The 129,556-nt window shown below is 35.8% G+C and overlaps 1 protein-coding gene across 2 annotated transcripts; it reads left to right on the top strand.

The window, feature by feature from the left end:
• Window positions 1–43,047: 43,047 nt before the first annotated feature.
• Window positions 43,048–107,549, top strand: LOC119083529 (orexin receptor type 1-like). 2 transcript variants are annotated; one of them, XM_037193249.1, is made up of 11 exons: window positions 43,048–44,025; window positions 46,117–46,337; window positions 46,407–46,460; window positions 54,678–54,872; window positions 78,264–78,411; window positions 78,607–78,745; window positions 86,430–86,542; window positions 86,687–86,807; window positions 86,905–87,017; window positions 106,748–106,929; window positions 107,352–107,549. In XM_037193249.1, exons 1-11 carry the CDS (start codon window positions 43,515–43,517, stop codon window positions 107,460–107,462), a joined length of 1,908 nt encoding a protein of 635 aa, XP_037049144.1. In that variant the 5' UTR covers window positions 43,048–43,514; the 3' UTR covers window positions 107,463–107,549. The 2 variants fall into 2 exon arrangements, with proteins under 2 accessions (XP_037049144.1, XP_037049143.1); XM_037193248.1 differs by having other exon boundaries at window positions 43,055–44,025; window positions 86,666–86,807.
• Window positions 107,550–129,556: the final 22,007 nt, after the last annotated feature.

Genomic DNA, 129,556 nt, shown 5'->3' with positions numbered 1-129,556 from the left:
ACGCACGGTACGTTTGGGTGGTTTATAGAATAAAATTCTTAATCGAAATAAAATGAGCGTTGAATTATTGCTGTTGTTACTGTTTGTTCAAAAATGAAATGCACAGTTTTTAGTATTTCGAGACAGTTGAAAATTTCAATCTGTCAGATAGTAAAGGATGCGTTTAATTAACCGGCGCATTAACAGATTTGAAATTTGAATGGTTTTTTCCACAGCTACAGATTTTTGCATGTTAAGTTTCTTACATTTTTTGTGAAAAATGTAAATTTATTTTTAGTCTGAGTATTGTTCTACATCTATAATTTCTCTTAGATCGTGTCTTTATTCAAAGAAATCGATGGTGTTGTACAGCGGCTAACTGTTAAAACCCAGCCACTATTGAGAATTTTAAATAAATCCAAACAATCCAATCCACAATACATTCCATAACTTTTAACAGCTGTCAAAAATACTATACCTGCATATATTAGCGACTCTTTTTCAAATACCGAATAAATTTGCTTCAAGTCAAGTTCAATTTTTGCATTGATCAACTAGTTTTGGTGATCTTTCTAGTAATTATTACGCACTACATGGGAATCATAGAGTTGAATTAACCTATACTTAACACACATTTGATAGTTGCTTTTGTAAAATATTCAATGCACAAAACCTATTCTACAAAACCAGTCCAATGAGCCAACATACATGTTCTATTGAAATTTCAATTGTCAAAATAATATCGAAGCCATTGATTTATGATGACGAGAAGGTACATTCATCTCTCAGAAATTTTACTTTTTCATTTCTTTTATTGTTTTGTTTATTTTTTTGTGTTTTTACGAAATCCTTTTCATTATTCATGATAACTCAAAGTAAATACAAAAACATAAAAAGTAATGAAAAAGTAAAATTTCTGAGAGATGAATGTTCCTTCTCGGCATCATAAATCAATGGCTTCGATGTCATTTTGACAATTGCCATTTCAATAGAAATGTATGTTGGCCGAATGAACTGGTTTTGTAGAATAAGTTTTGTGCATTGAATAACAAAAGCAACTATTAAATGTGTGTAAAGTAGAATTTAATTCAACTCTATTCCCATGTAGTGCGTAATAATTACTATAGAATGATCACTGAAATTAATTGATAAATGGAAAAATTGATCTATTCGCCTAGTCGGTTGGACTGTAGAGGAGCCACATTTTTAGCCCCATACGAAGTACTGGGGGCTTATAAGATTAATATGCCGTTTGTAACATGTTGAATTGGAAGCAGACGGTAAGGGCAAAGCATTTGTCTATGTTCATAGATAACGAATCCGCAATAAAAACAAGGCATCAGAACAGTCGGAGCGTTTGCTGCGACTTAGCCCTGTACGACCCGTAATCCTATTTCGTCCGTAACCATAATACGTCCGTAGCCGTAATACGCCCGGAACCCTAATACGTCTACAACCCTCTAATGCGTCTGTTACCAAAATGCAAATTTACTGAAAGTATTCATTTTTAAAATTGCGCATTGCGCAATTACGAAAGCCCGTACGAAGTACCTCTAAAAAAAACAATTTACGACATTATTTTAGAAACCCAAAATTTTTTGCCAACTTTCCATTGGGTATTCAATTACCTCTCAAATAAAACAAAAATTAGCAAAATCGGATGATATTTACTCGATTTATGTGCAAAAAACACTTAGGGCCGAGTAGCGGCCTTAGTCCAAGGACCCAAATTTAAAACTTTTTTTGCCACCATTCTATTCGGCATTCAATTATCTCTCAAATGAAACAAAAACTAGCAAAATCGGATGAGAATTTCTCAATTTATGTGCAAAAAACACTTAGGGCCGAGTAGCGGCCTTAGTCCAAGGACCCAAATTTAAAACTTTTTTTGCCACCATTCTATTCGGCATTCAATTATCTTTCAAATGAAACAAAAACTAGCAAAATCGGATGAGATTTACTCGATTTATGTGCAAAAAACACTTGGGGCCGAGTAGCTGCCTTAGTCCAAGGGCCCAAATTAGAAATTTTTTTCGACACGTTCTTTTCGGTATTCAATTACCTTCCATAAAAAACTAAATCTAGCAAAATCGGATGAGATTTACCCGATTTATGTGCAAAAAACACTTAGGGCCGAGTAGCGGCCTTAGTCCAAGGACCCAAATTTAAAACTTTTTTTGACACCATTCTATTCGGCATTCAATTATCTCTAAAATGAAATAAAAACTAGCAAAATCGGATGAGATTTACACGATTTATGTGCAAAAAACACTTAGGGCCGAGTAGCGGCCTTAGTCCAAGGGCCCAAATTTGAAAGTTTTTTCGACACGTTCTTTTCGGTATTCAATTACCTTCCATAAAAAACTAAATCTAGCAAAATCGGATGAGATTTACTCGATTTATGTGCAAAAAACACTTAGGGCCGAGTAGCGGCCTTAGTCCAAGGACCCAAATTTAAACTTTTTTTGACACCATTCTATTCGGCATTCAATTATCTCTCAAATGAAACAAAAACTAGCAAAATCGGATGAGATTTACTCGATTTATGTGCAAAAAACACTTAGGGCCGAGTAGCGGCCTTAGTCCAAGGGCCCAAATTTGAAATTTTTTTCGACACGTTCTTTTCGGTATTCAATTACCTTCCATAAAAAACTAAATCTAGCAAAATCGGATGAGATTTACTCGATTTATGTGCAAAAAACACTTAGGGCCGAGTAGCGGCCTTAGTCCAAGGACCCAAATTTAAAACTTTTATTGACACCATTCTATTCGGCATTCAATTATCTCTCAAATGAAACAAAAACTAGCAAAATCGGATGAGATTTACTCGATTTATGTGCAAAAAACACTTAGGGCCGAGTAACGACCTTTGAGCCCTCCCAACAAGCCCGCGTTGCATCTTACCCAAAAACAAGGCATCAGAACAGTCGGAGCGTTTGCTGCGACTTAGCCCCGTACAACCCGTAATCCTATTTCGTCCGCAACCATAATACGTCCGTAGCCCTAATAAGCCCGGAACCCTAATACGTCTACAACCCTCTAATGCGTCTGTTACCAAAATGCAAGTCAAGTTGGGCATTTTCAAATTTACTGAAACTGTTCATTTTTAAAATTGCGCATAGTGCAATTACGAAAGCCCGTACGAAGTACCTTTTAAATAAAACCAACAATTTACGACATTATTTTAGAAACCCAAAATTTTTTGCCAACTTTCCATTGGGTATTCAATTACCTCTCAAATGAAACAAAAACTAGCAAAATCGGATGAGATTTACTCGATTTATGTGCAAAAAACACTTAGGGCCGAGTAGCGGCCTTAGTCCAAGGGCCCAAATTTGAAACTTTTTTTGCCATTATTCTATTCGGCATTCAATTATCTCTCAAATGAAACAAAAACTAGCAAAATCGGATGAGATTTACTCGATTTATGTGCAAAAAACACTTAGGGCCGAGTAGCGGCCTTAGTCCAAGGGCCCAAATTTGAAACTTTTTTCGCCACGTTCTTTTCAGTGTTCAATTACCTTCCATAAAAAACTAAATCTAGCAAAATCGGATGAGATTTACTCGATTTATGTGCAAAAAACACTTAGGGCCGAGTAGCGGCCTTAGTCCAAGGGCCCAAATTTGAAACTTTTTTCGCCATCATTCTATTCGGCATTCAATTATCTCTCAAATGAAACAAAAACTAGCAAAATCGGATGAGATTTACTCGATTTATGTGCAAAAAACACTTAGGGCCGAGTAACGACCTTTGAGCCCTCCCAACAAGCCCACGTTGCATCTTACCCAAAAACAATGTTCAGCAACTTTGTTCTACTCGTCAATACCTTTCATTTGATATATCACAAGCAGCTATTGCGTGCGCATTTCGATAGATATCGTCGAAAGACTGAAAAACACCTATGGGGCCCTAGCTCTGGAGGGGCCGACCCTACCATGCCCATTTTCGAACTTGACCTTACTTTTGTCGATACCAATCGGGGAAAAAAAGAATTTTGAAAAAAGGTTGTGATTTACTCAAGCTAGAGGGGTCACGGACTAGCAAAACTTGCTAGTTTAAGTTTTTTATGGAAGGTAATTGAATATCGAAAAGAACGTGACGAAAAAGTTTCAAATTTGGGCCCTTCGACTAAGGCCGCTACTCGGCCCTAAGTGTTTTTAGCCCCGTACGAAGTACTGGGGGCTTATAAGATTAATATGCCGTTTGTAACACGTCGAATTGGAAGCAGACACTAAGGGCAAAGCATTTGGTTGTGTTCATAGATGACGAATCCGCAATAAAAACAAGGCATCAGAACAGTCGGATCGTTTGCTGCGACTTAGCCCCGTACAACCCGTAATCCTATTTCGTCCGCAACCATAATACGTCCGTAGCCCTAATAAGCCCGGAACCCTAATACGTCTACAACCCTCTAATGCGTCTGTTACCAAAATGCAAGTCAAGTTGGGCATTGTCAAATTTACTGAAACTGTTCATTTTTAAAATTGCGCATAGCGCAATTACGAAAGCCCGTACGAAGTACCTCTCAAAAAAAACCAACAATTCACGACATTATTTTAGAAACCCAAAATTTTTTGCCAACTTTCCATTGGGTATTCAATTACCTCTCAAATGAAACAAAAACTAGCAAAATCGGTCGAGATTTACTCGATTTATGTGCAAAGAGCACTTAGGGCCGAGTAGCGGCCTTAGTGCAAGGGCCCAAATTTGAAACTTTTTTTGCCATCATTCTATTCGGCATTCAGTTATCTCTCAAATGAAACAAAAACTAGCAAAATCGGATGATATTTACTCGATTTATGTGCAAAAAACACTTAGGGCCGAGTAGCGGCCTTAGTCCAAGGGCCCAAATTTGAAACTTTTTTCGCCATCATTCTATTCGGCATTCAATTATCTCTCAAATGAAACAAAAACTAGCAGAATCGGATGAGATTTACTCGATTTATGTGCGAAAACCACTTAGGGCCGAGTAACGACCTTTGAGCCCTCCCAACAAGCCCACGTTGCATCTTACCCAAAAACAATGTTCAGCAACTTTGTTCTACTCGTCAATACCTTTCATTTGATATATCACAAGTAGCTATTGCGTGCGTGTTTCGGTAGATATCGTCGAAAGACTGAAAAACACCTATAGGGCCCTAGCTCTGGAGGGGCTGTGGTGATCACAGTTTGCCATTGAATTGTCAAGCATCAAGTAGCCTGTGATCCAGCCTATATATACCATGTACAATGCGTCAATAAATCATAATATTCCCGACCTTGGCCGAAGACACATCTACTGAGTTTCATTAGTAGATCTGTATTAGTTGACTGTAGACTTTCTATATGGTTGAGATTAGCTCCCATATAATTGGTGACCCCAACAAAAGTTCACGTTAAAAAACCTCTGAACAAAATTAAAAGAAATTTCAGCTAACAATAGCACTGAAATCTTCTTATGAAAGACCAAATTGGCACAATTCTAAGAAATTGTGGATCCAATTTGCACTGTTCGTAATAAACGTTCAGTGGAATGCACCAATAACAAATAAAAACGTGCCCACGAGCACCACAGTCGTCAATTAAATTTAAAATATCACGAAATAATACATCTATACTTCGGTCGACAACATCCTAAAATTGTGTTTTTCAATTATGAAAACCAATTCAAAATTTAGTAACAAATTGTACTTTTAAGCATAAAAACTAGGTTAATCCACTAGTTAAGCTCAAAAAGTAAATTTAGATTTAAGACTTAGTTTTAGCACAAATATTTTGGCTAAAATGTTGTCGACAAACTACCGTAACTATAACATCTAGTTACAAGAACTACAGTCAACCAAAAATAAAATTTTTTGGCCTAGAAATATGGTTAAACAACCAATTTCATAAAAATTACAAATCAACGTTTAGTGAAACTAAATAGTTTGATCAGAGGAAACCATTTCCTGAGAATTATTCACGAAAAACGATACATCGAAACTTATCAACGACACTTTCCACCAACCTCGATTACGCGGTTGGGATGTCCACCTCAAAATGGGTGCGTTGCATCACTGTGAAAAAGATAAGGTCTTTTCGTTTCTCGTACAAAACTCTAAAAAAAGTTTCAAAGAATAATTCAACACTTCAAAATTAAAAACAATTTTTCGGAAAAAAACATCCAAAAAATTCTTCTGACAAACACCAAAGAATCAAGTATTCCCTCATTACAATTATAGAACAATTTGCAACAATCGCTAATTCTACATTAGTCCAATCACCCGGCTCAGCGTTTCGAAAATTAAGCTCTACGCCTATCCGTCTTGAGAATAATCTTTCGTGATTAACTCATAAACGACGGAACCGTTTAAGCAAAACCGAAGCGTGTCGAGGATTGAAACTTTTTGTTTCTTAAAGTTGTAATCGAAAATACTTGATACATGAAAATTGATCCAATGAGTTATCCATTGTGCGATAACACATCCTTTTTCCATGTAAACTAGTTTCACAAGTTCTTACCATCATAGAACGTAAAGAATAAAAAGTCATCGTGTATAAATTCAACACCCTTGAATTGACACACAACAAATTCAAGTTCACGAATGACATAAATTACAAAATCTGATATTAAACCACTAAACCGGCGCCAATAGGTTAAAACTCATTGACCGTAGAATCGTACAAACGTACATACAACCGTTCAATGAGTCACATATATAATATCAGTCGAAATGTACATGACAATTATACTGCCTAAAGTCTGCTACCACAGACAGCTATAACCATCTAATATAAGTACATTTCGTGCAGTGCGTATTCCTGCAAATTAAATGGCAGTAAAAAAGCTCCACAACAATTGGAATAAAATTTAAAAAATTAAAATTATTCCGGAATGTTTCGTGCTGTCATATATTCAAATAACATTCCACGTAGAATGAGACAAGCACCAAACACCGTCTATCAGACTTAAGACAACAACACTTCATTTTTCGCCCATTAAAAACTGTAAAAATAGCAGTTAAATGAATGACATCTTGTCATTTTCCGGGTAAAGCCGTGGACAATGTCATTTCACGAAATTATGAGGTTGTACGATCTCTTAATCTGAATTAATTTGAAATTAAATAAAGAGTTGGAAACATAACCAATCTTCCAACATCGGAGAAAATTCATCTTCATCCGAAATAAAATCATTTTCGAGATAATCTGTTTCAAAATTAAACCCAAATTTAAACAGATCCAAAATTCGATATAATGAATTCTCGAATCAAATCTTATTAGATTGTCACCAATCTAATCAAGACACAAAATTTCAAAGTAACAAAACTTTCGAAAAACCAACTGTTTTCACAGCTATTAGGTAACCTTATGGATCCTACCGCTATGAAACAGATTCAAAATTTTCAAAGTACCTCACGTCATACACCGGTTACCAACATTCAAATGGTTTTGGACACACAACTCGACAAGCAAGCGACTTCAGAAATCACTCAAACCCGAACATCCGTGGCTCCAACCAATCCACCACATCAAATCCCTATCCAAACACAAGTTATGGTCCTGCTGTGAAATCTCGTCCCAAATCCACGTGACACAGACGATCGACTTGGACCAACAAAATTTCTTCAAAGGGGGAAGTATCTGTGGTGATCACAGTTTGCCATTGAATTGTCAAGCATCAAGTAGCCTGTGATCCAGCCTATATATACCATGTACAATGCGTCAATAAATCATAATATTCCCGGCCTTGGCCGAAGACACATCTACTGAGTTTCATTAGTAGATCTGTATTAGTTGACTGTAGACTTTCTATATGGTTGAGATTAGCTCCCATAGGGCCGACCCTACCATGCCCATTTTCGAACTTGACCTTACTTTTGTGGATACCAATCGGGGAAAAAAAGAATTTTGAAAAAAGGTTGTGATTTACTCAAGCTAGAGGGGTCACGGACGGACGGACGGACGGACGGACGGACGGACGGACGGACGGACGGACGGATGGACGGACGGACGGACGGACGGATGGACGGACGGACGGACGGACGGACGGACATTTTTTTTATTGCGGATTCGTCATCTATGAACATAACCAAATGCTTTGCCCTTACTGTCTGCTTCCAATTCGACGTGTTACAAACGGCATATTAATCTTATAAGCCCCCAGTACTTCGTACGGGGCTAAAAATGTCCGTCCGTCCGTCCGTCCGTCCGTCTGTGACCCCTCTAGCTTGAGCAAATCACAACCTTTTTTCAAAATTCTTTTTTTCCCCGATTGGTATCGACAAAAGTAAGGTCAAGTTCGAAAATGGGCATGGTAGGGTCGGCCCTTCCAGAGCTAGGGCCCTATAGGTGTTTTTCAGTCTTTCGACGATATCTACCGAAATGCGCACGCAATAGCTGCTTGTGATATATTAAATGAAAGGTATTGACGAGTAGAACAAAGTTGCTGAACATTGTTTTTGGGTAAGATGTAACGTGGGCTTGTTGGGAGGGCTCAAAGGTCGTTACTCGGCCCTAAGTGTTTTTTGCACATAAATCGAGTAAATCTCATCCGATTTTGCTAAATTTAGTTTTTTATGGAAGGTAATTGAATACCGAAAAGAACGTGGCAAAAAAAGTTTCAAATTTGGGACGCTACTCGGCCCTAAGTGTTTTTTGCACATAAATCGAGTAAATCTCATTCGATTTTGCTAGTTTTTGTTTCATTTGAGAGATAATTGAATGCTGAATAGAATGATGGCAAAAAAAAGTTTCAAATTTGGGCCCTTGCACTAAGGCCGCTACTCGGCCCTAAGTGTTTTTTGCACATAAATCGAGTAAATCTCATCCGATTTTGCAAGATTTAGTTTCGTTTGAGAGATAATTGAATACCGAAAATAACGTGGCGAAAAAAGTTTCAAATTTGGGCCCTTGGACTAAGGCCGCTACTCGGCCCTTAGTGTTTTTTGCACATAAATCGAGTAAATCTCATCTGATTTTGCTAGTTTTTGTTTCATTTGAGAGATAATTGAATGCCAAATAGAATGATGGCAAAAAAAGTTTCAAATTTGGGCCCTTGGACTAAGGCCGCTACTCGGCCCTAAGTGTTTTTTGCACATAAATCGAGTAAATCTCATCCGATTTTGCTAGTTTTTGTTTCATTTGAGAGGTAATTGAATACCCAATGGAAAGTTGGCAAAAAATTTTGGGTTTCTAAAATAATGTCGTGAATTGTTGGTTTTTTTTGAGAGGTACTTCGTACGGGCTTTCGTAATTGCGCTATGCGCAATTTTAAAAATGAACACTTTCAGTAAATTTGACCATGCCCAACTTGACTAGCATTTTGGTAACAGACGCATTAGAGGGTTGTAGACGTATTAGGGTTACGGGCGTATAAGGGCTACGGACTTATTATGGTTACGGACGAAATAGGATTACGGGTCGTACGGGGCTAAGTCGCAGCAAACGCTCCGACTGTTCTGATGCCTTGTTTGCACATAAATCGAGTAAATCTCATCCGATTTTGCTAGTTTTTGTTTCGTTTGAGAGATAATTGAATGCCAAATAGAATGATGGCAAAAAAAGTTTCAAATTTGGGCCCTTGGACTAAGGCCGCTACTCGGCCCTAAGTGTTTTTTGCACATAAATCGAGTAAATCTCATCCGATTTTGCTAGTTTTTGTTTCATTTGAGAGATAATTGAATGCCGAATAGAATGATGGCAAAAAAAGTTTCAAATTTGGGTCCTTGGACTAAGGCCGCTACTCGGCCCTAAGTGTTTTTTGCACATAAATCGAGTAAATTTCATCCGATTTTGCTAGTTTTTGTTTCATTTGAGAGGTAATTGAATACCCAATGGAAAGTTGGAAAAAAATGTTGGGTTTCTAAAATAATGTCGTAAATTGTTGGTTTTATTTGAAAGGTACTTCGTACGGGCTTTCGTAATTGCGCTATGCGCAATTTTAAAAATGAACAGTTTCAGTAAATTTGACAATGCCCAACTTGACTTGCATTTTGGTAACAGACGCATTAGAGGGTTGTAGACGTATTAGGGTTCCGGGCTTATTAGGGCTACGGATGTATTATGGTTGCTGACGAAATAGGATTACGGGTTGTACGGGGCTAAGTCGCAGCAAACGCTCCGACTGTTCTGATGCCTTGTTTTTATTGTGGATTCGTTATCTATGAACATAGACAAATGCTTTGCCCTTACCGTCTGCTTCCAATTCAACATGTTACAAACGGCATATTAATCTTATAAGCCCCCAGTACTTCGTACGGGGCTATCGTACGGGGCTAAAAATGTCCGTCTGTCCGTCTGTCCGTGACCCATCTAGCTTGAGTAAATCACAACCTTTTTTCAAAATTCTTTTTTTCCCCGATTGGTAACGACAAAAGAAAGGTCAAGTTCGAAAATGGGCATGTTAGGGTCGGCCCTTCCAGAGCTAGAGCCCTATAGGTGTTTTTTAGTCTTTCGACGATATCTACCGAAATACGCACGCAATAGCTGCTTGTGATATATCAAATGAAAGGTATTGACGAGTAGAACAAAGTTGCTGAACATTGTTTTTGAGTAAGATGCAACGCGGGCTCGTTGGGAGGGCTCAAAGGTCGTTACTCGGCATTTTTCGATGGTATTTCCCGAATCTTTTTATGGATTGTCTTCAAAATTTTTAAGATTATATTGCTGTCACTGTAGGGTGGTTTCTACAGTTTAATTGGTCTATATGATCGACCATTGTCCCATCTGTATAACTTTTGATTTTCATTCTTTTGACCTACAAACTTATAATAAACTTATAGCTTTCACTAAGATGGTTGACTAGATAGTTTGCGCAAATGACATATAGGCTATAGGTCAACTTATATAATAGAAGAATTATGATTCTAAGATGTAGCTTCTTAGAATGGTTAGCCAGGAAGTAATTTCTTCATCAACTCTATTTCTAAGGTCAAATCAGGAAGAATGACGAAAACATTTTACTTTTCCACAGTTCTTAATCTCTTCTCAGCTCAAGAACATCAGAATTTTGATACATTTCTCAGGTTTCTGTTGGTTAATTTATGGATTTTTGGGATTATTGAATCCATTACATTGGTTCCTAAAGATTTGTTACTTTACATGGTCCACCAGGTCACCATATCTAGAACTTTCGACTTATAAACATTTGACCTACAGACTTATGACCTTATAACCTTTACTTTATAAGTAGTCGACTTATAATTACATGACTTATAAATTCGTATTTATATGTTTAGTTATGGGCTATACGCCATTTGTGCAAACTGTCTACTTATTATGCCGAATTTAGCTTATTGCAGCAGGAGTAGAGCAGAGACATACATAATTAACTTGTATCAAACACTAATGATTGTGCCACAATAAGTTTGTTGCTTTTGAAGGGTTGTGAAGTACAAAGCAACCACCACACCGTCTCAAAGGAATATTTATAGCAAAAATAAACCGAAAAACAATTCTCTTTCCCAAAGCATTGAGCTAGCTATTCTGACAAAATAATTTCTCTACCATCTATCATTCAACACATCAGAGAAAGGAACATAATATCCTCTTTTGGTGTGGTACCGAATGCAAATGTATGCGAAAATTGCATGTTCTAAAATGTTCTGCGGAAACGTATCTTTTTTACCATTTTCCCCCAAAAATTCCGAATCCCTTAACAATTCCAAACTTTATCCAACTGCATAAATATTCGGTAAATGAAGCAACATTTTTGAAATTGAAGCGTTTAATTTAGCAAATTATCGTATATTACTGGCGCAATTGTTAACGTTGCATAAAATTAATTAATATTTTAATGATGATAAGCAGATAAGCTTTTCTGTATATGTGTTTAGCGGTGGAATTTTTAAATATTTGATTTAGTTCGGGGGTGAATATCACAATACGTAAATATTTAACAGTGTCTTTGCACCTCAAAATATAAATTTTCCCTTAACCATGTTACGATAAGTTACAATTTACGATGAAATTCAGAAGAATTTCTGTCTATATGTGATGAGTATAAGCTGGAATTAACATCAGGTCCTTTAAATCATGTAAACTAATTGCGGTAATTCAAACTTCAAAGTTTTAATCTGATATTAAACGTCGAAAGTGCTGACGTTCCTTAATTCGATGTCTCATAGACGAATTCGTACATATCTCATATATTCGGTCAATTGAATGTTTAATTTTTGACCTTCACACGTTTTATCACCACCGTCTGTCTACACCAGTAGCAGTAACATCAGTTATTTTGTAGGTTAAGACAATTATTTGTTATCGACAGCTACCATAATAATGAGCGGTGGGCTCTGGTTTTTGTTCTTTTATTTAGCAAAGTATATGTTAAAGCCATTGAAGTAATAGATTTAGTCACTATAAATGCGATAATCTGTGAACGATGTTGAATCAAAGGATTTTTAGACCATGCTAAGAGAGAACTCGCACGCAAATTCTACTTTCAGTAGTTTCATAAAAGGACCAATCAAGTGTAGAAAAGTGCTAGCAGAGATTTGTTAATCGAAAATGATTCTGCAACTTTGCGAAAATTTGATGAAAAAATGAATACATTTAGGTTCATGTGTCAGATTCCCCGACACCGTTTTAGTTGCGTTACGCGAGTGTTGTATTTCGGGAGCTATTTTGATATTCTACAATTCTGCTCAATATGTAGCGTAGGCAAAAAATGTCAAAAGAGAAATGAACAACGCAACCAACCATTGAATGCTCCGTCAATAGACATTTACTTAAATGTGTTGTCAATAGGGCAAATGATGGAAATGTCTGTGGGTTTCCCGATCTCCGGTTCGTCTCACCGAAAGACACAAGAAGTACCATTTCCATCATTTGTCATTAATAACTAAATGTACTCACGTCTCACAAAGGTGTTTCGTGCTCAGCCGAGCTAATTGACTTGACTACGAAATTCCCACATAGTTTCGCGTAGACAAAACGTAACAAAAGAAATATGTTTCACTTCCATGAACAGAATGGTCTAAAGTAATTAGTTAATCCTTCATCCAAATGACAACCAACATGTCGAATAAATGGGACGATATAAAAGGAAATTATGTAAAGCACTTTCACATTTCACTGATTAAGTGTCGGTCATGGCAATGTAGGTTAACGCAAATGTGTAAAATTAGGAAATGAGTTAATTTGATTAATTGAAATGAGATTTTGACCATTTGATAAGCAATCCCATTAGAATGGACGAACATAAACGAAAATCACTTTTTTTTCACGCAAATCATTCGAAGGAATTAGTCATACGAATCAGATTATGTGTGTGTGGTATACAAACACATTACCTTTGTTCATCCCGAACTCCGAACTGAAGCAACGAAATAAGTGATTTTCAGTTATAAAGACCAAAACCGCAACAGTTTCCCTTAAGTACATAGTCTCGAAAGTCATATATCTTGTTACTATAATTAGGTGACGAAGCAAAATTATAATTATACATAATCAACCGGCAACAACACACAACTTCGGTAAGAAAATGTATTTTTGGAAAAAAATCAGAAGAAAATCTTCCATAGAATTATTAATCGATGTTTACGATGATGCTCAACATGAAGCTCTTTTCAGCAATGTAATAACGAACTCTCGTAATACATGAAAGTTTTTTTTTTTCTTTTTCTTTCTTTATTACAAAGCCGACATTATACCTTTTGGATATTGTCGGTCTATAACATGTTCGATATACAATTTACATGATTGAGATACTGTGAACCATATATACAACGGGGAATTATTAGAACATTGGGGCTGGGAGTAAACAGAGTGGTTGCTGGATGCTTACAACGGAATGTAATATTCGGAGTAAATATTCAGTAGAATATTTGATGTTGTCGTTAGATCATTAATATGTAAATAACTGAAAATTGTAATCAATTTTTGCAAATTTGTTGATTGTTTAACAATTTACGGGAACATCGAACGACGGTGACAACGTGTTGCGTTGAGAGTGATTTGAAAATCGATTACAATTACGGGCAGACACATTTTCGTTTGAATATTTTTTTAACGAGTCCGTTTAACGGAATGGTTTTTCCTCAACAGGCTTCCTTAGGGATAAACATAAAACATTATTTCATGCTACTATTGGTTATATATCAAAGTGATGTTATTTTAGGCTAACATTTCATACGAAAAGCATATTGGCAGTATACGAATCTATTACTTCGTCTGGTTAAAACATTTGGTTGAATCAAAATCTATGACTTCATTGGTGTTAACAATCATTTTCCTATTTAAAAGGGGTCTGCCCAGGATGTTTTATGTCGGGAAACAGATGACATTACAGAGAACGCAACATGATGAGATACATCGGGCATCGGACGAATAGGCTGCGTGGCACCAAAATTAATTAGTTTTAGTATGTGGGAGCCAAACAATTTGTTTCTATTCACTGAGATAATTAAAGGCAATGATTGTCAACACGATTGCTTAACAGAGTGTAGTTGTCATTAGTTGATTTCAAACATGGGTCATGGCTAATTTTTAATTAACGTAAAGAAAATTCGCATTCAGTGCAAATAGCTACTCTATTACAACGAGACTAATCGCACTTTCGATTTTTCAACAAAAGCATTCGGTAACATTTAACGTTGTAAAAGAAACAACGAAAAAACCCGTTTTGAAATGAACTGCTGCTTCCTTTAACAAACTGCTGTGAAAGAGACTGATGGTGCTTCCTTTTACAAACAGTTAAGGATTCTGCTGAAACTGTTGTAAAAGGTATCGAACAAATGTTGACGCAAAGGCTTCAGTTACTCTATTCTTACTATGTGTTGGAGCGGTACCAGCAAAACCATTGTGGCAGGTAATTTAATAGTGATGTAACAGAAGCTACGAAGTGCGAATAGCCAAAGTATTATAAAGACAAAATTCGATTGAGAATAGCACTAACGTTTAATTAACTCACAATATCCACTCCTCGTACGTGAAATTGGTACATAGCTGCTTAGTCATCCAACAATGTTCCACCTAAATATTCGTTCATTCATTCATTGATTGACACACGTAAAAGTTTCCAACTAAACAAAATTCCAGAAAATCAACGAAAGCCAAAACAAACACGTAAACTCTACCAGGGATACTCGCTGAATTAGTTTATCGCTGAATTCTCTGTGTACATTATTGTGATCGGCGCACTTTTTTCCCTCCTAAAGTAACAACAGCCATTTCCATCATCAAGATTATAATGAAAAACTATAAAAAAAAATCCCAAATCAATCACAAGTCGTAAACGAATTACGAACTATTCAAACTAAAATTAAAGGTATTTACGGCCAAAAACGACGACGAAACGTGCTAAAATCAAGAGCAGCAAAATATTTTAGGTCCACAACACATTTTCCGCCAGTTGTACCCTCTAATATTAGAACTGAAATCTATTGTGTACGGACGAATCGCCATCAACATTTATTCCTCTCTGTTTAATCACCAATAACCGTAATAAACTTATGATTTATGAATAATGTTTGGCTGGATATTCGCCTATTAACGAATCGTTATTTCAGTCGATTTGATTGTCGAGAGTGTGTTAATATAATATTCGGAATATATGTGCCACTTGGCTGAATAATTGTTATTACTGTTTGATTAACGAAGTATTAGCGAAAAATAAATATTTTTTTTTTATTTTAAGTTAAAACAAATTTAGTCGATGACGAGGTCGATGATTGCTTCATTATTTGATTGAGTGCGAATTTATTGTTTATTTGAAAGATGCTTCATCTCACGTTCGATGATAAATGTCGTTTATTCGCAATATTGCCACCAAATCGTAAATAAAATGGGATTCGTAAAAGTTGGAATTTTCGCAAAGGAATGTCGACATGTCGTCTGATATATATCTTTGAACTGCACTGTAATGTTAACAGAACGAATTCTTTATTGAGAGCACTATTTCCAAACGCTTGGAATTTTATTAGTCACAGATCTGGTGTGACATTCCTATGGCTTTGTCAAAAACTTAGTTTTCGACATTGTTGACCTTCCCTTCACCGCGTTCGCAAATTTACTTAATTTTCTAAGAAATTGTGAGGTGCGGGAAAACAAGAAAAATAGATAAATATGCAATTTCGCCAATAGCGTACGAACCTGGTTAAAAATTCAATAATTTGGTTCGTCTCGTTAATACCTTTCATTTGATGTATCGTACACGATTTTTGTGCGAAAATATCCAGTGATATGACTGAAAAACTGGTGAAAAACAGGCAATATTCTATAAATCAAATGTAAGGTATTGACGAGACGAAACAAAATATTAAATTTTGAAGAAAATCAGGTTTGTACAACAGTATCTATTGGCGAGAAAGGAAGTAAAACTGCATATTTTCCTACTTTTCCTGTTTTCGCGAACCTCCTTGGAGTATCAGTTCTGTCGAATCCGTCTACATCACGAAAAAGCCGAAGACGTTATCAAAATATATCAATCGTTCAACATCATCTGTTATCGACGACATCAACAAAAATTAACAATGAGCTCTAACCAATATCGTTACTATATAGCATGTTAAAGCAAATGAAGTAAAAGATTTTCTTTCCATCTGTAGAAAGCACTGGTATCAAATGAAGTAATAGATTTGATAACTATGCCACGAAATATGCACGGTGTCAGTGAATCGGTTATATATCAATATTTTTGCGGTTCCTGCAGTGCACGGCAGTTAGAAGTGATGTCGAAGGCGATTTAACAGTGAAATACTGTGAAACATCGCTAAAAGCCACTTAATTCTCTGAAGGTGTGTGCTCGCATATTTTCTCGCAACCGTTTTCCAAATAAAATCTTTTTATTTTGAAACTCTGAAACCGGAAACCTCTGCACTAAAATTCATTTTTAATGTTAGAAAAATCATATTTAATAATTTATGTTTCGGTCTATTGATAGATTTATCGTTGTTTATGAATATGTGATATGTGTTTATGGCCTGCCTTAAAATTTATGTTAATGTATGTGTTTTTTCAATGCTTAAGCAAACACAGAACGTTTTTTTTTCTATTTTCCAATGAAGCAATATGTTCAACCAATTGGTATACAATTGGAAATTCCGATTGAAAAAAGAAAGAGGCTGTTGGAATGGAAGACTCAAATCTCTTGTCCTCTTTTTTTAACAAAGAATATTAAACACAGAGATAGAACTGAAATTGTAGTCGATTTCAAAACAGTTTACGAGAGGGTACCACTTCACGCATCATCAAAAGAAAGTGTAATGTAGCCATCTAGTGCGTAGGACTTCAAATATCATCGAAATTGCAGAACATCAGTAGAGTGTTAAAGGAGATCGATTGCAAACCAATCACCAGAAGAGATTTTTTAACGGTCATTTGGTCCGGTATTTTGGGGAACGCAGTGGCATTACACCAAACTCGATTTATATGAGAATACATGGTCAATTATTTCGTTATTTGCTGTGTGCTGCTTCAACTGATCTCGGCGTCACACGTACGAATGCGTACAAATTTAGCTCAGCCTTCTCGGGATCAGTTGAATTCAGAACTGGTTTTCGATCTCGTTCAACACTATTGATGGTGGAGAGGCTACATTTCTACACGGTCAATATCGTCAGGAACGATAATATCGTTTATTAGACCCTATTGTTTTTTGAACGATAATATCGTTCTGAATGAAAACATCCGCTGGACGATCTTTAACGATAATTATCATTTTCTGTTCGATTTTATCGTTCTTTTGGATTTAGTTTTCAATTTAGTTTTTTAAAGAAGGCAGGAAGAACAAGTGTGTGAGAAGATTCTAATGAAAAGTTAAATTTTCCGAACAATTCTTACATGGAAAATAACGCTAATTCTGATAACTCTGAATTTGGGTTCTTGCGGTCTGCGACGCTGAGCAAAATTGATCTACTCAAATATAATATCGTTCCGGACAATATTATCACCCAGGACGATATTATCGTTTGGTTGGCCGAAATTCTATTTCAAAAAACAATATCGATGTTATCGTCTAAAAAACGATATTATCGTTCAAAAAACAAGATTATCGTCCATAGGGCGATATTATCGTTTTTTGAAAGATAATATCGTTCCTAACGATATTGATCGTATAGACCGCCACCTTGATTGAAATAGTTGTGCCTCACCTGTACGTTGTATAAAAATAAAAAAAACCAACAAACCTTATCACCCATTTTTCATCTTCAACACATCATACAAGAGACGAAACTTAAATTGTTCGGAATCAAAAGTATCAAGAAATCTCTTTAAGCAAAACTTTCCTTAAACTAATTTTCGCAAAAAAAAACTCGCAGAAACTTTCAATTTTCCGTTTTATAACTGCACTCAAAGTCATAAATGCCAAGTTGAAATTGATTCGCTTTCATATTTACGTGGCAAAATATGAAAAGTACGAACTTCTACAATTTTTCTCAGCCCGGTTGAAAGTACATACAGAGTTCAGGTGAACAATATGACGTCTTAATATGAAGTGTATACATAAACGGATTTCTTTTTTGTTATTTTAACTGGCTGTATGTTGTTGTCTGCTGTCGGATAAAGTTTCAGAAAAGTAATATCAATTCGATGCAACCCAGATAAAAATAACGAAAAAAATAAAGAAATTGAAGTAGAGGCCACAATTTATAAGGTCAGTCAACCAGTCTTAGTTACTTCATCGGTTAGAAAAAGGCCATCCATTAATGACTTTCATGCAAAATTAAAAACGAGAAAGAAAGTTTGTTCATGAAGAAAACCTCCTACGGCAGGTTTGGAATTTATTTTTTATTTTTTAAATTTAGATAGCTATATGTAGGTGGACGCTCATTATCATCTGCCCTCTATGTGTAATTTAGTCCAGTTTCAATTTGTCCCCTCCCACGTTTTCACAGACATCAACGTCATTTATGAACATTCCCGAAGGTAATAGTCGACCTCGAAGTGATCTGTATTGTCTGTGCCTCCCACGTTATTATTATAAGAAAGATAGCAATAGCAACGACATTCACAAACAAACCATAAGCTTCAGTCATCCGGTTGTCTATCAAATTTTCTCTTAACAACACTTTAAACATTTTGGTCAGGACGAGTCGCATGACGTTTGGGTTAGATTCGTGTAGGTTGCCTTCATGTTGTTATAACCTTAAAATGACAGACCTTAGATGCCATTCCGGGAACCACATTATTGTTCAGTCGAGCTATTAAATTTGGGTCGTAATTCGACTGTGTTTTTGGAACTGATTAGGGTTAGAGGCGGAACAATTTTTCATTTCGTAATCTTGTTATCGATCTAACGAGAGGGTTTATCAAAAAAGGATTTGTTTCCATGTTACAAGACCGCAAAGAAATCATAAAGTAATCAATGAAAAGTAGTTATTCCGTATTTACATGCCGCAACAATATTTCAGCAAATTGTCTGCGATAGATGTGAATGAAAACCGTCTTTAATCGACTTTCGTAATCAAAAACTTGAGGGACGTGCGGGAAAACAGGAAAAGTAGGAAAATGTTCAGGTCAAAGACGTTGGAACAATTATTACATCTAGAGACGTGAGAAGTTTCAAAAAAAAATTGTTGCAACTAGGTACAAGAACTACTGATTTGCGAAACTGCTTTTCGAGACTGTCTGACTTCCTAATTAAACTCGTCAGTACATTTTATTTGGTGAGTCGTACATCTTATTTGAGTATTTACCTGATTTACCTCTAGAGATTTAGGAAATAAACTAAAGAAAGCACATTCTTAGGGTAACAGCTCCTGAACCACTGACATGCGCTTCAAAAAAAAATATTTTTTGTGATTCGTCTTCTCAATACCTTTTATTTGATGTATCGGTCATCAATTTCGAGAAAAATTCGTGACAATCACTGAAAAACAAGCAAAACTTGGTGTTTTACGTGCGTTCTTGGCAGTAGCTACTGATCCATCAACCCGATTTTCGACAATGATACGTCTCGCCAATATAATTTTGAGCAGAAACTCGCGAAGATATACGCTGAAAATCTGTCGAAAATAAGCGAAACAAAACAAAGCACTGGTCCTTGAATCTGACTCCAAACTTCTATAGCTCTTTTGAACCATAAGGAGTCAAATTTTGGCCAGAATTTTCGTTCGCTGTTAGGTTGACAGCCAAAACAGGTAAACAACGCAAAACATACAAATTTTCTCCAGAATGAGTTTTAAAACAGCCTAGCTAGGAAACAGGATGAAACTCAGACTGTTTTGAAACTCATTCTGGAGAAAACTTGCAGGTTTTGTGTTGTTTACCTGTGTTTTGGCTGCCAACCTAAGAGTGTACAAAAAGTCCTGGAGTTTCAACGTCTTTCAAATGCATATTTTCCCACTTTTCCTGTTTTCCCGCACCTCCGCTGTTATTTTTTTGTCTGTCGATGTCGATGATGCAACCGCTCTTAATCGAAAATATTTAAACCATCTGAATTCTTCAAGCTTTTTGAACCAGTTCCAATCGATGAACTGCTAATTTATTGATCACAAAGAAAGTTTTGCGAATTTTCTTTTAATGCCAAACAAATTTGATATACAAACAACATTCTTATGGCTTCATTCATTCATTCATTTAGTGAGTGTATAAATGAAACACACAATCCACCATGTGTTTGCGTTCACAAACAGATTTTAAGTAAACAGAGTTCATATATATATATTGTGATCATACGGCGGTAAACTCTTTCATTAACAGACGAACACTGAATGGCTGTATGTTGCTTACGTACATTACAACACACGGTTAAACGTTTGAATGTTCGTATAAATATATGTAAGAATACGGTGGCGAAAGGTGGTAGTAACACGAGTACTCCGCATATATAAATTCACTTTATAGTTACCCTTCTTTGCTGTTATTTTGTGCTGTAAAAAAGTGCTCAACAGCACATTGAATTTATGAGATTTCCTTTGTTTGGAATAACCAAATTTGTTGGATCATTTATTTTGCTGCAATACACCGCCATGAACTTTAACACAAATTCACGCGTTGTATATGGTAGATGGTAGACATAAAAATTTATTATTACAGTGTTTTCAAAGCTAGATAGATTGAGTAAACCAAGTGAGTTATTGCGATAAAGGTTAAGGGAATTCCCACAAAGCGATATGTCTTACTCTCACACATGGAATGGAAATGTAAGGCAACACCTCAAAGGGCTTTATTGAAATAACTCATCGTCGTCGGTTCAACATCGCTCTCATCTGCAATCTTCGTGGAACGGAATAACATAGCAATTTTAAATGCAAAGTGTGAAGATCGATACAAAAAGCTTTCTTACCAAAATAGTAAAAAAAATCACAATTTCGGTTTCGGTTGATAGTTCGGGAACCGTTCAAGTTGATTGGCAATGGAAAATCCAATTAATTGTAAAAAGGTTCACGTTACGCCCTTTCACGGCAAAATTAGCAATTCAATTTTCCTCACTTTCTACATTTTAATTGGTTCATACCTACTTTCAATCACCACACCACTATCGATTTACTTAATCATTCATCATCCGTTTAGGTAGCGTGTAGCTATATAGTCCAGACGCTTACCGGAGTGGCAATGGATGGGTTTTGACACTTTTTAGTATCGCACGGGACTGTCCCTATTTTACGTAACATTGGACAGTTACCCCCACAATCACCCCTTTTGACACATTCCGTGACAAACACTCTATCTACAACGGTGGTATGGACGGGATGGTTCAGTGGTTACGTATTAGCCTTCCGTCCGTATCAGACAAATACGATGGATTTGTGTGCTGCTGTGCATAAAGTCTAGTCTACATTTAGGCGAGATATCAATTTAGCACCAAACTTTCCTCAGAGAGTATTTGCATACGAGGCGTGGTTCGGAAGTCACGGACTGCACAGACTGCACTTGTTATTGGCTGTAAATGGCTGTGGTCTCTAAACGAACAAATCAAATCAAAACGATTTTTAGGTCTTCTTTCTTTAGAAAAACCGAAATTCGAAAATTTGGTAGTTGGTAGCTGACTACCAAGATTGTAATTGACTACCAAACGTAATATTCGGGGCAGAGGTGTTTACTGTTTTACTACATGTGGTGTGTGAACTACGCACCGACTGACGAAATTATTCTACCTGCTTGCCTATTCAAAGTTTAATTTTTGGTAGTCGACTACTAAGCTGGCAGTTAAGTACCAAACTCGTAGTTGACTGCTTGTCTTTTTAGAATTCGATAATTTGGTAGTTAACTACGAAACTGGTAGTTGACTACGAAACTTATAGAAAGTTGGTGGAGATGTTTACCGTTCAACAGCTCGATATCGGCTGATGAAACTCAGTGCCGGACTATGGGGGTTCGGGCGATTCCCGAAGAGCCCTTTGATTTTTGTATGTACGAAGGGCTTTTTGAAAAATTCTTCCATACAACGCCCGAAGGGCTTTTTTGAGCCAGTCCGGCAGTGATGAAACTATTCCTGCTTGCCTCCAGAAAAAAATTGAGAAAAAGAAAAAAGATCTCACCAGGCTTTAGCCGGTCTATTCTTGTTTTTCTTTCGCTAAAAATCAAAAATTGGTTATCTAGTCCTTCGTGTGTGGAAGGACATTCCGATAGGTGAAACAACGAGAATGTAGGGACTCCTCATAATAAAAAAAAGTGTTCGATGGTTGCACAATCGATATTGGCATAGTGGCTTCTAATCAACGCACTTTAAGCATTAATGGTACTTTAAATAGAGTACTGAAAAATGGCAGTGTGTGACAGTGTAAAAACAACAATTTCATACAAAATAGTACTCTATTTGGCAGCTGACGACTATGATCACTTTTGCTTGAAGTGCGTTGATTTAATGCAATAACACCCTTCACAGACTTTTAATAAAATGACAGTGGTAAATTATAGAAACTATGACTATTTTAGGATATGCGACCTATCTGCACGATTCGTGACGATATTGACTTTTTAAAAATGAACAGCCATCCCATTTTACAGGGCCTGTATTTGTGAATTTTTGTGAATCTTGAAAATCATATAAATCGAGAAGTTTTACGAAAACGCTTCAACGATTACAGGCATCTTATACTCGAAACGTACGCTTCTAATGAAGTGATAGATTTTCAAAATACCTGATTATACTGTTGATATCCTTGCCACCTATGAAGTATAACTGGAAAACGTGTTGTAAAGACCTTAAGTTAAAATTTTTATCTCTGAGGAAACCTTCAAATTTACCGATTTTTTTATTTTTATAGAAATGAGACGATAAATTTGACTTCCATTTTCATCTCCAATAAAATTCCATGAAATGAGGATAATAACCAAAAGAGGATTGCATAAATACGCGGACTACTTTATGAACGGTAATTGCGAAATGACAACCTCAACCGGTTATGTGTTCCCTAAATAATAATGATAAAAGCGGAAAAATAGTTCACTTCAGGTTGATTAACTCATCCCACTTCCTGCAGTCAAAGTTGTAGTTGTACAGTGTTTGTACATGATGTACACCACATATATAGAACAAATATTGAGTGTATGATATTTCTGTCGAGATGTTGTTAGATAATAAATTAATTTTCAAACCGAATCAAAGTTTAGGTACCGAGTCTAATCCGAGAACAATTTGACTCGCAATTTAAATTAGTTTTCAAGCGCAGGACGTGACAAAATTTATGTATACAAATCAATGGCAAATCCGTATACAATGAACTGTGTGTGCAGTGCAGCTTTAACGTCGTGATGCTGACACTCAATGTAGAGAGTTAAATTTACAAGCAGGTACTTAATGAACTGACGACGACGCTTTGTTTTTTATGAGAACATTGTTTTAATAGAGTTTTGATGTGTTGATTGTAAATTCTTCAATGTTATGTAAATTCATCTTTTTATACAGATATACGTTTCCGATAGCAGAATTCCATTAAAGCTTTACTTTAATGTAGTCACAATATGCAAATTTAACCTTTTGTTTTATACGAACAGGAAAAAAGGCGATACTAATAAAATATGGAAAAACTTTGTCGTTTCATTCCAGTTCTTTCCAGTGTATACACGCACCGGTGATACTCTATAGATTATCGTTTTCCATTCAGTGTATACAAAGTACGACAAAGTATAAACCGTACCGAAGGCAACATGGACTTAGCTTATAAACACCTTTAGCAAAATAGATTTTATTATTCAAAGCAGAACTTTGACTTTTTCGGTCTGTTGATAAATATATTAAAATTTTGAGATTGAGACAATTAATATTTTCATGGCTTTATGCAGCGAAGAAAAGGAGTTTACTAATATTTCAATCAACGTGACAAAAGTTGAGTCAATCGCAACCAAATTGCAAAATAAAGAGGGGAAATTTTTTTACGATCTGATTTATTACAATACGCCCAGTGGAAGTTGTAGTGGAGGCATCGTTATTTTATGAACTGTATAACACTCCATTCCATTTTTTATTTGTTATATTTTTACTACCTTGACTAGACCTTGGATCAGGGATTTTTATTATTTATTAGCAATTTATTCAAGCTTTCTTTAAGCAATAATTCCCTTGCTTTCATGAATGTTTATTGGTAGTAAAGTTACCTCAAACTGATGCCATTGTAAATAACTTCACGACTGCTACCCTACTTTCTTGCGTATTTCCGTTATTGGCTTTAAAAATATTCCGTGAGGTACACACGACCACTTGAATTAAATCACATTGCCATAAACGAGAAAGCGAAATTCGACCAAGAAAATGTAAAAGTTATTTAAACATTAGCGGAATGTGCTGTATTAGTAATAGCGGTACATTACATCCGTGTTTACTCTTTATTTCGACGAAAATGGGTATGAGGGATTATTTTGAAAAACAGCCTACCGAAATCGGGCGTGTTTTCTAGTGGAACTTTTTATAGGTACCTAGAAAGGACTTCGACCCTAGAAGCCAAAACCACTCTCAAAAAAATTCTTCGAAGCTTTTATGGCTGGTGAAAGGTGATCGAAAGCCGAAAATTTGCACTTTTCTTACCAAAATTTCTCCAGGTACACGAGCCGTACAGGGTCGTGTGGGGTGTCATTAGAAAGGTAATCACATGTACTATTGAGCCGAATAGAGACTCATTGGTCTTAAAACTCATCCACACTGAAATATGTGCAGTTGAAGTTTTCAACAGAAAACTTGCACTTTTCTTACCCATATTTCTCTAGTTACACGAGCCGTACATGGTGATGTGGGGTATCATTTGAAAGGTAATTTTATGTGCTTTTGGGCCAAATAGGGTCTTATGGGGTTTGGATGCATATGCGATGAAATATGAGAAGTTGAAATGTTTTAGTGCCCATATTTCATCGCATATGCATCCAAACCCCATATTTGGCCCAAAAGCACATAAAATTACCTTTCAAATGATACCCCACACCACCATGTACGGCTCGTGTAACTGGAGAAATATTGGTAAGAAAAGTGCAAGTTTTCGGTTTTTGATCACCTTTCACCAGTCACAAAAGCTTCGAAGAATTTTTTTGAAAGTGGTTTTGGGTTCTAGGGTCGAAGTTCTTTCTAGGCACATATACAAAAGTCCACTGGAAAATGCGTCCGATTTCGGTAGGCTGTTTTTCAAAAGAATCCCTCTATAGGTTATGATTCGGCCAAAAAAGGAGCACTTTACAGGAGTAATCTCTCTCTCTCTCTCTATCTCTCGTCCTATCAGGGACTATTTTTAGGAAGTTAGTTTCGTTTTTATATATTTTCTTTAGTTTTCCTTAAGTCATATCGGCAAAACTTCAGGTGATTTTATTAACTTTAGTTTTTTATTAGGCCCAATATTTGCTACATGATAGGAGTTTTGAAAAACGATCAAGTGAAAGCAAACGGTTTCCAAGTTCCAACACCCCATACTCAGTTTCGCGGAAAATCAATGCTGCAGGGAAGGCGGCCTCTCCGAACGTCTACTACATTTTCATTCATAACTCTCGTGGATCAACTCGCACCAAGCAGTGCGTATACTCTAGCTGTAGATCTTTCTAAGGGCGACAATAGTACAACATTACAATAATTTAAAATAATTATTTCTTGAGTTATTGCCGAAAAACTGTTTTCTCAGTTTCCCCTCAGATGTTCTTAATTTTGAACGCTTTTCACAGAAAATAATTTTTTGTCAAAAAAGTGAACGGTATACGTGTTCGCTAGAATTGAAAGACGAATACAAGGAACTATCACTCATTAAAACCGGAAACCGCATGTTCCACGATCGCCTGAAGTTTTGGCGATATGACTTTTAATTGTCCCTACTGGTTTTTTCTTATGCTATTACCTTAATCATCGAGAGAATTCAAACAGGAACCAGAAAAATCGTGAGAAATCCCTGCAGTTCTATGGTTCTAGGAGAGGGAAGACAGTGGACCATGAAGACGTCACTTATTTTTAGGAACTGACCTCTGGTGACTTCAAACTTGTTAAAAGTCCAAATGTTAGCCGAAAAAAATGGCCAAAAACGTAAGAAATGTCTAGTGTCTAGAACAAAGAAGAGCTAGAAACATTGGGATTCGACTTTATTTTGGATGCGGTACTCCATAAACAGTCACAAAAACAATTTCATCCTGGAACGGGACAAATAAAATAGTTATATCACACGAAAAAGTTTTCGTAAATGCAAATTGAATTTTTTACAGCGAAAATCGTCAATAACATTCCAAATATGGAACTTCACTTAATCCTTGAACCGAAATCAAGGAGAGGAGAAGTAGTGACGAAATGTATGTGCAAGAAACACTTGAATTAGTATCCCAAAATATAGAAACGTATCTTTTATTGTAGCTTTAGAATGACACCACTTTTATGAAAAGTAGATTGGAAATGGCCAGCGAAAATGGCCTCAAAGTTGATGAATTTTCCGGTACACTTTTTGGGAGAACCCTTATACCAGCTTCATTCCGACTCCTCAAAAAAAAAAAGTTCTTCCACGAAATATCGGGAATGATGCATACTTACCAAAACAGGAGAAATTTTTCAAAAAAATATTGTATTTTCGGAGATATTCGACTTTAAAGGTTTTCATATGAATGGCTTTTCCGGCCGGAAAAACGATTTTCCATTTTCCGGAAAAAAAATTGTTCCACAACTTTTTATTGCAGACAAGATGAGACAAAGAAAATTTCTTGATAACGTTAATCGCACGGAATTACATATCGACCTGCACTATTAAGGAACATTTAATTTTCCAATCTGTTTCCTAACTTCTCACATTTCAATGATTTCTCTGTTCTTAAATTTCTAAGATTTATTCGTTAAAGGCAACGAAGGCCTTTAAAAGGTTAAAGGCAGCACATAATTGCATTGTTATAATCCTATCCTTTGAATATTTACTTATTAAATTGCAAATTTCTGCTTTACCATCAGTAAACGTCTCTATACACTTTTATAGCCATTTAATGGAATCCACACGAAACATCGAATTCATTTTCATCAAAAGCACGGTATGCATTGGTACGCATTGGGTTCATAAAATATGAAATTTCAAAATTTCAAAATTTTATCTCATTCCTGTTTCTGATAATCGTTTTCCTGTTAACGCAATTAGTGTGCAGTAAACGGGACCTTAATATTAAATTGTGCAACTCATATTTCGCTTTGTGCTCATATTTCAGGCTCGAAAGATTGAATTATGAAACAATATTTCTTATCTGTGCAAAAAATGATATTCGTTTATGTTATGTAAGAAGATAAGCGGGTTCAGAATAAATACAATTTCGTTGTAATCTGTTCTTTTTGTTTCATTAAACAAATCAAGTAGAAATTTATGTATATCACTGACAATATGTGACTTGTGCATACTACTTACTACACAGTCATCCCAACCATGCCAGAACTCCTTAAATTTACATAATGCGGAAATGTGCAGAAAATGCAAGCCTAACGATAATCAAAAGTCCAGTGTTCTCACACTTAGATTTAGAGTTTTCCTCCCGCCGGCTCAAATTTCAAATCTTTAATGACTCAGAAACAATTTTTTGTCAATTATGATGTTCTAGAGAATTGTTTAGTGTCCCATAAAGAAACGAAATCGACATTCCTCCGAGAGATCTGAACCAAATTTTTTTAACGTGAGTAGGGCTAATTAGCACCGGGTGCCAATAGTCTCTTTATTATTCTGTGGCTAATGGCACCGGATGCCAATAGTCTTTTTATTATACAACGGCTAATGGCACCAGGTGCCAATAGTCTCTTTATTATACTAATGCTAATCGCACCCGGTGCCATTAGCCACAGTATTATAAAGAGACTATTGGCATCCGGAAAAATAAAAATAAAAATAAAAAATATGGATGTTTTGAAAATTAGACTTGTTTTGTACACAATCCTAGGGAATCCATCTTTTTACGAAATATAACGTAAAGGTGTATTGTTCGATCTTGAGGAATTCATCCTTTTACGAAATGTAACGTAGTTCGTTCGATCATAGGGAATTAATCCTTTTACGAAATACACCGCAAATGCGTCTTGTAGAATACTAGAGAATTCATTCTTCTACGAAATGCAAGGTAAAGGCAGATTGTTCGATCCTTAAGATTTTATTTGAAAAGAAAGAAGTGAATAAAAAAAAACAGTTCATCCTTTTACGAAATATAACGTAAAGGGAGTTTGCTCGATCTTAGGGAATTCGTCCTTATACGAAATTTAACGTAAAGGCGGATTGCTCGATACTGAGGAATTCATCCATTTACGAAATATAACGTAAAAGGAGTTTGTTCGATCTTAGGGAATTCAACCTTCTGGAAAATTGGATTTTTTGATTCTAAGGAATTCATCCTTTTACGAAATGTAATGTAAGGGGAGTTTGTTCGATCTTAGGGAATTCATCCTTGCACGAAATATAACATAAAGGGAGTTTACTCGATCTTAGGGAATTCGTCCTTATACGAAATTTAATGTAAAGGCGGATTGCTCGATCCTGAGGAATTCATCCTTTTACGAAATGTAACGTAGTTCGTTCGATCATAGGGAATTCGTCCTTTTACGAAATATAACGTAAAGACGGATTGTTCGATACCTTTACGTTACATTTAGTAAAAAGATGAATTCTTTAGGATTGTGTGAATTTTCAAAATATCCGGATTTTTTATTCAAATTTTAATTTTTCCTGGTGCCAATAGTCTCTTTATAATACTGTGGCTAATGGCACCGGGTGCTATTAGCATTAGTATAATAAAGAGACTATTGGTACCCAGTGCCATTAGCCACAGTATTATAAAGAGACTATTGGCACCCGGTGCCATTAGCCACAGTAATATAATACCAATAGTCTCTTCCTAGAAATTTTCTACAATTATTAGACTTTTTTAGCTGCTGAAAATGTGTCCTATTTGCTCATGTATAAAGTATGCAACATAAATAAATTACGGCTCTTGCTTCGCTCTGAAACTTGATATTCGTCTATCACCAAACGATTTAATAACGGCTTTTGACATCTGTTATCCACATCAATGACAAAAAATAAACGTTAATCTCCAACAAGTGTTCTTCCTTGTCATTTCAGAATGTGGCGGGACATTTATACACGGTAAATATTACTGTGTACAATATTATCGTTCAACAAACTATAATATCATTCAACAAACGATAATATCGGTCAACAAACGATAATATCGTTCAACAAACGATAATATCGTTCAACAAACGGTAATATCGTTCAACAAACGGTAATATCGTTCAACAAACGGTAATATCGTTCAACAAATGATAATATCGTTCAACAAACGATAATATCGTTCAACAAACGATAATATCGTTCAACAAACGATAATATCGTTCAACAAACGATAATATCGTTCAACAAACGATAATATCGTTCAACAAACGATAATATCGTTCAACAAACGATAATATCGTTCAACAAACGATAATATCGTTAAACAAACGATAATATCGTTTAACAAACGATAATATCGTTCAATAAACGATAATATCGTTCAACAAACGATAATATTGTTCAACAAACGGTAATATCGTTCAACAAACGATAATATCGTTCAACAAACGATAATATCGTTCAACAAACGATAATATCGTTTAACAAACGATAATATCGTTCAACAAACGATAATATCGTTCAAAAAACGATATAATCGTTCAACAAACGATATAATCGTTCAAAAAACGATATAATCGTTCAACAAACGATATAATCGTTCAAAAAGTGATACAATCGGTCAAGAAGCGATAATATCATTCAAGAAACGATATTATCGTTCGAAAACTTTCCACCCAGGACGATAATATCGTCTTAAATGTAAACTTTATCCTGACGATATTGGCCGTGTAGAACCGTCGTCGCCTATCCTTTACAAATTAAATTGAATGGTTATCGAATGAAAAGCACAAAACCTCTTAATACTTCCACAATCGGAGAATTTTCAGATGTGGGAGCTCTGCGTACGTTTAATCTAAAGTAGATTCCTAATGTTTGCATACTTACACACTAATGAACATTGATTAAATCACGACCAATTTAATGTGATTTATATACCTGTTATAGCACGTTAATCATAATATTAATTGATTTTTCCCTATACGCATATTACACAAATGTTATGATATTTATATGCGTTAAACAAACCACCGACACCGTCAATTACGTCGACGATTTTTATACTAGCAAACGTATTTTTTGTTGTTGGTTAGAAACTGGGAAGCACACGAATATTTTTACACATTTTCTGTAAATCCATCATTTTCTTTCTGTATTTTATTTTTAGTCGCAAAATGTGTGTAACATGTCGCTGTTGATGTTTTCCAGAGAATGATGTGTGAGTTATTGATATTGATATGCAAGTTTTCCAATTTAATCGGTTTTACCATCTGTTCTTACACGGTACACGTTCTTTTTTTTCGTGAAAATTTATTAACGCGAAATTCATTTTAGCATAACATCGTTAATATTTGGGTATTGTACATCGTTCATGTGTAGATAGATGTGTGTGGTATGTAATGCGTTACAAGGAAGATTCGAATATTATCAGTCGGGTTACATAATGCCGTGTTGAGACATTTATCATTGTTAAGAGATTCACTTTTTTATTGAAAACGAATTACTGATGATAAAATTTGTTGATGAATAATTGATGGGAAGCGGTTAGATGCGAAATTTCCTATGATATCTCCTGTGTAGTCGACAGTTGTCATTCATTTTAAAACATTTCTAAATTTTTACCGATTTTATCATGCGATAGATCGTTGGAAAGGTCTCGATAAGTTCTAGGATTGGATTGGATTAGATGGGAAGGGGGTTAGCCCAGCACCTAAGCCTCTAGTGGGCCTGTTGTGCTATTGCACAAGTCACTTGATCATATGAATTGTGATTTTTCATCATATCTCTTCGGACTCAGATAGCTCACAAATCGACCGTGTAAACGTCCCATACGTTGTGAATTCTCTGAGCCACGAGTAGTATGCGAAGACCACAACCATCACTAATGACTCATGCATTTTCCCAATGAGCGACTAGTCGATCATAGATGACGCTTATCCTACAGTCTGTTGTATATTGTGAATTGTGTCATTGACATTATGTCAATATGGATTGATTGTTGCGAAGAAATCGAATATTGGATTTCTTTGAAATTTGCGACTTTGTTACGGTCGTACAGCCATTAGATAACTAATAGCGAGTGCTTAATCACCAAGTGATTAGAATAAAACCAGGCAAGCATTTTTGCACCGGGAGTCGAACCCGGGACCTCTTGGGTATGAGTCCTATGCTCTACCGATTGAGCTACCTGGACATGGATAAGTTCTAAGAACTAGGAATAAATTTGACTGTGCACAGCAGCGCTGCATAAAGCTCTTCAAAAAATGAGAAATTTGAGCGAAAATTTTCCTTGGCAGCAGCGATGCACAAAGCCATTCAAGAAATGATATCTGAGAGCGAAAATTTCCTCAAATTTCATCTAACAGTGGTCCAATTTCAACAAATGATGGACGAGCTCTGGGAGGTAGGGTAAAGCGCTTAAAATGGCAAATATGTCGAAAATATCATAAATTTCATCATAAATTTTCACGACAAAAATAATGACAAGCTCTAGCTAATATGGTCCTTTATGTAGTAAAATACATGTTAAAAACATTGAAGTACAAGATTTGAAATCAACAGATCGATGGAAGTAATAGACCCGATAATAGTACTGGTCTGTTCATATGCTTGCCGTATGTAACAGGTTAAGGCCGAAACCAAACGAGCAATTTTGTGTCTAGAAAATTTGAGGAAAATATTTGTAAAAAAGAGCAAAAAATGACAAATATGACGAAAATATCCTAAAATTTCGTCTAAAAGTGTTCAGTTTTTTGTGAATGCGGGCTCGTCACATCCTGGACACTTTGACAAAAAATATATGTGAATAGCATGAGTAGTGTCCCTCCCTTGGCTCGTCAGAACTACTTCCTCAGAAAATATGGTAAAGAATTAAAGGATTAAATCGAAAATACTATCAAGTCACGAAAATATTAAAATAATCCGAATAATCCTCGACAAGGTGGTTTTCTTGGTCCATACCCGCAGCTCCCGAAAAATAAAAGGAGAAAAAGTGCCATCCTCGCACGATGTTGTTTGTTTGTTGTGTAAATGATAGTGAGAATTATAAATGCAGAGCCGAAGGATGATTCATATTGGAAACTATTTAAATCGATTACGTTGATATGTAACATGGACGTTAAACGCCTGAATAGAATAAAATCTAGGAAACGTATAGCAAGAAAAAATCATCTGACTGAAACGTTGATGTACGACAATTTTTACTGTCATCAATAACACTGTTCCTGGAAACATTTTAATGCAGCAAACGATTTCCGTTGCTAAGTGACTGAATTTAAAAATTGTCTCGTACTTCCAGTCTTCGAGAACGATGAAAATAGTTTTTGTGAAAAAATAATTTCCGCTTATCAAAAGTTGTCCTCGCTTTTCATAATATTCAAACACAAAGTTGATCTGGTTGAATTTTTAACATGTTTTCTTAATGGCTTTAAAATAATATCCGGTAAATGCTTTTAAAAATGAATTATTAACTTGAGGAGATGAATGTGTGTTGGGTAAGTGTCATTGGGTTTTTTTCCGTTAAGGGTTAGCTATTGGCTAAAACCATTACGTGTCAAATTTCACCAATCGAAAATGGAAGAGAAACCGGAGAGAACAATTCAATTACCAATCTAATCTAACTTAGATCAAAGCGTTGGTTGAGTTAGTTTGTCTCTGAGAAATCTGAGCAGTTTATGAAAATTCTGGTAAACTGGTTCCTTTTCTCTGAGCTGCATAGACTGACATAACACAACGAATCTACTTTTATTGAGGGAAGGGAAGATCGAAGATTTTTGAAAAAAGGTTTTTGTGTTATGTCTCTTTACAAGGATATACGAAACGTACAATGCAGACCATCCTTCTTCAATGGATTTTTGCAGACTCTTTTACGGTCTTTTATGGCAAAAAGCCTGTTCAAAAAATGAAGTAAAAGATTCGAAATCAACCGATAGGAAATAGTTCAAACCAAATAAAGAGACAGATCCGATAGTAAAACAGAAATATGCCTTCTGTGAAAGGTTAATGTAACATCCACCCACGATAGCCGGAGAATTATTGTGGATATTAAATATTCTCCCCACGTATACATCGTCGGAGTATTATTCTATTCGTATCAGATTTGTCTAGGAAAAAACACAACCAGTTCCTTGTTCAAATGAAAACGATTACCATCACCATTCACTGAGTGGCATCGACTTCTGTAAATTCAATTCATATAACTTCTTTAATTCAAATTAAATAATTTACTTTGGAAATTTATTGCAGACTACGTTTTGTCTCGAAAACTAAAACTTTTAAATGGAAGAACGTCTGTGACTGCAAGAAAAATAAATTTAAATTTCGTTCAACATAAGAATAAAGTTAGACTGCCGCTCTTGATGTCCATTTAATCTTGTAGTTTATTTTCATCTATAGCATTAAACATTGAGGAATGCAGATGTTTGCAAGACTAATACTATACGTTCAAGTTCTCGACAAATCTTATTTTATTGACTCCCATTCTCGTTCAGTTTATATTTGCAGGAATTAATGCATTCACTCCGTAGTTGCGAAAGTTAAAGTATAAAAAATTAAATACATTGGATGAAGGGATCACAACTCTAAATCGACAACTCTACAGCTGCATTTGCTCTATTTAATTTTATTTTCTCGTCATTTCTTCTTTTTCCATTTCCATGATTTACCCTCGTCTGAAATAGTGTATCGATTCCATTGACATTTTATAATTAGTGGCTGAGTTAATCGCGAATAGAGGTGTGCGCCGCCGATTTTCAGCCGGCCCGGCGCCAAATGAAATTGTCCTCAGCCGAAAAATGTGTGATTTTACTCAAATATATTTGCAACTTTCTAACTTTAGACTTATTAAATACTGCCACGAGTTGCCTTTTAATCCTGATAATGTAAAAAATTTAAATTGTGCATGGCACACGAAAAAAAAGTCGTACGGATGAAACGTACATAACAACGAGACCAATGGTTGAGTTATCCGTACATACAACGTCTTATCCGTAAATTTTTCATACATCATTTCATTTTTCCGTACATCACTACATCTAGTACGTTAGAAAGTACGTCTAAAATGTAGATTTTGTACGGCTTGAACCTACATCGGAGATTTCATATTTTTGGGTGCAAATGACACCTCCAGTACTAATATTGGAAGTTGAGTTCAGTGTAACTGCATTTTTTTTTAAAGTAAAATTTATGAATTAATTCATTTTAATTTAGAATTTTTTTAAGGTGAAATTGAATTGAATTGTCAAAAAACAGACTCGATCATTTTATTTTGATTTCATTAGAGTCTAATTTTCAAAAAAAGTCACTTTAAAATAAGCTATACGATTTGTAAGGTGATCATGACAATGTTGAAGAATTATTTTTATTTATTTTTTACTTCAGTCCTTTCAGTTATTTTCAATTACAAAAATTTTCTGGTTATACTAAGTAACAACCTTTTACTTTTCAAATTTTTCATTATTTTTCACTTAAAATTTCTTTTTAATTTTTTTTCGGCTAGCCGACTTACTCTTAATCGCGAAGACGATGGCAGCAAAAATGTTCATGTTATGGCTCATTACATCGACTTAGAGATAGAACGTTTTTAGCCCCCTACGAAGTACTGTCTGTCTGTCTGTCTGTGTACACAATAACTTAAGTAACACTCAACCGATATCAAAAATTATTTTTTTCCCTGATAGGTAATGACAATGGCAAGACCCCATATGAAAATGGGCATATTTGGGTCGACCCATCCTGAGCTGGGGCCCAATAAGTGTTTTAGGGTTTTTCGAAGATATTTACGGAAATTCAAGCGTTACACTTGTAAGTGGTACGTCAAATGAAAGGTATTTACAATACCAATCCACAAAAAAGTTTATGGAAATTGGATGACCGACTCGTGAGTTAGAGCCCTTGATGTGAACCAGGGGTACAGGGCGCGAAGAAGTTTTTGCTTGTAGGTCGGCCAAATTTGAACGGATCTCACCTGTTTTTGCTTTATTGGATAGGTATTGACCGTACTAATCACATACCACGCATATGGTGATAGAAAAAGATTCAAATTTGGGTTCCTAAAATTATTTCGTTTTTTTTTTAATTTGAGGTAAGGTAAAGTCGGGGTTCAACATGTCAAAAAAGGTTCGTTTTCCGACACTTCGTGTTGAGCATCTTTAGTACGAGGGGCACCCTGAAAGTTTCGGGAATCGGGTGTTTGCGGCGCGTAAAAGTATTTGACATGAACATATTCGTAAATTTAAATATTTTTTTGGGTAAATAGAAGACTCAGATAGAAAAAAATTATACACCTATAAAAATTTTGTCCCGCTCAGCTGTAGTCGTTTTACGAATGTACTGTACAAATTCGGGACAAGTACATTATGTTAACGTAGTAGTAATATTTACAGTACAGCTGCATCAATGTACAGTTTGGCGAACATTGGTTGTCTAATCGAAAAATAAAAGTTGTACAGAAAATATTATTAAAAATTCAAACATTTTCATGGTTATTCTATTTAGTACGTTTATTTACGTTAACTAAAATAAAAAAAATAAAAAAATGGGCTGACCGCGATTTGAACTCACGACCTCCGACGTTCCAATCCACCAACTTACCTATGTGCTAACTCAGTACTTGCGTTTTAGAAGATATTATGTGAAGGAGATCTGCAGTATTGTAATTTCCAAATGTTATTGGAGGATCAAGAAAGAAGTTTTTCAAGAAAAAATAATCAATAAATGAAACGTTACAAATACTTTATTCAATTCCATGTTACTAATTGTAAATTTTTAACACCTTCAAATATGTATGAAAATTTTCGATTAAAGTTTGCAGGCTCAATAAAAAATACATAGTCAAGAACAACTTTATAGGCATTATAGTGCTTGAGAAAGCCAATTGTATTAAGTTGTTGATATCCAAAATAGAATTTATATTCATTTACAATTATTTTATTAATCAACCCGAAAACTGGACTTTCGTCAGCTTCATTCTCGATACGGCAAACGTAACCAACTTTTACTTTAATAAAACTTGTTTCAACGTAATTGGTGGTGAATACAAATTCGTTCGGTGGAAAGTCGCACTCAAATGTTTTAAGCAATTCTGCAGAAGCTACCTTTATTTTTTTACCAGTCACCGTGAAGAAACATGACTGTAACAGGTTTTTTCGACAATTGATGTTTTTAATTATGTTTTTGAAGATTGGATGAAACGACTCAAATCTCATTGAAGATATGCCACTTATGGGTCCGATCTGCCTCATTATATTCGAATAGTGAACCATAAAGTGAAGTTTTGGGGTCAACTCCTTGTTGAAAACTTTTTGGAACAATGTATGGTGTTCAGCAACAAGGTCTCTCAACAAGTAATGAGTGTTTTTGTGAATTTTTTTTTGCAACACAATGCTTATGATTTCTCGCATTATTAAGTAAACACTCCATTCTGAAGCATCTGAATAATCTGAACCATCCGGAACTAAATCTCCGACCATGAAACTGAAACTTGTAAAAAGCACCAACATTTCAGAAGCGGAAGTATTCAACTTCCGTTGTGCAATTCTTTCCTCGGTAACCAGTGCAATGTTTGTATTTTTTTGATTGGTCCGAATTTGTGCTGTTTTAACCGTCTATTGAATTGGGCCAATGTGAAGTATTTGTGTCGATAAATGAAGGCATGTAAGAGTTCGCACAAAACGACGTGGCACGCACCTTCAAATAAGTCGTGCATTATGTCGACGCAAAGATTATTGGTAACATGAAAATGATCCATATTATTCCAGACGGATTCCTCATGGATACCAGTCAGTGAATAATTGTTTGTCTTCAGGTCTTCTTCATAATTGTATCTTGTCCTCAACTTGGTTGCATCTTCCAAAACAGCTTTTCCCATTTCACACTTGTTCATTCTGCATATTCGGCAATAGAAATTGGCTACAAAACATTGCACGAAGCCCATCATCGTGTTCAATCCTAAGTTGTCACCAAGCAGTAGAATTGGAATGAGCTTCACAACTGAATATTTTTCATGATTCACTTTTATCCCAAGTTGCAATCAATTAAGGGGGTAAAAACTCGACCATTTCCATACGAGCTGCGGTCTGTAGCAAAGAACAACATAGCGAGAAATATGTATTCTAGCTTCGATTGCACTTGCGGTGGTAAGCACGGCATGTAAATGTAGACTCCTGATAATTTGTATGCTCCACGGTGCGATCCTAGTGCATTGAGTGGTTCGAAATCATCGTTGTAGATGTACACTGGTAGAGCCTTCTTGTGATTCCAGTCCAAAATTTCATAGTGTCACAGTGTTACCGACATTATAAAAATACATTCTACATAGATTTTGAATTATAAATTGCTTGGAGAAGCAGTGAAGTATCAAGCGGTATAAGATTTTACTTACAAAATTCTTGAGCTTTCGTTATTTAAATTATGAATTACGTATAGTTCTTGAATTGTCTCAAAATTGCATATTGTGTTTAGTCTCTCAGTATATCTTAATATTATGGTTCACGACTTCTACATTCAAGCTGGCATTCATTCAGCTATATTGTACGTTGTACATCTGCATGGTATTTTGAATCTGTCACAAATCATGTACTGCTCTGCTGTACAAATTCGGGACAAGTACATTTGTTAACGTAGTAGTACTGTCATTACGTTCAACATTCAGCAATTACGTACAATATACAGATATGCTGAAAACTAATGTTCAGCTGTGTTGTAAAAAGAACTGCACAGTTATCATACCGAAATATTTTTTTTATAGGTGAACTAGGGCATTAGGGCGTACCATCTAAAAGTTACACTACAATTTCACGATTTTAGCAAGTTTAGACCAATTTCACTATTGTTTGGATCGCAGTATTGATGTGATACTAGCAATATTCGATGAAATAGCCCTAGAAATAATTCCCTAAGGAATTTTAATACATTTCGTTACCAATTTCTGTAATAGTATATTACTTCCGAGGTTCCAAGTTGTGTATTTGATAAGTGGGGTGTTACAGCCCGACCCGAAGGGGAGGGCTGTATTCCCCACTTGTCAAATAACAACTTGGAACCTCGGAAGTACAATGCTTTACGTGATTAGGGAATGTAAATGAAAATGAAACATGCCGTAACACGTAAAAATCTATAGAATTAGATTCACATGACATTTCACTACGAGAGCGGCCCCACCAGATGGATCAGGTTTCTGCGAAATCAAAATTATTTTACATAAATTATGACTTTTCTGATGATAGCTGAGAGTCCAATGAACTAGAAAAATACATCAAGTCATGAAAATCGGTTTTTCAGGCAGACTTGGTGGCATTTAATGGGTCAGAAGTCGATGCTTCCACTTTTCGCCATTACTAAGAAGTGTCACAATTTGAAGGCCGCGTATATCATTCATTATTATCTTGATAGACCATACTTTACACACAACCATACAAATTAGTAAAAAAATTAATTTATAAATGAAAAAAACCCTAAATCAAACATTACTACCAAAAATAAATTTCTCTATTTTCCAAAATGGCCGACAAGCCTTTTTATAAATGTTCCTCAATTCTCACTGAAATCTTTTTTTTGTGATATTGAGTCGTCATTAAAATTAAAAAATGTTGAAATTTCCGAATATGTTCATGTCAAATACTTTTACGCGTTCGCAAATACCCGATTCCCGAAACTTTCAGGGTGCCTCTCGTATGTGAAAAAGTAAATCAAAACCAAAAAGGTTAGCGGAAAATCTAATTTTTCTAATTAATTTAAATGTTTTTCGAAGTGAATCAGTAAAATCTAATCAAAATTAAATGTGTTTTCATATTTTAAATAGCCCGAAATGTTGACACAGGAAACAGTGACTTTTTCGCATGAATTGTCGTGATTTTTGGCTGAAGATTGTTCAACAACTAATTAACATAAGAACTTGGGAATCGCACTACTAGCATTATAAATGTTTACTTTAATGAATTTAATCTAAAACAAGTGTAGAAAGTGATTATTTATGTGAAATTATGTGTAGTAAATATGGTTCGCGGTTCGACACGGAAAAATTCGCGGTTCGACAGTGATTGTTGTGACTCAACTTCCACGATTTTATCGGAAAATTTTAGTTTCTTTGCATTATAAGAGTCGATATTAGTGAAATTATTGGTACTGAACAGTTTAATCAAGGAATATTTGGTTAGTGCATACAAAATTCATTGAAATTTGATATTCTTTGAATTTTGCATGGAAAGCTGATTTTTGATGAAAATAAGCGATTTATGAATTTTCAGCCTATAAAACGCAATAGTAAATGTTTTTGAGCCCAAACTAAGTGATAACAAGCATTTTCCGTACCAATTTGTGAATTTCATATTTTGTTTTGAAACCTCTAACAACTTGACTTGTCGAACCGCGATTTTTGCCATACTGTCGAACCGCGATCCAAAATGTCGAAGCCGGAATTCGATTAAAACCTTTATAATTAACTGAAACTAACATTAAAATTAACATAATTAGGTTAGTTTCGTAGAAAATTAATTGTTCCCACAGTCTAAAACAATTTGCGCATACATATCTTCCAAGAAACGGAAACAATCGAGTTGAAACTCAGATTTTCAAAATTCTTGTCGAACCGCGATACTTTACCTTACAGAGCGGCATGTGATTTTTCTTGCGAAAAGAGTGAATAAGTGAGCGATTTTTTCGAAAATAGTTGGTAAATTCACTATTATTTTGAATTAAAAAAGTGACTGAAAAGTGACTAAAAACGAGTGACTGTAGTGTAAAAACAGTAATATCACTCACACCTATCAGTCACCCTACGGTCTCGAGTCAAAATCTACACATTTAGTGCATAAAAAACCGTTTACCACTCGGTTTCATTTATTATTGGTCACTGGCTTCAAACCTCTAAAGAAACTGTCTGATTTCAATCTTTTTCATTTTTATATCATACAATGAATTAGTAGATTACTGTACCAGGGATTACTGTATTCGAGAGCTTCAGCCTGAGGGGAAGGCCACATTACCTCCCTAGTAAAGTAAATGTTATTTTTATTTTTTTAAGGAATGAATTAAAATTTGTATATCAGGTTGAAGTTAGGTCAGTGGTTCAGGTCAACTTTAAAAATTAGGACTAACATAAGTCTATAGAGTGAGATTGGCTCGACAAGTTTGTGTTTACTACGTAGGTGAAAACACGGTGTTTCAGTGGGTTTTGATTTTTTTGTATGTTGCAGAAAGTATAGTGCCAATAAATTGAATTTGTGCGAGGTAGAGTCCTTTTTCACCATACAATCTGAGTGACCTTCGAATGAAAATCTTGAATTTGACAACTGTAAGTGTGAAACGTGTAAAAAAAACAATAGTCATTTGTGTACCTGTTTTGGACGATTGATTTTAGGCAATTTCGTGGATTGTAGGCCGAACGAAGTGAGGCTTACAAGCGAAAGTGCCTTAAATCAACCGTCCCAAACAGGTGCACATGTGAGTTTTCATGTAGAGGGCCGGAAACCCGAGAAAATTCGAAAAATTGCCCTCATTTTCGGCCCCGAAGCATGAAAAAGTTCAAAACCCACTGAAAGCTGCTGGCGGTCCACTTGTCATGATCCAACTTTTTCCAAATATGAGCAAGTGTGACCAACCTTCACATGTCGAAATGTAAACAAAAAAAAATATTGCGAAATAAATAAATTGGATATTGTTGTTTGAGACGGACGACAGACCTCAGTAATTACAGATGAACCAAAACAAAGGAATATTGCGATCGGAAGCGCTTCTGGTAAGAATTACCAAAGATATTCGAAAAAATATTTTGGCTCGTGAATGAATAATTTTGTATCGCTGATTCAACAAACTACAAATTTTGTGTAAAGTAACTGTCAACAATTGAGAAATATTGAAAATATAATGTGTACGATTGTGTATCATTGTGGCAGGGCCATCAAACGAACACTACACGAACAAATTCCTTCCTCTAATCTTATGTATTTCAAAAATAAACTGGTACCCTATATTCAACCACCAGCGACACCTCACTAACGATCAATGACTTATTACATTTGGCTTTATGAAACCAGGCAGGAACAGCTCATTTTGGTGATGTCAGCTGGACCTATCCATACATTATGAAAATGAATTCGAATGAACACTGACGTCAGTTCTAAATTTTATTCTATTTTACTAGAAAATGTTTTACCTGCGATCTGCGATCTAAATTTAAACTAAATTTAACTGTATTCGCGTTCAAATGCTGATTAAGAAAAATTATTTTACTAAATCAAGCGCTCCTGCCTGGTTTTACTATGCCGTGCATATAAAGTTAGCATTTTGATAAAAGCCAATAAAGTCTAAGGATAAGGATACGCTTAGTAAAAATCGAAATAACGAAAACCTGTTCATCCGAAAAAATCCAGTCTTTTTGTGTATATCGCTGCTAAAACTGCACTAGTGTATGAACCAATGTTTTTAACTTTGAGTAGATTTTGCGCCGCAGGCGAAATTTTTGATCCTAAAGTTACTGATTGATACTGATTTTGTAACTTCAGTATTAAATGTAATGAAAATTTTCCTTAAGTTATCCGCTTTCGTCTGAAATAGTTAGAAATAGTGAGAAAAGTGAGGAAATGCGAAAAAAAGTAACTCACTATCACTCCTCTCAAAAATAGTCTGAAAAGTGAGAATAGTGAGGAGACATGCCGCCCTGTACCTTACTTCGTACGGGCTTTCGTAATTGCGCTATGTGCAACTTTTAATTAGTTGTGGTTTGATTTTGGGGTTTTTTTAGCATTAAAACACCACGCTTGCTATTGCGGGTTGGTGAGTGTAAAAGCTTTATTTTGTTCGCCACCGAAATTCCTCGAACGCTTTCTTCGGCCTAGTTTTCTGTTTTCAGATCTATCGCTATCGACATTGTGTCATTTTGTAAACAAATAAATTGATAATATTTAAAAGTTTGAAAAGCTAAAAGGTAGCTGCCCACCTACATTAAATTTAAAGTTGCAAAAATAAAACCGATCAATCATCACCCAATCATCAATCATTAAGCAATCATCAATCATCAATTAAGCATCAATTAGGGACCTAGGTAGCTAAGGTTATAGAACGAACCCAATAAATTTCAGATGCCAATCTTTTTAAATTAAAATAAGCCTGCACTTATGAATTAGAAGTCTTCAAATTCACGCATAGTACGTGGTTCGCGTTAAACCGTGCAATTTTATCAATCTTAAAGAAGTTGATTCCTGCTAGGAATATTAAATGATAAATGATAAATTTATTCAACCCCTTTCAGAGAAATTGAGAGTCCCTCTTCAAATCAGCCGCACTTCTGCCTGTGTTTTTACTATGTCGCGAACTGAATTGTGTGCTTGAGCTTCTCTTTCTCCAAGCTTCTCGAAAATAGTTTACATTTTATGTTATAAAGAAATTCTAATGGTACTTGTACCCCAACATATTTGCTGTTGTTGACATCATTTGTAATTGATGTCGTAGTCTCGTTTACAACAATAAATAAACGTAATAAAAACAAACAAAAACAATCCATTCAGTAAAAAATCAAAATGTATTCCGAAAAGAAAAACGAAACCATTTCGAATGATATCATTATACTGTATAATTCAACACGAAATCCGTTTTTCCTTATTTTACAGCAACAAACCCATTGCACCTCATCGCACCGTATCAAGCAAGATGCGAAGGAGAACATTGTCAATAAATCTGCTACCCATGAATATGAACCGAAAGTCGTTGATGTTCCATAAAGAAGTGCATCAATTGGAAATAGCATCAATTACCGCAAGTGGAATGTTTTCACATCGCATTACGCTCAACGAATGAAGTGAAAGCAATAAACTAGAAGTGGATAGAGGCCCTAGTAGCTAGAGTGTTAAATAAGGAATAAATATAAAAACGTGTGTGTGTGTGATGTGGTGATAATTTATTCGATCATTGAATTAAATTTATGTCCTTACAGCCGCATATTGACGTTAACGAGAAAATACGCCGAGAGTTATGATTACAAATCTGATATATTTTTAAGAAAAATCAATCATGATTACGTAAAATGTCACGTACAGATGCTCTGCTGTAGTATATAGATATTCCGTTTGAAAATACAACCAGTACGATTATATATCGGAATTATATACAGAATGACGTCACCTAGAAAATGTGGCCGTGATGCTTTTCCCATTACATTTATTTTGTTTTGCACATTTGTGGCAAACGGTTATTGTGATAATAATAATTTCAATAAAAATTACAAAGAAACATTCAAGCCAAGACGTTTCAATCCCAGATTGATTGAAAATAATAATCAAATTTTTCGCGAAAATCAAATCGATTTCGGTTATTTAACTTCGGTCGACCATCAATCTACAGTTAAGAATTCTACACCAAATCCAACCGATGAATGGAATAACAACAACATTCAATGTAGGTGTAACGCAACGAAATTACCGTCTGAATCTACGTCGATTGTTGACTGTCACAATTGTGTTAATCGTGAACGAGAAAATGGTGAACGAGTTGTTGGTAACAACAAACTTGCCCAGTACGATGCTAACGAAACAATTTATTTAAACGTTAATTTCGAAAATTTAACTGATAGACAGCGACGGGATGTGATTGATGAAAGTAGTACTTCAGCCAATGGTTTACATGGTAAGTGATATTAAAGTAATTTGTTATCATTTACATTTTAACGACTTGCGGACTCTGAATTTGTCATTGTTATACAATTGCCAGTTGGAGCATTGAGAATATGTTTTTTTTTAATCCGTGGACATTTTATTAAATAATTATTTCTTGAAGACATTATGACAACAGCTAGTTTGTTGATCGTCGCCACACGAAATGAGGAAAATAAATTTTATTTGAGCTTGATTCACTTGTACTCATGTTTGTACTCACAATTTCTGTATACGTGAATGTACTCAGGCACACATTTTGATTAAATTCCAAATTTGCTTTTGACATAAAATCTTTTACTTCATTTGTTTTATTATACTCCGATATCTTATTGATCTGGTATTAAAGGGAACATCGGATAGAAGTCTTCGCACAACAAATGGGTCAATTAATCTGGTGGTGCTCTCACTTGTACGTCGTGCCCTATCAAATCAGGCCAGTCCTCGATTTTATTTACAGTTAAATTGCGAGGTTGTCGCGAGGGTTGTCGGTAGTCCTGTGAGTAAAAAAATTTGTTTATCGTTTATTGAGATAGAAGTGTCCGAGATACGCTGTACGATTTAGAGGTCGGCCACAAGGTTTCAGAAATCTGAAAAACGGCGTAAGTTAAATCTCAGGGCGAGTCTTTTTGTGTAAGGAATAGATGGATAAAATAGTATAAGATAAGAGTACAAAGAAGTCCGATACCCTTCACGCATCGGCCCCAGTTTTGGCCTAAAACGACGAAACATTTTGAAAAGACGAAAACCATTATCGTTTGTTGGACTGTCCACGAATTCTGACACTGACTTTGAACGGTCATAAAAGTCCAGAGCAGAGCAAGATGGGACTCGTTTGAAAGCCACTGAAATGGCCTTTCGATTAATACTAAACACGATAAAATTAATAAACGGCCTAACAAATGGATCCAGTTCCGGTGTCTTGACGTGAGGGGTATCGAACTTCTTTGTATTCTATCTTTCACATTCGGCTATTTCTTACACAACAATAAAAAAGAATCACGAAAATCGGTTGATTCTTCCCTGAGATTTCACTCACGCCGCTTTTTTGGATTTTTGAAAAACTGTGTCGAGCTCCATTCTACTGTAATATATCTCACACTCTGGCCAAACAATAGGAATAAACCATTATGGTTCGTAAAGTTCGTGATTCTGGCGATTTCGTACACTTTTGACATAAAATATATGAGAGAAATGTCAAAAGTTCATGAAATTGTCCATCTTACGAACTTTACATACCATAATGGTTTACCCCTAATAAATCTTTGTCGAACAAAACTTTCGACTAAAATCTACTAGACTCTGATAACTCGAGTCTAACTCGAGGCACCAAAAATATTCATCGAATCTGCTACTTCTTTTGGTGACCAAAATTTGGTCTAACTTTCTACATCAGACTTTCCCAAGTTTTAAGGTACGTTTCCCTATATAGGACCACCTAGGCATTTCTTTTTCAATGTGTGCATTTGGAGTACGTAGCCCGAAGAAGCTTGTGACTCGAATGTTAACACGGAAGACCGTAGAAGCAAATTTAATTTTCATTTCTGTAGCTGTTTAATCCTGCTCAGCGAGTGGAATTATAATTTTTCTGTATAAATGTCATTGTACTTCATCTGTGTAAGACGTGTTGAATTATCGCTTATAATAAAGCCGTGATTACCACTCCCAAAACAGCTTAATAACAACAGAATTCCACGTACTCAATTTGCTGACTTTGCTAAGAAATACTACGACTACACAATGTACATAACGTTACACAATTACATCGTACCCGTTGTACTCTCAAAGGTGAAATAAAGTAGATAGAAAACAACCGAGAAAGTATTCTGATAGCTGTTTGAGTGTAAATGCGAAATTTTGTTTGTTTTTGTTTTTCCATTTTTTTCTGAAAATTGGTAATGCGATTAACCCTCGAGCTTGTGGCGTCTTCAATTTTTTTTATAAAAACTTCTTCTTAGGACACTTACTTTCTATTACACCGAACATCGACAGTTTGAGTGTACATTATGAAAACCGTACGATTGTCATTGTGAAAATTATTTTTTACTTTCGACATTCTAACCAGATCCATCTACGACCCGACCAACCATTGTGGCTGCCGTTGAATCGAATGACAATGGAGAATATATGATAGACAATGGTTATCATCTGGATACATATGGCAATTCCAGCTGCATGGACGACGATTGCATCAATCATAATTTAACATGTGTTGGCGAAGAGCTTTATTGCAATTATACGTACGACGAATATGTGGAAATGTTATACGATTACATTTATCCGTCTGTGAGTGCAGAGAAAGAAGTGCTCTTCGAATAATGTTTAATTGTTTCGATAATTTATTATCATTTCTAGGTAACCGAATGGATTCTGATATTCTCTCATGCTGTGGTATTCTTTATGGGACTGGTAAGTAAATTGAAGATTTGGATTGAAAATTACAGTGAACGAAAGCTAGTGAAATGTGAAAATGAGCGAAAAGCCGAACATTTTTTGTCTCTGTTTTGTTTCAAAGGAAGCATATAATTACCACTGTAGTTATCAAGTCTATTTTGAAAGTTTCGATTGAATGAAGAGCCGTCTTAAAAACGGTACCTAACTAAAAAGATACAACAGCTGAAGAGTTGTAAGATTTGTACTTGTTTCTTCATTATTTATGTACCTATACGTACACAGAAAGATTTTAGGTCTTTCGTTTGCTGTATGACTAAACTATATTCTAGCGCCAGCCAAATAGTGTATTTACGGGCGAATATATAGTCGGTGGCGGAACATTTCTGCACGGTCAATATCGTCAGGAACGATATTTTGGTTTTTTATACGTCTAAAAAACGATATTATCGTTCGAAAATTTTTCATCCATGTCCATGACTATAATATCGTTTAAAATGAAAAATTGTCTTGAGGATATTATCGTTTTCTGGACGATATTATCGTCTTCTGGCGATATTGAACATGTAGAAAAGTCGCCTCACCATATAGTCTGCTCTCGACAACGGCGCCAAAAATGGACAATGAGCTCTATGTAAAGTTTTCTAATTCAGCAAAATACAAGTTAAAACAAATGAAATAAAAGATTTTACTTTAATCTATCAAAAGTACTTGCATCAAATGATTCGATAATGATATGCCTCACAAAAGTGGAAGTCCTTTTTTTATGAAATTTATGAAGTTACGATTTATCAAATTTCGTTAAATTTATCAAATTCCGTTAAATTTATCAAATTTCGTTAAATTTATCAAATTTCGTTAAATTTATCATTTTTCGTTAAATTTATCCTTTTTCGTTAAATTTCGCGAAATTTCGTTAAAATTTTTAAATTTCGATAAATTTATCAAATTTTGTTAAATTTATCAAATTTGTTGTTAAATTTCGCGAAATATCGTTAAATCTATCAAATTTCGTTTAATTTATCAAATTTCGTTAAATCTATCAAATTTCGTTAAAATTATTAAATTTCGTTAAATTTATCTTTCGTAAAATTTCACGTAATTTCGTTAAGTTTATCTTTTGTTAAATTTATCAAATTTCACTTGTATCAAATTTCGGTAAGTTTCGCAAAATTTCGTTAAAATTCTCATATTTCATTAAATTTGTGACGCATATCCTTATCAAATCTAATAGGCCCTTTGTGGAAGGCGCTCGACAACAATGTGAAAACAATATTTTTCCCGAATGAAAATGGAATCCTTGTTAAAATGAGCAATCCCACTCCACAAATTCTACTGTTTTTTGAGGTTGCTGATTTCAACACTGGTTGTCGTTTTAACTACGTTAGCGTTAAAACTGTTCCGAGGATCCGAGGAACAATCACACATTTTTAATTGCAACATTTTTGTTACCGAAACTTGACTTAAAAATCACCCACATTAGAAATTTAAAAAATTTATTCATTTTTGCAAAATTGTGTGTTCGTTTTTCACCGTTTCCTCACCCACTGAATAAGTAAATTTCTTTCCACCAGATTTAATCCACACATATCCTTACCGAAAAATTCTAAATTCGACTTTTTGTAACACAGTACAATAAATAGCTCTCACTCTCTGTAAATTTATTGTGATAGATATATATTGAATGAGTGAACTAATTATGTTCGAAATTTTCTGAAATGGCACATTGTGAAGTCATTCCATTCCATCATCGCATTTATTTTTAGCATTAGAAAGATGAATTTTCATCTAATTTATTTTCAATTTCCCCCCCCCCTAAATTAAGGGGTTTTCGTTTCTAGTATATCACATGATTCGATTTTCAATTTTAAATATTTTCGCAGGGAATTTCTATGGAAATTTCGATATATAATTACCATCCGAAGAAAATCTCGGTATACTCTGCACGTTTTTCCACTGGTGTGTATTATATTTAGACAACGCCAAGGAAATGTGTTTTAAGAGTAAATTTGGGATTTTTTACTGGAAGAATTTTAAAAAATATATTTATCCACACCATTACACAATTTTCCATGTTCTGTGTTCCCTCTTTTATTTTATCGAATAATTGATCAATTACCCAAGTACAGAATGATCTTTACTGCTTTCAGGAAGTCAACTCATGAATGCATGAAACATATAATGATTTCCTTGTTAACATTGTGTGTAACGTAACAATTCTGTTCGCTTTGTGTGGAAAGCAAGTGAATTTTACAAAATTGATTGGAAGCGTTTTCAAATATTTCTATAGTTAAATGTGGTACTGAGGTAATATTCATATACTGTTCCAATCAGGGACTAATTGCGCTAGTTTTTAAATGATTCAATGTCGAAATGTTCCGTTGGCTTAATATGAAAATGAAAGTAAGCAGTTTGTTTTGGTCTTATGTTATTAATGGATTGGTTGCGTTTGTTTTGAGACTCTTACATTACACTGGTTCAACGTTACACATAAATTTTAAAGTCTCCATATAAAGTCTACACAAAACTCTACTCAAACCTATACTGAGAGCTCTCCACAAAACTCTACTCAAAGCTCTCCAAAGAAACTCACAACAGAAACTCTAAAAAAACTCTCCACAAAAATTCTTCAAATAAACTCTGACCAGAAACTATCCAAAGAAACTCTCAACAGAATCTATCCACAGAAATTATCCAAATCAACTCTTCACAGAAACTCTCCACAGAATCTCTGCACCTACTATTAAAATATCGATCTGGACTGCCTGTTGTTAATGTGGCAACTGTATAAACACTTAGTATCTAATGTGTTGTATTTCTCTCACAAAATAAAATATGAAAAAGTAACGGATCACTCTCCACTTCAAATAACTAAAAATCGTTTATTCAGTACTGATCAAATGCCTATCACCAGCATCGAGTCTATAAGTCTATTACTACTTTTTCCCTCTAAGTCTAATTAATTTTCGATAGTTCCGAAATCTATTACTTCATTGGTTTAAACTTATGAATAGCATATAAAACACAAAAAACCAGAGCTTATGGACTTTGTTTTGTCTGTGCTGTTGGTAACAGATGATAGAAATGTGTTAACAGATAGGTGAATCCATTCAATATGCAAACTAGGAATGTTATTTACGAAAAAATCTGTGAGCTTCATTGCTGTCTTTCACACATGGTAAACGTTTTTCGGTGACAGATAAACCTGTGTGAGTGCCCACCTAAGGGTGTACAAACATTCTGGCCAAAATTTGACTACTTATGCTGCAAAACAGCGAGAGAAGTTTGGAAAATGTAATAACTGTTGTAAATAGTTATAAATGTAAAAGTTATTCTGGTCATCACTCTGGTGTTTCAACGTCTTTGAATTTTCCTATTTTCCCTCACCTCCCACTACGTTAGAAGAAGATTAGTTGAAAATTTTGAATGGAACGTTTTTTGTTAAAAATATTATACCAGATTCTCGTACACAATTTAGAGGGTGCAACGTTCGACCGACATCATAAAGTCTGGAACTTTACGACCCTTTATTATCAACAGTTTTCCTGTTCATAGCAAAAACTTTTTTTTATTGTTGGAACATTCCGCTTATTCATCTTGCTTTTAAAAACAATTGGCGTGTGAATGGGTGTACATATAAGAAAAGAAATGCAGACTCGAAATGCAGATAATTTTATTCAGTCATGCAGGAAATTTTCCATAATAAAGTTAATTCATTTTTGAAACTTTTTTGCGCGATGCGATTGGCTATGTTCGTTCCACTTCTATATTTATTTCCAAATGCTCTTTTTCGTGCATTATATTTTCGACATAAACGGGCCAAATGTACAACGTTCAATACAGTTCAGTGTGATTTCATTTCATATAGACTATACTCAAAGCACCGATAAACTACACTATGTCGGTGTGCTTATCGTAATAACATCGTGATTCGTGTAGAAGATTGGAAAAAGGAAAAGAATAATGGAGAAGTGTTGTCGGTATGTAAAGTATTCGAAACTTTTTTGTTGTATATGAGTAGGACTGTTCCTGAACACTTTACGTTCAAAGCACTTTAATGGAAGTGAGCGGAAGGATGGATCACTAATTAGGATTTTAATTGGCAAATTTGAATCTGGGTTCGATGAAAATAGTTGCACGTACTGCAGAGCTATTTCTTATCTTATAAATTAGTGTATGGCTCATGCAAACAGTTATTGTTTTCGTTTGGGAATATTAAACCAAGGAACTCGAAATTGAGTACTCGAAAGTAGATGTTTAGGATATTTATTAGTGAAACAGCTGTATAGTCCTAACCACTGAGTGTGAATACAGTTTCTAAAGGAAAAGTCTCCAAAACTCAATATTACCTCTACCTATCTTATTCTTAGAAGTTCAAAACTCATTTTTTTTGTATACTGTTTATCCTAAGAGGAGTGTAGAGAAGATCTTTCTGAGAGGAGTTTAGAGAAGAGATGGGCGATATTTTAAAATTAAACTTTTACCTGTTGAATGCGATACCATAGCCTATTCGCCATTTCTATTAAATTCCTTAATTGTTTAGTCATTTTTTGACTTACAGTTAGTCTTAACCTTTGTGACGCAAATACAGCTGATTTTAAACTGGTCCGCTCATACAACCTTTCTGCCTTGCCTTATACGTGTATATGTATATACGCGTTTAATGTTTGATGGTCATACGCTCGCGTGGTAGTTGTAAAACCGTATAACCACGAATAAAACAGTGAAGTTGTATGAGTGGACCAGCTAAGAAAATCAGGTGAAACAAATTTGATTGAGGTTATCGTCTAAAGCTGTGTATTGGAAAACCTGTAGATTTTTAGCTTTTTTGGATGTTCAGTAAGTCAGCCAGCCAATTGAAAGGAAATTTTTTAAGATTTACAAGCAAAGTGGAAATTGACAAATTTTTCTCAAAGGTTTGTTACGTTGATTAACTTGAACCGGAACGAGGAATTTAATTCGCATGAAATACACCCATCACCAGTATAATAATTGTCGAGTCTGCCCTTGTTTCGACCGAAATATTTTCAACAGATCTAAACAAAATCTTTTACTCCATTTGTTCAAATAGTATATAATGCCTCATTTGCTGGAGATGAACATTTATTTTGGAAGCCACTGTCGCGTCGATAACATCTGACTCTTCTGACACAACTTTGCTCACATCTTTTATTTGTCTCGTTTGCTTATGGTTTCATAGGCCTACAATACAAATGATAGAAAACAGATTGTTTCGTACATTAAATCAATCCTTTTGAAAAATTAATATTTTTAGCTCAATTAAAACAATTTCAAAGAAGTCACAACAGAACTAAATAAGAAGTAAATAAATTCGTCAACTCATTAACCCAGCAAAATATGAGCAACAGGAGTATGGAAACCGTTCTGAGAATACTGTAAATCTGCTTGTACCTAATGTAATATCTAAGTTTATCTAAGATTGACACTTTTCACAATCTCACCCCATTCGTCGAATGCGAACAACGAAATATACTTTGATCACCTTTCAAATTTTCGTTATCATTTCAAAAAGAAAAACAGAAATTTTCTTCCAAATTTGAAAAGCTTTTCTCAGTTCCAGATGGCTGAACTTAACAAGAATTAGACGAACCATATTTTTGATAAGCGATTATATTCCGGATTTGTTTTGCTTCATTTAACTAAATCTAACCTCCAGTCTAATCGCACAACGTTTATCCTTTTAACGTCAATTATATACAGCACGTTCGTTATTTCCCTTGACTGGAAGTCAGGGTCTTATGACGGAAAATACCCTATAATCTTTGTACCGAAAGGTTGTATGAAATGTTATGAAAAACGGAATTGTTTGTCCCAATATTTTGCTTGTAAACACGATAACTTGAGTAATTATCAACCAATTACTAATTTAATTTTTTTAATCGACGCAGAATTGAATTCCTGAGGTTAAGTTCGAATATGGGCTATGTGGGATTAAGGATCTGGAAGTTATTCAATCTATTTATGATTTATTGTTGATTAAAAATCTAACCGCTTTACAAGAAAATATAGAACAGAAAAAGTACTTTTCCAATAATAATTTATATCACTAAAATCTTTTGAGGGATTTTTTTGAAAGTGGACCAGGCTCCGTCGGAGCTATTTTTTCGCGGCGGTTTGTTCATATGCCCAGATAGCCCTTGGCCCTAATAGTCCAAAACCGCTGTCGTTTAATTTTCCTATTTGCGTCTTGGCTGGTGGTGAAGGTGCAAAATTCGAAAGAAGGGTGTTTTTATACGTGATTTACTGCCGCTACAGACAATGGACACACATGTGTGGCGGCTCGTTGGATAGGTACTGTCCAGGACAACCGGGGCAAGCATAGATATCTTACATGTTTTGTGCCATTGTTCGAAAATAACAAAAATATTGTGTCAGTCAAAGGCCGTAAATTTTGATGAACTTCAAAAGGTGATATCTCGCACCTGGAGAATGTTTATGGTTAGATCATTGGATGCAGACATCAAAAACAGCATAATTCGTGTATTTTTCTAAAATCAATATTTTGCTTTCGGTGAAGGAAGACATTTGCTTTATACCCAAAAAAGTATCCTGAAACCTTTCACTTCTATGGCAATTGAGGTATGATTGTAGAGCTGGGTTAAGCCTCTATCAGGGCAACCACTGATCTGTACAACAACAGTCACCAGGTACAAAATATCACCTAATAAAGCTCATCAAAATTTCCGGCCTTTGACTGATACATACTTTTTGTTATTTTTGAATAGTGCTTGAGTACACATTTGATATCTGTCTTTGCCCCGGGTCTCCTGGACAGTACCTATCCAACGAGCCGCCACACATGTGTGTCCATCGTCTGCAGCGGCAGTAAATCACGTATAAAAAACACCCTTTTTCGACTTTTGTACCTTCACCACCAGCCAAGACGCAAATATGAAAATTAAACGACTGCAGTTTTGGACTATTGGGACCAAGGGCTATCTGGGCATATGAACTAACCGTCGCAAAAAAACAGCTCCGACGGAGCCTGGTCCACTTTCAAAAAAATCCCTCTTTATTTTTAACGGCTTGTTTTGCGTACATACGGATTGGGCATAAACTTAAAATTAAAGATGAAAAATGTCCCGTGGAGGACGGTATCGTGCTCAAAATAGACGAAACATTCGCTCTTTGAATTGCCATGGCGATTCTCTGTCGCAAAAATTCTAGTGATCGAGATTCACCGCTCAATTCTATTAATTTATTTCCAATTTTATTGATCAAATTTTGCGCTTCCGTTGACCAAGGGCCAAGTGTTTCGACTGCCACGGCATTGAATATGTAATGGTTCGCTTTGAGCTCTTGGTATTTGTTGTGTTTCGTTCTTGAAGCTTATTCGGCAACGTTCCTTGCGCAGTTCGTTGATTTGTTGATATAGCTTGGTGCAAGGGTATCCCAACATGTGACGACCCAAACCAAATAACGACCGTTCGACCATGGCACCAGCGTCAATCCGTCTGGTCTTTTTCCGTCGTCGCGGAATGAGCCTGGAGGTTCAAGTGTAGCATTGAAATGGATTGATGAAATGCTTGAAGCAAAATGTTGTTAATCTCGATGTGTCGGGGAATCCTTCCAGCAACTCAGGCAACTCTGGCAACTCAGTCCGTGGATGCCACGCTTGGATACAAATGTCCCACAAGAGCATATGTGTACACGTATTTGTATGTCGTTGAGGTTAGTTCCGATGTGCTTCGATGGGATATCGTTCAACCGTGCATTTGATTCATTGCACTGTAGAGTCAAAAATCGAGCGATGTCCAATTGATCGGTGAAATGCAAATGTCGATGATGCGTGTCACGTTTATTCGGTCCCAATTTTTTTGTTGATTGCACGTTGGGGTTGAATTGTTCGAAACATTCCAGCATTCGAAGGCTTCTGGCAAATGACTGATGATATCAGTTATTTGTGATGTTTCGGAAGTTTAACAGCGAAAAATAAAATGAAATTGATTAAAAATATTTTGAAAAAATTGTCAGTCAAGGGACCTGACCCGCCCAAAAGGTGGGACCTAGTTTTTTCTGTTGGAATTTTCCGAAATGAAATCGCATTTTGTTTCCATACATAAAAGTCCCTATAAAGTATCATTGACACTTGTTTTTCCTCTTTTATCTTTTTTATCTCTCTCTTTTTTCAGACGGAAACAACGTACAGACATTATACATTTGAATTTTTTGCCATTATGTGAAATTAAACCAACAAAATTGTTCCGTTTACAGGTGGGAAATGCTTTAGTCTGCATATCGGTGTACAGCAATTATACGATGAGAACGGTTACCAACATATTCATTGTGAATTTAGCTGTAGCCGATTTTTTCGTAATCCTCTTCTGTTTGCCGCCGACGGTGGTGTGGGATGTTACAGAAACATGGTTTTTGGGTGAATCAATGTGCAAAGTTGTGCTGTATTTTCAGGTGAGTTTATTATTTATAATGGTTAGTGTAAGTGATTTACAAACAAACAAACAAACGAAAAAATCTGTGGTGTAATCGGTATACCTGTGAAATGGATATTCTAAATCCACGCGTGGGGGGCCATTCACAAATTACGCTTGTCAAAAATGATAGCTTTTTAAGAAATCTCTACTACGGATATTCAAAATCTTTGCTCTCAAAGTCGAAAAGTCTGCGTGGACTGTGAGCTAAGTTTCTTCACTGATACAAAAATTTAGTCAGCATACAGTATGTATGAAATGGCTATATATATATTCCAACGTCTTACATGTATATCGTACATGTTCGACGTATAAACATACGAGTGACACGAATAGTCACGAGCAGTATGTACGAATATTGTATTGTATTGTATGCCAATGTGGACAGCCAAATGTGTGCCGGTTGACTTGACGGTCCAATTTTGTTGAGTATTTCCAAAATGTTGATTAATTCCGGAGTGTTTAGTTCTTTCGTAGTAGGAGATACTACGAAAGCAGATTGTTCTGTCTGAAAGTTGGTTTACCATATAATTGGTGTGAAAGATGTTGAAGACAGATGGATGTTTTCGAAAGTTATACGATAGAAACTTTGAACTGGTTGTAGTTTCTGTAGTTCAATACAGTGGTCTAAACAACTTATGTTTTGTGGAACATATGTGGAGAGTGTGCAATTTTTGGTTTGTGACTACAACGCATTTGAGAAATAAGCTGTTAATCTCCGTGCGAGCTGTTAACTATTTATGTTTAGTGTCGAAATGATAGACGCTTAACTGTACAGTTTTTACTGTAAGGTTGTACTAGTCTGTAGTACCGTGCCTTTTAATGACTATCGGTTTGGCCTGAATCGCAGTTTTCTTGAGCAGTTTTCCTGTGTCAGATAGCGGACTGGTAGATCGTTATAGTTTCATATTATCGAACTGTGTCACCTTTACTGTTGCAGTTTGTACTGGTCAGTAGTACCATGCCTTTTATCGGTTTGGTCTGAATCACAGTTTTCCTGAGCAGTTTTTACTATTTGCAGCTTATGCTTTGACGCTCGTGCCGTTGAAGCTCGTTCTTTTAGTTGTGCTATAAGTAGACTATTTTAGACGACCTTTTTTGAGATGTTGATTTTTAATAGTGCTCCGTTCAGTAGTTTTAATACGTTCCAGCTAAGCTGATTGGTATGATTGTAAGCTATCTCTGTGTTCAATAAACAGTGTTCTTCACCCCCAAGACACACTCGAAAACCCGTTCCCGTCGCCCAAAAATATCAATTTTTTTGTCATATCTTGGGAACAACTACAACAATTTTCTCTATCTTGCAGCATAAAGTTTCTTAGCCACAAAGACGTGTTATAAAATACTTCCACAGTTTTGCTGATCGTTTTTGGTTACGAAAAAAATCAAAGTTTCTTACAAATTACCGAAACTTCGATGAATTTGCCCCAGCTCAGAAAAATTCAAAAAATTAAATCCTCGCGGCTTCGTCGTTTTTTTAGTGCCAAAATATTTATTATACCATGCAAATCCACGAAGCTTTACAATTTTTGCAAAAAAAACCACTCTAATAAAGTTTAGTCAACTCAAAATATAACCGAAAAGTGAATGAGAAAAAAATTGTCCTACGTATTCTACCAAGGACAAAAAATTTCGAGTGGGACCTCTGCAATCGGCAATGTTATAACATGGGTCCGATGTGCCATTTTTATTGTTTATATGAGTTAGTAAGTGAAAGTTCTAAACTGTTCTAAAAAACTTAGTCTATTGACAGCCTTTTTGAATATTTAAAAATATTTAAAAGAAAGTCGAACAAAATTATTAACATGCTTTTAAAATATATTTCAATTATCGTAAAAAAATTCTGTAATTATAAAAATATATACAATCGCTAAACCGAACTGGTGTGCATACGTTATTTTGCACCAGCTGGTCCCATTTGGAATTGTATGTGACCAGCTGGTGCAAAATAACGTATGCACACCAGTTCGGTTCATGCAATTTCAAATAACTGCATACATACTGCAAAATTTGTCGGGTGCGGTTCTGAAAATTCGGTATTCCCACTTCCAGAGTTCAGTGATACTGCTTTTATTTCTTTTATTTTCTTAATTTTTTCTAAAATTTTCAGCAGAGAAAACTAGGCGGTAGTGTCTTTACTTTGTAATTGTCTTTGTAACTATTCGATCAATCCATTGTCTTTAATTATGAAATTATCGTTAACCAAACACAACTTTCGATTGGTCAACAACATCAATGTTCATGGAAGGTCAACGAGGAGAAACGATGATATTCATGTGATCAATCCGTACTCTGCAGCGACCCAAGCGAATGCAGCAATTGTGCGTGCATCGAATGATTACAATGTGCTACCCCGGGACTTAAAAGAATTGACGAACCTAGCCAATTTCAAGATGAAAGTCAAGCTTTTGGTAATGGAACAAAGTGAAATATACTCAGTGATGTCTCTTACTCGTAATCGATAAGTGATATAAACTTCTGTTTAAATTTGGAATAACTTTGATGATTTTGACGAAATTTTGGGATAAATTAATGAGTCTTAAAGTGATGATATTAATGTTGATGCCATTTGTATTCCACACAAAATTGTTTTCTGGGATGATAATAAAGCTATTATTAAAAAATAAAATAAAAATCGATCCGACGATCATACCAAAGTAGAGGTGAGCGCCGGCGCCAGTTGCGCCGATCGCAGCCGAAATTTTCAGTAAAAAGTCAGCCGCCGCCGGTCGAAATTTTAAATTTTTCAGCCGATCGCGACGTTTCAATACGAGAAAAAATAAATTTTTATCAAAAAAACGAGCCATCAGAACAGTCGGAGCGTTTGCTGCGACTGAGCCCCGTACAAACCCGTATATCTATTGCGTACGTGACCCTAGTGCGTCTGTCACCCTACTTTGACCGTAAGCCTATTGCGCCGGTTAAAGTAGTTAAAGTAAAATTATTATGTAATGTGTACATCTTAGAAATTGCGCATAGCGCAATTACGAAGCCCCGTACGACGTTCCTTTCAAATAAAACAAAAATTTCAAATAGCCCTAAAATTTTAATTTATTGAGTATAAATACACATAGGGCCTAGTATCGGCCTCAGTCCGAGGATCCAATTTTTTTTTTCAACTACATTCTATTCGGCCTTTGATTACCTTCCAAATGAAACAAAAAATAGGAAAAACGGATGAAATTTGCTCGAGTTATATGTAAAATACACATAGGGCCCTAGTAGCGGCCTTAGTCCGAGGACCCAAATTTAATTTTTTTTCAACAACATTCTATTCGGCCTTTGATTACCTTCCAAATGAAACAAAAATTACGAAAAACGGATGAAATTTGCTCGAGTTATATGTAAAATACACATAGGGCCCTAGTAGCGGCCTTAGTCCAAGGACCCAAATTTAATTTTTTTTTCAACAACATTCTATTCGGTGTTCGATTATCTTTCAAATGAAACAAAAATTACGAAAAACGGATGAAATTTACTCGAGTTGTATGTAAAATACGCATAGGGCCCTAGTAGCGGCCTTAGTCCGAGGACCCAAATTTATTTTTTTTTCAACAACATTCTATTCGGCCTTTGATTACCTTCCAAATGAAACAAAAATTACGAAAAACGGATGAAATTTGCTCGAGTTATATGTAAAATACACATAGGGCCCTAGTAGCGGCCTTAGTCCGAGGACCCAAATTTAATTTTTTTTCAACAACATTCTATTCGGCCTTTGATTACCTTTCAAATGAAACAAAAATTACGAAAAACGGATGAAATTTGCTCGAGTTATATGTAAAATACACATAGGGCCCTAGTAGCGGCCTTAGTCCGAGGACCCAAATTTAATTTTTTTTCAACAACATTCTATTCGGCCTTTGATTACCTTCCAAATGAAACAAAAATTACGAAAAACGGATGAAATTTGCTCGAGTTATATGTAAAATACACATAGGGCCCTAGTAGCGGCCTTAGTCCGAGGACCCAAATTTAATTTTTTTTCAACAACATTCTATTCGGCCTTTGATTACCTTTCAAATGAAACAAAAATTACGAAAAACGGATGAAATTTGCTCGAGTTATATGTAAAATACACATAGGGCCCTAGTAGCGGCCTTAGTCCGAGGACCCAAATTTATTTTTTTTTCAACAACATTCTATTCGGCCTTTGATTACCTTCCAAATGAAACAAAAATTACGAAAAACGGATGAAATTTGCTCGAGTTATATGTAAAATACACATAGGGCCCTAGTAGCGGCCTTAGTCCGAGGACCCAAATTTAATTTTTTTTCAACAACATTCTATTCGGCCTTTGATTACCTTTCAAATGAAACAAAAATTACGAAAAACGGATGAAATTTGCTCGAGTTATATGTAAAATACACATAGGGCCCTAGTAGCGGCCTTAGTCCGAGGACCCAAATTTAATTTTTTTTCAACAACATTCTATTCGGCCTTTGATTACCTTCCAAATGAAACAAAAATTACGAAAAACGGATGAAATTTGCTCGAGTTATATGTAAAATACACATAGGGCCCTAGTAGCGGCCTTAGTCCAAGGACCCAAATTTAATTTTTTTTCAAATACATTCTATTCGGTGTTCGATTATCTTTCAAATGAAACAAAAATTACGAAAAACGGATGAAATTTACTTGAGTTCTATGTAAAATACACATAGGGCCCTAGTAGCATTTCACTTCTAAGGCCCTAACTCACGGTCCACTCACCCGATTTTAAAAAACTTTTTTTTCCTGGATTGGTATTGACAATACCTATCATTTGCCGTGTCATTTACATTTCCATCGTTTATTTTGCCATAAATATCACCAAAAGACCCTAAATCACTTAGGTGGCCCTAACTCACGAAGGGCCGACCCGAAAATGCCCATCTTCGAACTTAGCCTCACTATTTCGACTATCTTTCAGGGGAAAAAAAAATTTTTGAAATCGGATTTGATTTACTCAAGATATCGACGTGACGGACAGACGGACAGACGGACAGACGGACAGACGGACAGACGGACAGACGGACAGACGGACAGACGGACAGAAGGACAGACGGACAGACGGACAGACGGCCCAAATTTTTATTGCAGATTCGTCATCTATAAACATAGGCAAACACTTTGCCCTTACCGTCTGCTTCGAATTCCATCAATTACACACGGCATCGTAATCCTATAAGCCCCTTCGTACTTCGTACGGGGCTAAAAACGGAGTTGATTGAGGAAAACCAACAGGCGTGCATATTTCATGTGTGACAACGCATGGTAGACAACTAATAGTTGACTACTGATTCGAAAAAATCTGTGATATCTTGTGAAAAATGCATTTGAAAAGTAAACTCCTTCGGTATGCTCGTATTGCAAAGAGAAAATAATATTTTGGTAGTTCTATATCAATCAATAACATCAAAACATGCCCCATTGGCTCACATTTTACTGTCAGATTTTTCAACTTTCTTCTTTATTGACCATGGAAAAGTTTGAAACTAGTGCAGGTTTCGAATAATCTGCCAAAATAAGTTTGAGTTTCGGTTGGTATGTAGCTCATTGGAAAATCTCGACTTTCTCGGATGTACGGTTTGGATTTTTAAAACTTGAAATTAGTGAAGATCTTTTCACATAAAGTTTAACAGAAAGTCAATTTAGTTATTTATCTATCAAGGTAGGTATGAAGGTATTTTTCGCACTAGATGTCGATTGTCGATCCGAGGCGAAGCCGAGGTCGACAAGACGTCGTGTGCGAAAAAATACCGGAATACCTACCGTGGTAGATACAACGTTTTTCGCAATTTTGGGCCATAATCACCTTTCCAATGCAAAATATTACCAAAATTTCTACCAAACATTCACATGCAAACATGAATTCATTTGAACGATCAAGCAACCTGCACTATATACACATTGTATTGTGATGCATAGAGACGCGCTAAATAAAATCAAGTAGTCAATGCTTAGTATGTACGCTTCAACAATACGTTCTGTATAATTGTGTGACTCTGTAGCCGAATGGCTATGGTCGTTGCTTGGTGTTTGGAAGAATTTTGGTGTTGGATGTTCATGTTCAAATCCTGGTCTGTGCAAAGTTTTTATTTATAAAATTTAGTCTTTCTTAAAGGTACTAAGCTATGTAGCGTGCGAAAAAAATGTGAAAAAGCCCAAGTGCGAAAAAAATAATCAAAAACGCACTGTGAAATAAATACCTTCAAAACGACACTAAATGGATGCATGGAAAGGTGATGATTATGGACCAGAATTGCGAAAACTTATTTTTCCGTTTGAAAATCCAAATCAGCCAATATTTTAAATTTAGAGTGAAGGGAAAATTATTTTTTGAAAAGTAATAACGATTCGCCGATTTTTGCGCCGAGATGCTCCGCCACCGAACAAAAGTTGACCGGCGCACACCTCTATACCAAAGTAGTTTTTTATTTATAAAATTTCGTTTCTCTCTCATTTTCTAAACTTCAATTCTATGAAAGAAAAAAAAAACTGACAAAAAACCGATTTTTATTACAATAAGTAAATGCCATTTAAACTTACACTCAAAACTTATGTTACACACTTTTTTCATCCAGAATCTTCAAATAACTCTATTCTCAACAACAATTGTTCCACTTCCACATTAATATTGTCAATTAAATCCTGAGTTTTGACCACCGATGGATGAGGTTTGTTTTCAAAAATTTCCTTGAACTCGTAAATGCATTCGATGAATGTACAAACAGCTGATAAACAGTTTAAGGCAAGAGCTAGGCCGTTTGCAAATTGCATGAACGATGCAGCATTCATTGAAGGGAAATAGCTCGAAAAAGAAGTCACATAACTTTGTGCATACTCTCGAACAGTTGGAATGAGCAGTCCACATTGCAATATAATGCACATAGCTAGAAGACAATTTCGTGTCGGATTCATTTCAACATTACTTCTAGCATTCGTACCAAGACAATTCACCAGCCTTGCTATAACAACTTGCAACTCGTCAACAATTTCATCGTGTTCTTTAGCGTATCGCCGTAATTTTTCCATGTGCTGTTGAGTCTTAGACGAATCAACAAAACGTCGAATCATATCCATACCTCTTCCACCAATAATGCCACAGGTACCGGTTACAATTAAAGCAGAAGACGCTCCAGCTGTGAATGGTATCAAAGCAGCACCGGCAGCACTAACAGCACCAGAAATTTTCATTGAAGTCGATACTTTTCGTGTTTCTCTTAGTTTATTGCTGAATGCAATGATTTCAGATTTAAATGAATGTAAATTCTTCAATAATGCCCGATCCGTGACTAGTAGACGGTTCATTTTGCGGACATAGTCATCAGAAAGATCATTGATTCCTTCACTTGACATTTTGGATAACACAAATACAATTAGAGTTATTCACAGAATTTCAAAGATTTCAACACAAAAGCCGATTTTGAGCAGTTCGTTATGAGATGTACACTTTATTTTTACCTCACCTACCGCGCAAAATAAATTGAAATACGACGGATTTCTGTATCGATCACTAGATCGAATAGTCCTAAACATCAAAACTAAACTTTGGTTAGTTATTTGTGCCACCGAGAGTTGAAATAAGACGGATTTCTATCCTGTCACATACGGCTCTTCATCTGTTATCGATAACGACGACAAAAATAACTACAAGCTCTGCGTAATATTGTCCGTTATATAGGAAAATGCAAGTTAAAAAATTGAAGTACAAGATTTGAAATCAACATATTAAAAATATTTTGATCGATAGAAGTAATAGACCCGATAATAATTACTGGTCATATGCTTGCCGTCTGTAACAGGCTATACCGATAACAAGATTGAAAGGTCCAAAATTTCAAAACTAGGTGCGGATACGGAATTTGTATGAGGTATCACAACATTTCATCTACAGAGATGAACGAACATAACCTAAACGTCAACCAATTTCTTTGTAAACTTTTCGTTAAAATTTTCGTCAACCTGAAATCTGAGGTTAAGTTGCCTTCTGTGGATGAAATTTGACATTTCAAAATGACCTTGAAACAAACCTATGAGCGACCTCGATTGAACCAAGGCTGTATACTTTGGGGAGGTCACGCAGATCGCCATTTTATTAGATACGCAGGAACACACCTTTTACATACAAACAAATTCACCAAAATTGAATTTGTATGGCGAGGTGAATTTTTTGTATGAAACGTGGTGTGTAACCCGCGTATCTGCATCTGCGTGACCTCCCCAAAGTATATTGCTTTGGATTGAACAAACTGAATCATCAACACTGTTGATCCAACAGTACTTGTTGTGGATCAAGTATGGCATGTTTGGTATAGTTGAAAAGTTCATTCATATTCAGGCTACAATATCAGCGACAATTTAGTTTGACATAAGGCTACCAGAAAGATACAGAAGTGGCCAAATTTCACCAAGAGTAACGGATAAAGTAACTTCTCTGAAAAAATACCATAAAAGACCACTGTCATTAGAAAGAGCTGTTTAACTAGAATCAATCTTAACTATATCACTCATCGAAAATGGGGAAATTTTGACTTTCCACTGTTTTTGCTAAAGATAACCGAAAGCAATATTTTTTAACCAGTAGATCTTAATTGTTCCCTCTACCGGTCCCCATTAAAATATATCTTCAGGCTGTACCTGACTTCTTGTGATAGTTGCATATACTTATTCTCAGAAACGGCTAACGGCCCAGGGGTTGGGTCTAATTTTCTAATCAACCGTAGCGATTGGTTACAATGAAAATTAAGATTTTGTTTTGCTTTTGTGTACTTCAATTCTCTGATGGCACAATACTATGTTGTGTTACGTGTGTTGTAATGTTGATTCTTTCAGCACACGACCCAATTTTCCATACTTTATAGAAAACTTGGGTCTAGTGCTGCAAAAATCAACATTACAACACTTGTAACACAACCTACTATTTCCGAACATTAAATATTGAGAATGAGATTTCGGGTTTTCGCTCGTATACCGCACTGACTGTGCTAATTTATTTATCAGAGAATACTGCCGTAATTTGCATAAGAAACAAGTGTTTCTTATGCAAATTATTTTTGGTAACTTTTCGGCGAGTTGGTTCTTTTAAAAAATCAGGAAAAGTGCATTAGAAACAAGCGACAAATTTGTTCTGATCGAAAACACATAAAATCGAGGGGTGACTCACTCCATTTAATCCATTTAATCCATTTAATCCATTTAATCAAAAAAACATTTTTTAGTAAAAATGGTATTAAATTTATTTAATCCATTTAATCCACTTTACACCAAAAACTTCTAAAAGTGGAATTTTACGCTTTTTTACGTTGTAGTATGAGTTGTAGTACGTCGTCCAATCAAAATCAACCATTTTTAAGACTTTTAAAGTATTTGGTAAAATTAAGTTTTTTCCTATTTAATCCATTTAATCCAATTTTTATTCCATTTAATCCATTTAATCCATTTAATACCATTTAATACCATTTAATCTAGAAGTGAGTCACCCCTCGCATAAAATACTTGTCGAAAAATGTGTCTTATGAAAATTATTTGCAAGAAAAGTTTCTTTTGTAAATTATTTATTGGCAAGTATAGTTTCTTATGAAATTTAAAATTGCTATAAAATAAATGGAAAAGTACCGTTAAGTGTTTCTTATGCAAATTAAGACAGAATAGAGTGTTTAAAGAGAATGTCAATTTGACATTTTCAAAATGAGTGTCCCCCATCGCACGCGGTTAGGACCTTTTATGCCACAGTCGAAGAGAACCAATCAAACACAATCTTCGTATTATCAGAACAAATGTGAACAGTGGATGCAATTACACACTAACTGTTACTGGAAATGAGGAACTTTTTCGTGGCTCTACGTTAGTCCTATTTATTTATTTATTTATCAGCTCTTTTAACGTCGATCTAATGCAGACAGACGGTACAAATCAACAGTTAACGATAGTCAGAAGCAAAAGTGCCAAGCAGAAGAAATAGAACACAAGTAAAGTAAAAAAAAATTACAAAAAAAAACAAAAACAAAGGAATTACAATCCGTACATCACAGTCAATCAAAGACTTAAGTCAAAAATGAAAAGAAAAGGAGACTATAAAATCTAAAGTTAGACAATAGTCAGGAAAACAAAGAAATAAAAACAAAAACCTTTCGGCAACAAGATCAATTAGATCATTAGATCATCGTAAAAAACACGTATAACCAGAAAATCTACAAAGCGGTCCATTCGCCAAATTCATGATCGGGAATATTGAGCAACGCTGTTCGAAATTGACTTCGAGGTAACGACGGGTCAACGTGTCTAGCAGCGATGTTAAACAATTGGCAGGCCTTATTAAACGGTGAAAATGCCAAGTATTACCTGCTATAAGCTCTGACCGAAATGAAATTAGCGAACCGCGTTGGTCTCACTGTTCTGTTTAGCGTAATTAACGACCGCAGGTGTGGCGAGTTCCATTTCCCAAGAATTAACGAATGCATGAAGAGTATCGTGGCATTAATTCGTCGTCGGACCAGAGTAACCATTTTGAGCTGGATACATCTGTCTGTGTATGGTGGTAGGATGTAGTCTTCCGTCAGATGGCGTTTGTCATCTCCCAACAAAAACAAAACAAGCTGCTTCTGTACACTTTCCAGCCTATTCTTGTGAACCTCGAAATATGGCCACCATTTCATGAACTCATCAATCGCACTCACTAAAGAATGTGTAAAAGACATTTTCCGTAGGACTAGGACTGAGGAACATATATACACGATATTTTTGACTTTCACTCCTTTGCTCCTACTACCGCCCGAGATATCACATGAAATTTGTATGAAGAAACGGATTTTCATACGTTTTGAAATTGATGAATTTTGCCAAACTTTACCTTTGTCGCTTTGTTACCCGAAACTTTTGAACTGCACGATGGATTTGGCTGAAATTTTCAGGGTAAGAAACAAATTTGAAGTAATTTTCTTAAAAGGCAACAATTTCGGTGCTATTAGATACAAAGTTCGGTTCAAAGACAAATGTCGCTCCTTTGGGAGCTATACGAGTGTCTAGTCGTGTCTGGAAGAAATACATTCATAACGCCGAATCATCTGCCATTGTGTGACGGAAGGTATTATAATGTAATAGTAACCAATTTTTTGAATCAGTTGTTTACATAACATATCCTCATAATTTGCTGATTGTGGCGCAATTTTTTGTGTGTCGAAGATGTGAGCGGTTCTTTTGTAAGTGGATAAAGGAACTTGCGTCACACTTCCACTGTAAATGGTTTTTATGCGATTAGAAAGTACCGAAAAGATTACAGCATTAAAGTAACAATACCACATTCAGACCAAGATTCAACTAAAAACTTAACGAAAAGGCCGGAAAAAATATTGACGCCACCGGGAAGTTGGTTCCAAATCAGCGGGAAATGGTCATAGTTTCATTTCTGCTTGCACGTAATTTGCCATTACAGCAACGAATCGATTATTTTCACACCTTTTACCTGCCTTTCGTCAAAAACATTGTCGAAGATTTATGCTAAACCATTTATTTTGCTCGATACTATTCACTGCTTCAGTTTAAATTGAGCATTGTTGCTTTTATACTGTTGCGTGTAGCTTCCACATTTATCAAAGAAGTCAAAGAACGAGTGTTGAAAATGAATACAAGGATCTTCCGTTCACCTCGAATCTTTTATTCAGTAATGAGCAATCAAACAATTAAATTCGAAATCCTTCGTGATACCATCGGACGAGTCGACCAAACGTACAAGAATATCTCCCCGGTGCTTTTGTTGTGGCATTAGTCGCAATTACTTTTCGTAATTTATTTTTCAAACAATGTACGCATTCAAGCAAAAACCATCGTCGTCGGTATTACTGTCGTTATAATTCCTTTCACTCAGTGTAAAGTTATGTAAGAACCATCCTACATTCCTACAAACTGTAAAATTATTTTCATTTATCACGGAAAAAAGGGGCAGTTCTTGAAGTATGGTAAAGTTTTCCAATTTTACATGGAATATGTATATGATGAATAGACCATCCATCGCCGTACAAACGTTGATGTGAATGTTTGACGAACGTTTTTATGTTTGAATATCAAAGACATTAATATTTCATCCGAGAGAAGGCAATGCAGAATTGCATTTATAGGCAAAGAAACTAGCAAGTGAAAGTCTGTAATGTTGTTGAATTGTCTGGGACAAATATTTTGCATTGCGTTCCAAGCGAAATGCATATTTAAAGATGATTTAAGGATTCTGCAAACTTTCAAGAAAACCACGAAGAGCGTAAGTTTACGTTTAGCTCATCAAAAAGTTTTCATTTCTATTCAACCTACAGGAAGTTGTATTCCTTTCACGACAATTCTTGGTTTCGTATATTAGGGGTAACCGTAATCCATTATATGGTTCGTAAAGTTCTTGAGTATGATGATTAAGACAAAGTTTATGCGAGAATTATCAGAAGTTCAAAAAATAGCCATACTCACGAACTTTACGAACCACAGTGGTTTACCACTATTATTTGTACATTCAACGTTATAAGCGTAGATGCGGCGAAGCAATAAAATTCATGAAACTTTGCTCAGATTTTTTTTCTAGCTTTGAGTATCAGAAAATTGATGGGGTTGGGCTTTTGGGGTGATGAGGTTTTTAAACGCACTAAATACACGTTGCTAATACACGTATGAAATGAGCTTAACGACTTGTTGACGTATGCGTTAGCACAACACCCAGTTAAGTTGTTGTCATCCAATGCAGCATGCTGCATGCCGTTAGTTTTATGTTGATCCATATTCAGCTGTGAAAGCATGGGTGGCGCCACTGGAGAAAAGGTGCTAGTTTTATGGTGATTCGTAGATATAGCCATGCAAATGCATAGATGACGCCACTAGAGAAAAGAGTAAAAAAACTCACCAGACCTGTTCTATGTGTTAAATTCAAGTTGCAGATTAACTGGTTAAATTCATAAAATTTTGTTCCATGCCAACATCAGCCCCAAACACGCACCTTGTATAACGATTAGAACTCTGGGTTACATGTATTCGTAGCTTATCTTTGAATTGTTTACCATACAACGATTGTGTGGCTGATCCACCAGCCTCTTCAGCTGTATCAAATCTCTGCACATTTTCCTGTTTTCTATTTGTATTTTGAGACACTGCTTTGTACACGTAAAAAATCCCACTTTCTTATCTGAGGCGCTACTACTGCTTAATCTCTCTATTTGTCTGATCCTTTCGTATGCTATTACAAATGGTAAATGTGAGAAAGCAGAGAAACGAACAAGAACAGCTTAGATACGACAGTGGGATTTTTTACGTGAGCAAAACAGTACGTCTGTAATGAATAGCAGCATATTTCCACCAGCAAAGCTCACAGCACAACGAGACTCTTCGAGTATGCTATTAAAAACATAGCTAACGCCGACCCGTACGAAACACCTATTCGTATCAAAAGCCTTTATTGTGAAACTCTTCATTTCTCTTACTTCATTTTCTTCTCTGCTGAAAAGCTATTCGCGCTTTAAAATCACTTGCATTATCCACTCTTTGCCTTGCTATCATCAACAAATAAATTGCCGGAGGCAATATAGACAGCCCCGTACGAAGTCAACTTTCATAAATTCCTATTTAAACAGCTATATACCGCTATATTTTCCTATAAATAAACATTTCACAGATGAATATGCTATTATATAGCTCTATATGCCTGTATATAGCTCAATATAGGTGAATATAAATATATATAGATGTCCATATATGGAATGCCTGAAACACCCCACACACATAACAAATTATTTCCATGTTAACAAAAACTTTCTTAGTACCATTTTCCCCAATATATTTCACTTTTACTAAAATCCAATATGGCCGCCGGCAGCCATTTTGTTAGGAGACTGGAAATAGTACCGACGCTTTACATTCGTTAATACCTTTCAAACAAAAAAAAAGCCGAGTAGCCAGATAAGAGCTCACTCCAACAGACCTAGCTCACGCTCAGGAGAACATAATTTCATAAACTTTTTTTTCCCTGATTGGTACGGTCAATACCTATCTAATAAAGCTAAAACAGACGACATATGTTCAAATGTGGCTGACCTACAAGCTAAAACTGCTTGCCGCCCTGTGCCTGTTTCACACCAAGGGGTCTAACTCACGAGTCGGTCATCCGATTTCCATAAACGTTTTTTTAGTCGATCGGTATTGTAAATACCTTTTATTTGACGTATCACTGACAAGTGTAGGGCTTAAATGTCTGGAGATATCGTCGAAAAACACTTATTCACTTATTGGGCCCCAGCTCCGGAGAGGTCGATCCGAAATAACCCATCTTCGAACTTAGCCTGTCTTTTGACATTACCAAACGAGGAAAAAAAGAATTTCAGAAATCGCATGTGTTTTACTCAAGTTAGAGAACGGACAGACAGACAGACGGACTTTTTTTCACTGATTTGGCATCTCTAGACAACCACAATAGGTTTCCCCTTACTCAGGGAGTCCAATTCGACGTGTTACAAACGTATGCGTAAACCTATAAGATCCCAGTACTTCGTACGGGTCTAAAAACGCCTAACATGTCTCTCTAATGCAAACACGTCTATGAATGGGCGATCGAATTTCACCGAAAGCAATAAGTAATATCTCGACTATTCCAAACAATTCGTTTAAGGTCTGCGATCAAGGGTGGAAAATTACAATTTCAATTAGACAGCATTTAGCAGTAATTAATAATATTCTGTCTCAATTATTGTTCGTTTGTCGTGCGTTAAAGTGTAATTCACCAAACAAAATTGATTCATCATACTGTTTAGAGCTGACGAACAGCTTGTGTTATTCAAAACCGGAACTTAGCATTAAAATTATTACACAAAAGGTTATACGTCTACCTACAGTGTACACCCTTTCGTTTGTGTATTTCGTCGATTTTATTTTTGTAAAAATTGTTCAAGCATAACGAATTCGGTTGAATGTTCACATGGAAGGCGGGCGGGCATAGAAATTTAATAACAATTGAGTTTGGTGAATAAGTTTCTTGAAAGGAGCTTTCAATAAATTATATTTTTTCTTGCAAAACATTAGCTAAGGTTTTTCACATTATGCAAGTTGGTCGAAAAGTTCAAAGACGAAGACGAAGCAAAAAAAAACAAGATCCAGAACAGAATACTGCTGACCTGATGCTGTACTGAAATATTAATACGTATGCTCCGACAAGCAGCTTATTGAATATTAATAATTCCGCTTTCTACCCCAATTTGTTTCAGCGTCCAACCGTACAGTTTCTATTTCAAGTTAATAGGGAACGTCATATTTTCTGAGCAGAATATTCAAACGTAAACACAAACGAAAGGGGCAGATTCACTGAAAATATTTAAATTCTGACTGCAAGGATTTTAATCAAACAATAGTACATTACTGCTATATAGTCTGGTGCGAGTTATCGTAGGTGGGTCGGCCACGAACTCGAAACGCAATGTTGCCAAGCTGGGATCGACCTGGTTTGGGACAGGGAGCCGCCGTCAGCTAAAACTTCTTTCGGCTCTATAAAATTGAATTTTGATCCGAAATGAGTGGGAAAAAAATCTTGTGTTCCTTGAACCTTTCTGCATACGAGAAAAATATAAGTGATTGAAAAAATATGCAGGTGGCTCTGTAATTCAAGATGGCGACCATCAATACAAAAAATGTGCAAATCAGGAAAATCCGGTAAATGCTTTTTTTAAAGTAATTAATGTTTTTTATTTTTAACATAAAATAGACACCATTCGGAATAATTTCGCCCATGGAACCATGTCAAAAATATTTCATTTTATATTTTTAAATAAATTTTCAAAAATCATAGAGCGAAAAAAAAGTGTTAGGCAAAGTCGGCCCTCTAGACCAAACCAGACCGATCCCAGCTTGGCAACATCGCGATTTGAGTTACTGGTCGATCCATCTACGATAATCAACAATAAAATCGCTTTTTACATTCAATATGAGTGAAACGGCTTTTTTGGACAGCTCGCACTTGACTAATAAGGCTGTATATAAGATAGGTGTACGTATACGAGAGCTTGCGCGAGTATTAGTAGTCTCTGTTTGAGCTAGTCGTTTATTGGTAAAATTTACAATTTTTGTTTACAAAGGCGGTAATAAATTTCATCCTGGGCGTGTGTTGATGGCAATGTTCCAAGAACTGACGCTTCATTGCCCCGTTGTATGTCTATACTTATTCTTTGTTTTAAGTATAGAGTAGATCTTTTTTCGTTCGTGGCGCTCGAAATTTTTTTTACCCAAAACGTTAACAAATTGCTTAGCGTGTTCACCCCAAGGTCCTAGGGTCTCGAAACCAAGCGGAACGAAAAAAAAATTGTGGTAACAGTGGTCCATCTGGATGTTTTCCATCTTCCCGAACAACTCCTGGTGGTTCTAGTAGTCTCTTATATACAACTTTAGAGTAATCATACGTAAAATTGTATGAAATGTGAATCTTGCAGAAACTGATATCGAAACCACGAAATACCTCTCTAGATGATTACTCTAAGTTTGAAATCCTTGCAGTCAGAATTTCATTATTTTTCAGTGATTCTGTCAATCTAGCCCTTTCCGTTTGCGTTTGTGTTTTCTGTTCAGAAATTCTGACATTCCCTAATATCGTTCATGAATTTTCATTTTTTATTTTTCATTTTTCTGTCTTCTGCAATTTTTTCTCAATTATTTTTTGTGTACATGAAGTGCATGATTACTTAAGACAACATCGCAAAATCAACACGAGATAGGTCACATTATGGCATTGAAAGGAACAGGAACATCATAAGTCACTGGTTACGTATATATGGAAATAATAAACTCGGATTCGAATATTATGAGAACATGTTTGTCTAGCTTGATATAAAACCAGGTGAACTATAAAATGCTGGAAATTTTGTCAAATACAATTTATATGTTGGGAAAATTGTATGCTTCCGTAAGTGCATATTAAGCTAAGAATGCACCGCAAGTTCAGTGTGACATTTTTCTCTATCAATAAAAATGTTAGAAATTTTATGAAATAAAAGAAAACACTTACTGCTACAGTAGAAGTATCTTTCTTTGATGTGAAAAAGCCATGTCAGATTGACATTGAATTCAGTTGATTCTATTTTTGCTGAAGAAATATCAAAGATGGTAGCAATTTTACGAACATAATAGTATCTTTTGCACCAAGTTGTGAAATGTTCAATTTTTCGGCTCTCGCTTCGCTCGTGTAACGAAACACTTGCATTTACACACTCAAATAAGATACAAAATATGTCGGATTGAGAGACTCATTTGTAAAAAATTTATTTCTGCAAACGAGTGTCACAATACGACATATGTTGTAACTCATTTGAGCTCCATTAGTATGGAAAATTTGGACAAATGCTAAAAGGGCAACATTTCAAAATTTCGGGCATTCACAGTTAAAAAATTTAGAAGATGGAAATCTGTCGGAATGTCGGAAAAGCATGTTAAAACTAATTAGTAATAGATTTTGCGAAAGAAGTAACAGACCCAATGATAAATCGGTTCTGCCGTTTGTAAAAGGTAAAAATAGAAGCATTGTAAGCATTAAAGAACAATCGTTTCCCTTACAACTTTTTGAGAGTTACAACTCACTTTAGCCTAACAGTAACAGATTCTTTAAGATTTTAAATTCTCGCCCGTTGCAGTTATGATTGTTGATATCCCTCTAACCAAAGCGCCACAGAACATCTTGGTTCTTGTGTACTATATGTGCGCATAATGAACTTAGAATTTTAAAAAAAATTCTTGGTTAATGAGCAAATCGAGTACACTGAATGTGTGCTAGTCATGTACAGACTCCCAATTAATATATACAGATTGTCCACATGACAAAAACACAAAGTAAACAAAATGTTCACAGTACTCAGCGATTTAAAAAAAATGCTGCAAAAATTATGGGATAAGTTACGATAAAGATCTAGTCATATTATTTTTAACTGATATAACGATCTTTTTAACGTTGCGGCTTTAGCAACGGACTATTCGCACATACCTAGATCTCGTAGGTGTTAGGACCATCGAGAGTAAGAACAGCAAAGACAGAAACGGAAAGCCAGATCAAACAGGGTATAGATGGAAGGTTGATGTACACAACATCGAAAGATACTGTTTCGGCCTCAGGTTGTAATAGTGGCCCTAGGTCAGCGTGGTCTGACCATCATCAGTTGCTTCCTATTACACCTTTTAGCAAGACAGTGTGTACTAACGCATTTGAACTAGTAAAGCGTTGTAAAGATGATTTTGACTGGTCTGTCACGTGCAAGTGACAGCAGACAAGACACGGTCGGGAGATACAATCAGCCTCATAACACGTCAATCTAACTCACATCATCCCACTTCATCTTAGACGATACATCACAAAACTTTACCTTGAAAATTTGACCTTGGTTTCGTGAATCCTCAACGAACGAAACGGCGCGAGACTTGGCGGATGCAATCAGCAAAACTTTCAGACGATTCGTTTCCCAATTGCTTCAGATTGAGCGAGCTTTCCAACGTAATGATAGATTGCGAGCAGATAGTCCTTCAAATTTTAGGTCATTTAACGGAGGAACAAATTGAATGTAGAAATTCTTCGTCTTACTTTGAACTTCACGTTAACACGGCTTCAGATTTGAGATTTTTCGGCTCCGACTTTTCAGGTCTTCACTTCCTTATTTCTTTTTTCTTTTTTCTTCTTTTTAGACTTTCAAAAGCATAAACGCCTTTGATCAGTGCGATTTCAAAAGACTTTTACTTGTTATAAAAGCTTGCTTTATTCCAATTACATTGACCTACCCATTTTCAGTGTAGATTTTGCCGCCTTATACCACCCTAATATTAATTCAATTCTGATTACAACCGTAACGAAAAACTACAAATTTGGAGAAAACAGCATAGCGACGGAGGATCAGAACTATGACTGTGATGCCATGAATCTACCAACAAATTCTTCGAAACCTTCCATGTCCACTGTTCCAACTTCGTCATCATTGTTAGTTATCGTCGCTGAAGCCTTGTTTACCAATGGATCACCTATTTTTCGATATTCTTTCATTTTCCGGGTAGTTGGATTCTCGTTTCCATTATTTTTATACGAATTTTTAGACGAATTTTCTTTTTCTTTTTCTTTAGTTTTTTTGTTGTTTCCATTCAAATTTTCTTTTCCTTCATTTTTATTGAGCTTTTTAAATTCTTGACATATTGAACTGGGGCCTCCATTGTTATCCATGGAACGTTTTAAAGTTTTCTCTGTATTCGTACTTCCGGTCTTCAATGAAAATAAATTCGTCAGATCTCCTTCGTTAAAGCCTTCAACCAGTGTTTCGATTGGGTCGTGCATGATAAATACATTATCCTCGAGCCATTGCATGTCGTTCAGAATGTAGTCCCAAGTGTTCTTATTGGTTTTAAACAACTTATAGGCATGATTGTACAAGCTATTGCATTCATCAGAGTACATTATCTTGAACCGTTTGGAAATGCCTTCTCTACGTCTGGACCACATCGTGAAACCTCTGTTGTTGGTCTTCGATTTAATGTCCAGCTTTATGTTGTTAATTGTTTTTTGTATCGCCTCCAATGATATTTCCATTTGTTTCAATTCCTTCTCCATGGTACTCAGTTTTTCTTCGCATAAATTTTCCCTTTTTTTCCATTCGTCTATTCGTTGATTTTCCCAAAAACTCTCTCTCGATCGCTTTGAAATCCCCAAACGTTACATTTACGTCAAGCAGGCGTCTGTACAATCCTTTTCAGCATAACTTGTAGTTATACTCTTTCAGGTGCAAAACGATAGAACTGGTCTTCTCTGCAAAGTATGCACGGTTCATCTGAAACGTTAACACGAATACTTAGCTAGCCGTCGGACTCGTCTTACGACTCAAATTTCTTTATTTCAAAAACTCCCAGCCACAAACAGGGTAAGATAAAAACTAAAATTAAAATTAAAACAAACGAACGAGACCTGGGACAGACAATCATCGTCTTTAATCAAAACAAACTTTTTTAATGTCACCAGCAACCTTCCTTGATCGAAGTGCATCAAGTCCATTGCGGAACGTCTTGATCACTTCAATCGCGTTACTTAGTTTGTGTAGAGGAAATTCGGCAAAGTGTTTTACTAGATATCCGTTCTTGTTCTTCATTTCGAGTTAGATTGACGTGTTATGAGGCTGATTGTATCTCCCGACCGTGTCTTGTCTGCTTTATTGGTCCCTGATCTTCATTCCTATCGATCGAACTTGCACGTGACAGACCAGTCAAAATCATCTTTACAACGCTTTACTAGTTCAAATGCGTTAGTACACACTGTCTTGCTAAAAGGTGTAATAGGAAGCAACTGATGATGGTCAGACCACACTGACCTAGGGTCACTATTACAACCTGAGGCCGAAACAGTATCTTTCGATGTTGTGTACATCAACCTTCCATCTATACCCTGTTTGATCTGGCTTTCCGTTTCTGTCTTTGCTGTTCTTACTCTCGATGGTCCTAACACCTACGAGATCTAGGTATGTGCGAATAGTCCGTTGCTAAAGCCGCAACGTTAAAAAGATCGTTATATCAGTTGAGCCCGTTGCAGTTATGATTGTTGATATGATGTATTGAAACTTTCAGGGACAGTTTGGAAAGTTCTCAAATGATAACTTTTGAAGAGCTAAGAACTTGACATGTTCCAACATTCCTGCTTTGTAAAATTGTTTGAACTATATGCTCATGCGCGTCGTTCAGTGAACCTTGTTTTCTCATCAGGCCATGGTGACAGTGGTAATCGATACAGTGCTCTATATACCGATTTGCACACGAACAAAGCGAATCATAATCGAACGAAAAATTCCAATTCAACACTATCCTTGCAGACTCGTCTGTTAAGCCACCTCAAAAGCTAAACAAAGTTTGGACTTTTGTGTCTCATACGATGTGAACTTAGGAAAGTTTTTTCAAACCTTCATAAGCCGTATAACATACGGTGTTTTGATTCTTCTATTGATACGAAGTGCAATGTATCTATATTTGTTGAAGTTGTTGAATTGTCGAAATACATGTTTAATTTTCTCACAGATCGAAACAGAGCAGTGGTCAAACGTACCTTAATTATGTACGACATTGCTGCCTGTCTAATAGTATGGATTCGTTGTGGATGTGATTAATGCATTTAGCATTCGATGTTAACCAATTTAATGATGATCGGTACATCTTTTGGTTTAACAACTTCAACAAATATAGGTACATTGCACTTCGTATCTATAGAAGAATCAAAACACCGTCGTCACATATATGTTGTACGGCTTATGAGTTATGTAGGTTTGAAAAAACTTTCCTAAGTTCACATCGTATGAGAAACAAAAATCCTAACCTTGCTTGTCGGTTTATATTGAAAATATAATGTCTGGTACCGGCAATTACTTCTCGATGGTATAATCTCGGGAGTGATAGATCCAGCAACAAATTTGTTAATTTTTTTTCCAATTTTACTTGAACTCATTTTGGTCGAAAATTTACGATCGTTAACTTAATTTGTGATTTTATATCGCTTGCTTCAAGCCAACACTAAGCTTGTGTACATGCAACGTATTCAGATAGGGTAAAATTTGCTGTATGCAATGCATAAAATTATCGTAAGTTTTATTAAATCTGAAACACTTCAAATCAGTCATTTTCTGTTTAAAAAAAAATTACCCTACCAACAAGGTTATGTGTCATCCGTCCGTCGTTGGGTTGAACTCAATTTTGCTGTTAACGCTTATTTGAATCTATATAAATTCTAGGAAAATGTCGCAACAATTTCGTTTAAAATAACTGAAGAAGCAAAGGTCATTTTATATACACAGAAAACAAACTTCATAACGATATGTTATGTTGATACGAAAGAAAGTTTGCTCGTCATATACATAAATTTTAACCCAGAAATTAATGAACGCTTTTCATGTGAAACAATCCATGATATGTCCTGTGTCCGAAATTTCAAACCAAAGTTCGACATCTTGGGGAATCTTGGATTCTTTTCGGATGATTTTAGTAGATGAGATAATGATCCATGAACGTGGCTCTACAGATTTCTAGCTATTTCAAAACGAAGTCCCGTTCATCATTGGACAGGTCATGGAATTTGCCATACGTCGACGTAATGTGTAATTTCACATCACAGAATCGATTGAGCAATTCTCGTAATTCCGTTCAAAGGTTTTTCAATCACAATTAATATCTCAACAAACCTATTATCAACAACTAGTAAAATTATTGGATTGTCTATTCAGAGCTCAGATACTTTCCTTGATCTGCTGTACCAATTACTTCCCATGTTTAATCGTTTTAATTGAAAGAATTAATCGCATTGATTGTTGTACGTATCATTCGACAAATTGAACTATAATGCCAATACATTTCTACAATTAAGCAATTAAAGAAATTGCAGCTGTATCACTTGCCTCATAACCAGTCATCATCGTTAGAGGTATTGATTGAAAATTCAATTGTAAATTTATTACTCCAGGGATGGTCTGTACGGATCATTACACTGAACGGAGAAATATTAACCTGAAATTCTGTTCATTTTTCGTCTTCCTGCTGGTTCATTTATCATTACTCTGGTAACCAGTGTATTACATTATTAACGTATATTATTATGTGCCCATAAATTTTGCTTTACTTCATGCTGTGTGAACGCTAAGCAAAAAATATTTTCTTCTTCTACCAACGCAAAGCTCGTGTTATATATGTTGTTGTAAGGGACGGATGTTAGGTCCCTTGTTCAACAGACAATTGAATAAATTAACAAGGAAAAAAATAGTTTGGCAACCGAGTGACGATAGAGGAACTTGGCTGCCTGGAACTGTCTTTGCAACGTGTACCAGTTTATAGTTTATGCGACACACATTAAACAACTTGTAGAGACGAATAGTATATTATTAGATATAACAATTTTGTGGGTGAATGGTAATTGGAGGCGCAGAGCATATTATTGATAAATTTAACAAAACTTGTGAAATTTAACGAAATTTGTAAAATTTAACGAAATTTGTAAAATTTAACGAAATTTGTAAAATTTAACGAAATTTGTGAAATTTCGCCAGATCCAAATTTCATAAATTTTACAAGTAATATGCCCTGGCCCCAGCAGTGTCTTCTAATGTTTTAACTGAAAAAGATTACCGTCTGAAAAACCGAATGAAATTTTACTTTGGACTTGTATAAACATAAATCATTGCCCGTGCCGGAAGTATATTATTTTGATAAGCCATTCACAGCTCGATTTATCCGTTGCTTCTTTAACAAAAAAAAATCTTTTATTTTTTTCGTTACAAAAATACACACGACTTATAATACATAACAATGTTGAAATCAAATCATCTTGGACCATAAACCCCTCTCCCGAAAAAAAAAGATTTTCTTCAATTTGAATGATTTCCTTTGCAGACTGTATCCGTTACTGTATCAGTGCTAACATTGACATTCATATCCATTGATCGATGGTACGCTATATGTTTTCCTTTACGGTACGTTTCGACTAATGTGCGTGCCGTTGGTTCAATAGCATTTATATGGATGGTTGCTCTCGTATCGGGTAAGTACAAATTTCTGTAAATTGACGACACAATTCTTTTTTTTATCTTCGTTGTGTTATATTGGCCTTTTTACGTTGTCAAAGGTTGATAAATTTAATTTCATATTTTTTTTCGGCTGTTGTTAGTCATGGCGATAGTATATTATTAGAAGATTATCTTTCTATTTTGTCTATTTTCTTCTCTTCTCGGAAAAGACATACCTGAATTTCTTTTTTCGACCACTAAGAAGAAGGCTTTGAGGTTCGGAATCAACTTATTCACTCAATGCGTATCAACCTGGGAGAAGGAAACGGAGAAGCTTTTTTACATCGCCCGATTCATCGTACTGTATGTGTAAGTATTTTTACCTTATTTATTGGATCGATATAATAATTGGTGTATTATGTGAGGCGAGTGATTCGATTGAAAACCTCTTTAAGCACAAAATATTGCAGACTCGGATAGGTCATCAATGTACACGTTTTAGGTCAATTTAACATTATATCTGTTCATGTTGCTAAATTCTTTAATAACTCAAAGATCATGGAACGAGAAAGAAGTTATCGTTTTTTATCCGATATTCAAGACTTCTACAATTTTAAATTGCTGCGGGAAAAATGTAATCCTAAATAAATACCATAAAAACCACAAGAGCGAGGTATTTTCTTGATTACAGTTCAATTCAAATAACTACATCGAATTAAAGTAAAAATACAGCATCGAGACTTAAGGCGAGAAGCCAAAATCGATCTTTCTGTTAGTGGAAAATGCCAGCTCGTGCGTTTGAATGGAATTCAATTGACCTAAAGATGCACTCTTGATATTTTTGCATATTGTTAGTCAGTTCGGAGTCCTCAACAAGGTTCCACAAAAAGTTTTGATTTTCCACCGTATCCTTTGGTGCAGCGGAATCCATGGCATCCAAGGACTCAGAGGGTGTAGCGGAAAAATGATGATCGATAGAGGCCGGAATTCTTATAACGATGGCAACAAAAATTGGTTCCACGGGTGCAAGGGAAGCAGGTCACACTAAGTGTAGTTTAGTAATTGTTGTTGTCGATAACAGATGAATTCAACCAATCGTTTCCCCGTCACATGTTGGGTTGATTTACATTTATATTCAAATTGCGACCTTAAAATAACAAACACACTCTGTGCAGAACACGAACAGCCCGGTCCGGTGTCCAAAATTAAATTTCCATGTTCCATTCGAGAATACTAATAGACGCAAATGTCTGCTCAAATTATTTTTTATATTACTTCAGAACGACTCCCACATCACTTATATCTTGCAAAGATAATTTATTTAAAACTTTCATCTAATAAACCGAAACCGTAAACCGGAGTAAAATGTTTGCAAAATGTTCATGTTAATCGTGTCTATTGGGATAGGTTAAAAGACTGGTCGAGTTTAGTTTCAATATGCAAATATACTTGACACTGTGGTGTCAGACCTGGGAATGGTTAACATCATGGCTTGATAGGCAGCCACACTTGCACACCACACACCTTTTATATATGCAACCTTATTTGACAATAAAATATTCTCAAACCATTGGCATCTTCAACATTTTCATCTGCAAAAAAAAAAAAATTGCCCAATTGCTTTCAAAGCAACTAAGCCGCTTTTCCGTATGATTCTCCTGCTAAACTGATATTTTCTTCTAAACGTTCCAGGTAACCGATTTTATTCTATCCGTTCGAGCCGTTGTACTTCATTAGAAATGAACATAAAGCTGCATAATATTCTGAAGTTTCTTTTGCAAATAAAATGTCTTTAAATGGGAGCGTGTTGTTAGGGAGTTACACGTGTATCTCTATATCCATATCGATCCATCAACATATTCTATCGTCAATGGGATTACTTTTCCAGAACATATTACTTCAATCGTTCGAATTTCTTTTTTACCTGTGATGTTCTTAGCTCTACACTACACATTCATGTGCACAACATACATATTTTGTAAATCATATTTCATGTATTTACACAAAACGATAAACAAATTGAGCTATTTGAACCAACAAATATTCCAATCTTATCGTTTGCTTGCTGATGATATTCGAATAAAAATCATATCGAATGTTGTATGGATGGAATTTAACTAAAAATCATCTGTTCATCTCACTGATTAAATTGCATTAACTCAAAGTATGTCCGTTTAGTGGAACACTATTCTCTCCTCGTCGGTCTCTTAAAAAATTATCGCATCGTAATCATTAAATCAATTACTTCTTCTGTTTCAACCGTTTCCACGAATTTTGCTATAAAATTGTGCTGCAGGGATCAGGGTCTATTACTTTTATTTGTGAAATTTAGCAAAATTTGTGAAATTTAACGAAATCTGTGAATTTTATCGAAATTTGTGTAATTTAACGATTCGTTAAACGAAGTCTGTGAGATTTAACAAAATCTGTGAAATTTAACGAAGTTTGTGATGTTTTACAAAATTTTTGACATTTAACGAAATCTGGGAAATTTAACGAAGTTTGTGACTTTTAACAAAGTCTGTGACATTTCGCGAAATTTAAGAAATTTAACGAAATTCGATAAGTTTCTCAAATTTTACAAATAACGGATCCGATTGGGCTATTACCATAAACTAGACGATTGTGTTTGAATGTTTGCTTTGGTTAGATATGAAATGTGAGGCTCGTTACAGCCTCAATGTTTATTTGTGCAATATATAACTTAAGTGCAATGCAATTGAATTTAAACTTTGCTATTACTTCAGACTCGTATGTTGAGTGTATTTTCAATGCATAGAGTTCAATCCAATAACAACGTTGTAAACAAATAATAAAAATCAAAACACAAAGCGCGTTTATTTTTAAAATTATTATTATTTGCACAGCATTGAGAAAACTAAAACCACATGTGCTGTGTGTGAATATATATCTTTCTGTATTGAATAGATGAAACAGCGTTTGTAAAAGTACAAAAAAAAAGACGAGAAAAAAGTTACGCTAATAAAATTTAAAGAGAAAAGTCGGTTGAGGTCTGGTGATTAAAAAATGTGAAAAAATTTATTTGTTTTCGTTTAACCAATATTAATGTGGTTTTAGTAATTTATGCTTCGATTTATGCAGTCGTTGTTTTTATGGAACTTGTTGTTTTATCAAAATAGACTAGACGTTTAATCCGCTCATTATTTATCTATTTTAAGAAGCAATGAGTAAATAAGCAGGTTGTCAGTGAATTTTACCAATTTAGAAGTAATTAGACTACCATCCGAATTTGGTGAATTCAAACGATTACCCTCAGGCTAATATGGTCTGAGCAAGAGACAAGTTAAAACACGTGAAGTAATAGATTTTGTATCAATATGTTGAAAATACTCATTCGGACCAACAGAAGTAACAGACTTAATGTTTGTTCGATAATAATTTTGACATTTATAAATGGTATGCGGCAAAATTCCGTTGTTTTTATTATAGCCTGGCTTTTCAGAAACCGAACTAATGCATATGAAGTTTAAGTAGTATAGGTCCATGCTAGAGTAAAGGTCCAAAAATAGTTCAGTTAATAGTAGAATTCTGAAATGTGGAGCGGTGGCTAATGTTGCTACCCTACTTCTACTATCCTAAACGATTGACAGAACTTGAAAAAGTACCACCCACCGCCTACTTTCGAAGTTGGTTGGTGTAGAGGCAAGTTTGACGAATTATTGAGCTGCACTGCTCAAATTAGACTCAAATGAAAGGTAAAGGTTCTTCATAATTCAATAATTCTTCATAACGAATCAAATCCGAAATTGTTTCAACATTTGATTTTCATTTCATACAATAAATAACAAATTGATGAAGCCCGAACGGGGATTGATTCAGTTTTGACGGATTTGCACTTTAATTACTGCAGGAATTGAAGGAAACCCTTCGGATAAAACGATAAATTAGAATCGACTACTGTTCACAAAATTCACAGTTCGTGCTCAAAATAGTTCACATCTGTACTCGAACTGTGTATCATTTTTTCACATGTTCTTGGTGTCTGTGCACATTTTGAGTTGTGTACACAGAATGTGAACACTCCGCACTATGTACACCTGAATCTCTTTTGTAACAGAAATTGAAGGAATTGAAGACATTACATGGAATTGACTGAAAAAACGATAAATTGAGAGAAATTGACAAACCGAATAGCCAAGACCGGAAACTGGTCATTTTTCTTTGCATTCATTTAGTTCTTTCGTTCATAATACTTATCCGTATTTCCCTTCATTTACGTTCAATTTCTCGTATTTCCCGTCAATTTCTTGTATTCCTTCAATTCCTATTAATTACCGGCTGCTACGGCAATTCCTTCGAGGGTGTGTAATCAATTACCCGAGTAGTTTCCCCCTCGACCACATTTAAAAAGTGGGCTTGTGGTAACTTGGAACAGTACACTTGTCCATGGGAGCAAGATTATTTTTCGGAAGTTTACCTTACCAAGGTATGTTAAAATTCGGTTTAGATGACAATGACAATGAAATGTTAAAACTGTACTCTCATTTCATGAGTGGCATCGTACTTCTCAATTCTTTGAAGTATTTCTCCTAAAAATACTAGTTAGCAGACATTTCCATTAAATTGAGAATCGAAAATTGTATTTTCTTAGCACGTATGCCGTTATAGTCCGGGTTCTTATGTAATTTCGCGCGCTGGAGATTCTAACGAAATTTTGACCATTTTGATATTGAAGAGGGGGTCCAAGTTACCTAACAAATTTTTTTTTTTGAGGTTCCCGAACCGGTCGAATCGGTAAAAAACCGGTTTTAGTGTAAAACTAAAAACATCAATATCTTTGTTAAAAATCAATATTTTTTTATGCGGTCAATTTTATTTGAAAAGCCGATCCATTGCCGACATTTCGTGAAATATCTTTTTTTTGGGATCTCAAAGCTGCCCGAGCTATCTGGGATGTCCTAAAATGTGACACTAAAAAACCGCTAACTTTGACAATCACTGCGGCCTGTAAATCCTAACTGATTTTAATGATCAGAGGTGTTTTGGAAAGCTAGAGACTAACTCTTTCAGATCTAGCTGGCCGAGCATACACCAAACATAGGAAGTGTAGATATGGGCCTGGGAACCGGGCATAGCTATAACCGCATTTTTTTCGTACCAATATTATTGATTTTATGAAGTGCCGTGGCTTAGTTTTCCCTATTTTATACTCCAAACGAATAACAAGTTATTCTTAGAGATTTCCTACGTAGTGGCTTGAGTTTCCTGTAATCTTGAGAGATCCATATCGCTCCCAACACTAGAAATTGATGATTTTAAGGACCTTCCTCAATTTTTCTTCATTTTCAACTGGATTTATAGCTTCTTTGAGGTGAGAATAGGTCAGTTCCTAACGTTGCACTACTTTTCAGTGTTCATCCTCCCTCCACATCCTAGAATTCATGCACCCACATCACTTCCGTCTATTTTTCTTCATTTCCAACTGGATTTATAGCTTCTTTGAGGTGAGAATAGGTCAGTTCCCATCCTCCCTCCACAGTAGTGCAACGTTAGGAGCTGACCTATTCTCACCTCAAAGAAGCTATAAATCCAGATGAAAATGAAGAAAACTGTACAGAAGTGATCTGAGTGCATGAATTCTAGGATATGGAGGTAGGATGAGCACTGAAAAGTAGTGCAACGTTAGGAACTGACCTGTTCTCACCTCAAAGAAGCTATAAATCCTGTTGGGAATGCAGAAAAATAGACGGAAGCGATGTGGGTACATGAATTCTAGGATGTGGGAGTAGGATGAGCACTGAAAAGTAGTGCAACGTTAGGAACTGACCTGTTCTCACCTCAAAGAAGCTATAAATCGAGTTGGGAATGAAGAAAAATAGACGGAAGTGATCTAAGTGCATGAATTTTAGGATGTGGAGGGAGGATGAACACTGAAAAGTAGTGCAACGTTGGGAACTGACCTATTCTCACCTCAAAGAAGCTATAAATCGAGTTGGGAATGAAGAAAACTGGACGGAAGTAATTTGGGTGCATGAATTCTATGATGTGGAGGGAGGATGAACACTGAAAAGTAGTGCAACGTTAGGAACTGACCTATTCTCACCTCAAAGAAGCTATAAATCCAGTTGGAAATGAAGAAAAATAGACGGAAGTGATGTGGGTGCATGTATTCTAGGATGTGGAGGGAGGATGAACACTGAAAAGTAGTGCAACGGTAGGAACTGACCTATTCTCTCCTCAAAGAAGCTATAAATCCAGTTGAAAATGAAGAAAAATTGAGGAAAGTCCTTAAATCATCAATTTCTAGTGTTGGGAGCGTTATGGATCTCTCAAGATTACAGGAAACTCAAGCAACTACGTAGGAAATCTTTAAGAATAACTTGTTAGTCGTTTTGAGTATAAAATAAAAATAAAATAGGGAAAACTAAGCCACGGCACTTCATAAAATCAATAATATTGGTACGAAAAAAATACGGTTATAGCTATGCCCGGTTCCCAGGCCCATATCTACACTTCCTATGGTACGTGTATGCTCGGCCAGCTAGATCTGAAAGAGTTAGTCTCCAGTTTTCCAAAACACCTCTGATCATTAAAATCAGTTAGGATTTACAGGCCGCAGTGATTGTCAAAGTTAGCGGTTTTTTAGTGTCACATTTTAGGACATCCCAGATAGCTCGGGCAGCTTTGGGATCCCAAAAAAAAGTTATTCCACGAAATGACGGCAATGGATCGGCTTTTCAAATAAAGTTGACCGCATAAAAAAATATTGATTTTTAACGAAGATATTGATGTTTTTAGTTTTACACTAAAACCGTTTTTTTTACCGATTCGACCGGTTCGGGAACCTCAAAAAAAAAATTGTTAGGTACCTTGGACCCCCTCTACAATATCCCGTGGTCGAAATTCCACCAAACTCTCTAGCGCGCTAGACGGTTTTTTTCGACATAAGAACCTGGACTATTATGAGGATAGGGCTATCCATATTATGAAACTTTTCGTTTTTCAATATTTTTGCGTTCAGGCGTTGTGTGAGTAAAGAGAACTTGCGTCACATTTCAATATATATTCTGCTGTTCAAAGCAACGCCCAAGAAAAGGGAAGTTGAATGAAAAAAATGTAAAAAAAAAAATTAAAAATAAACGTTTCGTCTACTACCATATCAAGATGAACTGTTCGTTTTTCATTGTTGAACATACATTTTTTAGACTGTTATGTGAAAGGAGATTGGTTTGAATATTTTGACGCAATAGAGGTTTTTTTATATGTCGAATTGACATCATGACAATCATACAAATAATCGATAAACTCAATTTTTCAATGTTGTTTTTGTACCCATACAACACAAAAGGATGCTGTATCAAAAACAGGAGACTTCATAAACTTAAAATATCTTTTGTTACACAGGACTTGAATATATTGATTGATGCTTCAATTAATTCGATTTTTTTTTCTGTGGTTTTTATTGTAAAACGAACATTGCAATCAAGTGTACAGCTGATGAAAGTGAAGGAATGTTTTGAAAATCAAACGAATTTAATCGGAAACAATATTATCAGACGATCAGGACGTAACTCGTAGCATTCGTAACAATAAGAATTCGTAATTTGACAGTTGCATGTATAAAATCCCATAGGAACTGTCAAGTTACAAATTCTCAAAGTTACGAATGCTTCAAAAATCGGCGTCCAGTCCAGGGTGTAGATTCTCGTAGCGTTCGTATGGGATTTTGTACACGCGACTGTGAAGGTACGAATATTTGGATCTACCAAAATACGAGAATCGCCGACGAGGCAGCATTATAAAAAAAAAACTTCGTAAAAATGATTGGCCGTCCAAACGTTTAGCAGTGATCATGCCTCATTTAAATAGTACGGTGGATCGTATTTTACATTGAACTATTTTTCTGGACGCCCGACCAGTTCCTACTAGGAACTTCCTACCCAGAACTAATTCTTTATTCATTTTCATTGTAAAACATTCTTAGAATTATTTCGCGTTTAACCAATGGGCCCGAGTCGCAAATAAATTAGGAAATCCAATTCAATACCATCGATCAATCATGATATAGTCATAAAACAACGAATTATTCTAGGCTACCTCTCGTCATGATGACTGTGGCCTACTATCAAATTGTACGCGTTCTCTGGAAATCAGATACGATACCCGGCCATCGAGAATCAAGGAATCAAACGTACACCTGTGGATGTAAGTAAAACAGCCAAAACTACAATTTTCGACTAAAAATTGCTCTCGATCTGTATCCCTGATATTATTGGAATTCGTATCGCTTCTACAAACACTGCTGTCTAATGATGCTCATTATTACAGATTTACGTCCATCTGGTCCAGCTGCAAATTCAAGCACAATGGGTCAGTTGAGGGCTCGAAGAAAAGCGGCCAAGATGTTGGTGGCCGTTGTGGTGATGTTCGCCAGTTGTTACTTTCCCGTTCATGTACTCAACATACTACGGTATAGTATGCCATAAACAGCGTGAAACACCGCACCGGTGAGCGTTAATTGGATTTAATTTACTCATTTTCTTTCTTTCTTTTAATGCACCCAACAGATACACAATCGACATCGGCCAGAGCGAAGTTGTTACAATATTTTCCTTATTTTCGCATTGGCTGTGCTATGCCAACAGCGCTATAAATCCGGTTATTTATAATTTCATGAGCGGTAAGTTTTTATAAACTATTAACGTTGTATTCGAAACTGTAAACAACAATTTGGTAATTTAAATATTTATTTTAAAAACATTCACATTAAACGTTCGTCTGATCTGAAGTGTACCATTTCACTGTTGTTGTAGTGAAATAAAATCTAAATTGTATTTTCTGCACAAAGTGAAATGTTAGGATGGTTTTTTATGTTCTTCTTCGGACTGAGGGAGCTGCGGGACTGGACTAAGAATATTTGTGTGTGGTGCAGGTGCTCCTCGTTCATCGAAAAGAATGTGTAATGTTGAAAGTCTATTCTTATACCAGAGGTATATTTGAATGTCTTCCGTAGACTCCCAGTGACTTAATTAAAACAAGCAAAGCACGTCCTCGTTTGCACTAAGTGTATCAAGCAATAACGAATTTTCAGATATTTTCGTAACGCTTCTCCTGGCGATGTAACTCTCTAAAATAATAAAAGTTTCATTTGATTTAACTTTATCCTTTCCACATTTCCTGACGAGGTCTTTCTAGCGATCTATCATTTACAAAAATCTGAACAGTTTGAGATAAAATCTTGGGATTTTTTCGACATATTTGCCATATTTAGCGCTTTTTTTGCTAATCTTTTCCTTCACAGATCAACTAGAGCTCGTCAAGACCTTTCCAAAGAACTCCCATTTTTTGAAATTGGAGAACTTTTAGATGAAATTCGCGGCGATTTTTCCTTAAATTTATTATTTTTTGTATCGCTTCATGTAGCGCTGCAGTGCAATCAAAATATGGTCAAATTTCATTATATTTTCTGGAATTCATCGAGACCTTTCCAACGAGCTATCCTTACCAACTTCCTACACCTAACTTCATTTCCTCATATCTACGGAACTAGTTGTCCAAATGTCAACAAATTTACTCGATTACTCGATTAATACTAGGAAATAGAACTTACTTTGACATGAATTGGTTCGGTGGGTTCGGTCTCGCTTTCCTCGAAACTATCCATTTTCCTCCCGAATTGTCTGCTTCCTATGAAATTTCTCTTGATATCTCCTGTAATCGACAATTTTCATTTCTCTCAAAACATATCGACATTTTTACCGATATTAATACGCGACAGCTCGTTGGGAAGGGCTCGATGAGTTCGAGGAAATAGGTCTAAAATTTGACCATTTTAATGCGCTACAGAAAATGATAAATTTCATCTTCAATTTCAACAAATGTGGTTCTTTCGAAAGGTCTTAAAATTAGGGTAAACTTTGAGGATCACTGAATGAAAACATTTGCAAAAAAAACGCCAAAAATGGCAAATATGCCGACAATATCCTAAAATTTCATCTGAAAGTGTTCAGATTTTTGGGCTCGTGAGGAAGACTTCGTCAGAAAATGTGGAAATGGATAAAACTCATTCGAAAATCAAATGAAATTCTTATTATTTTACAAAGTTACAGTGCTCGTATGTGAAAATTCATTCTTGCTTGATACATTTACTGCAAACAGGGACGTGCTAAGCTTGTTTTAATTCAGTCAATGAAAGTCTACAGAAAACATTCAAATTCTGGCACAAGAATAGTCTTCAAATTGAAGCAATTATAATAACTTACGAAAACATTAAAATAATGGTCGAATAGGGTGTTTTCTTGGTCCATTCCCGCAGCTCACTGACTGACATAATGTACAGAAAAGACCATCATCTACATAACAACGTCTTTCCGATATTTGAAATGTATTATTGTGTATACGTACAACACACGCAGCTGTGTTTATTATTATAATCATAAGCAATTATAGAGACTCTCCCTATCAATTTCGATTTTATATTTTGATGCGACCTTTCTATCGCCAATATAGGCCACTGAACAGAAGATTCATATTCTATAGGCAAATATTATGAAACCAAATATTTGTTCGGTTCTGAATTTGTGATGGCACAGATTTAGCAAATGTATTTTTCTCATGTTGTTTGGACACAAAAAGGACTTTTGGAACGTATCGATTTGTCTCGTAATTTATTTTCGCTGAGCTCAACCACTTACAGACGGCAAACATGACGACGAAAGTGTTAATGTAGAACTCTGATACTTCTTTTGATTTAAAGTATTTTTAAGAGGTTGAAGCAAAATCTACTATCTCTTTAGATTTAACGAGTGCGCTTTGCTATAAAAGAGCAGACTAGCCGAAGTTCATTGCTTTTTTTCTCGTCGTTGTGGTTAACAGATGACTCAGATGATTCTTAGCATTGATTTTCATTTAATCGATGAATGTATGCCCACAACACCTACAAATGATTCAAAGGAAAATTGGTGTATTGACGGGATCAATTCGAGTCTTCTGTGTACATTTTGACAGTTTAAAAAAAAATTGTTCTGGTGCGAGTTTATAGAGGGTTGGTTCAGTACTTTGAATCGTCGAGTCTTTCATTTCTTCCAACGCACTCCAAGAACAGACAAGAGATTTTATCATTCGGCCTCTTATTTTGTATGGAACGTCCGTTACACAGTACCAACATAATAAGCTGAATTTATATGAGAATTTTGGACTAACTACTGCGCCGTGGAGGCTTTCATTTAAATTTTGTTCTTGGAGTGCGTTGTTTCTACTGTTCAAAACCGTTTTAATAAATTGATGAAATCGTTTCTTTGAAAAATCTTGTTCTTCTTTAGTTTTGACATACTTCTTCGCCATAGAGTCAATGTGTGTAAATTACTCAGTATCAAGCAGCCAGAGAATGGCGGTGATAACATAAATTAAATCAAAAAGAAAATCAAAATCAAGAGCAACTTTTCCTACACGTTAATGGTTCAAATTCACTCTGCATAGAACTTTACACTTTCAATTTAAACATTTTTCGCAGCCTACATTCAATGCAGAATGGTTTTTGAGGTCGAACCGAAATTCTGATAAATTGAAATTTTACTGATAAGCCAACGGAACACCGTCTTGAAAAGAATCAATTTCGATAAAATACAAAAAAAATCAAATCTATGAACACGCGCTTAATAAGGTAGTCTTGTCGAAATTATCGATAAGAAAATTCGCTTAAAAGCAGCAGCGCGTGTATTTCATCTGTGCGATCGATTTATTGAAAACAAGACGGAATTCAAGATTGTCGATAGGAAAGGTAAACTTTGTTTCTAGTTGTGGAAGTAGTCGACATAGACTATTATATCAATTAGTATCGCTGTCTATACAGAGTTTTGGGGGGAAAAAAGTTAAGAAATGTGAACGAGGTGACTTAATTGAATCGTTTGCACGTCTCTTTCAATTTCAGTCAAACAATACTAGGTTTCACCTTTTGGACGAGTTGGGTCCCTTGACTGACAATTTTTAACAGTATAATTTTGATTAATTTCAGTTTATTTTTCATTGTTAAAGACAAATTACTTGCACTGATACAAAATCTACATTTGATTCTCTGGATATTTTCACTAAAATATTTACCTATTTTCCTAAGGTAGATGGTGTTCGCACATTGTGCGAATAGCATTTTGGTATGTCAAATGAAAGGTATTAACGAGACGAAAGAAAATATTTAACTTTAAGAGCATTGGGTTCGTACAACAGTAGCTATTGGCAAGAAAGCAAGCAAAACTGAAACACTTCCAGCGTAAAATCCTGTTTTTCTGAAGTAACTTCCAGATCCTTCTAACTAAGTGGTGTCAAAGTCAGCTTCAGTGCTTGAGAATACTATGTGACATGCATTTTACGTTTTTCATAACGTTTCATACTTCAATCATAGCGTATTTGTGTGGTTACATAGACATTTTTGGTATTTTCTGTCGTAAGACCCTGACTTTCAGTCAACGACACTGTAACACACATTAGTTCTAATATCAGCTTCACTTAATAACTTTGTGTCTTGTTTGTGCCGTGGATGAGACAACTCACATTGTATTGTGTCAACATACAGAACCGAAAACAAACCCTCACAAAATATTTTACTGATATATTAATATCCATACGGACAGGTATGTCGAGGTATTTCTCCCATAAGCCAAACGAAAGACGAAGCAACTCTTGTATATCTCTCTACATACACATCGTGTAGTACACAATCAGATTTCTATTCCTGACTTAGCTAACTAAATAAATTCAATTTCTACAAAAAAAATATTCCTTTTTCGCTGTTAGAAAATTTATATTTGGATATATATTGATTGCATGGAGCCGGATCTCTACTGTTCGGATTCGTTCGTTCTTCTTTTTTTCCCGTCTCTATATAATTTAAAATTAGAAAGGAAATGACTTGTTCGTTTCATCATTTGAAAACGTAACGTTGTCGTTAGAATACTTTTCGACGATAGGACTGGCTTTTGTATTGTTCTGGATTTTTGTTTCGATGAAAATGAGTGACTCGTGCTCGTTCACCTGTATAGATTCGTTGGGACTAATTTAATAGATAATCTTATGGGATGGATGGAGGCAATTAAAGTGTTAATGCTTTACACTTGACGAAATGAAGATAATTGGAACATTTAGACGCAGGCATCCCGGCGTAACGTTATTTGTATGATTTTTTTTTGTACATTGACGTAACGTTACAAAAACGAATAAAATCTAACGTTATTTATCATAACTAAAGTTTATTGATATCATACAGGTTGAAAAGGTTTTCGTAACGAAATATTTTTTTTTTAAATATCGTAACTCTGTTAAGACAAATAACTCTATAACGTTGTCAAAAACAACTATTAGCTAAAATACTACCACTAGCATTACCTTCTGTGTATAATTTGACAGTTCAGATGGAAAATTTCTATTATTTAGACTGTCAAAATGAGAAGGGAAAAAATATACATTATCTCCCCCGAACTGTCACCAAAATTTCTTTTGTCGTGGCCTTTTGAGTGGAGAAAACGAGGTTAATCACAACGCTGAATCTTTTCTATTGAAATGAAAGAAAATTGGAAGCAAATGCAAGTTGGTTTGTTCTGAACATATTTGATCAATGTCCCAGTGAATAAAATTTGAAAGTTACTTAAATAACTTAATTGACTGGGAACAACGAACCTGAAGCATGAGCAGAGTATTGAAACTGGACAATGTATCAAACAAATTTTGGCACTGTAAAATAATCTGGAACAATTTTTCGTACAAAATAGTACTATATTTGTCAGCTGTCACTCGAAACACTTTTGCTTGAAGTGCGTTGCTGGTAACAGCGATCACACAAAAAAAAATTGGCTAATTACATCAAAATTAACTTGTTTGAGAATAGACAGTGTCGTAGGTGTCTCACCTCTCTCGTGTCAAATATAGAAATCACTACTGTCACCCGATAAGTACGGATTAATCGTACAGCACTGTACGGATCAAGTGTACATCAATGTACGGATAAAACTCCCAAAAACACGATAAGACCAATGGTTTACTCATCCGTAAATTGTACAATTAAAACGTACTTTCTACGAGTTACTCGTTAAAATAGGGCGATTTTTATGTACATCCAAAATCTCATTTTTTTTGTTGATGACTTTTAAAGCTCTGATAAATATAAAATTGTGTTTTTTAAAGGTTAACAAACTGTATTTTACATATCCAATAATGTGTCCAACATATTATAGGGGGATATGACTTCAATTAACCTATTCATCAATTAACTAATATTACACATTTGAAGTAGAATGTGCTTCACATTGTCAAGTCAGAATTTTTAGCCCCGTACGAGGTACTGGGGGCTTATAAGATTAATATGCCGTTTGTAACACGTCGAATTGGAAGCAGACAGTAAGGGCAAAGCATTTGGTTATGTTCATAGATGACGAATCAGCAATAAAAAAAATGTCCGTCCGTCCGTCCGTCCGTCCATCCGTCCGTCCGTCCGTCCGTCCGTCCATCCGTCCGTCCGTCCGTCCATCCGTCCGTCCGTCCGTCCGTGACCCCTATAGCTTGAGTAAATCACAAACTTTTTTCAAAATTCTTTTTTTCCCCGATTGGTATCGACAAAAGTAAGGTCAAGTTCGAAAATGGGCATGGTAGGGTCGGCCCCTCCAGAGCTAGGGCCCTATAGGTGTTTTTCAGTCTTTCGACGATATCTACCGAAATACGCACGCAATAGCTGCTTGTGATATATCAAATGAAAGGTATTGACGAGTAGAACAAAGTTGCTGAACATTGTTTTTGTGTAAGATGCAACGTGGGCTTGTTGGGAGGGCTCAAAGGTCATTACTCGGCCCTAAGTGTTTTTTGCACATAAATCGAGTAAATCTCATCCGATTTTGCTAGATTTAGTTTTTTATAGAAGGTAATTGAATACCGAAAAGAACGTGTCGAAAAAAGTTTCAAATTTGGGCCCTTGGACTAAGGCCGCTACTCGGCCCTAAGTGTTTTTTGCACATAAATCGAGTAAATCTCATCCGATTTTGCTAGATTTTGTTTCATTTGAGAGATAATTGAATGCCGAATGGCAAAAAATGTTTCAAATTTAGGCCCTTGGACTAAGGCCGCTACTCGGCCCTAAGTGTTTTTTGCACATAAATCGAGTAAATCTCATCCGATTTTGCTAGATTTTGTTTCATTTGAGAGATAATTGAATGCCGAATGGCAAAAAATGTTTCAAATTTAGGCCCTTGGACTAAGGCCGCTACTCGGCCCTAAGTGTTTTTTGCTCATAAATCGAGTAAATCTCATCCGATTTTGCTAGATTTTGTTTTATTTGAGAGATAATTGAATGCCGAATAGAATGATGGCAAAAAAAGTTTCAAATTTGGGCCCTTGGACTAAGGCCGCTACTCGGCCCTAAGTGTTTTTTGCACATAAATCGAGTAAATCTCATCCGATTTTGCTAGATTTTGTTTCATTTGAGAGATAATTGAATGCCGAATGGCAAAAAATGTTTCAAATTTAGGCCCTTGGACTAAGGCCGCTACTCGGCCCTAAGTGTTTTTTGCACATAAATCGAGTAAATCTCATCCGATTTTGCTAGATTTTGTTTCATTTGAGAGATAATTGAATGCCGAATGGCAAAAAATGTTTCAAATTTAGGCCCTTGGACTAAGGCCGCTACTCGGCCCTAAGTGTTTTTTGCTCATAAATCGAGTAAATCTCATCCGATTTTGCTAGATTTTGTTTTATTTGAGAGATAATTGAATACCCAATAGAAAGTTGGCAAAAAATTTTGGGTTTCTAAAATAATATCGTAAATTGTTGGTTTTATTTGAGAGGTACTTCGTACGGGCTTTCGTAATTGCGCTATGCGCAATTTTAAAAATGAACACTTTCAGTAAATTTGACCATGCCCAACTTCACTTGCATTTTGGTAACAGACGCATTAGAGGGTTGTAGACGTATTAGGGTTCCGGGCGTATTACGGCTACGGACGTATTATGGTTACGGACGAAATAGGATTACGGGTCGTACGGGGCTAAGTCGCAGCAAACGCTCCGACTGTTCTGATGCCTTCTTTTTTTCATTCTTCACTTCTTTATTTAACAAAAAAATCTAAACTGAACATAAAAAGCCGCATAGCTCCAGTATGTTAATTAACAATTCAAAGGAGCTATTTGAAAAAAGTCAGAAATGTTGATATCATTATTCCTACAACGAATTACCATTGCATTTGAAATTGGTAATCGTATCGGAAATTCAATTTACTAAGGCTTAAATATCTTGATGTACCGATTATATATCAGGTTACCCGATGTAACTTCTCCCGTAGCTCTCAATATTAATCTTGGTGATTTATGAGATTTATGTGAAAGTTTGTATTATAATCCTCATCTATGACAAATAGCTGATATCTCTTGATTCAAATGAAGTACGACCGTACATCTTAGGTTAAGTTACCAACAGCATTGTATTGGGAAGTAAAATGGGTTCCTATTCCCATCCCCATAGTTGATTTTGTTATTTGCATTTTTGGTTCACGTTACCATTAAAAATGAAAAACAAAGTATTTCTATCCGTCAAAACAATATTCAGGACGTTCAGGACATAGTTGCTTCTAACGATATGAATCCAACAGAGAAGCACGTGTTTCTTGGTGAATTCTAGACCGTTTAATGTATGAAACTGGTACTAAACAAGGCATCAGAACAGTCGGAGCGTTTGCTGCGACTTAGCCCCGTACGACCCGTAATCCTATTTCGTCCGTAACGTTAATACGTCCGTAGCCGTAATACGCACGGAACCCTAATACGTCTACAACCCTCTAATATGCGTCTGTTACCAAAATGCAAGTCAAGTTGGGCACGGTCAAATTTACTGAAAGTGTTCATTTTTAAAATTGCGCGTAGCGCAATTACGAAAGCCCGTACGAAGTACCTCTCAAACAAAACCAACAATTTACGACATTATTTTAGAAACCCAAAATTTTTTGCCAACTTTCCATTGGGTATTCAATTACCTCTCAAATGAAACAAAAACTAGCAAAATCGGATGAGATTTACTCGATTTATGTGCAAAAAACACTTAGGGCCGAGTAGCGGCCTTAGTCCAAGGGCCCAAATTTGAAACTTTTTTCGTCACGTTCTTTTCGGTATTCAATTACCTTCAAAACTTAAACTAGCAAAATCGGATGAGATTTACTCGATTTATGTGCAAAAAACACTTAGGGCCGAGTAACGACCTTTGAGCCCTCCCAACAAGCCCACGTTGCATCTTACCCAAAAACAATGTTCAGCAACTTTGTTCTAAACGTCAATACCTTTCATTTGATATATCACAAGCAGCTATTGCGTGCGTATTTCGGTAGATATCGTCCAAAGACTGAAAAACACCTATAGGGCCCTAGCTCTGGAGGGGCCGACCCTACCATGCCCATTTTCGAACTTGACCTTACTTTTGTCGATACCAGTCGGTGAAAAAAAGAATTTTGAAAAAAGGTTGTGATTTACTGAAGCTAGAGGGGTCACGGACGGACGGACGGACGGACGGACGGACATTTTTTTTATTGCTGATTCGTCATCTATGAACATAGCCAAATGCTTTGCCCTTACTGTCTGCTTCCAATTCGACGTGTTACAAACGGCATATTAATCTTATAAGCCCCCAGTACGGGGCTAAAAATCTGAACTTTTTTCAATTAATCGGTGAACGACCTTAGGTAGAGATAAAAATCATTCATGGACATGAATGTTGAAACAAATGAAGTAAAAGATTTGGTATCACACCAAGTGGCCAGGTATACTTTTAACAATGGAAGTGTTAGTTTTAATGATTCTTACGATACACATGAAATAAAATTTCATGGACCCGTCGAGTTAACGTAGCTTTTATTCTAAATAAGATGGAGGTGCCACCGGCTTTGCTTTGCCATCGCATAACACATGACCTCGGGACTCTGGAACAGTAACTAGGTTTTTAATCGTTCCTATATCGGATTGGCGAAAGGATCCTTAAAAAAGGTGTGATGAAACGATAGCAAACGTTTTTTTAAAACCCGTATCTTCAAGAAAATGTTGGGTGGATTGAAAAACTGATTACTGTGCCAGAGTATTGAGTTGCTTTAGAGAGAGAAACGATCACTAAGCTTTATAGATGAACTTTTCACAACGTCATTTTCCAATCTTCAATTTAAATGTTGCAACGCTTGACATCGTTATTATTTGATTGATTTTTCTTGACTGAGAGGTACGGGAAAACGAGAAAGGTAGAAAAGTAAGAGGTTCAAAGACGTTGAAACACCAGAGTGCCTGTGTTTTGGGTTTTAACCTAACAGTGTAAAAAATCCTGACCAAAATTTGACTCCTTATGCTGCTGAGCAACGGTAAAATTTTGGAGTCACATTTAATAAACAGTGTTTTGCTTTCAGGAGTCAGCAAAGCAACGACTTTTTTATTGAAAGCTTCTCACGTATTATCTCTAGATGTAATAATTGGTGTTAATAGTTGTTGATGTGAAAGTTATTCTTGTGTTTCAACGTCTTTGAACTGCATATTTTCCTACTTTTCCTCATTTCCCGCATCTCCCTTGTAAACCGTAAATCACTTATTGTTTCATGTCGCGTCAACCGCGCTAATAGATTGCAAAAATACAAAAAGTTACGATCATAGAAATTCATTAATTACAGAAGTCATTCGTCGTTCGGTTTAGTTAAACAAGCTAAGTGCTTCCACACATGAATAATATTAATAAAACATTTTAACAGCAAATATGGCAACAAAAGCTTAATTCAATTTATCATAATTCTCCATTTGTCAGATAAACAGTTTTCAAATTTACAGCAACTTCGGCATATAATTGAATTTTGCTATCTTAATCAACTCTATAAAGCTCCCATAAGTCAATAAAATATTCAAATTTCCTATCAGTTTTAAGTTCCATGCATACGCTGTGTACGAGAACATCACACGAAAATTCGATTCATATTCCAGTTATGTTTCGAAATTTAATATTTTCCACGCATTTCTAAGCAACAAGCAACACAAGGGATATATTGTCGATGTTGCGAATTTTCCGATTTTCATGACGAAACGCTTTGCGTCAATGATAAACAAATTTGTATTTAATTGGTGTTATTGATATCAGTGTCACCATTGGAAACGCTCACCGAACCGCACCGAACATTATCTCTACGAACAATAGCGTGTAAATGAGAACCAGATTTAATTACGCGTTCATTGTCCGAAACAGTATCCTTTGAACGCGTCTCGATGGGAATACATAATTATGTGAAATTTTTCGGAGCAAAGTTCAATATGTCACCACGAGTGATATTCGCTGGAGGAATGTTGTGGAAATAATGTTTTAACATTCCGCTCACGACAATATGACAATATTGATTCTTTCCGTCATAAAATCATTTTTCTTTTGCTTATTTCTTCCAGAATATTTCCTCAGTGTTTTCTCTTCGATGGGAACATGATTCTGTAGTTAAACACTTCTGTTATTATTGGGTATATGCGACTTAAAGACGAGGGGGGAAATTACGTGAACAAATACTGCAACAAGGTCGACAAAGCGTTATTGGCCAGTAAATCGAAGGAAATGGGAACACCATTATTTGTTGAATTAGAGAGATGTGGAGGAGAAAATACAGGCCATTTTAAGAAAACCGAAGGAAATGGAACATAAATAAAGGGAAATAGAAACCAACGGGATAATAGATAAGGCGATATTCGTGAAAAAAGGAAAATGCCAATCTAAATTTGACAAATCCACTCACACATTCTTGTTCTTTCGTCACAGTTCGCCTGTTTCTTTTTGCATCCTATTACATCTTACAATTTGAAATTCTTTGGCGTCATACTTCCTTCGATATTTGTTGCTATCCTCGTTTTGCTGCTAATCGCTACAGTGAAAGGCAGCGAAATTTCAGCTGTTTGCTTCAGCTGTTTTTCAGCTTATCCACACATACAATCAAAACTGTTTATATTTCTTTATACTGTTGACGGTGCTACACGCACGCGTGTGGTAGTAGTATAACCGTATAAAGACGGATAAACAGTTGTGATTGTTTGTGTCGATCAGCTGTTTTTCAAAAACAGCTGAAGTAAATTCATGCCTCTAAATGTACAGTTTCAATCCAATTTCATTCTACATAACCAGTATTACAACCAGGTCTTATTGTTGGAACAACTCAATAGCGCAGTATGTAAGCCGAGTATTCACACCTTATTGAATTGCTAGTTGTGGGTTCGAAACTCAACCGCAACACAAATAATTCGCTTCATCAGGTTGTTGTCCACAATACTAGCATCTGATTGAATCGGTTATTAGGTTGCGTCTTGGATTTAGTACCGATAACTTCTCTTTCTGTTACATGTAATTGTTCGTTGGTAATGTCCCTCAGTCAGCTAGGCGAAAAGTCCGTTTACAGTGTGTGTTATCTTTAAAAAAAAATAATTCTGAAAATTCGGACAAGTTTCAAATAATTTGGAAAAAATTCCGAAAATAACAGAACAAAATTTTTCCGAATTGTCAGTGTGGTTGGGACTGTCTGTGTATCCCGGGAAAAGCCTGGTTGACAGTGGTGTAGTTTCAAATAACTAGAAAAATGTTCCGAAAATGTTTGAAAAAAAAATCAGAATTTTCGGAATTGTTTTGAATTTTCAGAATTAAAATTCCCTGATTACGATGCCTTCACTTGAGCATTAACGTGTTCTATTGTCATTCAAAAAGAAATTCTGTCGTTGAATTTTTCTGGTCGGGCTATTATTACAATAGTCTGAAAGATTATAAAAGTCTCGTACAATAATCAGGGCTTACAGTCTTCGACATTTCAAATGTCTCACTGTCAAATTTTTCTGAGAATTTCATTGTGTCATTGCGAATTCACAATGACATTCTTTGAAAAAAATGACAGTGAGACATTTGAAATGTTAAAGCCTGTATAATTGGAATTTTTAATTCTGAAAATTCGGAGCAATTCCGAATAATTCAGACAGAATTCCGAAAAATTCGTAAATTTTTGTTCGGAATTTTTCGAATCTTTTTCCGAATTATTCGGAGTTTGTCCGAATTTTCATAATTAAAATTCCCAATAATAATCCCTGACATTAACGGCGGACTCATTCAAAAGATAAATACGTCCGATGAGGGACAAAAGGATGCGTCAAATTTTCTTTCCATTGGGCGAATGCAGAATTGTTCATGGCTCCAATTCTAATAGACTCAAAGTATTCGGTCCACGATTCGGCCGAATCCATTTCCCTTTTATGTGTACATAATCATTAGTGTTGGACATCTTTCATTGTAGTCGTGGGGAAGAGGAATGTTCAAATCATAATGAACAGCACAACTATTTTTCTGTACTTTTGTAGATGATGCCACCATCTCCCGTTCCATTCTTTTTTTTTAGAATTATGTCGCGGTTGAACTTTTTTTTTTTATTTACTTTTATAGCTGCACTAAACAGATCCAAGCGAAACGTGAAACCCTGTTTATTCGTTTGGCTGACGCGTATAAGCCGCTGGCATTCTTTATGGATGAGATGGCTGATTTTAAATAACGAAAATACCACATGAGTTACTCAGCAAATTTATATGCATGCTGTAATTTGCAGAATAATTTTTTTTTTCACAAAAAATTGCATCCGCTAATAGTAGATTGCATACACATGTTCTGCAAGGGATGCAAAGTCAGTCTAGTCAATGCAGAAATTTGAAAGATGTTACGTCATTTACTACATCACCCAGGGGGAGGTCTCACTGAAATAATTTGATTAGATTTCGTTGTTGATGTGACGAATGCTTAGCATTCGGAATAACCAGGCCCGCACTGGCCATACGGTGAATTCGGAGGATTCCCGATGGGCCTTTTGGATTTTTGTATGAGAATTTTTAATTTGTGGGCCTTTTTAAAATGAGTTGCATGGAGCCACCGATGGGCTTTTTCGAGCCAGTCCGGTACTGGGAATAACCACGTTTGATGATGCCTTAGTCATCTGTCGGTCGACAATTCAACAAATATTGATAAGTTGCACTTCGTATTTACAAAAGAATCAAAAACTCAAGTCGAATGGATAGGGTCTCGGATACGGTTGGCAAGTTAGATGACGAGTTGAAATTTCATTTCAACTAAGATTCACTAGACTTATTCATGTGCAATATATTATTGAGTTCGTAGATCATTGCCTCAAGTACCACTGTCGCCATGCATGGCCTCATGGAAAATGGTATTTTTGAACTGCATGCAAAACCTCGAAAGACCTGTCTATGTAACATAGATCGAAATTTTTCATTTAATTCTATATTTTTGATTTCCATGCTTTATTTCAAATAAATTTTTCCATCCTTATTTTTAGGCCAGCTATTGTAAATTGCAGGTCAAGTTTCATGCTATATTTCAAGGACAATATTTTTTTTATATAATTTTCATTGGTTACTCCTTTAAAGTGTCTCACAGTGGAGAACCGCAATGCGATTTGTTATACTAATTTCATGATGTAGAAATGTTTGAATAAACTAAACTAAATGTCATAACTATTAGTAATTCCATATTGCAAGTTCTACCTCAACTCTCCCGCTGTACTGACGCATTTGTATTGCCATTGTGTACTAATGTCGACCTTTGAACCATGAGAAATCAAAGACATTTATCTCCATGACTGTAATGATACCATTTATCTTCACACCGAACCAGGTTTCCGCACCCCATCCGCACGTTCCATACTCTGCCGAACGATTTCCCAGTAGTATGGCTCTGATGGCATCGCATTATTTTTTTTGCCGCAAATGGAAGAGAGTACATTTTTCAGCAGAACCATCATCGGTAAACCAATTAATGTCGGCAAATATCAACATTTATTTCGCTGTCGGAATGTGTCTATATATTGGCATTATCCATTCACGGAAAATGGTTATACCTCCGAGCGTCAGTATAAATACGTTTAGATCTGACATCACACACATCCACGATAATATAACCAATTTCCTACGTCACATTAAAATTAATGAACCCAAATGATTTTTCATATGGTTTCAATCTCAATAAACCCGAAAATCTCGACTGTAATTTATCAAGTTCTTATTGCAATTTATGTACATACTGTACGCACATAACTATACAATGGTGAGAGCACATGCTATATGTAATATGGATGGATGTATAGTATACATCCATCCATATTACATATAGCATGTGCTCTCACCACAGCATAATCTCAATATTCCATCCTTGGGGCGGTATAATGTTTGGTTGGATTTTATTTGCAACATTACATGTATAGAGAGATAACAACATAATAACATGATATACACAGTAAAAATCAAACAGACCCAATTAATCCAACGAAAAAGACTAAGAAATTGGTCTTTTTGATCCCTGGAGGATGCGCGTAAGCGTAAGGGATAACAAAATGTAAATATTATACAATTGAGCCGCTTAAAAATTGTTTTGCACATAAAGGAATGAATAGACTCTACATTGTAGAACACGCTGTACACACACTCATCCGAACATGCATGTCACTTTCGACAATGTTTGATGTCAAGAATAATATACAATTCCACTCAGAATGGTATTAAAGAGCTTTTCGAACATAATAACTTATTAGATCTGAAGCAATACAGAACAAACACAAAACGAGTGAGTACAAGCGCATTTTGTTGGCTTTGTGGCGACTGTTTGCTGTTTCCCCGTTAAAATATCCTTTATTGCTTGAATGCGGAATTTAAAAATTTAATTTCATCCGACGTTTTGAGATTATTTTTTTAAATTTCTTTTGGCTTCGGGCGGCTAATGAAATATTTTTTCCGCATACTCAACTCGACTGCTGATGAGTTTTAATACTTTTATTTATTTGTTTTGTTGATTTCTTTTTTTCGCGCAACTCAAACCCATTGACTAGAAGAAAATTCATTTATTTGGTTGGAAATATTTAAAAAAAAGAAAAAGTTGTGAATGCACTGCACTAAGTGCATAATGCACTGTACTGCATTGATAAAGGAACGATTTCTGAACGAAATAACGTTCAGAAAACAATAAGAACGGTCAGAAAACGATAATATCGTTCAAAAAACGATATCGTTAAACATAAACGATAAGTTCTTGATTACTTAAGACTAAAAATGTAAAATTAAATTTGAATTTCATTGATTTTCAAAGGACCTATCGACATAATATCGTCCAGACTGTTTTTTTAAAACTAAATTTAAAACGATATCGTGCCAAAAATGATCGACCACGACGAAAATAAGCGTTCGTCATGAGATTGCTTCACTTCGTCTTCCCTCATTGAAAATTATTCGAAAAACACTATAAAATCGCATAGAACATTTTTTACTGGCTTCGCCACTGTGAGCAGTCTTTTTTTTCGCTTGTCAGTATAGAAAATGATAACGATAATATCGCCCAGCGGATAGTTTCATCCAGAACGATATCGTCTAAAAAAAATGATAATATCGTTCTTTTTATGAACATTTGGAGTATGAAAAGTCAAATGTCACACTGAAAGTGTAAACGTCTGGTTCCCCCGGTGAAATAAAAAACGTATTTGAGACCCTTTTTGAGACCGAAACTTTTGTATGGCCGTGAGACTATACGTATTTCGAGCCTTTGAGAATATTTGAGACCGATAATTTATCGAAATAGTTCATCAGAGTTCATCCAAAATTCATGAGACGTCTCACTTTAGACTCATTTGAGGATGTTCTAGTCTGACTGAGTGGTCTGGTTTCGGATTTGCTAGACGTAGTGAGACTGGATGAGTGGTCTGGTTTGGGATTTGCTAGACGTAGTGAGACTGACTGAGTGGTCTGGTTTCGGATTTGCTAGACGTAGTGAGACTGGATGAGTGGTCTGGTTTCGGATTTGCTAGACGTAGTGAGACTGACTGAGTGGTCTGGTTTCGGATTTGCTAGACGTAGTGAGACTGACTGAGTGGTCTGGTTTTGGATTTGCTAGACGTAGTGAGACTGACTGAGTGGTCTGCTTTCGGATTTGCTAGACTTAGTGAGAATGGATGAGTGGTCTGGTTTCGGATTTGCTAGACGTAGTGAGACTGACTGAGTGGTCTGCTTTCGGATTTGCTAGACTTAGTGAGAATGGATGAGTGGTCTGGTTTCGGATTTGCTAGACGTAGTGAGACTGACTGAGTGGTCTGGTTTCGGATTTGCTAGACGTAGTGAGACTGACTGAGTGGTCTGGTTTTGGATTTGCTAGACGTAGTGAGACTGACTGAGTGGTCTGCTTTCGGATTTGCTAGACTTAGTGAGACTGGATGAGTGGTCTCGTTTTGTATATGTTAGACGTTGTGAGACTGGATGAGGATAAAAGAGTGTCAATAAAAAAAAACTTTTTCAGACTTCTAATTTTTGAGTTTTTTCTAGACCGTTTGAGACTTCCCTTTTTTAAGTTTTTTCTAGACCGTTTGAGACTTCCCTTTTTTGAGTTTTTTCTATACCGTTTGAGACTTTTCAAATTTGATTTCTTTTTAGACTATGCTTTGGAACTTTTTTCTTCGTTCGTTATTTATCGGAAGATTTTTTTTGTACTTCTATGTTGAGTTCACAGATGGCCCTACCCTTTACTTTTTTATAATTCGCTAGACCAAGTTGACTGAAATTGTAGAATCGTTAGTAATATTTGAATTTTTTTATTTTACCTTTTTTATTTGTAATGTTTTTTCCGGTCACCCATCTAAGTACTAACCGCGACGAATGATGCTTAACTTTCAATTTGGACGGCCGTCGACGTTCACATGCTGCTAAATCAGATATATCTATTTGGAGTTCTAATTTTGAACCGTTGTTACAATTTCCGAGTGGTCTCGTTTGAAGAAAATATTTTCTTCGATATCTGAGACCGGTTCAGTGGTCTCATTTGAATCACGCAAAGACGCAACTCGTCCAACCTCCAACGACCAAAGAAACATCAGTATCAGGAGTTGACCGACAAGAAACAAACTATTTTCGAATTTTCCATTGACAATGATATCCTTAGGAAAGAGCAAAAGAATTGGAATCTCCCAAGGATCAAGGGTAGATTTTCGGAAATGTTTGATTCTAGTGAGCTCGTGCTCGACTACTTGCGTCATCAACTAAAGAGTCCTCAAAGTGTCTGCAAGTGGTTCCATCGAGTCAGTTATTCTTACTATTAGATAACAATTCTGCAAGAATTGCTGTTGGTCTTCGTTTGGGTAGCCAGTTATGTGAAGAACATAAATGTATTTGTGGAAAGAAGGTTGCGAAGGATGGCTTACACGGTTTATCTTGCAAAAAAAGCGGAGGATGGATTCCAGGACATGATGAAGTTAATAAAATCTTTACCGAAATTTCCAAAAAATATCTAAAAAATTTCCAAAAATTGCGAAAGTTCAAAAGTCAAATATTTTTATAAATTTGAACGGTTTTGGCATTTGCTGAGCTCAACCTTGCCCCTTGCGTTTTAGCCGGTTCTCAAAGTTTTTATTTGATTCATGCTCAAATTAATCATGCTCGATGTCATTATATTTCGAAGAGTGTGTCAAGAACCAAACAAAAACATTGAAAACCGGCTAAAACGCAAGGTTGAGCTCAGACAATACCAAAACCGTTCAAAATTATGAAAATATTCGACTTTTGCACTTTCGCAATTTTTGGAAATTTTGGTAAAAGTTTCCAAATAAATTTCCAAAAATAGGCCCTGGAACGACCCCAATTATTCAAATACACCCCGGATTGACTCTATTTGCAGATCATATATCAAAAAGTAAATGTTGCGGCACTCCTTTCTGCTCGCAAGATAAATCCAACAGAATGTGTTGTTTATCCTTTTGAAATGGTAACAATTGCGCTGATGTTATCCTTTCTGCAATGAAATGTAGTTTTCAGCCGTTCAGACCTATTAACACACTGGTGACATTTTGCCCAAAACCGATACGAATTTATTTACAGCACTCGGCTCTTTTAAATTTACTTTCTACACACACAATTGAATTGAGTTGTGTGTATACATAAGATAAAAACATCGTCGAAATGCCCGTCCATAAAGCAAATGGATGTACAGTATACGCTTCCCGTTGGAAAAACCTTTTCACTGGCAACATTTTCTTTTATGTTTACAATAAGAAGGTAGTCTTGGGTACACACGAAATTTCAAAAGATTTTCATCGAACGATAACGAATTAACTCTTCGATGAACTTAAAAAGAGAGACATATAATACCGAAGATGATACTGACATTAAGGATGATTTATCTCCATTATTGCGGCTTTTTGCACAACTCCTCTTGTATAATGATTATGAGTCTGAACTTACTTTTTTTCCTCTTGTATTTGTTTGGATATCCGTACGATTTTTCCTTTTTCTTTTTGAATTTTAACAGTCTCATGGGAGGGTGGGAAATTCAAAAAGGGTTTTGTGTGTAGTACAGCCACATGTATGTGGTCGGTTTTTTCCTCAATGCATTGAATTTATTGGTTCCTTGAACAAGCAGGAACTGTTCGGCTAAACGAGTCTATTGTAGCAGAAAAATGATATTTAAATTTCTGAAGTGAAATTTGGTGCCACGGAGATTGAACGGAAATAGTCGGCGATAAGTAAAGAAAATGACGACAGTCATTAGGAATAAGATAGATTCCGGTCGTCGGTTCGGCGGTAAGACGTTGAAAAAGGTATCGTCTTGACTTTCATAAAAATTCATTCAATTTTATGGATTGGACGCGGAGAATGACGTCACTTTTAAGAAGAAAAAATATTACCGGTGCGAGCCGGCGCACATATCTATAATCGACTTATATTAATATAGCTATCCTGTTGACCGTGACCCTATTGCTTTCAGCAAAATTAACGCAAAGCTGGGATGGGATTGGGTTGACCTGGTTCAATTCAGGTTGGTCCGAACACGATTTCCAAGCCTGAACTAAGATTTCGGGTTTGACCCGAGCCTGACCTGAACCGGAAATTTTTACATCAGAAATTACAAAAATTTCACGAAAACTTTCGGGTTGCCCGAACTTGAACCAGCGCTTCTTTTAGAGAATTTTTCGGAATTCTCGAATATTATTTTAGAATTTTTCGGAATTTTGAGAGTTTTTCAGAATTAAAATTCGTTAAAATAAGACCCTACTTGACCTGATCTAACCTGAAAATTTCATAGTCAAACCTCAAAGTATAAGTTCAGGTTCAGGTCAATTTCGGGTCGAACCAATTCAGTTTCGGGTCGACTTCGGGTGTTGAAATCGAAACCGAAAATTTCAGATTCAGATCAGGTTTTGTCGAACCTGAAATCTTAGTTATTGTCGAAATCAGGTTCGGGTTTTGGTCAAATGAAGCCCTTTCCGTTCCGAGCATTAACTCGAATTGAGTTAAAGTCTTGAAGCCATGAATTAGCCCACATATCAAAGCACTTATGGATTGATCAATTTTCCTAAATTTTTCAATTTTTTCAAAGGTAAATTCCGAAGAGAATTCCGCAATGCCCTGGACAAATGTCGATGTGGGCGTGTGCGAGTCGAAGATCGTTCGCTCTACCACAGTACGCCAGCAACACGAATAAACAACATAAGTCCCAGCTCACGAAGTAATTATCAACTAACAAGCTTAAGAGATATGAATAGCATCCGAGACAGACAGGTAAATTATAAGAAAATTGGAAATTTTGTCTAGCGATTTCTGTATTGGGGAACGTCAGATTTTCTGAACAGAAAATTCAACCTAAAACGCAAACCGAAAGGGCAAGTTTGACAGATTCACTGAAAAATAATTAAATTCTGACTGTGTCACGCATGATCTCATTAGTCTGGTAGACTAATTGTTTGCTCAATATATATTGGTCAGATTGAGAAAACAATTAGTTTACCATCCCAAGATGGTGCGCCACACAATGACATTTTGTTTAAAATCCTTGCAATCAAAATTTTTAATATTTTTCAGTGAATCTGTCAAACTTGCCGTTTGTGTTTCCGTCAGGATTTTCTGCTTAGTAAATCTGACGTTCCCTATTACTGTTACTGTGGTTGTTCCGTTTTGCCGACAATAAATTTTATCGTACGCAGACGATTCAGACATCATTCATAGAGAACGGCGGTAATGGTCATCCACAATTGCAAATCACACCAATGTTGGACAATCGTGTACCACATTTGAAATATGATCATTGTGCCTGACGAGAAAAGATTCGTGTCTCTTGGTCGAAGAATTGTCCGAAGGAAAAAAGAGGCTACAATCTTAATATGATAAGTTAAGGTGATCTAGGTGATCTAACAATATAAATGAAAATGAAAATTCAAAGGAGAGTTAATAAGAAGTTAATGAGACTGTGTAATTGTATTAGCCATCTATAGTTATAATTTTGATGATACCATTGAACGATGTAGACACGTTTTTCAGTTTCTATAAATGCCATTGAAGCTTATTCCCTTTTTTATTTTCATAATAAAACTTATTGGAATAGAGACGATTGATTGGGGCTTTCGTAATAATTAATTGAAAACAAAATTTTCTTAGCGATAAATTAGTACAGGACAACTTACTGCACTTATGTTAATTCCTCCCACTATTTTCAATGATTTTAAAGTTTTCATTTTTTGAATCGGACAAATGCACTTTAAAAAAATGTTCATTCCTCTTCTTCAGTTGGTTGATTCAACTTCCAGTTCAAGAGCAGCGAATATTCCGATGCCATGATATCAAGCTCACGCTCAAATGCAATCACTGAAAACTCCTTTCATTTATTTTGGCTTTTAACTGGCGTTACGATACCGTTCTGAGAACGAAGCATGTATAGAAGAGATGTGGTGTTGCACGCTAAATTGTCCATAGCTCCATTAAGTATTGTTAGGAAAATTATTTTGAGGTTATGAAACCTTTCACTTCCAATTTAATGTTCTCAACTCAGTGACAGCTTTTTTGACAAAACTCGGTGAAGCATTTTTGCGCTTGAAGACAAAAATTCGATAGATTTGGACAGAGATAGAGAGAGAGAGAGAGACATATTTGCGGCCAAAATAGTACATTTCGTACCTGGGAGCTAATGTCTTTTTTAGCGTGTGAGAAGTTTCCAGACAGAGCCGAAGGCGAGGTCTGGAATCGAATACGCTAAAAAAAGACTTTTAGTCCTTGGTACGAATAGTATTTTTCATATTGGACATAGAAAATAGGATAGCTAGGTATTAAAAAAAAACTTTATCGGACGGAGAGAGCGGCCGAAAATGGATTTTCATATATATTGTCAAGTGTGCTTTGTTGTTGAAATTTCGTCTCATTTCAGTTTTAAAGCGCAAAAAATGTCGTTTGTGACTCGTGATGAAAAGTGGAAATATACAACGCTTTTCTAAAACAAAACTTTCGTCACAGAATTAAGAAATAGTAATTTATGCAACCGAGATGCAAAGTACTTTGTTACGCGCTAGATGTGTAATTATGACACGAGGCCGCAGGCCGTGTGTGATAATACACATCGTGAGCCTAATAAAGTACTTTGCATCGAGTTGCATACAACGTTTTATGCCACAGAGGCATCTAATCAAATTTTGCATATTATAACGTTGAGTGGCATAAATAACTATTTATTGAGCGTCTGGTCTGGCAAAAATGTCACATTTTCGCCCCCTGAAAATGGGGCTATTATTAAATCCGGCTCACATGTAATAATGGGAACTGAAGGAGCACATCTCAAAAAGTACATAAAGTTTCAAGACAAAATGTTTAAGCAAAGCAGTAAAAGTATTACATGGACTCATTTCGGAACTGCTGTTACTATTTTCTTCTAACAATAAATTTTGATCAAAATCCCTGGCCTATATAGAAAATATATGTGTTACACGTGCTAGACAGTATATCCTTATAACATTTACGCTAAGAAGGTAATTAAACAGTCACACTTAAGTTATTTGAAGAAAACGAAAAATCATTGGTCAAATTCGCTTAATTATTGACCTTGGGATCTCGGCTTCGTTATTGATTTCCAATTTAAAGCTGAGTATATAGCCAGCTGGTGAAATGAAATTTTGACACAAAATGTATGGGTCATCTGTCAAAATTCTCAGCTCGTGGGAAAAAAGTATGGAGCTTCTGTCACTTTTTTTCGATAATGACAGATCGTCCATACATTTGCTGTCAAATTTTCATTTCACGGCTGATTGTACACTTAAAGTCGGACCATTATAATTTGATCGATTCTACTCATTTAATTCATTTTTAAATAATTGTAGTTTTCGAAGAAATCATTTCGAAAACATTACAGTATAAAAGCTTAGAAGCGTGCATTTGAACGGATTACCCGCAGGTATACCGCGAGTAAACAGCTCTAATGCGCATGTGTAAGCTTTTACACTGTAATGTTTTCGAAATGATTTCTTGAAAAACTACAATTATTTAAAAATGAATAGAATCGATCAAATTATAATGCTTCGACCTTAGTTTAAAGAGTCGAACCACATTGAAACTTTCTGTTTCGAAGTGACAGTTTTTACATATACATTTGTGATGTTGTCATTTTTGACATTTGAACAAATTTTGTCATAACCTAAACTGAAAACATGCACTGTACACAAAACTTGTCTCTATAAGTATAGAGTATAGTGCACAATGTGCGCTGCACATTCTCAGTTGAGGTTATGACAAAATTTTTCAAAGTAGTTCGACTCTTAAAGCTAAGTAAATGATTTCACTGCTAGCGAAAAAAGTGACAGAAACTTCATACATTTTCTGACAACATTTCATTTCACGGTGTACTTACAGTGGAAGGCATTCATATTTGTGCTTAAATTTGATTCAGCTGTTCGACCAGCTGGTCCATGTAAACAAACAAACTTTGCCAGTTTTAAAATCGAGAGTAGATAAAAATGGCAACGGCGGTTTGTTCTAAAATAAACGTATATTCTATGAGTATACTTGTTGGATTTTAAATGTAATTTAAAATCCAACAAATATTCATCGAAATCAACCTAATCCATTTATACACCCAAAACACCAAAAATTTAAAATGTTCCAACCAAACGAATATCTTACAATTTGCGGCTTCAATTAAAGCGATACGTCGATCTCTTTTCTTCTCGCTTTGAGTCATTAGTGTATTTAATGCACACATGCTGGACACCTATTGACAGTCTAAAATTTTTGAAAGCATTTGTTTCATGGCAAATCTTTGGACGACACGACCGAATTTATTTGAATTTATTCGTTAACGTGTTTATGCGATATTGTTAATTTTTAGTGAATGAATTGTTCCATCAGACTTTCCTGTACGTCGACAATAATTTACTATTTTCCTAAATCGGCTAAAGATTTTAATTTAACATAAAATGAATTGAAGTCGGGTCGAAACAAATGTTAGCCCGTTGTTACTAATACATTCGAATTGCATGCGACTCTTCTCATTTCTTTGTCAATGATATAAAACAAACCACCGTTGCCATTTTTATCTACTCTCGATTTTAAAACTGGCAAAGTTTGTTTGTTTACATGGACTAGCTGGTTGAACAGCTGAATCAAATTTAAGTACAAATATGAATGCCTTCCACTGTAGAGCCAAACCACATCGATAATACTGTAATATTATTCAAAATTAATTGTTTAAAGACAAGTTTTGTGTTCAGTTCACGTTTTCAATTGAGGTTATGACGAAATTTTTCAGATGTCAAAAATGGCAACGTCGAAAATGTCAATGTCAAAACTGTCACTTCACGACAGAAAGTTTCGACGTGGTTTAACTCTTAGCTTAACAAACAAAAGAAATGTCGAAAATTATTTGGATGATAAGCAATCATATCAAATAGACAGATCCTTCAACTTATGTCCGGTAATATTCAATGTAACCCGAAAAATTCCAAAGAATAGGATTGTTTTTGTTCCAAGGCCACACGAACTGTCAAATTACTGTCAATTTTCATCCATATAGACATAAACTCGTCAATATTTATATGAAAATAGATCGATCTCTGTGGATGAAATCGTGTTCGTTTGGCCAGTGAAAATTCGTGTTTAGTTATTTGGAACAGACCTATCTACGTGTAAATAATAATTGGGAAATTAATTGTAAATGTAAAGTTAAAATGACGTGAGGTGAGAGGTTAATTAGTGTAAGATGAGAGTACAACCATAATACTTAAATGTGTACTATTATTATATACTGTACGGCGCTAAAATTCGTCTCTTTTTATTTAAAAATGAATGTTGCCTTGCTCTTGAACGACCAACATTTTGTAAACTGTAAAAAACAATTATCAGAATATTTATAATTACAATTTCACAAAATATATAAAAGAAATATTTAAGATTGTCATTTATATATACTATAGGTACTGCAAGTATACTGTGTTATAGATATTAATGGTTTCAGTTTGTATAAATTGCTTCTAATCACACACAAACAAAACACTGTATGTCCACCATTGATATGATCAATTGCAAGCCTAATTAAATTAATAAATGATGTTACAAACATGTTTTATGTTAGTTAAGTATTTACTGTTGTTAGTAATCAGAAAACTTATAAAATTTACTTAGAATTATTAAGGAAAGAGAAAGGGTAAACTGGATTTTACAAATCATTCTGCTGACAACAAAAAAACATTAAATCTTCGAACTTCGAAAAGGGACGCAAATTAGTTATCGATCCAATGAATGTTCAAAATTACCAACAAACAGTCTTTTGTTTTCATGAAAAAGTTCAACTCTTTACCGAAATTTTAACATTTTACAAACGTTAGTTAAACCAGTTAACTTCTTATTGTTTCTGAAATCTTTTACTTCATTTGTTCAAACATACATTCTCCTTTATAAGATAACACTAGTAACAGCTACGCCATTTGTTTATGGAGTCGGTGTTTGTAACAGATGGCTAGCCGATATTTCTGTTCTGTTGACCGACAAAGCGATGAAAATTGGAATAGGAATTGGAATCAGTCGTCCAGATTCGTCTATTCGACCCACGGAGACTTCGTTTAGAATTATTTCTTGAATTATACAAGACAGCAGCACGGACGTAACGTTTAAATTCATTGAGCCTTCGTAGTAAAGAAATCGATCTAGTTACTAGGGAAGTAATTCGATACGAGACATCAAATAACTTCCTTGGTAAAGTACAACGTTTTACTTTACGAGCGATGTGAAGACTTTTCTCTAGGGAGGGAAAGGCCACTTTACATCACTTGTAAAGTAAAACCCATTACATAACTCGGGATAAAAATGAGTTTTTGTGTGTTCATTGATCTCGGCTGCGCCTCAGATCAACAAAATTCACACAACTCTAAGGTTCATCTTTTTATCCCTAGTCATGTAAAATACGAACTTTGTATTTTTCTTTGTTATTTCGCCTTCGGCTCAAGCTTCAAACGCCACACAAAATAAAACGTTCCAATCATGAACGTATTCTACTACTTCAGCGGCAAAATAATTAATCTTCTCGCTGGTTTACAGTGCTGAAACTATTGGTATAGTGTAGGTTTCTTTACGATACAACCGATTCGTTTGTGGTAATTTCGAAAATTTATTGGACCCGCTTTTCATCACACCCCTAGCAAAAATTCGTTCGACCTATTTTTTATATGAATTTTGTAATTTTGAAATTTCTTTACGGATGCTTTTTCAATGTTTGTTTGGCTAAAAAGTCGACAGAAATTGAAATTGTCGATTGTTTTGATCGTTCTAAGAAATATATTGTTCTATCAGTGTGGGCAGTAAAATGCTCAAGTGTTACGTAAGAATTTAATTAATAAAATGAAATCAGAAAACTTGTAATAAATTGATTGTAATATCTACTAATTCGTTGTCTGAGAGAAACAAATACACAAACTTTAAAACTACGTTCGGTTCTTTCATTTTTTTCTGGGAACAACAAGTGAGAATTTAACTCTATTGAGACTTTCATGTCATTCTATTCCAAACGATGGGAGCCTAGCCTTTAAATAATTGGAGAGAATGCATTTGGTCGACTGCCTTAAGGTTATGGGTAAGTCAATGAAAATAATTTATAGTTTATTCTTTAAGCGGCAGTGATCGTACACCACCGAAATAATTATTGGCACCTATTCTTCTGGATAGCAAAAGTATTTTTTTTATCAGCAAATTTAATCTTTTTCCCAGCAAATATCATCGTCAATCTGATATCTTTTAGGAATAATATCTTTATAATACTGTGGCTAATGGCACCGGGTGCCAATAGTCTCTTTGAATAAAGAGACTATTGGCACCCGGAAAAATTAAAATTTTAATAAAAAATCCGGATATTTTGAAAATTAAACTTGTTTTGTACACAGTCCTAGGGAATTCATCTTTTTACGAAATGTGACGTAAAGGTATCGAACAATACGCCTTTACGTTACATTTCTCAATAGGATGAATTCCCTAAGATCGAACAAGCTACCTTCACGTTACATTTCGTAAAAGGATGAATTCCTCAGGATCGCACAATCCGCCTTTACGTTAAATTTCGTAAAGGAACGCTATCCCTCAGATCGAACAAACTACTTTACGCTACATTTCGTAAAAGGATTAATTCCTTAGGATCGAACATCCGCCTTTACGTTACATTTCGTACAAAGATGAATTCCCTAGTATTCTACAAAACGCATTTGCGTTATATTTCGTAAAAGGATTAATTCCCTAGTATCAAACAACCCGTCTTTACGTTACATTTCTCAATAGGATGAATTCCCTAAGATCGAACAAGCTACATTTACGTTACATTTCGTAAAAGGATGAATTCCTAAGTATCGAATAATCCGCCTTTTAGTTAAATTTCGTAAAAATATGGATTCCCTAGTATCGTGTACAAAACAATTTTAATTTTCAAAATATCCGGATTTTTTAATCAAATCTTAATTTTTCCGGGTGCCAATAATCTCTTTATAATACTGTGGCTAATGGCTTCGGGGCGATTAACATTAGTATAATAAAGAGACTATTGGCATATTCGTATCTTTTATCGGAAAATGTAGTGTTCTGATTAAGTTCAATTGATGAAGCAATTGTTCTGAGCCATTCTGGAAAGAAAAAAAAAACGAAGTGGATGCGATGAATAGTGATTTTTTGAGAAAATAAAGACAATAATTTTGTTGCGTTGAAAGACAGTTGATACCAACCTTTGTGACACATTTTGCTTCAGCTGTTTTTCAGCTGGTGCAGTCAGACTACTTCACTGTTGTAATAGTACATTGAATGACAAGGGGCGAAAGTAAAAAAATTCAACCGTGTGCGAGAGTTGGAGCCCGAGCCGAAGGCAAGGGCTCTAATCGCACAGGTTGAATTTTTTTACTTTTGCCCCGAGTCGTTCATACTATTTTTTTTGATACCAACATTGAAAATTGATACGTATCGCAAACATCGCAACAAAATGTTGAAATAAAAAGGCATTTAGCCAGAAAATGTGGGGGTCCAGGGGGCGGCAGGCCCCTGGTATATGAAAAATTTAATAATTTAGCCATCACAACAATAACACACACAAAAATTAAGATATAACTAACAAATCATTCAGTAACAAAAAGTATCAACTTTGTATGCTAATTTCAATAAGAACACTGGCGCACAGTGTTTTACAGTTTTGATCAAAGTATTCTGCATAATATGAGCGGATTTTGTTGACAACTCGACTCATTTCTCTCATTTTCTGTGACGTCAGTCACTTTCGCTGTTCGTTCAGTTGCGTTCGCTCTTCGTTAAGTACTTTCTCCCCGTGGGATGCATTTTTTTACTTTCGCCCCTCATATGCGGGGCGAAAGTATCATTTTTCAATGTTGGTATCAAAAAAACGTTTTTTCATGCTTCGGGGCCGAAAATGAGGGCAATTTTCGAATTTTCTCGGGTTTCCGGCCCTCTGCATGAAAACTCACATGTGCACCTGTTTGGGACGGTTGATTTAAGGCACTTTCGTCCATCAATCAAAGCATCAATCGTCCAAAACAGGTACACAAATGACTATTTCATGCAGAGGGTCGGAAACCCGAGAAAATTCGAAAAATTGCCCTCATTTTCGGCCCCGAAGCATGAAAACGTTTTTATACGGTTATCACATTAATACGCCTGCGTATGACAATTAAATTCGCATATCAACTGAAGTAAATTGTCACAAATTTGGTTGGTTAACTGGATTATTTTGAGAGGCAAAAATTCTTTATCCCAAAAATCATGGCGCCATGGTAGTAGAAGGCCGTGACGTAAGTCATGTCCCACAAAAAAATTTGATATTTTTCTCCCGTAGGACTGAAGGACATATATATTCGAGGGCAACGTCGCTAAAGGGCATATGTTCAATATGTCAGGAACTACTCAACCGATTTGGATAAAGTTTTTTCCCTAAAAGTTAATAAAAAATTATGAATTTTGAGCCCGACATGAAGTCAATCGATTATATGGTTCGGAAGATATTGTCGAAGTGCCCACGATATACACGAACGTTTTGACTTTGTGCCACTGTGCGACGAACTATATTTGGTTTTTCAGTTGTTTCCACTTTCTTCATCATCTGCCATTTTACGCATTACTTTTTACTAGTCGAAGCTGTAAGCGTCACCGATATCGATATCAGTTCTTTTGTAAGTGGATAAGAGAACTTGAGTCACACTGTAAGTAGTTTTTTGGACGATTATCGAGCATGTTACTTCTGTTGAACTAAGAGAACGTACAAAATATTGAAACAGATTGACACAAAATCTTTTACTTCCTTAGTTGCATCATATACATTTTTCCATATAAACAGTACAGCCATTGTTAATCGCTTATTTAGGACGTCGCTGTCTTTATCAGAGGATTATGAATTTTCAAATCATGTTAACGTTGCTTGGAACTTGGAACTTGGTTGCACTATCCGCATTTTCGTATGAACCTGTATAAACGCACGGATTATATGCACAACACATTTTTCTATCTTCCTGTATATCAAAATGGTACTTTACGGATAAATAGATTTAAACATATGCAAATATCGGAAAATAGAATTTTTCGTTTATTTAATTTAGAAAGTTGCACTCGAGGCGTCTTTACGGTTCTATGACATTTAAATGCATAAAATAACGGATGAGCGAACATCGAGCCATTCCCATACACATTTCTTTTTTCCTTCTCGTCGTTGAGTATTATACTTTTAACGTATGCAGATTGTTGCACGAACAAGCGTTTCAAAGCGTTACAATATGATTGAATTTCATATTCGTGCATCATGTATTGTGCCATGTCCCCAGGCATATTTACTTTATGTACACATCGCAAGTGGATAAATTTTACACAGAAAATAAAGTAAATTCGAGTCGTGGCTGTTGTTCCCTTTTGTTTGAACTTTCAGATATTGTTTGGAGGATAGATCGGCACTTGAAGGTCTTGTAAAATTTGGTGTATTTTAGCTGAAAAATTTGTTAGACTAACAATTAGTGAAAGATTGGAGGATATTCAAATTAATTAATCACAAATTCGTTATCTGTAATTTTGCAAACGTTAAACATTATCACTATTCGAATCTGTTACTTCATGGACATATGCCATAAAATATAGTAAACATCATCGTGGTCATTTTTTAGAGTCAACTGCTATAACCTGGTTCACTAATTTGACTTTCTGAAAATGAGTCACCCCAGCTTGTGTTTACTTTACTATGTTTAATACCTGTCCCATGTGTAAGTTCAAAATTTTGTAGTAATATCATTATAGAATGGTAATTTTATGTGGTGTTGGCAAATAGGGTCTTATGGGCCTTGGAAGCATCGACGATGAAATATGAGAAGTTGGAATGTTTAGGTGCCCTGCTGCCATTAGTAATTTTAAGACTAAATGTACTAGAATGTACTAGAGTGTACTAGAAATCAATTATACAAATTCAAGTTTTTATGCGTAGCCTTGGCTGACGAGCAGATGGAGAAGTTCTTTGAAGAAAACTACTTAAAAATTGATAGTAAAATTAGCATAAGGGTTTCGCTACATTTCACAGATGTATCACACGTATTCCTTGTATAACTAAAAACGTTTAGTTTAGGTTATGAAAAAGAAGACTTTTCAGCATCGCTGTTACCCTTTTCACACGTAAGCTATTTCATCTCACATTCGAAGAAAAGAAAAAGAAAAAGAAAACTCTGTCCGAACACCGAAACGCCATAAAAAATGATCTCATCTTTCACGTAAAAGTCATAAAAAGAAACTTTTTGCATTCGACGACTAATAGAAATATACTCAGCCAATACCCACACCAAATAATATAGGATTGACATGATAAAAAGCCATAAATATATCAAATTCGGTGGAGAGAGTGTAGTATGGTCGGTTACATGCTGTTCTCCGTTTTTCCATATTTTGTTAAGGGGTTTTCTTTTCGCATAAAATAATGCTGCACGGTACACGGATTTCCATTTACAAATTCAATAAACTTTCATTTGCTCTCAACTTTGTTTTCAATTTTAAAAAAATCGACGCGGAGTCACGTGTTAGGTTAAGAATCGTGCGTCAACCGCTCCGGCTGTCTACTTTAAAAAAATCTCGAAAGATGTCGCTGCCACCGACTGTTAAGTGACAGCGAAAATCAGCTACATTTAAGTGATCCCAGGGTAGACTGTCAAAAATTTATGAAATTGGGATCTAAGACCGAATCTTCTATCTTCTATCAAACACTATGAGATACTGGAGACAAAAGAAGTAATAATTTTGTTGCGATACACTGTCTGTGTATTCTAAAACTGTTAAAAAGTTATCACAGGCTACAGTGAAAAATATTGATCGGCTTACCGTTCTAGTCCCATCGTCGTTTCGTTCGATTTTGATACACACACAAAAAATCACAGCAAATATAAATATAAGAAAAATGCAAGTTCGTCTTCGTTTACATTTTCTTTTCTTTCTTCAATGAGAGATTCATCTCTCTGAACTGGTGCGATACTGTGGATACACATTAATGTGAAATGTCGTATATTTTCATTATACAGTGAAAGACTTCACAAGTTTACGTATACATTTTTTGTGAACCTAATGCAAAGTAATATATATTCAAAGAAGAGAAAAATACACTGGTTGCGCGCAGATTGCGGTAGATCATCTTATGTTTATATGTTACAGTAAAATGAGTTTGTTAGACGCGGTTCATTTGTTTTATTATAAATCATATTTTCATCGAATCAATATCATAGACAAATTCAGTCATTTTTCAATCTCATATTCTCGTACCGATGAGCACACTGGCATCTAATCTGTCGTGAAGTTTAGCGAAAAAAAAAACTTAAATAAGCTGCTAGCGGGTAGGTGTAAAGGATATATCTACATACCGACAAGAAAAAAAATAATAATTTTTTGCATCTGAAGAAGGGACGACCACACATGAATTTAAATTGGTAAATTTACGTTGCAGAACAAACATTTGAAAAGTTTTGATTGATCAGACAAGGGAACACACATTTAATGCAATATTCAGGGATTACACAGTACTCTTGTAAGAAAATGTATTCAATTCGGGGGATGGGTATTGATTTAGAAGCTGGACATTAATGACGTCATGGTGAAAAACAGTCCTGAAAAACAAAGTGAATGTGACCCTCTAGTTGTAAAAGTAGTTGTAAAAATAACGGAGTCTGACAACACTGCAGCCAAGGCTAGATTGTAAGCTAGATACGTCTTTATACAAATAATTTTCGCTGAAAGCTGAAGAAGTGGCAAAACCAGACAGAGCAAGTGCAAACCAATCTCTTTGCTACTACTTTTTCCATTTTTTGCTGATGTGGTGGCTAAACCAGTTTCAAAGTTTTTCCACAACTTTTGCAACTACATCCTCTGAAGCATTGCAAACGTAAAGCTGCTTTCATAGCTACTTCAGCAAAAGTTGTTGTAAATGTAGTGGCGAAACTTTGAGAGATAATTCAAAGAAAAGAACTACTTCAGTAATTGGGCTGAAAAGCTGAAGTAGTTGTAAAAATTAGTAGCAAAAAGGAAATATTTAGCCTACAATCTAGCCTTGACTGCAGTGTTGCCAGACTCATTTTTTTACAACTTTTACAAACATCCAATATGGCCGCCGTAAGCCATTTTGTTAGGAAACCGGAAATAGTACTGACGTGTTACATTCGGCAATGTCATTCAAACAAAAACAAATTCATGAAACTAGGTCAAAGTTTGTAGGAACTAGAGCACGTTCAATGGATGGCTCTAATGGGAATCACCGGAGTGATGAAGTCAACTCCAACGAAAGCTTTAGAAGAGATGTTGTCTGTTTTACCAATTGATTTATATATTGAGCGTGAAGCGCTGACGACGTCACTGAGGACTGAAAAACGGAAACTGCTGGTATGAAGCAGCAACAGGTCATGCAAATATATTTAACGAAAAATCGGTAGTAATTCCAGAGCTAATGATTAGCACTGACCAATGTGCTCCACAATATATTTTTGACAAAAATTTACAGGTCACTAGGTCCGGAGCGTTAGCGGAGGACTTGACGCAGTCTAACTTCCAAAAAAAGAACGAAGAAAATACACCAAATTGACTTTTCCCAAACAATCAAAATCTTTCAACTTACTCTGTATGTTTCTATCTATCTATCTATCTATCTATCTATCTATCGACGGACGATCTCGGAAACTAGTCAGCCAATCTCCATGAAATTTTGCAGGAATCTCAGGGTGGGCATAAAAATGAAATTGTGATACGCCATTACCCCAGGAAAAACCAGAATTTTGTTTTATTGGCCTCGAAGTGGTTTCTGAGTGTGGTTTTCGAGGGTCGGGAACGCGTTTTCGGCTGTAGCTTAGCTTATTGAAACCTACAGAGGCGTGCGACCCATCAAATGAAAGGTATTCGTAACACGATTCGAACAAAAAAATAATTAAAAAAATGGGGTCAGATTCGTTTGAGCTAGAGTGATTAGAGTGACCAAATTTTGAGCTACTCGAGCGTAGGATGAAAGGACTAATATTTTTTTGGGTTATGAAAGATAGAGAGTTACTTTCTTCGGCAAAGCCTAAGAGTTTTACGAGTAGAACAGAGGGGCATATGTGAAAAATGTCGAAAGTTGGAAATGGGTGGGTCAATTATGTTTTTAGAGGTATTTCTTGAATGGTGGCAGATAGAGAGTTACTTTCTTCGGCAAAGTCTCATAGTTTTACGAGTAGAAAAGAAGGGCATTTGCGAAAAATGTCGAAAGTTGGAAATGGGTGGGTCAATTGGGGTTTTGGAGATATTTCTTGAATGGTGGCAGATAGAGAATTACTTTCTTCGTCAAATTTTCGATTTTCGTCAAATTTTCGATTTTCGTTAAATTTCGTCAAATGTTCGATTTTCGTTAAATTTCGTCAAATTTTCGATTTTCGTCAAATTTTCGATTTTCGTCGAATTTTTGATTTTTGTCAAATTTTCGATTTTCGTTAAATTTTCGATTTTCGTTAAATTTTCGAATTTCGTCAAATTTTCGAATTTCGTCAAATTTTCGAATTTCGTCAAATTTCGGAATTTCTGTTATAAACTGTTATAAAAAGCAGTATTCTAAAACTTCTAAAACGACTGATATCCCAACAAAAATCTCTTCGAGAAAAGTGTGACGCAGTCTTTGAAGTACAATTTCTAAAATGAATGATATCGCTAGAGTTGACGCTTTCAGCTTCGTTACGCAAAAATTAAATTTTACACCCAATTTTAGTTCAAACAAGTTTAGTTTTTCTCATCATCTGCCAAATAATTTTTACCAAAAAAAAATTTGACTGGAAACAACCAAAATTTTACCAAAAAAATCTGCGTCGCAAAGTGGCAAATGTTCAGGAACAGATCAGCAAGAAAATTTATCTGCCGCATGCGACGCAGATTTTTTTGGTAAAATTTTGGTTGTTTTCAGTCAAATTTTTTTGGTAAAAATTATTTGGCAGATGATGAGAAAAACTAAGCCAGCTTGTTTGAACTAAAATTGGTTGTAAAATTTAATTTTTGCGTACCGAAGCTGAAAGCGTCAACTCTAGCGATATCATTCATTTTAGAAATTGTACTTCAAAGACTGCGTCACACTTTTCTCGAAGAGATTTTTGTTGGGATCAAAAGTAGAGAAGAATAGGAAAGCAATGTCAGTCTATTTGATCCTAGTGACGTGAGACGGTTTTTACAGACGGATCTAAGACGGCAATCGGAACTGGAGCTGGAATATTTTCTAATAATCCCTCCATACAAAAATCCTGCTCTTTGGGCAGGTGCTCATCAATAACTCAAGCCGAGACTTATGGCATAATAGACGCTTGTGCTGATCTGTATGAGGCTCATTATCAAGGTAGAAGTGTGAACATTTGTACAGACAGTCAAGCTTGTCTGAAAGCATTACAGTCTCACTGCTTATCTTCTAAACTCATGATAGAATGTGCATAAAGAGTGAGCAGTGTGGAAACTCTAACAATGTTAATCTTGTGTGGGTACCAGGACACCAGGGCGTGGGTGGGAATGAAGAGGCAGACCAGCTTTTGGACTACCATACAGAATACAAAGGACGATAATTAGAGAGACATACTCTAAAAATCATGAAAATAGATGGATATGTCTTCACAGCTCTAGGCAAACAAAGATTTTCATAAACGGACCGTCCATAAAAAGGACCAAGTATTTCCTAAATTGCTCCAAGACAGCTTTAAGGAAACTAATTGGTACAATCTCGGGACACTGCAAATTGCAAAAGCACATGCACACTATGGGTTTGACGTCATCGGCGACCTGCAGGAAATGCGAAGAAAAACCAGAAACTCACGCAAATCTGATGATGGAATGTCCAACAGTGGCGTGGCATCGACTTAAACATTTTGGAACAGCATTTCCGGACCAGGAGCAAATGAGTGAACTTAGTATAGTTAAGCTACATTCGTTTTCTAAAAAGTTTATTGACGCAACCACGTTGGTCGATAGTTAGAAATCTTTTTTTTTTAATTTTAAATTTATTCCTTTCTTTCTTCGTATGTGAGGAAATAATTTGTAGGAAATACAGTTTTACTTAAAAGGGGCCCACATATGCGGCCTATTTATGTCTAAGTTGTATTATATATGATTGATTTGTAATATTACTTGGTACCAATAAATCTAATCTAATCTAATCTAGGTCGAAGTTTACTCTAGATATTCAGGGAGTCCAATTCGACGTGTCACAAATGAATGCGTAAACCTATAAGACCCAAGTGCTTTGTACAGGTCTAAGAAGATTTTTTCTACTGTGTGGGAGCCCTGAAAAAAATTCCGCTAGACAGCGCAGCAATATTTTCTTCATTTCATTCAGAAATATCTTGTGTATATCACCCGTCATCTGTCACAATTCTGACCTTCTTTATATTTTTTACCTGAAGATATTCGGGTTGCAATAAAATTGGAATCGGAAAATATTGTTTTCTCATCAGAAAAAACCAGATAAATTGAAGAATGAGATTTAAATTTTTCCCATAAACTTTAAAATTTCTAGTTTGACGAATTTCAGTAAGAATCAGGTCAGGATTGTAGGAGTGACACAACGAAACAACGAGAAGCGATTCGTCGACAAGAGATCGATGATTATTGCGTTTCATCAGCAGTTCTACTCGTTCATCCATTCAAAAAAACACATAGCATCTTTCACTTTTTCAGTTTTATTATCAACTGTCGGCAGGTATAAGCAAATTTTCTCTAGTTGTCATCAAAGCGTTAAAATTAGTTGTAGAAGTAGAAGATGCATTTAGATGTTAGGAATAGAATAGCGATAGCTGCATTACTCGTTGAAGAAAATCTAACCAAAGATTTAGTCATACGAGTCAGATCCCAGGCGTATCATGTGGTAAATCTTGTACTTCATTTATTAAACATTTCGTCCAGAGAACTAAAGCCTGATTCCATCATTTATTTATTTTCATCTTAGTTGATAACATATAACTTCTCGAGCTGTCTCATAGTTATTTGTAAAAAAAGCATTTGAATAAATATGAATTAAATTTGAAAGAAAACTTAAATCGACACAAGCTTAACATTTTCCTTCCTCTCCATCGATAACATTCGAATCAATCGTACCACACAAAATGCATAGTGTCACATAAACGATGTAATTATTGGAAAATCTCCTACGGGACTTTGCATGCCAAAGGGAACGAAACACTTTCGCGATTGAAATTACATTTTGTTGAAATAAAATTTGAAGAAAAAGAAACTCGTTTTATGTTCTGCACCGAATGCTATACAAACAAATCTTTAAATCTTCTTTTTAACTTTCTCCTTTTAAAATGAACTTTACATTTTTCACCTTATTTTATTAAATAAAATTATCGACACAGTCGTCGTTGAATATAAAGTCAACCTTAAAAGATTAACGACTTTGTTGAATGACTTTTTTCTGCATAAAATAAAACCCTTTGCGGAACTTTTTTTTTCTGTGGAGGAAACTTGTTACTTTTTTACATTTTACTCGTGCACAAAAGGCCAAAACGTGCCGAGGTATCGTGTTTCCTACTTAATGCACATTGACATCACAAATAATCTCTCAATGGAGTTAAGTAATTGGACCGAATAATGTTGACTAGGCTGAAAGGCACACTAGTTTCTTTAATTCATCATTCTCTCGGTTTGTTCGAAATTCATATCGGTTTACTGAACCAAAAATTTACACTTCAACAGGTTCTTACATCTCGATTCGATGAAAACGAAATTAATCGTAGATCCGTTGCACATCTATTCATTGACATGCTACGTAACATAAGTCTTAATTTAAGGCGTGACCGAATGAAGAAGAAAAAACTGCAAGTCGCCAGCTTTATGGTTGCACTTTCCCTCGACCATATAAGCCAAGTAGTTATATGTTATTGCTAAATCCCACCAGACAATCCACATATTTCAAGCAAATATTTATTTTTTGATTTTTAAATGCACACAGAGTAAGAATACGGTAAAACCGTTGTCGCCTGGATTATTTCACATTTTATATCGGTATCGAAGTGGATTGAGAGTATACCAGAGTTTGGAACTACTTTCATGAAACCGTTTTGCTTAATTTTGTCGGTCATTTCAAGAGATGCCACGTCAATGATATGTTTCCAGGGCGTTTTGTTGTTATTCTGAGAGGCACCATTTTAGGTGAGAAAATAATAATTTTCCTAACTAGTGTTGAAATATCGCGCCTTCGTCGCTCATTTCCCACGTTGTTTAGGAAAAACGTTATTTCTAACTTATGCTAAAAGCCTTTTTTTATCGAATTCGATTCCAGCAATCGCCTCTGGCTCGAGTTGAAAACCTCTCATTCGCTAAAAAAGCATTTTAGCATGTGTTAGTAAAATAACTATTTCTCTCCTAAAATGGCGGGTTCTCACGTAAAATGGCTGAATACCAAAAGACGCTATTTATTTCATTTCTTCAAAGTGGAGAGAAGGTTGTGTTCACCTCGGGGAGAAATAGGAAATTCCACCTTGAGCGAATTATGATCATCGCTTCCCTCAGGCCGCAAACTTTCGCTATTGGTGAAATTTCCTTTTTTCTCCCCTTGGGATAAATAACTATTAAATAACTACAATTGCTAAAAGTTTCTTATGTGCAGAATGAGCACCAGCTGAATATCACCAGCTATTATGCAAACAAAAACACTTTGTATTGTATGCAATTCAAAGACAACCTACACACAGTACATTTCTACGTTAACGTTAAAAATATTTACAGGCTGTATAAATAACTCCGCTCTTACCTTTCTGATGATCTGAAGAAAAACATTGTTTGCCAGCATCGAAAAATTCTGATGAAATGATGCGGATGCCATTAATGAGGTAGGTATGTTCCTTCAGTGAGATTGAAAATAAATATTCTTTACCGGGAAATCCCAACGTTGTTACCGGAGAATTTGGTTGAATTTTTGTGGACACCGACAAAAATCGGTAAATCAGATTCGGAAAGAAGAAATGCCAATTTCGTGTAGCTGACTCACATTACGATTTGTGTTGCCTATGAGTAGTTTGGCGTGCTTGATCGGTTGCAGATGATGAACACTCCTGCAAGTATAGCTTGTAGTTCGAACATCTATATTGGTCAGGGGATGTGGACTTTTCGTCTATTGTACATTTTCATTTTTTTGAACATTACTTACTTCTTACTTCTCCGGCGCTACAGCCACTTGTGGGCCTTGGCCTGATCGAGAATCCGGTTCCAGCGAACCCTGTCCCCTGCTACACTTCGCCAACTTCTTATTCCCAGCGTCCGTAGATCTAATTCGACGCCATCTATCCATCTCATCTTTGGACGACCTTTTCCTCGTCGCCCTTCTGGATCGTTTCGGAATAACATCGAGGGAGCTCTGTTCATATCCATGCGTGCTAGATGCCCCGCCCACCTCAACCGTTGGACTTTCACCACTGCCACAATATCCGGTTCACCAAAATCACGTTTCAGTTCAAAGTTGTACCGTCGCCGCCACCTTTCACCTTCGCGCATTGCTCCAAAAATGGTACGGAGGACTTTACGCTCGAACGTTAGGAGCAACTGTTCATCGCTTTTCTTCACCGTCCAAGACTCGCATCCGTAGATTAGAACCGGGCGAATAAGCGTTTTGTAAACTTGGCACTTCGTTTTCTTTGATACCAACTTTGATCGTAAATGTTTCATTAGCCCGTAATAGCACCTGCTTGCCGCCATGATTCGCCTTTGTATCTCCGGCGTGTTGTCGCCATCAGATCGAATCAGCGCACCAAGATAGACGAATTCGTCGACTACCTCGAGGTTCAACTCATCAATGCTCATCACGTCTCCTTGTTGATTGGCTACCGAATCGGGCTCGGCCTTCATGTACTTTGTTTTTGATTCGTTTATCATCAAACCCATTCTTTCCGCTTGGATTTTCAGATTTGTGAAAGTGTCCACTGCTGTTGCATGTGTGCGGCTGGCGATGTCCAAGTCATCCGCAAAGCCCAGGATTTGGACTGTTCCATTCGCCAGTGTTTTGTTGGTTTGGATACCAGCACGCCTCATCGCAATTTCCAAAGCCAAATTGAAGAGCAGGCATGACAGTGCGTCGCCCTGCTTTAGCCCTTCCATAACAGCAAAAACATCGGACATGTCATTTTGCACCTTGACACGACATCTGGTGCCTTCCAATGTCGCTTTCACAAGACGAATCAATTTTGTTTCGAAGCCCAGCTCCTTCATCGCCATATACAGCTCTCTACGCTTGGTCCTATCGTAGGCTTGCTTGAAGTCGATGAAAAGATGGTACGTCCGGACTCGAAATTCTCTGCCTTTTTGCAGAATCAGACGAAGGTTGAAAATTTGGTCGGTTGTTGAGCGATCTCGTCTGAATCCGCCCTGATACTCCCCTATGACATTCTCAGCTCGTGGATTTAATCTACCGAGTAGCACTCGTGCAAAAACCTTGTACGCCGTGTTAAGCAAAGCAATTCCACGGTAGTTTTCGCAAATCGTTTTGTCGCCTTTCTTGTGCAGAGGTATAATGGCGCCCTCTAGCCACTGGTCAGGCAACGATTCGTTGTTCCATATTCGCAAGACTAAATCGTATATCACTTTACACAATTCCTCACCACCCATTTTCAGCAGTTCCGCTGGTATATTGTCCGGACCGGAAGCTTTGTTGTTCTTGAGTGAGGATATTGCTGCTGATACTTCCTCCAACGTTGGTGCATCCACACTACGACCGTCGTCGTTGAGAAAAGAATCATCCATGGTAGCAACATGAACATTGCTTCAACGAAAAAAAAAATTGTTTTCAGCTGATCCATATAGGCACTCAAAACTGTTTTATCAGCGCACTTCAAGCAAAAGTGTTACTCTAAATAGGGTACTCAGTACTTGACAGTGCTCCATACAAAATTTTACACTGTAAAAAGAGTGGGGATAAAATCTCATACAAAATAGTACTATATTTGGCAGCTGTCATTAATAGCACTGTTGCTTGAAGAGAACTGGCCGTTGCCTTTCGTCTTCTACCTGGACTTTTGGCTGCCTTTGACCCGTGTTTTGGAAGTCCGAACAAACAGTCTTTGTTATCTTCTCCGAAAAAATCGGGTCCATAATACCACGTTAACTCTTCTCCAGCATGAATTGTTCTACGTCTTTATACGGCTGTACCACTACTACGCGCGTGCGTGGAGGGGCTTCAGCGGTATAAGCAGTTTTGAGTATAGAAGTGTGACTCTGACTGTACGTGTGAAAACACTTGACGTTTTGTTGAACAAAGCGGGCATAACAATAGAACAATTCACAAAACTTACAGTTCATTCATGCCTTAAATAACCCTTGCACAAGCAATTCTCGATTTCTACTAAACATTATTTTCTTTCTCCTCCAATCCACATTTCCCATTTTTAACACACAAGCAAATCATATTGTCATCCCCCGATCGATTCGCTTTAATCGATCCACGTCTATTTAATCCTGCAAAGTCACGGTTCAACGAATAAAACGCTCTAATCCCTCGGTTCAGACATCATCTGACCGAAATGAATTTGTAAAACTACAATCATTTCATCTACCGCTTGTCCGACTATGCAATACATATATCATCTTTGGATAATAAACTACAGTCAGTGATTGATACCATCATCGCGGTGAAAAGTTTTCGCCGAAAAAAGAAAGAGTGAATGGTGTGTTACGTTGAGATTATTTCATCTTAAACTAATGCTCATAGCAGATCCTTGTCGCATCTGTATAGTGTATACTATATACGTAATAGTTATTGGCATGATATTCTATACGATACAGCTAAGCTAATATAACTCTATAAATATGTTGAAATAGGACAAAATGAGAAATCAAGCTTTTAATATTTTCACAGGGTTCACCAGAATCAATTGTTTCCAAGTTTCTCAATGACGTTCTCCGAGATTTTTATTATTAAAGAATCACAAAACTTACTGACATATTTCTGGCCAAGACATTCTTTATATCGATTTTTCACCATGAAGCCATGGTGGCTCATTTTTGGTCAAATGGAGGAAAATGTAGACCACAACCAGACACACGTTTTAGTACCACTATTTAGAGTACCACTCATGCTTGAAGTGCTTGAAGTGGTACTCTAAATAGTGAACTGAAACTGAACAGTGTATCGAACAAATTTTGGTACTGTTAAAAAATCTGGAAAATTGTTTCTTACTCATCAATGGAAGTAATAGATCAAATTTGATTATATTTTCAAACATTGTCTCTTCCGCGACATGTCGTCTTCAGAAAGACGCACAAGGGTTTAGGGGGTCTAGAGGGTCTCAAAGGTCTGAGAATCGTTTTAGTTGCCATTGCCATTGTCATCCTGGGTACGAGCAGCTGGCGATAGGTGCAGCCTGACAATCCATTCATTCGCTTCAATCGATTCTGGGAACACACATAACTGAAATGCCTAGCAAAGTTAAAACTAAAATTAAAACTGAATGAGAATCCACTAGACTCTAACAGAGTATCGTTACTCTTCCTTTTCCCACATAAGTCACGTTAAGTGAAGAGAGAATTGCCGTTCATGAGTGCTTTCGCACATTTTTTACCTGTCGTTACAAGAACGCACAGGGGTTGAATGGATACATTAAAGTAACAAACCGCGCATAACAGAGCTCATCAGTGCTCTTCCCTTTCCCTCGATAGAGCATTAGCTCTCTTCACGTAAAGTGATTCAGTAAACAGAAGCAGAGAGGCTGTTTCGGCCTTAGGAAAACTGCGGAGGCCCAAGGATGGCAATGGCAACTAAAACGATTCTCAGACCTTTAAGACCATCTAGACCCCTGTGCGTCTTACTTAAAATAACAAAAGAAATTGCACTTAGTAAGGGTTCGACAACAGAACAATTTTCGAGTTTGAGGAGATGCACGCAAAAATAGCTGTAAAACTCATTTTTTTTTTTAACAAATAATTCGTCACCGCATTTTTTATCCCGAGGCGGAATTTGCTTCGAAAAATGCCGTACCATGACTTTGTGACGTTGCATGAAGCTGAGAGTCAAGCTGAGCCAATGACTTTGACTTTATGTGTGGTATAGTAACTTTTCAGGTAAATGTTAGTACTTGTATTCCTCATAGCGTAAACTACTGGTTCTATATTGAAATACCGAGACGATTTCATTATTGGTTGGTTCGGTAATCCGAATGTGTTGATCGAATCAATAAATATTTCAGAAAAGCAGAGCAACTTGAAACGACCTAACCAAGATCAGTTTCAAGAGCTGACACAGACTAATTTCAAATGAAAATGGTTTCTGCCACTGTTTCGAACTGTGATATAATGTGATAAGTATCTTTTTTTGATACCAACATTGAAAAATGATACTTTCGCCCCGCATATGAGGGGCGAAAGTAAAAAAATGCATCCCACGGGGAGAAAGTACTTAACGAAGAGCGAA

This window comes from Bradysia coprophila, unplaced genomic scaffold (genome assembly GCF_014529535.1).
Source record: "Bradysia coprophila strain Holo2 unplaced genomic scaffold, BU_Bcop_v1 contig_687, whole genome shotgun sequence".
Lineage (NCBI taxonomy): Eukaryota > Metazoa > Arthropoda > Insecta > Diptera > Sciaridae > Bradysia > Bradysia coprophila.
This window is presented reverse-complemented; position numbering and strand designations above follow the sequence as displayed.

Coding starts and splice junctions, on each gene's coding strand:
- LOC119083529 (XM_037193248.1), top strand. CDS start 43,515: ATGACGTCACCTAGAAAATGTGGCCGTGATGCTTTTCCCATTACATTT. Junction 54,873..78,263: donor AAGTTGTGCTGTATTTTCAG/GTGAGTTTATTA, acceptor TTTCCTTTGCAG/ACTGTATCCGTTACTGTATC. Junction 86,808..86,904: donor CATGTACTCAACATACTACG/GTATAGTATGCC, acceptor TGCACCCAACAG/ATACACAATCGACATCGGCC.